Genomic DNA, 142909 nt, shown 5'->3' with positions numbered 1-142909 from the left:
ACCTTCACAATTTGGATACACTGATTTCTGCTACAAGGACTATCATTCAGAACACTATTAGTTACACAATATAATCTTGTTTAACCATTCAGTATTGTGTGTGATTGTGTGTGTGTGTTTGCGTGCGTGTGTGTGTGTGTGTTTGTGTGTGTGTGTGTGTGTGTGTGTGTGTGTGTGTGTGTGTGTGTGTGTGTGTGTGTGTGTGTGTGTGTGTGTGTGTGTGTGTGTGTGTGTGTGTGTGTGTGTGTGTGTGTGTGTGTGTGTGTGTGTGTGTGTGCGCAGCTCCAGAACCAGGATAGTGTGAAGACGCTGCTGAAAAGAACGGAGAAGGAGCTGAATGTGCGTGTGAGTGACGCTCTGAGGAAGCAGGAGGACCCTCTGCAGCGACAGCGCCTCCTGGTGGAAGAGGAGAGACTCAAGTACCTCAACGAGGAGGAGTTTATCATCCAGCAGCTCCAGTCAGTAACTCACCTGATCACGAGATCATTCCTTGATTAAGATTAGTTTGTTGAATGACTGGTTAACTGACTGATTGACTGATTGACTGACTGACTAACTGACTGATTGACAAAATCTATTCACATGATTATTATTATTGTTATTTTTTGTAGGTCATTAAGATCATTGAGGTTCTAAGGAGGTCCTATGATAATAATATGGTTGTACTAAGGCAGTAATACAGGCCATCCTACTGGCAACACAAACAATCTCCATGCGTTACCCAGACACTGCCTGGCTTAGCAGAGTGTGTAACTTTATACGAGTGGACATTGTTGAATGAATCATTTGCCTCGTTAGATCATCGCTGTTAATCTAGGCTTGTTATTAACCGTTGCTAATAGCCATTTTATTTCATTTAAATATTCATACCATTTTGATTGGCCGTATGGCTTCAGGCTGATTTACTTGACATCATTAAGTTGGATTTTCATTAGTGGTTTTGCTTCGTCAGCTTGTGTGTGGGTGTGGGTGTGTGTGTGTGTGTGTGTGTGTGTGTGTGTGTGTGTGTGTGTGTGTGTGTGTGTGTGTGTGTGTGTGTGTGTGTGTGTGTGTGTGTGTGTGTGTGTGTGTGTGTGTGTGTGTGTGTGTGTGCGTGCCAGCGTTCGTGTGTACATGTGTGTGTCCAGACTGTGTGTATGTCTCTCCATCGGTCTCGTGGTTCTCTCGCTTCGACACACACACCACAGTGTTCTCAGTAGAACATTACAGTCTTCATAACATGAACGTTTTCATGTTAACTGTGAAGGCCTTGTGTTGACACGTCTCTCCTGTATTGTCTCTCCAGTGACCTGGAGAAGTCAGTGGAGGATATCCAGAAGGGTTCGTCTGTCAATCACAAACTGGTGACGGTTCAGGAGCTGGAGGAGAAGGCCTCACTTCTGAGGAAACTAGGAGAGACACTCACAGAGCTCAAGAGTAAGTCACTCACTGATACACTGATCACTCACAGACACACTGACAGGGTCTGATACACTGATCACTCACAGACACACTGACACGGTCTGATAAACTGATCACTCACAGACACACTGACACGGTCTGATAAACTGATCACTCACAGACACACTGACACGGTCTGATACACTGATCACTCACAGACACACTGACAGGGTCTCATCACAGGAGGCTGTTAACAGCTCGTAATAATGGCCGGAACGGAGCAAATGGAATGGCATCAAACGCCTGGAAACCATGTGTTTGATGTATTTGATACCATTCCATTAATTCCGTTCCAGCCATTACCACGAGCCTGTTCTCCCCAATTAAGGGGACACCAACCTCCTGTGAGTCTGATACACTGATCACTCACAGGCACACTGACACGGTCTGATACACTGATCACTCACAGGCACACTGACATGGTCTGATACACTCATCACTCACAGACACACTGTAGGGAGCTGACTTAGATAGTCAATCACAGACACACATCAGTCTCAAACATCCAGACATCACAATCACCGCTCTCAGAATCAGACTCCCGTTGTAACTCCTGAGATGTGAAGATGTAGTGTCCCCTCTCTCTCCCTGTCCCCCTCCAGACCAGTTCCCCAGTCTGCAGAGTAAGATGTAGTGTCCCCTCTCTCTCCCTGTCCCCCTCCAGACCAGTTCCCCAGTCTGCAGAGTAAGATGTAGTGTCCCCTCTCTCTCCATGTCTCCCTCCAGACCAGTTCCCCAGTCTGCAGAGTAAGATGTAGTGTCCCCTCTCTCTCCCTGTCTCCCTCCAGACCAGTTCCCCAGTCTGCAGAGTAAGATGTAGTGTCCCCTCTCTCTCCCTGTCTCCCTCCAGACCAGTTCCCCAGTCTGCAGAGTAAGATGTAGTGTCCCCTCGCTCTCCATGTCTCCCTCCAGACCAGTTCCCCAGTCTGCAGAGTAAGATGTAGTGTCCCCTCTCTCTCCCTGTCTCCCTCCAGACCAGTTCCCCAGTCTGCAGAGTAAGATGTAGTGCCCCCTCGCTCTCCATGTCTCCCTCCAGACCAGTTCCCCAGTCTGCAGAGTAAGATGTAGTGTCCCCTCTCTCTCCATGTCTCCCTCCAGACCAGTTCCCCAGTCTGCAGAGTAAGATGTAGTGTCCCCTCTCTCTCCCTGTCTCCCTCCAGACCAGTTCCCCAGTCTGCAGAGTAAGATGCGGGTGGTGTTGAGGGTGGAGGTGGAAGCTGTCAAGTTCCTGAAGGAGGAGCCACACAGACTGGACGCCCTGCTGAAACGCTGCAAGAGCGTCACTGACACACTGACCGCCATGCGCAGGTACGACCCAACACACTGACCGCCATGCGCAGGTACAACCCAACACACTGACCGCCATGCGCAGGTACGACCCAACACACTGACCGCCATGCGCAGGTACGACCCAACACACTGACCGCCATGCGCAGGTACGACCCAACACACTGACCGCCATGCGCAGGTACGACCCAACACACTGACCGCCATGCGCAGGTACGACCCAACACACTGACCGCCATGCGCAGGTACGACCCAACACACTGACCGCCATGCGCAGGTACGACCCAATACACTGACCGCCATGCGCAGGTACGACCCAACACACTGGCCGCCATGCGCAGGTACGACCCAACACACTGACCGCCATGCGCAGGTACGACCCAACACACTGACCGCCATGCGCAGGTACTACCCAACACACTGATCGCCATGCGCAGGTACGACCCAACACACTGACCGCCATGCGCAGGTACGACCCAATACACTGACCGCCATGCGCAGGTACGACTCAATACACTGACCGCCATGCGCAGGTACGACTCAACACACTGACCGCCATGCGCAGGTACGACCCAATACACTGACCGCCATGCGCAGGTACGACCCAATACACTGACCGCCATGCGCAGGTACGACTCAATACACTGACCGCCATGCGCAGGTACGACTCAACACACTGACCGCCATGCGCAGGTACAACCCAACACACTGACCGCCATGCGCAGGTACGACCCAACACACTGACCGCCATGCGCAGGTACGACCCAACACACTGACCGCCATGCGCAGGTACGACCCAACACACTGATCGCCATGCGCAGGTACGACCCAACACACTGACCGCCATGCGCAGGTACGACCCAATACACTGACCGCCATGCGCAGGTACGACCCAATACACTGACCGCCATGCGCAGGTACGACCCAACACACTGACCGCCATGCGCAGGTACGACCCAACACACTGACAGCCATGCGCAGGTACTACCCAACACACTGACCGCCATGCTCAGGTACGACCCAACACACTGACCGCCATGCGCAGGTACGACCCAACACACTGACCGCCATGCGCAGGTACGACCCAACACACTGACCGCCATGCGCAGGTACGACCCAACACACTGACCGCCATGCGCAGGTACGACTCAACACACTGACTGCCATGCGCAGGTACGACCCAACACACTGATCGCCATGCGCAGGTACGACCCAACACACTGACCGCCATGCGCAGGTACGACCCAACACACTGACCGCCATGCGCAGGTACGACCCAACACACTGACCGCCATGCGCAGGTACGACCCAACACACTGATCGCCATGCGCAGGTACGACCCAACACACTGACCGCCATGCGCAGGTACGACCCAACACACTGACCGCCATGCGCAGGTACGACCCAACACACTGATCGCCATGCGCAGGTACGACCCAACACACTGACCGCCATGCGCAGGTACGACCCAATACACTGACCGCCATGCGCAGGTACGACCCAACACACTGACCGCCATGCGCAGGTACGACCCAACACACTGACCATCAGTGAAACATCGACACTGATCCAACATCACAGGTACATGAACGATGTTTAACTCAGAGCCTGCATTGTCTAGCCACAGCCCACCAGCACTGACCACATAATGGCCGATATACAGACGTTACTGTCATCGCCTGACATTGGCTGTGTTTGTGTGGTCAGGCAAGTGAACGAGGGCGTATGGAAGAAGCAGGAGGACTTCCCCAAGCACAGCAGTGAGGACTTGCGTAAGAGTTCTGACTTTGACATGCCCACCAGCCCCCCTCTCAACCTCAGTGACCTGAGGGGCGGCAGTAGCCTGTCTAACTGGAGCCCCCACTCCAGCCACAGCCATAGTCACAGTCACGGTCATGGACACAGCCAGCCCTCCTCTGGCCCTCACAGGGACAATCATCCCCCTGTGCCTCACAAGGGCCGGGCCCTGGAAGAGCTGGCCAACCGCGCTGCCGCTGATAAGGCTGTGTCTGTGGAGGTTCGACTGGTAAGAAACCCTTCTGTTACTCCATTCTAGTGTTTCATCTGTAGTTGTCCTAGTGTAGCATTGGTATGATGATACAGTATGTATAGGTTTTGGAGGAGAGTGTGCATAGGCATGAGTGAGCCTACAAGTGTGGATGTCTGCACATGTGTGAGTGAGTGTCAGTGGGTTCTGCTGAGGGGAGGACGGCTCATAATAAGAGCTGGAACGGAGCCAATGGAATGGTATCAAACACATGGAGACACATGTTTGATGTATTTGATACCATTCCACTGATTCCTCTCCAGTCATTACCACAAACCCGTCCTCCCCAATTAAGGTGCCACCAACCTCCTGTGGTGAGTGTGTGTGTGTGTGTGTGTGTGTGTCTGCGTGTGTATACAATATCCCTCACTGTGCTATATCTCTCTATGGCTCCCCCTCCCCAGGCAGCAGAGCGGGACTGGGAGGAGAAGCGGGCTAGTCTGACCCAGTACAGTGCTCAAGACATCAACCGTCTGCTGGAGGAGACCCAGGCTGAGCTGATGAAGGCCATCCCAGACCTGGACTTTGCCGCCAAGCAGATCAACAAGCCCTCCTCCAACACACCCTCCCAGTCTCAGACCCCCCAGAGTGGGGGAGGGACCCCAGAGCAACGCCCTACCAAGCCCCAGCACGCCACACACAAGCTCTCGGGGAAGGAACCTGGCTCCAGACGTGCTTCTGGTAAGGATACATCAGACCTCTCCTCACCCAACAGAGGTAACAGTAGAGCGTTGTTTGTTTTTGATGTACTGATGGGAAGCAGTGTTTTGTCACATACTCAGCTCATGAATGTGTCGGTGTCGGCTGTGGTGCCAGTATGAAGGTACTGTGTCCGGTTCTCTAACGGGTGCCCATGGTACTGCCCTGCCTGCCACAGATGCAGAGCAGCTGACAGTGACTCGCTATCGTACAGAGAAGCCCTCGAAGTCGCCCCCTCCCCCGCCACCTCGACGCAGCTTCCCATCATCCCCGGCTGGCCTGATCACCCGCAGTGGAGAAACCCTTATCCCCGGCAAGAGCATGAAGGTGACAGAGCATGAGGCATGGATGTATATTCACACACACACACGCACCTCCTGCCTAGTTTCTGATCTCCACTATGTATGTGTAAAAGTCGGAGGTGGAGGAGGCAGAAGCACAGAAGCCCTATGTGAAGCTGCGACGGACGGTGTCTGAAAACCCGCGTCCTGCGTCCACCCCTCCCACCATCGCCTCTGGAGACAAGGAAGAGGGAGAGGAGGACAAGATCGCTGCTGAACTGGAGGTACTGGTATACCAGCTTCAGAAATAGTGGATTAATAGTGTTTGCAGAGTTTATATAGTATTAGGAGAAGTGGTCCCTGAAGGATTTTAGGTAAGGGTGGACGGAATGGGAAATGTTACTGAAAAACGACACTTCCTCTGCTTCCCTAATTTTGCCTAGAGCTTGTAGCTACACACACACACACACACACACACACACACACACACACACACACACACACACACACACACACACACACACACACACACACACGCGCACACACACACACACACACACACACACACACACACACACACACACACACACACACACACACACACACACACACACACACACACACTCACGACCGTTGTAGGCCTCATTAGCTGGCTGCTTGGTGTGTTAGAGAGGATGGTCAGGTCAAAGCAGCAGGTGCCATATGTCCTCCACACCCCAGGCCTCCTCACTGAGACAGAGAGTCCATTCACTGTGGGCCCAGATTACTGCTGATCACACAGCTTAGTCACACACACACACAGAGTGTCACCCAGAGCTCACAGACCAACCCAGCCTGGCCACGTGGACCTAAGTGAAGCGTTGAGTTGTGTGTTTGTCTTTCTGATGCCCTGCTGGCCACTTAGTGAAACAATAAATTGGACTGATTTTTTTTTTTTTTACTGTAATTTTTGATAGACCCGTTATAATAATTGATCTTGATATCATGGATAACTTATCCTAATTTAACCATTATTTACATTAGTTCAACTCTCCCCTTCCCTCCCTCCTACCCTTCCCCTGGCCAGCTGTTTCAGAGAGCCCCCCTCAGGTTCAGCCACCCCCCTCCCCTGTCTCTGCCCAGTGTCCCCCGCAGCAGGACCAGCGTGCCCCCCTCCAGCCTTGACCTATGGCCCCCAGGGGCCCCGGGCACCAAGGTAACGCCCTCCCTGACCTTGCGAGGGCTTGTGTGGACTGCTGCTTCCTGAGACTGCCCTCACCTTCCTCCTCGCCCTCCTTCTTCCTCGAACTAACACTTCCACCACTCTACCCCCTCCCTCAAATACACAGTCCCATGTTCCATCCCTGATCTCTACACCCCTCCCAGAGTACACCGTCCCATCCTCACCTTTTATCTCTACCTGCAGAGTGCTCTCCACAGGGTCTCCTGTCAAACACAGCAGCTGGTCACCAGCACACCGACTGTACACTGACCCTATTCTGCTTGGTGCTGTAGGGAAAGTAAAGGAGTTTGTACTATTGTTTTAAATGTAGCACTTTGGTCCAGCACTCCCCTTGTTCTACACTACCAGAACACACCCCTAAACACACTGTCTCCAGACGACACACACACCCTATACCAACACACACTCACACCCTGATGGAGTGATCACTCTTCCTTACACACAAACACTCCTGTGACTAGTCACTCTCTGTGTTGGTTGCAGTGCTCTGAAGTGCATGGATGTGCGTGTGTGTGTTATAGTGTGCAAGTGTGTGTGTGAGGGCTTGTGTACGTGTGTTTGTGTGTGTACGCGCACGTGTGTGTGTGTGTGTGTGTGTGTGTGTGTGTGTGTGTGTGTGTGTGTGTGTGTGTGTGTGTGTGTGTGTGTGTGTGTGTGTGTGCGCGCGTGCGCGAGCAGTTGTGAAACTCTACACTGTGTCTACCAGCTGTCTAGAGCATCGTTGGACTGCTCTGGCATACAGTGGAAGCAGGGCAGCTCAGAATGCACTGCCAGCATACTGGCATCACACTCACAGGTTAGTGCCCTAATGAGAAGTATTTTAGAACCAGTCAATTACCATTACACTGTTCAGAAAACAATCCTATTTTATCTTATTGAATGTATGATGGAATATTACTTCTATTCACCCATTTTGTTTAACAGGCACAGAGCATGGCCCTTCCTGGTCCATCCTTCTCTCCTGTCCCCCGGATTGTGCTGACAGAGTACGTGTCAGTTTTACTCTCTCCCTCAGAAGGCTTTGTCAGAGACTTGACACAGGACCATCAGATGTCCCCAACAGTGGACCAGTCCCAGAGCCAGACTGCTCCTCCCCAGACAGTCCCCCAGATCCAGGAGGTCTCTAAGGGGAAGGATCCCGTCAGCCAGCCCCAGAGGAAGCCTTCTCGGCGGGGGGAGCTGAGAATCCTGGAGTCCTTTGAGAAGGAGGCAGAGAGGGAGGAGAGAGAGGAGCTGTCCTTGGTGCTGACTGAGCTGGAGGTGATGGTGATGTCACCCTCAGAGACCCAGAAGCTCAGCAGGACCTGGGGAGAGGCTCTACAGACACTCACCATCCCACCTCAGCCTTCAGAGGGAAGCACTGAACCCCGTCTGTGTGGGGCTCCACTACTGGTACTATTCAGGGAGACTGTGACGGTCAGAGAGGCCTACAGGAAGCTGCAGTTACTGCTGGGCAGGGAGGAGGACACAGGGTCATCCAAGGTGGACCCCAAAACCAGAGCAGGTTCTTCTCACAGCAGCCTGAGCAGCAGCCTCAGTACCCTGGGTTCCAGGATAACTCTCGCTCCTGAGCAGCAGGACTCTCTGAGAGAGGCTCTGAAGAGAGGGGTGGAGACAGGGGCCAGGAACCTGACACTCCCTCACAGCACTGGAACGAAGAGCATTCTAGCCACCCTTCCGGAGCCCAGTCAGGACTCTGCAGAAGCAGCAGTGAAACCCAAAGGGTCTGCAGGTTGTAAGGAGAGCCAGGCCAGGGAAGAACAGGGACTGAACCCCTGGAAGCAGGGAGAGGACATTAGGAGCAGCACCTACAGCAGGCTGGACAGCCTGGATGAAACCATCCGCGAGCTGGAGAACACCCTGCTGGAGCTCAGTGGCCACCCCACCACAGTGCATCTCTCCAACCGCACACTCCCCACTGACACTGCCTTGTCAGAGGCTCCAGACCCAGCCCAGACGCCTGGTACCATCACCTCAGAGACCAAGAAGCCCCCAGTCCCACCCAAGCCCAAACCCTCCTACACTCCTGCCACGATGACCAAGGTCTATAACATGCACCCCTGCATAGACTCTGCTCTTTAGAGGGCATGCACTCACTTCTCTCTATTCTCTTCTGTCTTTTTGGCTTTAAGTGTTGGGGTTGCTGTTTCAAGCTGAGGCTTTATCTTGTCTTCCTCCTATTAACTTCAGAGGGAATCTGACTGCACATAACATACCAACCTCACATGGAGTTATACCTCACAACCTCAACCTGCTCTCAACCTGCCAATTCCCACGTAGAAGTAATCTGTTGTCTGCTCCCTGTGAAAACGGGTAGATTTTGGCAGTCCAAACAGAATGTTTAAAATCTTAAATCTGTTCAACTCCAAGGGGCCTGCAGCAGATGCTCTCCTTCTCTGTACTGTGATTAGTCATGTGGGGCTACTGTCCACTTGGAGACGGGTTGTTCATTGTCTTTTCATTGATCTTCTGTTTCTACTCTGTAAACCAGGGCAAGTCCAATCTCTGCTGCAATAAACTGTCATTTCTCTTTCTCTCCCCTCTTTATTTCCCCCCCTCTCTTCACGCCTTTGTCTTGTCTTCTCTTTGTCCTTTGCTACTTCTCCCGTCTCTGTAATCAATTACCAGTTACCTGCATCCTCAACTATTATAGCTTTCCTTGAACTTTCTTTCGGCTTATCGACAATCGAAACGTTGAGACTTGTTTACAAATTGGTCTGAAACTGAATACAGACACACACTGTTGTTTTCATTATCCCATAGTAAATCATTAGCATAGGGCAGACCAGACCTCGGAGGGCTCATTGCATGCTGGGAGTCTGAGTTTGTCATTTCACCTTTAGGTCAACGCTCCTTGTAAAGCTCCCAAAATGAAATACATGGTTGAATAATGATGATAGATAGAGAGTTAGAGATAGACAGGTGAAGAGGTAGAGTGTAGCATGGACCACCATGTTGTCTCAGTGTGTAGATAGGCTGACACTCAGTCCAACTGCAGTGGAGTGCCAAGCTACAGTGGGGCTTGACTGTCAGGGACCATTTCTCCTCTCGGCCGTTCAGCTGGAGAAACAGGTCCCGTGGGCTTGACGTGGGGTTGGTGTGGAGTTGCAGCGTTTTCCCGCCTTGTTGCATCACCCTTAGTACTGTAACCACCACTGCCTTTAACTGGGTCTCATTAGGCCAATCAGATCCTTCACCCAGGTTCCCTACTCTACCCCTGAATGATTCATATTAGCATACCATACTGGGCGCTCCGTCTCCTGTAATCATTAGCACTGCCTTTCCTCTTAGCCAATGTGCGTGTATGGAGGAGGTTGGGGAGTAGATAGGATGTGCGTGGAGTGAGTGAGTGCGTATTTGCTTTTTGCATATTAGAGGCAGAGAAAATGGTTGAGCCGACGACATCATATGATGGAGCCCCCGGTGCAGCCATGCTAAGCAACACCACTTTGAATTTCCCATTTCCATATTCACCTGTTTGTCAGATCTTCTGCAGCCAGTGTGTAGTGATATATTGAAAGTCAGTGGGGCGGATAGCAGGGAGTTGTTTCAGCGAGGCTATAGTGAGCACCCTGATCTTAGGGCTTTCAGCAGCCGGCGGGCATACTGGGTGAGAGCTTCTATTGAGTTGGTATATGTCTGATTAAAAGGAATGAAATGTAAATCTGTTCGTGCTCTGTGGCACTAATACTCACGTCTCTCCCCTCTTCTCCTCTCCTTGTCTCCTTCTCCAGGGAGGAAACAGCTCTTCAGCTGTGGGTAAAGTCCACTCCTCGGCTGCCTCCAGACTGAAGCACCTGCAGCAGAGCAGCACAGAGAAGACCAAAACTGGCAAGAGGGAAGACTTCCTCAAGGGCCAGCAGCAGGTACTGTATTCTAGTGAGACTGATCATCTACTACTGACTGCCCCTACCTAACTGACCCCACACCTCGATCTTCTGCACAAGGTAGCCTATTCCACTGTTGTATTAGTGTACCTCCATATCTTGGTGTGATTTCTTAATCCATAGACCGTCGATGGATGAGCCAGAGCCACTAGTACTACTAGGGTCCTGTTTGATAAAGGGGCTATAGATAGTGTATGGATTAGATAGTGTAGTGCACCAGGGCACCTGAAGGTCTTGAAGGATGTTGGGTTATAAGTTGGGAGATGCAAGGGGCCCCAGGGGAGACGGGGAAATGGAACTGTTCAGGCGTGTCAGAACAAAGTCAAGCTAAGAGAGAACTTTCTTCTCTAGTGCTGGCAGGAGTCATGTCAAGGAAATAAGCTTTAATGTCAATGTTATTTGAAAAATACCAGAGCACCGAAGTGCACCTAAACCCCCTCTCCACGCTAAAAATACTTTGATTGGGAATTCAGAGAGGGAGCCATTCATGTGAATCAAGAGAGAGAGGTGTGTGTGTGTGTGTGTGTGTGTGTGTGTGTGTGTGTGTGTGTGTGTGTGTGTGTGTGTGTGTGTGTGTGTGTGTGTGTGTGTGTGTGTGTGTGTGTGTGTGTGTGTGTGTGTGTGTGAAGCCAATAAAGCCATTTGAATTAAATTGAATTGAGAGAGAGAGAGAGAGAGAGAGAGAGAGAGAGAGAGAGAGAGAGAGAGAGAGAGAGAGAGAGATATAAGCCAATAAAGCCATTTGAATTGGAGAGAGAGAGAGAGAGAGAGAGAGAGAGAGAGAGAGAGAGATAATACATAGAGAGAGTGTGTTATGAGACTGGGTTGACTAGTAGCTTTATAGGTAAACATGGGAGGAATCTCTAATGCCCTTGTCTCCCAATGTAAGCTGAGGCTAATCAGTACAGTACTCAGTTGTGTCAGTGCAATCACTGATTATTCAGTATGAAGAGCACAGTGCTTCCCCCCAGTGTGCTCCCTTCAGCTGTCACTCGCTTTCTCTCTCTTCCTCCATTTTATTCACTCACTCCTTCCTTACTGCACAATCTTTTTCATCCCTATTATTTCTTGTTCTCTCAATTTTGCTGTCTCTCTTTTCCCACCTCTGTCTTTCTCTCTCTCTCCCCCTGTGTCTCTCTTTTCCCACCTCTGTCTTTCTCTCTCTCTCCCCCTGTGTCTCTCTTTTCCCACCTCTGTCTTTCTCTCTCTCTCCCCCTGTGTCTCTCTTTTCCCACCTCTGTCTTTCTCTCTCTCTCCCCCTGTGTCTCTCTTTTCCCACCTCTGTCTTTCTCTCTCTCTCCCCCTGTGTCTCTCTTTTCCCACCTCTGTCTTTCTCTCTCTCTCCCCCTGTGTCTCTCTTTTCCCACCTCTGTCTTTCTCTCTCTCTCCCCCTGTGTCTCTCTTTTCCCACCTCTATCTTTCTCTCTCTCCCCGTGTGTCTCTTGTTCCCTCCCTCTTCTTCCCTGTTTTTGGAAAGCTGTAGGGGTGGAGTGGCCTCCTTCTAGCCCACTGAGAGGAAAATGAATCCCATTATTTCAGTATGAGGACACAGGATCTCAGCGTGCTCCCTTTGTCCACAGACTGTTGCAAACAATTACACTGAAAATAGGCTGTGTGAAAAGACTATCCCCTCGCCCAAAGGAAAGACACTCAAAACAATCTCTCTCAGAGTCGGCACCAAGCCATAAGTTAAGATAGCGCCAACAACAACAGTAACAAAGACATTACTAAACCCATTTCAGAGCATTTTGAATCAACATATGACTTCAATCGCAGAAGTCAATCTCCCCACTACTCAATGACTGACAGGCTGTTTGTATTGACATAACATGCCATGGATGTCTGTCGTCTCTCATTACTCCACCTCAACACTGTCAGATGCCTACCTATACTATACTGCCCAGGGTACTGTGCCAGCCAGGTGCCCATCCACCCACCATATTAGTTGACCCATAGAGCTTTAAGGTGCCCCCCATAGTTTCCCCACTCCCACAGAGATGTAAGTTAGTTTCCCCACTCCCACAGAGATGTAAGTTAGTTTCCCCACTCCCACAGAGATGTACGTTAGTTTCCCCACTCCCACAGAGTTGTAAGTTAGTAGCCCCACCCCCATAGAGTTATAAGTTAGTAGCCCCACTCCCATAGAGTTGTTAGTTTCCTCCCTCCCATTGAGTTGTAAGTTAGTAGCCCCACTCCCATAGAGTTGTTAGTTTCCTCCCTCCCATAGAGTTGTAAGTTAGTAGCCCCACCCCCATAGAGTTGTAAGTTAGTAGCCCCACTCCCATAGAGTTGTAAGTTAGTAGCCCCACCCCCATAGAGTTGTAAGTTAGTAGCCCCACTCCCATAGAGTTGTAAGTTAGTAGCCCCACCCCCATAGAGTTGTAAGTTAGTAGCCCCACTCCCATAGAGTTGTAAGTTAGTAGCCCCACTCCCATAGAGTTGTTAGTTTCCTCCCTCCCATTGAGTTGTAAGTTAGTAGCCCCACTCCCATAGAGTTGTTAGTTTCCTCACCCCCATAGAGTTGTAAGTTAGTAGCCCCACCCCCATAGAGTTGTAAGTTAGTTTCCTCACTCCCATAGAGTTGTAAGTTAGTAGCCCCACCCCCATAGAGTTGTAAGTTAGTAGCCCCACTCCCATAGAGTTGTAAGTTAGTAGCCCCACCCCCATAGAGTTGTAAGTTAGTAGCCCCACTCCCATAGAGTTGTAAGTTAGTAGCCCCACCCCCATAGAGTTGTAAGTTAGTAGCCCCACCCCCATAGAGTTGTAAGTTAGTAGCCCCACCCCCATAGAGTTGTAAGTTAGTAGCCCCACCCAGACAGTTCAAAGCCACCATTTCGGTTCGTTGGCCTTGGTGCAGATCAAGGAGGCCATGACAATGTGAATCCTTTTCATACCACAATCCTCGATTTCCATTTCCCATTTCGCTTCTTATTACTTCTGGCTGTGAAGCAGGCTAGTGGGGGGAGGGGGGTAGTAAAGGCCAGTCCCACGACACAGTGTTTTGGCAGGCAGCTCTGAGCTTCCGGAGATGAGAGGAGGCTATCTTACCGCACTAACAGAGCGGAATAAATGTTCGCGGAAGCAAGGCTTGAGAGAGAGGAGAGAGAGAGGGTGTCCTCAGGCAGAAGGAACAGCCTCTTTCCCTGGGGGCAGACAGCAGCACCAGAGTTACTGGAGCACCAGCCAACAGAGCAGGTTAAAGCCTCACAGGCCACACAACACGCACCTGCTGTCCAACCAACCACACAGACCAAATCCTCTCTGTCTCCACACTAACACCCTCCAACCACTCAACATGCAGGGCAGAGTAGAAACCTCTCAGAAATAGTGGGTTGCCTTTATTTGGGAACATTGTGGAAGAGAACTTTTGACATATCTATGTACAAGAGTTATTCAAGAGCAAATGATTTGCAATCCTGGATTTAATCAAAGTCACCTCTAAATAAACGATGACCTTTGATATAAAACCTGGTATTGCTTTCGCCCAGTGTCTGTCTGACTGATGATACAGAGTTGGGATAGTCACATCAGACTCTTCCTCTTCCTCTCATCCCCTGGCCACAAGCACAGATGTCTAGACAGGTGTCATCAGCCAGTGGCACCGATGTAGGACTGATCACAGAGTAGGGGACCCTCATACACTCATGCTCTGGCATAGCTCTGTTAGCGTTTGGCACTGCCTGTCTTCTGCCCATGCCCTGGTACAGCCACTCGCCTCCAGCCTTCCTCTATGAGAGAGACTGAATGCTGGCAGACTGCATTTACAGAGAATACACCCCCTATACGGTATAATGTGTACAGCGTTACCATAATGTCTCACTGCCAACACAGCGCCATCTACTGGTATACTCTAGCATCACACAAAGGGGAATATGCGTGATGCTGTTCATTTAATGTGTTTTGCATTTTTAATGACTCGGACGTCCATTAAAAAAACTGTCAAAACCGTAACGGACAACAGCAGTGTAACCCCTGTACACTTCTGTTACATTTTCACTTCAGACTGTTGGTATCATAATACAAAAAAAAGAATGTATTGTCTCATTCTGTGTATTTGGCACTCTTGGCTAGCATCAACATTAGCTGATACTAACCTGAATTTCCTGTGTTTGTCTCATGTTCTCATCTCACCCCTCCTTCCTCACCCCCCACCTCTCACCTCTCGTCCCTTACCCCACCCTGCCTGTGCCTCTCAACACCACCTGTTCCTGGGGCGCCACCACCACCTCACCCACCACCCTGTCACCTGTGTGATCCTCCTGGGCCATCCTGTACCACCCGGCCCACCCCTGCGCCTCTGTGACCTCTGACCCTGCACAGTGAGTGAGGGACCAGCCTGTGCCCCGTGCCTGTCCTCTCCAGACTCCTCCTCAGCACCAACCACCTGACTACAGAGCTGCATCTGACCCCCCACCCCATCTCCTGCTACTCCTAGTCCACGCCCTTAAGCCCCCATCCCCTCTGTTGGCTTAACATGGGTATTGGCAGTCTCTGACTCCTGTACCCTCTCATGTCCTACATTGACCCCACGATGCACAAGATATCTACCACTCTCCCCTTGGTGTGTTTGTGTGTGTGTTCTGTATGTTTGTGTGTGCGCATGTCTGTGTGAATGGAAGGGTGCTGTCGGGGACCACTACCAACTATATGACTGTACTCTCTTCTTTCATTTCTCTTTTTCCCTGAAACCTTTCCAATTTTCCCCAATTCTCCATGTTCCTCCTCCTGTTCCTCCTCTTCCTGGTCTGTCCCTGGGTCTGACCCATAGGCCCATGGAAACAGCAGCAGCAGTATTGAGCCCCTCCTGTCAGGCACCAAAGCTGCCAGTTTCTCCGGCCGCCTGTCCTCCAGTTCGGCCTCGACTGTGTTCGCCCCGGGTCTGAGGAAGTATCCCCAGGAGGGGGCGCTGTCTTCCCTGACAGCCTCCTCCAGCCAGGCCAAAGCCCTGCTGGCCAGCCTGTCAGCCTCCAGCCTATCAGCCTCCAGCCTGAGCGCCGAGGCCCTGCTCCTCTCCTCCACCTTCCGCCAACACCGCCTCCTCCGCGAGCAGCAGCGTGCCTCCTCCCTGCCCCTGTCCAACGGCCGCTCCTCCAACTCCACCAACACCTCAACCACCACCTCCTCTTCCTCCTCCTCCACCTCCCCCACCTCCACCACCTCCACCCCCTCCTCCTCGCCCTCCTCCCCAACCCCCCTGACCTCCCTCAACCTCTCCTCCGTGGGGCTCAAGCCCAGCGGCCGCAGCCTGCAGTGCTCCGGCTCCAACAGCTACAAGGAACGTGGCAGCAAGACCCTGCCCAAGCCTGTCTCCCCTAGCAACTCACAGTGAAGTACAAGAGGATGGATGAGAGGAGGAAGAGGAGGAGGAGCGCAATCAAAGCAACATCACATGCCAAAAATGAAGAGGAAAACAAACACACTAGTCCCGCCCTCTACCCTAGCCCTCAATGCCAAGAGTCACATGCAGCAACACATATCAGTGGGGAGTTCCCCAGAGTTGACTTTCTGAGTGTCACTTTGCTGCCCTTGGTCTCAGTCCAGCAGCCAGAATCTTCACATATCTATAATTATACAGTACAAGAGTTGATGGTGGTTCCTCTCTGGCTCTCCCACTCAGTAGTACTGACAGTTCCCAAGACCCCCAGAGAGAGAGCTCAAAGATGGGCCTCGGCCTCCTCTCCCTCCCACTGCCTTGTCTGGTCTGGTCTGATCCGGCCTAGTCTGGTCTGGTCCGGTCTGATCTGGTCTGGGTGGACAGAAAAACAGTGCCAGTACTTTATGAACCCTCAGTTTATCATCGCACCATTTGCCAAATCTTACTGGATGGAACCTTAGTGGAGTAGATGTGATATCTAGTCTGTGACTTATATTATACAGAGTAAAGTTGCAATAATCAACGAGTACAGTACAGTAGTCGTGTGTGTTCAGAGCTATAGCAGTCGTATTCCATCACCTGGCACAATGTAAATCTGTAGAGAAAAACAAAGCTAAACCAAGGTGGTGGTTTCCATTCTGAGACAGTTTTCTGTTTGTTCGTTTCTTTATTTCGGACTTATTGCATCACCTGTGTAGAAGTCTAAACTGGTGCTATAGTTCTCCCTGTTTTGTAAAGACTTTACATGAATGAAACGGATCCCATTCAATGTGACTGTACATTCCACTGTTTATCTAATGCTACACCCCTGAAGTGGCTTTAGGCTTCTTCTCTCCGGCATCTGATTCCATTCTTACCCTCGTTCTCTATGGCCCCACTATTAGCACAGTTTGGCAATGGAAGAAAAGGCCAGGGAGCTGCTTTTGTTCAAGTCCTCTGGTTTGAGAGTCTGCGCACAATTGTATCGCCCACAATAGCACATTATAGGAACAGTAATGTGATATTACAGTAGACCCGTTATTTAACGACTGAGCTGGTACACGAAGAAGGGAAAAAAGAAAAAAGAAAATATATTGAAACATTGAAATTGATCGTTAAAGAATGTAGAATGTGTAGACATGAATGTTGCACGACAATCAGGACGTATCCACAGTTGACGGGTTTTGCCTTGGACTGGCGTTCCCTGCTGCAGTGATTACACTCTGAACTCAACACACGCTCACGTGACCAGGCACAGGCATACAGCAGTAGATGCGCGCACGGTCTCCGACACGCCAGTGAGACGGAGATCCACCAAACTGTTTATGAAAAGCACAGTCTCCAGTTGTTTTGAGTCAAAACTGTTGACTAGATTGCCCATTTCTTTATTTCATGACTGTAGAACCACTGGTCATGAATTAACCCACACCGGTTTGATAATGCAGTCCTTTAGGTAGTAATCGATTTGAATCGTTAAAAGGAACAGAATGTTCGAGAGAGAGAAACAACGGCACAAATGAATTCCCTTCTGAAAGGGACCAGAGATGTGGACCAGCTGATTAGTATTTAGCTGATTATTTACAAGACATGTGGCACAATGAGTTTCATTTTGGCCTGTGTGTATTTTCAGTATTTGCTCTAGATAAAACCCACAATGAGTTTCATTTTGGCCTGTGTGTATTTTCAGTATTTGCTCTAGATAAAACCCACAATAAGTTTATCTGGACCTCCCCCGATACAGAAGCGGGCTTAGCCCACAGCTGTTGGTTGTGCAGTAGTAAGGTTGCCACTGGATATGGCTGCTTTTGTTCTGTGATATATGTTACGGAGAATAATTTGGTTAATGTACGAAGGCAGCTCCAGGGTATATGAGTGTTCTCCCCTTAAACCGGAGTGCTTACGCAGATCACTGGCTCCATTCCTCACAGCTGACTTAAGAGCTCGGAAGTGTTATAAGGATAGAAACACACTTTCATCAAAGACGTGTCGATGGTTTCCCTGCTGTTAATCTTACGCCAGCAAACACTCTGAAGCTCTCTTTCTTCTGTGATGCGTCACCAAGGCGACCTAGGGGGTTATGGCTGTGTGTAGTCCTAGTTCATTCTTCAATTGTTCAGGAGACAAGTGCGTGAAATTGATTCTTTGCGGCATTGAGATGAAAACAATTGCTTGTGAACGAGGCCGGTGTCAAGTGCAGACAGCTTGGTTGTGGTTTTCATGTTTGAAGGCTAGTGTAATAACAAAGTGCTTTAACTCTTCTCTACTGTAAAAGGGCTGGTTAGACATGTTTATCTGGACGTCACTGTTTGACACCCTTTTGAATTTAAGAAGGCTATTATTTTTTGCAACTTGCTATCTGTGCTGTCCTTTGGGGGAGATGTGTCTATGAATCAAACCCTTCTTGGAAGAGGTTCCCACTGGACCTGTATGTCTGACTGCCATGGTACTGTTATAATTGCACAAAATGATCGATGTTGCAATTTCCCCATGAGAGCACAGAGTGGACCTTTCTGCATGAACCCTCTGGAACTTTGGTTTCATTGGAGACCCACCAAAGATTGCTTATAGCAGTACAGATCATGTGCACGTTTGTGTTTTTACAGGCCGAGGAACCTTGGAATGATGGCCCAAATCAGATCAGTGGCTTCGACAACACATGGCTGTAAAGATCAGAACAAAGGGCACACACACACACACACACACACACACACACACACACACACACACACACACACACACACACACACACACACACACACACACACACACACACACACACACACACACACACACACATACCAGAGTGTGTCAGAATGTAGCCGTGGCATCGCAATAAGCACACCGTCTGTTCTGTCAGCGAGAAAACGGCAAGCACACGGCACAGCGAGTTAGTTAAGCCTCACACTGGCTGCACTGTAGCAATGCAGGACTCGAGCCCTGGGTTTTATGAAGTGAAGCCAAATGAAAGAAATTCACTTACACATTCAACTCCACACTCAAATCCATAACTCCCAGCGCTGCTTTTGTGTCTGGCAGGGTGATGGGGAGGAAGTGAGGGATGTATTCACACTACGCTGCTTTTACACAGGAAAGTCCAAGATGAGAACCCCAAGACTGCGTGACAATGCTTTTTTGAATCACCATAGCACTAGTGTTATTGGACAGGAGATTTCAATATGGCTGAGTCTTGGAGGGGTTTATTGGTAGTGGGGATGAGGAGAGGAGGGTGGAGAGTGGAGACACTCGTAGTGAAAGCCCCTGGCAATCAGAGAGATAGTTCATGCAAACTTGAAATGAAAAGTAAAATAAGGATACATATATAAATATATCTTCGTTAAGATGTTTGTGTATAATATTAATATAATTGTGAAGAAAGTGTGACACATAGGTCTGGATTAAATTATTATAATGTACAATTTAAATCATCCTCTTTTGGGGATTTATATGAGTAGGCATTTTGTACAGACTTTCCTTTTCAATTCTTCGAGAGAGATAATGTATTTCACATTAGCAAATTATTTATTCATAAGCAGAACATTTTTATATTGATTTGAAAATATTTATCTGTATAGAAGACAGAACAGGTATGTAATATACAGTGGAGCTCATTTTTAATTCTGGGATATTTTTATTAGCACTATTTTTAACAGTTGTGTGAGTTTCCTCTTTTGTTGGCCTGCTGGCACATGCTACTGGTATGTTTAGGGAGAGGTTGCCCCTGAGCTGGTCCAGTACAATGTCTGCTCCCAGGCCTCCACTAGCTAACACTCATTTTGTGGTAAGGGGAGCTGTTCCTAGACCTGTTCTTAGGGGCGTACCTTTTCTTTGGAACTTCTGTTGGTTTACTTAGTCCTCTTCTAGTCTCTGTTCTAGTCTTTGTATTACAAGGCGCTCCCTATACCTGACTGATGTGTTCTTCACCCTTGGCTGATTCCAGTGATGTTAGAGAGAAGTCTGGTGGGAGACAGCGAGAGAGAGAGAGAGAGACAGGTGGGGATGAGCGACAATACTGTGAAGTGGGCGTTTACCTGATGATGCAACATGACCTTGCTGCTCTGATTGGTTGTATTGATCGACTGTGAAAGGACTTTTCACAAGAGAGGGGTTGGCTGTTCCTCCTGAAGGCATCCCACTAAAATGAATAGCCCATACTAGAAACCCCTCTGCTGGTGGTACGATAGGATGGCATTACATCATTATGGCCCAAAGGTATTAACGGAGAAGGATCTCAGCATTGAATAAGTCATTTAGGTTTCAATGACAAACCAAGAGCACATAACGCGGATAGATATGGAGCATTCGCTTTTTCTTCATCATCATAATCATTGTCTATTGAGACATGTTTGGTTCTGTTTTTAATAAATGAAAGAGACATGTGTGTATTATTTGACCTGCTTTCTGTGGTGTGTACAGTACTGTATGAGTTTCTGACATGAGTGTGTGGATGTTCCAAAATCTTGGCATCGAGAAGAAAACAAAACAAAACGATATGTAAATAGACGGAGTAATTCCTAGAAAGTTCAACAACATATTATGTCTAAAATAATGTTTTATTCATTAAAAGATGATGGATACAAAGGTATATTCTAAAACAATGCATGAAATATTGTCAAGCAATCGCACGGTGCAGTTGAAAAGTGTTGTCTACGTGTTTTCTTAAAGAACAGAGCGAGATAGAAAAAGAGGTGTACCACTTTAAAGGTTTACAACGGTAGAGAACCAGACCTTTTTACTTTGGATCTTTCTGTGACACAGGCATGTTCAGTCTTACTGTGATCAGTGATGCTACGGTGATGATGGCTGAGAGTTAGGAGTGTTCCCAACAATCCGGAACGATCTGGAACACTTCAAAGCACCTTCACCAGAAAAACCCACCAATTACGATCTCCCACTTGTAGAGTAGTGTGACATAATGAACAACACAACAAAAAAATAGATCTATAGAAATATAAATACCTACTGATACTGGACATTCTCATTTATCAGTGTGGATGCCATGATATTCTGTGAGAAATGTGATTTTTTTTTCTTTCTGTGAGAAGACCGGCAGTTGAACCTGCTTCCTTTTGTACATACTTGCTGTGGTTGTGTGTGTCTAATAAAGTGCAGCTCTCTTGTACAGTCGGAGTCCGGGTTTCGCTTTATCGTAGACAGTAAGTTGATCTTCTTTCCCTTTTGGGATCAATAAAGTATCACGTCAGTAGGTGGAGGCTCTGCGACAGGTCCAGCGGCGGCCCTCAGATGGGTCATTGTAGTATTGTTAACTGGGTATGGAATGCTCTCGCCGCTCATCTCGCCCGGGGCTAGGAGGATGTTTCATGTACAGACATAACGTGAACACTCTGATATGACTACAGGGCACATAGACTTTCTAACGGCTTGGCAGGTCACGGATCCACTCTAGGGTAAGCAAGTACTTGAGTCATGAATTTGGAGTGATACAATAATGTGAAACTTGTTTTTTTTTTAATTTAAAGAATGTACTCATTAAAAGATGAACGGAACAAAAACTTCAAAGTTATTTTAAAAAGCTAAATGGATAAAAATGCACCAATGTATTTGTATGTTACACATTTGCTCATGACGTATAGTTACAGAGTCAATTCATACTGTTGTTTAAATGTGTATTGATAGGTAAAAGGCCATATAATCTTCAGTACTAATGTAGGTGTATTGTGTATGTACAGTACAGGTATGTATTTGTGTTCTGTGTATGCATACACGTTGACATTGAGTGTGTACAGTAATCTCAGTGGAGTTGTGGGTCTTGGAGCTGGAGTTGTTCAGGTGTCTTGACGCGGTGCTGGTCTCCGTCCATCTGTTGCTCTGAACGGTGAGTTCCTCAGGTCTGGGACAAAGCACATAGACACAACCACTGAAACTTAGCAAGGGGTATCTATCTCCGATTGTACCGGGGAAAAGTGTGGTAATGATTTACATACATATAAAGCATTCATGTATTTTATAGTGCCTTATAGCACACTCATAATGTGCTATGCCATTGACTATAAGCATTCTTAACTCTGTTTTATAGATCATAAACTACAATATAAGACTATAGTGCACAATGTATTCTAGCCGTAGTGGTTTGTCATACCTGTGATGATGTCCTCCAGGGCCCCATCCTTCACCTGAGGCTTCACCTGCCTCTTCTTCAGCTCCGCTATCAGGTCCATCTTGGGCATCATGGGAGACTGGCAGGGGTCAAAGGGTAAAGCTGACACATTGGCATATGAGGTATGGACCACACTAGAATGACTAGTCACTGGTCGATCAGTCATAAGGGAAGCTACAAAACGATAGTACTCCATCTCCACCTCCTTTTTTAACTGACTGTATGGAATGTAGAGATTGTGGTGGATTGAGTTGGTATGGGGCATCGGTCTATAGTCTATTGTCCTACCTTGTGTCCTGCAGCCTCTTTCTTTCTAGGGGAGGGAGACTCTGCTTGGTTCTCACTGCTCTGGGCCTCCAGTCTCTTCTTCTGTTCATTATCCTTCTCTGCTTGCTGTGTGGGACACACACACAAAACAGGTCATTAGAGGTCCAACACAGCCGTTTAATCTCAATATCAAATCATTTCTGAGCAACAATTAAGTACCTTGCTGTGATTGTTTTCAATTCAAATGGTAAAATAAACAGAAATAGCGTCTTAGCTAAATGCTATTTCTCAAGCAAGAATTGTGCTAGGACTGTCTAGACATGGTCTGAGAGAGGGCCCTAACTGGAGGAGCCTAATAGGAGGAACGTGTAACCTGAAAACTAGCTGTAATTGGCAGAGAGGAGGGCAAATTTTCTTTGTTATTGGTCTATTAACTTACCAGGTGGTCCAAAACCCCCACCCGACCATGCCAAACAGCTCTTACACCAAAAGTGCATTATCGTAATTTTCACAATTTCACAGTATTATTCAAACATAGTGTGGAAAATATATATAAAACAGGAAAATCACGTTTTTGACTGCACTGCCCCTTTAACAAACATGCATATAAATACAAAATGCACAAGTTAAACATAATGAGCTATTTCCTTATCCTTTCCCATTATGGGGGCACCACCTCACCTTATAGGCCTTCATGAAGCGGACAAACAGAGGGAAAAACATGGAGGGTTGTGTGGTCTTGGGGTTCTCTCCAAAATACTCCACCACCGAGCCATACGCCTCCTAGTGGAGGAGGTGAGAGAGGAAGAGGAGGAGAGATGACGCTCACACTAAAATATGTATTGAACATCTTCTGTGGAATTATGTGTGTTGGATGTGTCTATTAAGTTCAAATGTTATGAGATTCCAACCTGAGCCGTTTTGCTGTCTTTGAGTAACGAGTCCAGTAATTCACTGTTTGTCTTGACAAAGTCCTTCAGCACTGTGTTGTCTTCCTGCACCAAGAACTCCTTCTTGGTCACTTCCATTCCCCTCTCCAGAGAGCGGATATCCTGAAGAATACTGTCCAGAGACACTGAAACACACAAACACAGGAGAGAAACAGGGCGTCAGTTATTCTCACTATGAAGGGCTGTATTTTTTTCAAGCTGTGTGCACATGTGTGTGTGCGCGTGCAACTGTTGATTGCGTTCCCGCACCTAGGCCAGCCTTGTCCACAAAGTGCAGCTCAGTGTGGAAGTTGTTGAGTTCAGGGTATTTCTCCTGGACGATGCTGGAGATGAAGTGTAGCAGGGTCTGGGAGCGGTCTGTAGACTTGGTGTCCAGCAGCTGACAGGACAGAGACAAGGAGAGGGACAGATGGAGTCATCTCCCAAAGATGGACTGGCCTGCCTATCAAGATACCATAGCGCCCTCAACAGTCCAAAACCTTGCTTTAGCTAATAGCGACTTATTTATCGCTATAGAGTTTAAGCCATACTATTTCAAGCCGGTTAATCTCTACCTTAGTGATGGTTCTATTCATGTTAAACAAGGGAAACAATTTTGCCTCAAGAGCAGAGGGGTACTCACCAGGTCCAGACTCTGCAGGCGGAACCCATAGGCTGCACCCCTCTTACTGCTGTTCATGTAGTTCCCAAAGGCTAGGATGATCTGTAAAGGAGGAGCCAGATACAGAATGTGTTACATAGACAGTGCAGGCCTGTTTAAAGAGGCTCTCTGATTGGAGGTTAGCAGTGACGGACAGGGATGCCCTCCACTCACCTCTAACATCTTCTTCAGCTTGGCCGAGGACTTAATGGACATGGACGCTGTGATCATGGAGTTCAGTTGCTGTAGGTGAGATTATGAATGACTATAGTATCAGATACTGAAGAAAGTCATTGTTGTACAGATACAATTTCACTGTCTGTCCTGAGCAACTGACTTACCGGCTGCAGACGTTTGACGCTCTCGGGGAAGTTGCCCATGAAGGTGAGGGTGCTGATTCGCTGGGCCAGACGGGGGATCTTCCCAAAGCGCATCATGAAGCGGTCCTCCTCTGCCAGATCATCCAGCGGACGGCCCTCCTTCTCATAGTTCTGGAGGAGCTTCAGCTCGTAGTCTGACGGGACAAACCTCTCCAGCAGCTCCAGGAAGTCCAGCCCCAACGCCTGCTGGTCATACCTGGAGAGAAGGAGGGAAAGGAGGAGGGAGGGAGAGAAGTAAGATAGTAAGGAAGGGACAAAAGAAGAGTGTTAGGGGAAGGTGGGATGAGGAGAAAGAGAATGAAGGGATTAAAGAGAACAAAAAAGGCATAAAGAAATTAAATGAGTGAGAGAAATATGTTTACTAAGGAAAGGAACAGAATAGGAGAAGATATAGTTCCATACGTCTCTATAGCTGTGCAGATGTCTGCGGGGCTCCTGCCTCCCTTGCGTAGCGTGATGGCCAGGTTCTTGGCCTTGTTGCCCTCGATCAGGTTGACCTTGCTGGGGGCCTTTTGGGCCACTTTGACCTTAAGAGTGGACAGAGCTGCTGGAGGACCCTGGGCCTTGGTCTTAAACTGCTCCTCAAACGCCTCCATGTTCAGCTCCTGACACAACACGCAGAGATGGTTAGAGATGGAGGGTAAGGAGGGGAGAGAGAGAAAGGGGGAGAGAGAGGAGGGAGGTTAAGGAGGAAGAGATAGAGAGAGAGAGAGAGAGAGAGAGAGAGGAGCGGAAAAGGGTCAGGAAGAGGGGAGGAGAGGAAAGTGGAAAAAGGGGGTCAGAGGGAAGGTGAGAAAAGGGAGAATGGAAGAGTAGAGTTCACTCAGCATTAGTATCTGTGTGGAGGTTTGGTCTTACCCCTAAGACCTGCTCGTCGTCCAGCTCGTGGAAGACCGTGCCAGTCACCTGGTTGGGCTTCAGTGCCTGCCAGTTGAGCAAAGGCATCCGGAACTTAGTCTGGATGGGTTTCCTGCTTTTACCTCCTGAGAGAAAGAGAGAGAGTAGGAGAGAGAATCAATCACAGTTGTCAATCGCCAGTGCACTCATTTCACCCTTCAGCAAATTGGACGTATACAAATTCATGAGATTGACTGACAATCTGATTAGCATAGAGCTCTCTCCTATTTGACCTCTCACACCCTAATCTCTTTAATCTCTCCTCTATATTCATGATCTCCCCTCTCAATTTTCTAATCTCTGCTGTAGATCGCTACTGGAGGGGAATAGGTGGAATGGTATCAAATACATTAAACACATGGTTTCCACATTTTTGATGCCATTCCATTCGCTCAGTTCCAGACATTATTATGAGCCGTCCTCCCCTCGGCAGCCTCCACTGATATACGCATGTAACTGCCAGAATAATGGAAACACTTAAGATACAAAGTATATTGAAAGCAGGTGCTTCCACACAGGTGTGGTTCCTGAGTGAATTAAGCAATGAACTTCCTATTATGCTTATGGTCATATATAAAAATGCTGGGCAGGCCATTATTTTGGCCATTATTTTGGCTACCAAGGCTATGCCCCCATATGATGACAATGCCCCTATCTACAGGGCACGAATGGTCACTGAATGGTTTGATGAACAATGTAAATCATATGCCATGGCTTTTCAGTCCCCAGATCTCAACCCAATTAGACACTTATGGGAGATTCTGAAGTGGCTCCTAAGACAGCATTTTCCACCACATCAACAAAACACAAAATGATGGAATTTCTCGTGGAAGAATGGTGTCGCATCCCTCCAATAGAGTTCCAGACACTTGAAGAATTTATTCCAAAGTGCATTGAAGCTGTTCTGGACCTATTAAGACACTTGATGTTGGTGTTTCCTTTATTTTGGCAGTTACCTGTATATCTCTAATGAAAGCAGTTAAGAGTCACCTTACCGGCTTGGCTGTCTCCAGAAGGTGGGCCTCCTGGTGGGGGCGGAGGTCCCCTGGGAGGAGGGGGAGGAGGACGGGGAGGTGGGTCACCAGAGCCAGGCAGGGGAGGAGGAGGAGGAGGTGGAGGGGGTGGGGGAGCAGATCCACCAGGCCCAGGAGGTGGAGGGGGAGGAGGAGGGGGGACAGAAGAGATGGCTGAGGAGGGAGTGGCATCAGGGACGTCTAGGCCAGGGGCAGTGGGACCAGTGGAGCTGAGCAGAGGCTCAGAGGCTGGGGCGGGGGCGTACTCGATGATGGTGACAGGCACCACCTGGAGGTCTAGGGCCCCAGAGGGGGTGCGTCCCAGGCGGATCAGCCCACGGTCCTGCAGCTCCTGCACCTTGAGTTCCAGCTCAGAGGAGGGCTGGCTTAGACGCTCTCTGTCCCGCTCCCTCTCCTGGCTCATCTCCCTCTCCCTCTCTCTCTGCTGCAGAGAACTGACCTGGGAACAGGAGTCCCGCAGGCTCTCCTGTCAGTCGCACACACACAAAGGCAAGGTAAAGTTATTATCACACAACCACACACATACCTTTCTGTCTGATACACTATATGGTAAACAGTCCACAGTTCATTGTACAGTGCAGACCTTGAGCAGCTCTGTCTCCTTGGTGGCTTGGAGGAGCTGTTTCTCCAGTTCAGCCATCCTCTCTGCAGACTGGCTCTCAATCTCCTCTAGCCTGGCACTCAGCTACAAAACCACAACACGACATGACACAACACGACAACACAACATTCGGAGGTCACAGACAGAGACATAAAGTAATTGCTGGCATTTTTTAAATGTGTGATTTGAATGAATGAGACTGTGTGTGTACAGTGTGTATCACTGACCTGTGAGTTGTGCTCCTGCAGTTCGTCCACATGCTCCAGCACCCCGCCCCTGTTCTCTGCATCCTCCAGCAGAGCCCCCACATCAAACACGTTGTCCAGGTAGGCCTGGATCTGAACCTGCAGCTTCTCACTCTCTGTCTGCTTCAGAGACTGACACACACACACACACATGATCGTCGTTACCCTGACGGTTTCTTTTCAGTTTTAAGGAGTTGGTTTTGCGGTTGTGACGGTTCCATTTTCCAACAATGAGATGAGAAGGATAAATGGAGAGTTTACCTCTAAGTACTGGTCCAGTCCGTGGTGAGTGAACTCATATTGCAGGTGCACACGGAAGTTCATATTCTCCACCGAATGCACCACAATGTTAATGAACTGCATGGAGGCCACCTGAAGAGAGGGATCATCATATTTGATCTTTAACCTTTCAGAACCACACTGTGAGTAAATGCAAACACATCAGCCAGGAGACTTAAAGCCGTTTTGTGTCCACGTACCATGAAGTCAACGTTGCTGTCGTCGTTACTAAAGTACTCCATCAGTTTCTCGAAGCGGTTCTTCTCTCCGCTCACCTGAGTGAAAGGACATGGGGAAAGACGTTCCTTGTTTCAGTGACACAGTCATGCACTTCAACAGATGTCCACACGAGTGTGTAGGTTTTACTACTTGCTACAGTGTGTTTTTGTATTCATAGAAAGCTGATCAAATTGGTCCACTTCTGCTTTAAACATTTCTAACATTAAATCTATTATTAGTCGTGATGGTCACCAATATGGAAAGTCTATATCGATATCAGTTGAATATTTTCAGACTACATAACAGTTGTATAAAGGGGCCTTTCAGTATGGTGAGGACTGGTTACGCACTCACAACATGATGTCTTCGTGTGAGTGTGTGTTTTAGAGTTCTAAGTGTGCTCGGTGTGACTAAGACAGGGTGTGTCGTGTATCAGTCATGAGATTACTTAGAAGAGAGAAATCTTGGTCCCGAGAACACACAAATGAGTAGGCTAAGGTGAGATGACACAGTACATATTGGTAAAGTAAAGTCTGCTATAGTGTGGCTAAGATTGGTAAATGCTTCACCTCCTTGAGGTTGTCGAAGGCGGCGAGAATGATGTCATGACCGCCCCTCACAAGACACACAGCAGCCAACAGCTCCAACACCAGGGCTTTGGTTCTGTAGAGACCAGGAATATAATACCACATCACACACACACACATCACACACACATGCACAAGCATGCACACACACATCACACACACATGCACAAGCATGCACACACACATCACACACACATGCACAAGCATGCACACACACATCACACACACATGCACAAGCATGCACACACACATCACACACACATGCACAAGCATGCATGCACACACACATCACACACACAGGTGATCATACCTAGGGTTCTTGTTGTTGAGACTGAGAGTGATCTCGTTGACGCAGCGTGGGTGAGTCATAACTTGGTTGAAGCCCGACTGAAAAAGTGATCATTAGCGTTGGAATTTCACAATTTCGCACTCCATATCACAGTCATGCCCACACACCACACAACACACACACACCTGGTAGTTCATGATGGCACGCAGACACATGATGCACACATGGACGTCGTCCCTCTGACTGGCCAATCGAGAGATCTTCTGAGTTCTCCTACTCTGGGCCAGAGAGGTTATGCTGCAAAGGAGATATTGAGAGGATGGAGGAGATGGTGGTCACTGGTCAGAAGGTCCCACTTTGCAGTAGAACATTTTTTGGTGAGATTTATCCTGTGGTCTCTAAGGCTTGCTGAGTGAGACTCGGGTCTCATAACGGCTGATGGTTCTTACCGTACGGTCAGGGCGCGGGCTGCTCTGGTCATGCCGTGTGTAGGGGAGCTTCCTGTACTCTTATTCAGGTCCTCCATGGACCTCTCCGCTGGCTTCCCTCTCTCTGACAGTGTTCCCCCATTCTCAGCACCCTCCAAGTCAAACCTATAGACACATTACCAAGTACACAAACATATAGTCACATATAGATAATCAAACATTAAATCTACAGTACCAGTCAAAAGTTTGGACACACCTACTCATTCAAGGGTTTTTCTTTATTTTTACTATTTTCTCCATTGTAGAATAATAGTGAAGATATCATAACTATGAAATAACACAAATGGAAACATGTAGTAACACCCTTTGCCTTGATGACAGCTTTGCACACTCTTGGCATTCTCTCAACCAGCTTCATGAGGTAGTCACCTGGAACGCATTTCAATGAACAGGTGTGCCTTGTTAAAAGTTAATTTGTGGAATTTCTTTCCTCAATGCGTTTGAGCCAATCAGTTGTGTTGTGACAAGGTAGGGATGGTATACAGAAGATAGCCCTATTGGGTAAAATACCAAGTCCATATTATGGCAAGAACAGCTCAAATAAGCAAAAAGAAACGACAGTCCAGCATTACTTTAAGACATGGTCAGTCATTACAGAAAATGTCAAGATCTTTGAAAGTTTCTTCAAGTGCAGTCGCAAAAACCATCAAGCGCTATGATGAAACTGGCTCTCATGAGGACTTCCACAGGAAAGGAAGACCCAGAGTTACCTCTGCTGCAGAGGATAAGTTCATTAGAGTTAACTGCACCTCAGATTGCAGCCCAAATAAATGCTTCACAGAGTCCAAGTAACAGACACATCTCAACATCAACTAGTCAGAGGAGACTGCGTGAATCAGGCCTTCGTGGTCGAATTGCAGCAAAGAAACCACTACTAAAGGACAGCAATAATAAGAAGAGACTTGCTTAGGCCAAGAAACACAAGCAATGGACATTAGACCAGTGGAAATCTGTCCTTTGGTCTGATGAGTCCAAATGTGAGATTTTTGGTTCCAACCGCCGTGTCTTTGTGAGACGCAGAGTAGATGAATGGATGATCTCCGCATGTGTGGTTCCCACCGTGAAGCATAGCGGAGGAGGTGTGATGGTGTGGGGGTGCTTTGCTGGTGACACTGTCTGTGATTTATTTAGAATTCAAGGCACACTTGACCAGCATGGCTACCACAGCATTCTGCAACGATGCGCTATCCCATCTGGTTTGCGCTTAGTGGGACAATCATTTGTTTTCAACAGGACGATGACTTAAGACACACCTCCAGGCTGTGTAAGGGCTATTTGACCAAGAAGGAGAGTGATGGTGCTGCATCAGATGACCTGGCCTCCACAATCACCCAACCTCAACCCAATTGAGATGGTTTGGGATGAGTTGGACCGCAGAGTGAAGGAAAAGTAGTCAACAAGTGTTCAGCATCTGAGAACTCCTCCAAGACTGTCGGAAAAGCATTCCTCGTGAAGCTGGTTGAGAGAATGCCAAGAGTGTGCAAAGCTGTCATCAAGGCAAAGGGTGACTACTTTGAAGAATCTAAAATCTATTTTGATTTGTTTAAAACTTTTTTCGTTTCCATGTGTTATTTCATAGTTTTGATGTCTTAACTATTATTCTACAATGTAGAAAATAGTAAAAATAAAGAAAAACCCTTGAATGAGTAGGTGTATCCAAACTTTTGACTGGTACTGTATGTCTCATTGATACTGTATGGGATTCTGTTAAGACAGACGGGGAGGCTGCAGGGATACTCACGAAGCGTCACACTGGGCGTAGGACAGGTAATCCACCAATACATCCAAACCCTGGTTCTCTTCATTCAGAAACTCCTGGGCCCAGCTATATAGAGAGAAAGAGAATTAGAACACGATACTACTTTAAGGACACTTGAGTCAGTCGTACTGACTGATGGGATAACTGTGGGACCAGTCCTGGTCAAACCTAACATAGCAGGCGTAAAATAAACGCCTGAAACTAGATCCCCTACATACTGGTCTTGACGAGAAGAAGAAAGAAAAAAAAACTGTGAGGGGAGGTTCTCATCTGCACTGTTCAACCAATCCAGTAACTGTGGAGGAGAAGTTAAGATAGAGTGTCGCCTTATTAACGTCCAAAAGCGGAAATTGCGTCACAGGCTCTCTTTCCATTTCCCATGAAAACCGGAACACCTGGTTATTGGGGACTCGGCAGAGGCTAATCCTGGTCCAGTCACTCACCCAATATGATTAGTGCGGAGGGAGATCTCCAGCTCTCTCAATACCTGGGTGGACTCCTGGACCCGCCTCTTGAACTGAAATAGGCCAAAACCACACAGAGAAGCTCTATGAATGAAGGAAACGCACAAACCTTTATATCAGTAGTTCAGAAGTTGTTCTAAAGAGACTGGCCTTATATTATTGGCTTAACGGCTTTGTCATAAAATGCAAAGACATACTACTACTGTAGATGTAATATTGGTATCCCATTGTTCCAAAACACGCATATTTAGTTCTTGATATCCCTGGCTACGGGGGGGGGGGGGGGGGGGGGGTACTGTACACCCACCCTGCGGGTCACTCCTCCTTGGTCCTGATAGAAGCTCTTGATCTTGGTCAGATAGGTAGAGGGAGGGTTCTTCACCTGGAACCGCTCCTGACCACACAGAATGGAGGGAGGAAGGAGAAGGGGATGAGGGGATGAGGGGGAGTGAGAAGACAAATGACACAGTCAAACACAACGAGCACCGCAAACCACCCTGTTACCATGCCAACCTGCTGAAGGAAAACGTGCTTACCACAGGAACCCATCAGAGGTGTAGTGTTTTGCTAGAAGACTATATGACCTTTTTGCACTCTAACCTACATTACATATCGGCAACCGAACACCAGCAATACACATTTATTTTTCTTTACGATTATTTCCGTATGCTGTGTTTTTAGAACACTTAATCTCAGATACAATCATGGGTTACTCTTTATTTTAACGTTCGGTAATAAACCATTTATAAGGCATTTACAAAAAGATTACACACCATTTATGGTTAGGGTTAGGTATGGGTTAGGGTTAAATAGGGCTCGCTTTAGATTAGGGACTGCAAAAATACCTTACTTATGATTAGTAAATGGTTTATAAATGTGGGAGTAATGATTAATAAATGGTTTATTACGGACCGTTGAAATAAAGCGTTACCCAATCATGTAGAACTGTGTATGTACTAGTGCATGAACCAATCACCCCATATAAGGCGCCCAACAAGACGTAATGCTCTTACCTGATCACAGATCAGCTCCCACTTCTTGTCATTGTCATAATGACTCAACAGCTTCAGCTTGTCTGGAGGCAAGTTCATATAGCTCTGAGAACAGAATAAGGTGCACTTCAAAAACCTACATCAATAATGACATGAAGCTGTTACTGTGATTACAACTGGGGCCTTTGGGGATCTTGTATTTAAATGAACTCTGAGCGGTCTACAATGGCATGTTACTCAGTAGACTTCAATTAAGCAGTGCCTGCATAATAATATCATCTTAAATAAGACTTTTCTTTCATTTCTTCCTTCACTACCAACCAGCCAAAGCTCCTGTGCACATTGTCATAACGCTTCCTGTTCATGCTATGCTGTTCAAATGTGATCAGAAACACCAGATGTCCCCACCAGAGGTATTAGTGAACGCTATCATCATCCTACACTGCGGAAATGACTCACTGTTTACATGTATTGCTGGTAACTAATGGAAACCATCTGTGAGCATGTATCAGGTCTAGTCATGAGCATTTTCAAACACATACAGATAATGCTTCTCCATTCATCATTGAACGTAGTGGGCCTATACAGTAGTCGTTTCGCCATGATCTGTTTGAGTGAGTTGCAAGTGGATTTAACCTGATTGATTCAATAGTTATTCGTCTCTATGACAGGTGAACCACGTGGCCCTTTCTACAAGAAAATATGGTGTGTTTATATCACGAGAAGCTGATTCAACTCTGTCATGCCTATTGATTAACATGGGAAAATACAATATATTTTTTAAGCATCATTCTCATGTGACACGACACACAATAACCCCATAGATGTTGCCGGCCAAACTACCCGCTAATGAAAGCTGTTTATTTAAGGCATCTAAGACGAGCGATGTTTTAGTTGAGGCAGTCTTGGGCCTACTAAGAAAGGGTGTGGACTGTGGTTAGATACGCAGAATTTAACGTTCTCAAGCGACAGTTTGTGGCTTCCTCTTTACACGTTAACAAACCCTTGAGGTTTGACATGTGTGCCCCAGTCAACATGGGCTTTGCTGGGGACATAGCTATAGAGTTTGGGTGGGGTACAGTATGGGAGGGACCGATGGTGGAATTTGAAGGACAAAGACTAGCAACAGAAAACTAAATGTACTCAATGTGTATGTGAATATGTGCTGTACATACACATGAGGTTACTCATACACACATACCCACTCAGAAAGACATATAGTATTGTACACATTAACGCACGCGCACACACACACACCTACATTTTTGAGTATGGGTCGTTCCATTTGAGGCCGGTTGGATGTACTGCCAAATTCTGTAAAACGACGTTGGAGGCGGCTTATGGTAGAGAAATGAACATTAAATTCTCTGGCAACAGCTCTGTTGGACATTCATGCAGTCAGCATTCCAATTACACCCTCCCTCAAAACATGTGGCATTGTGTTGTGTGACAAAAATGCACATTTTAGAGTGGCCTCTATTTGCAATATTCCAGTCAAGGAAGAAGTAACATACCTTGGGATTACCATATCTAAGGACCAACAGGAAAGATGCTCATTAAATTTCATACCTATTATGGAAAAAACAAAAAGAAGTTGAACCATTGGTTGCAGAGGGATTTATCCTTGAAAGGTTGAGTATTGCTTTCTAAAGCTGAAGGTATCTCCAGACTTACTTATGCAGCCCAGTCTCTACAACTTGACAACAAAATAGGTAAAGCGGTTGACCAGATGCTTTTCAACTTCATCTGGAAAAATCGTACACATTATATTAGGAAATCTGTCGTTATGAACACATATGAATATGGTGGTGCCATTATTTTTTTCTTCCTACTTTGAATAATAGTGATAAATTGGGCTAAACATTTCTTAAAGAATTCTTAAGGAATTTCATCACTCATTATATCTTCTCCCATTTTGGTGGCTTCAATTTTATGTTACTTTGTAACTATAACATTGATAAGATTCCTACAAAATTTGTAAAATTTTGTACATTTTATAAAAATAATTGTTCATCGCATAGGTATTTCATTTGGAACAATAAGGATATTTTGTATAGAAACAAGTCTTTATTTTTTAAAGAACTGGTTTAATAACAGAAACAGAAATTTGCATCCTGCAGCACAAACTCCAAAAAGTTCTGGGACACTGTAAAGTCCATGGAGAATAAGAGCACATCCTCCCAGCTGCCCACTGCACTGAGGCTAGGAAACACTGTCACCACCGATAAATCCACGATAATTGAGAATTTCAATAAGCATTTTTCTACGGCTGGCCATGCTTTCCACCTGGCCACCCCTACCCTGGTCAACAGCTCTGCACCCCCCACAGCAACTTTCCCAAGCCTCCCCCATTTCTCCTTCACCCAAATCCAGATAGTTGATGTTCTGAAAGAGCTGCAAAATCTGGACCTCTACAAATCAGCCGGGCTAGACAATATGGACCCTCTCTTTCTAAAATTATCATCCGAAATTGTTGCAACCCCTATTACTAGCCTGTTCAACCTCTCTTTCGTATCGTCTGAGATCCCCAAAGATTGGAAAGCTGCCGCAGTCATCCCCCTCTTCAAAGGGGGAGACACTCTAGACCCAAACTGCTACAGACCTATATCTATCCTACCCTGCCTTTCTAAGGTCTTCGAAAGCCAAGTTAACAAACAGATCACCGACCATTTCGAATCCCACCGTATCTTCTCAGCTATGTAATCTGGTTTCCGAGCTGGTCATGGGTGCACCTCAGCCACGCTCAAGGTCCTAAACGATATCAAAACCTCCATCGATAAGAGACAATACTGTGCAGCTGTATTCATAGACCTGGCCAAGGCTTTCGACTCTGTCAATCACCACATTCTTATCGGCAGACTCAACAGCCTTGGTTTTTCAAATGATTGCCTCGCCTGGTTCACCTACTACTTCTCCGATAGAGTTCAGTATGTCAAATCGGAAGGCCTGTTGTCCGGACCTCTGGCAGTCTCTATGGACGACTCTTTTCTCTGTATACATCAATGATGTCGCTCTTGCTGCTGGTGATTCTCTGATCTACCTCTACACAGACGATACCAGTCTGTATACTTCTGGCCCTTCTTTGGACACTGTGTTAACTAACCTCCAGACGAGCTTCAATGCCATACAACTCTCCTTCCGTGGCCTCCAACTGCTCTTAAATGCAAGTAAAACTAAATGCATGCTCTTCAACCGATCGCTACCAGCACCTGCCCGCCCGTCCAGCATCACTACTCTGGACGGTTCTGACTTAGAATATGTGGACATCTACAAATACCTAGGTGTCTGGTTAGACTGTAAACTCTCCTTCCAGACTCACATTAAGCATCTCCAATCCAAAATTAAATCTAGAATCGGCTTCCTATTTCGCAACAAAGCATCCTTCACTCATGCTGCCAAACATACCCTTGTAAAACTGACTATCCTACCGATCCTTGACTTCGGCGATGTCATTTACAATATAGCCTCCAACACTCTACTCAGCAAATTGGATGCAGTCTATCACAGTGCCATCCATTTTGTCACCAAAGCCCCATATACTACCCACCACTGCGACCTGTATGCTCTCGTTGGCTGGCCCTCGCGTCATATTCGTCTCTAAACCCACTGGCTCCAGGTCATCTATAAGTCTTTGCTAGGTAAAGCCCCGCATCTCAGCTCACTGGTCGTATTAGCAGCACCCACCCGTAGCACGCCCTCCAGCAGGTATATTTCACTGGTCACCCCCAAAGCCAATTCCTCCTTTGGGCGCCTTTCCTTCCAGTTCTCTGCTGCCAATGACTGGAACGAATTGCAAAAATCACTGAAGCTGGAGACTCATATCTCCCTCACTAACTTTAAGCACCAGCTGTCAGAGCAGCTCACAGATCACTGCACCTGTACATAGCCCATCTGTAAATGGCCCATCCAACTACCTCATCCCCATACTGTTATTTATTTATTTTGCTTCTTTGCACCCCAGTATCTCTACTTGCACATTCATCTTCTGCACATCTATCACTCCAGTGTTTCATTGCTAAATTGTAATTATTTTGCCACTATGGCCTATTTATTGCATTTACCTCCCTTATCTTACCTCATTTGCACACACTATATATAGACTTTTTTTCTATTGTGTTATTGACTGTTTGTTTGTTTATTCCATGTGTAACTCTGTGCTGTTGTTTGTGTCGCACCGCTTTGCTTTATCTTGGCCAGGTCGCAGTTGTAAATGAGAACTTGTTCTCAACTAGCCTACCTGGTTAAATAAAGGTTAAATAAAAAAAATAAACATTTGCATATCCTGCTGGTGAGTCAACTTTTTAATGCAGAAGGATCGTTACTCAATTATGAGGATTTTTTTTCTCGTTACAATATCCCTGTTACACCTAGAGAGTTCGCCATAGTCTTTGATGCTATTCCATCTGGAACTCTCATGTCGTTTAGAGGTGTAACCAGACCTCACCTACTTGACCTACCCTCTCTTAATCCAGTAGACTCTCCAATAGGAGAAATGTGTTTCTCCTTGCTCCCTCAGAACAACAGATCTATACGTGCTTTATTTCAAAGGGATATTGTATCCATTCCTTATGTCCCAACTTACTGGAATACATTTGTCAATAATATCTGTTAGAAAAAAGTCTGGTTATTACCACACAAATACCTGCTTGTTAACAAGGTCAAAGAGATCTCTTTCAGAATGAGCCATAAGTATTACCCTACGAATCATTACCTGAAGAAACTCAAAAAAGACATTAACATTAACTGTACTTTTTGTGTTGAGCATCCAGAAACAGTTCTGCATTTATTTTGGAATTGTCTACATGTAAAGAAATTATGGCAAGATATTCATACTTTATAATTGTTAATATTCTCGATGACTTTAGTTTTTTTTATGTGAGAATGTGCTGCTCGGTTTCCTTAACTATAATCAAATTTCATATTCAGAAATGTAAATTCACTAATAAAAAACCACTCCTCCGTGTTTTCTATAAGGAATTCGAGCAGTACATTAAGACCATTCTACATTCTTTTAATAAGAAAGTTGTCAAAACAATCAATTTGTCTGTATGTTTTAAGGTCTTTGTATAATCTATCATTTGTTGTAATACCTAGCATATGTTTTCATTGTCTGTTTGTATACTTCTTGTATGTATACTGATTTTTCTGCCATAAAAATAAATAAAAAAGACATGCTCACTAACAGGGATGTAAACAAATTTGTGCACAAAATTTGAGAGAAATAAGCTTTTTGTGCGTATTTCTGGGATATTTTATTTTAGCTCATGAGAAATGGGACCAAAACTTTACATGTTGCGTTTATATTTTTGTTCAGAATAAAAATGCTTTCATTTTCGCATATGTTGTATCTTAGACCCTATTTTACATAATCTGAGGTGTTTGAGTTGTGCCCGTCATTGGTTGAGACACAGCATACTCTTAAATAAGTTTATATTCACTCATAAAAATAAATCAAGGAATTATAAAATAGTTACAATCCCTGTTTGTAAGCTTTTAAATGATTTCAAACGCAACTGTTTAACTTTTCCAGTGAAGAAGACATGGATGTCTCATGGTAGGGTGGGATATGCAAAATGGGTCAACTTTGAGCTCTTCCATCTCCTAAATCTTTTGGCACTCAGGTCCACTTCTACCATAGGAAAATATGTATAGAAAGTTTAGTTGAAATCAAAAGGGGTGTGGTCAAAAGTGATTGAAATCAAATGGAACAACCCACATTTCCATTTAGAGACCCTATATGGGTACCACAGTATGAGTCATAATACCCATAAAACCTATCAGTCAAACAAGGAAATGGTTCCAATCGTTTTTACACTATTCATTTTTCCCATGGGGATTTTAGAAACACTTTAATGCTAATTAGCTGCTAATTGGGCTATCATACAGAACTACAAATGCCATGATGATCTGGACGAGACCGCCGAATCGAGGCAAAGGTAAGAATTTCTGGATTAACTACCTAATGTTAGCTACATTTTAAAATTAATAAATTGGCTAAATTTCGTTAAATTGATAATTATTTGAATGGTCTTGTGCAAGTTTTAAATTGACACAATACCTGTTAGCAAAAGTGTCAGCTAGAGATGAAGTGCAGGAGCTTGCTGGGATTTGTAGTCTTGCATGATGTCTACTTTGATGCTAATTAGCATTTTCTAATCTGAGAGTAAATAGAGCTGAATATATTGATAAAAGCACCTTGTCCGAGAGAGATTTTTACACGGTTATCAAAACGTCACGCCAGGGTAAGCCTACACAAAACACAGCCCTTATTTTAAGTGTTTCTAAAATTCCCTATGAGAAAAAATGAATGATGGAAAAATTATTGCAACCATTTTGCTGTTTGACCGCTAGGTTTTATGGGTATTATGACACTTCCGCTGTGGGGCTCTATTTAGACCCGAGGGGAAGTCCTGTTCTCAGTTTCAACAGGTTGTTCCATTCAAAAAAGAAACATTATTACTTAGACCTAATATCGCCTCTCACACATTGCCACATACCTGCTTGTGTGAGTGCTCTAAGTGCCGTATTAGGTCTGTTTAAAATCTAGACTAGAGAAGGTAGCATTTACTGTTGAAAGAAAGAGGAAGTCAGGTCATGCTCTGAAAGAGCAGGCCGGTAGAGAGGACAGTGGGCAGGAAATGGCTTAGGCTAAATAAGTGTCTGTACCACACACATATGAGCTAATAGTTACCACACTGCACAGACAGCCTACATGCATCAGACATAAAAGTAAAAGGTGAAGGTGTATGCATGGAAAGATAGTTTTACTGCCATGATGTCACGTCTTCCGTGTGTCTCCATATCTAGTGCCTAATATGTTTAGCATCACATTTATCAGATGTTTATCTAAATGTGTGATTCAAACTGCTTGCGCTACTCATGATTTACTAATAGTTTCTACAGATAAGGCCTTGTTCCCCTGAGATGTCCTGCTTCTTCTGTAGAAACAGCCATGTATTGGATTGATAGCATTATGTTGTCCTCCATAGGTGTTAACTGATGGGAAATTACATGTTGAAATATCTGAAAAACCTTTGCCTTCCTGTCTTAGTCTGTTGTCTCTTTCGTGCAAAATCTATTGCTCAATCCAGCACTGTGCCTTTATGGCGTCTCCGGTTCATCTAAGAGGGAGGACTGCAGTCGAAGGTCTATGAGATCATTTGACCACGGGCTGAGCAGACAGGCCGATTTCAAAATATCTAAAAGAGGATGTGAGCTTTTGGATGTGGGATTGAGGCCAACAAAATGTCAGCTCTCTTTACTAACATGACTGGCTACAGTGAGAGAGACGGCATTGTTTTTTAACAGGAACTAGAACTACCCTGACAGAATAATTCAAATGTGAAGCTGAATGTATTTTCTCTCAGACATTTGGCACCCAGCATATTTAAGTGAGTGATTTTACCTGTTCCTTTAGATATCAGTGCAATACATACAGTAGGTATGTGATGCATCTAAATTCCTGTGTGATGTGTCTGTATTTCTGTGTGTTGATATGCATGATGTTTCTCCCCTCCTGTCCTGCCACTCACCAGAACCACACTGAAGCGCTCCTCCAGCTCGTCCTCTGGGGGCACGGGCAGCTTGGGGGGAGCAGGCTGCTTCTTCTGCAGGGTCGGGGTGGGGTCACTCAGGCCCGTTCCTGACCCCACAGAGTGCTTGGCCTCCCTGCCATCTGCCTGCTCTATTCCCCCCGCTGCATTCCCCATCACCAACCTGAACAGGTAATCCAGGGGAAAGGTAAAAAACACTCTCTCTTAACTGGAAGTGCTAGTAGGCCTAACTCCTAAACAGACTGAAACTCCAACTCAGATGTCTGCAAACCCGTCCACACTGAAAAAAGTAGCTAGTTAGTTCCAATGTAGGGCAGTCCAATGAATTTCCCCCCAAAAAGAGAAGGGGAATAAAAACAGGTCTTGGAGTCCTTGGTCCTTCAACGTCTCTGTGAGATTTGGCAGGTGGATAGAACAGCCACTGGCCTACTGCAATTGTCTTGGTCCTGAGGTGAGGATGTTTGATGGAGCAACATCGTTCCTCCTTATCCCGTATCTCTTCCACTGTCCTCACTCTCTGCTGGATAACAGGTGTTACTAGGGGGGAAAAAATCGGAACAGCTTGAAACCTGAAACGTGGCGCCTGTTGAAGCAAGATGTTGTTTTTACTATCTAATTGTCCATAGTTCCTACAGTGAGCTCATCACAGACAGGCAGGGCACGGGCGTTACAGGAAGGAGAGGGGAGTTTGACGCAGTCGTTGCAACAGAGGCAGAAACCGCATAACCAGAAAAAGCAGAAGAGTAACTTCCTGCTGTGTGTGAGAGAAACAAAACTACAAGGAGGTGGAGTAGGGTGGAGAGAGGAGACTGAGGGAGAAGCAGAGAGGGTGTGGTTGGAGAAGATGGACAAGATACTAAAGTGGAGGGGGTGGGAAAAAGAAGGGATAACGGAAGACTACGTAGGTGTATTGGGCCTATAGTCATATGAGCTAGGAAGTAACTACAGGTATCTGGCATCGTGGATGGTCGGTGCAGGCGAAATGGTAGAGGGTGGATTAAGTAAGGTGTTTTAGCATTACTTTCTTGACTTTCCATTGTTAGGAAACCACCGCCAGAACATAGCTTGTGGAAATGTGAGTGCAGTTGCGTTTTACCCAGTTTACCCTCAAAGAACATTCCAAGAGCGCTTCCCTGTGTCAGATATTCACATTGCTACCCCTAGTGAAGTCAAGGCAAAATTGCCCATGTTGTTACCATGTGGTGGTGAATCAATTGCTGACAATCAAAACACCAACAAGGTCTTAGTAGACACTTTCTACCAGACCTAATTAATTAATGTCACTGACTGGCCACTCACCAGTGTTGCAAAGCAAAATCAGTTACTGGTTAATAAAAAACGGCAGCAGGCCTACTTCCAGATATGAGGAGCCTATGACTGCGTTCAGACAGGCAGCCCAATTCTGATCTTTTGGCCAATTACATCAGATTTCATCACATCAGATATTTTTCAGGGCTGATCTGATTGGTCCAAATAGTGAAAGCAATATCAGAATTGGGCTGCCTGTGTAAACGCAACCATATGCCGCGTTCAAAAAACGGGGAACTCTCCGAATTCCGACATGAGTAAGCTCAATACAACTGGGAACTCTGAGAGAGAGAGAGAAACGATCTCCGAGTGGGAAAAATCGATTTGAACGGTCATCCAATAAGGAAATCCAACTTGGGAACTCGGGCCTCTTTCTATATATCCGACTTTCCGACGTCATGATTTGACCGAGTTCCCCGTTGTTTTGAACGCGGCAATAGATCCCTACGGCCTATAAACTCACTTACTTGAGGCCATATGTCATACTGTGTGAACCAGCAGAGGGCGTATTTCCCTTTCTCTAAATTGTTTTTCCATCCCATGACGCTCTCGAACAGCTGCTGATTCCAAGATGACGGATCCTACAGCATCGCCGGAGGATCACTGGAACAAAGTAAGCTTACTAGTTTAGACAAATGAGATGTGAGGACAAATAAGCGGTGTATGACACTGCCATATATTCGTAGCAAGAATACAGTGTTTGTAATTTGCTACACTTGGCTTGTGTTAGCTAGCTAACGGGTAGCTAGCTAGGTACTAGCGCTTTTGTTTATGACTCTTTTCAAGCTTCTTCCCCTTTCGTTACGATTCTGTTATGGTCAACTGCTGGCTAGCTGGCCAGCTTGTAGTTTAGTCCTAGTGGACCAGACGGGTGATTTGCAAATTCATCGTCTGGATGGACAGTGTTTAATTCTGCAAACACCCATTATATATCCACAGTTAAGTTAATAAATAAACTTTACAAAACGCTGTTGGTGTGTACAGATTGCGCACACGTCACGATGTACATGTACGCAACGCATGTTTGCCGAGGTTGTGCACGTGTAAATGGTTTTGCAAAAAATACTTGCCATACTTCAGCCTTGTCTGCACTGACCGCGTAGGGGCTACTAGTAACTAACTGCCACCTAGCAGTGGTGTAAACATACTTTAAAGTACTACTTAAGTAGTTTTGGTTATCTGTACTTGGCTTTACTATTTATATTTGACAACTTTTTTTCCTTCACTACATTCCTAAAGAAAATAATGTACTTTTTACTCCATACATCTTCCCTGACACCCAAAAGTACAAGTTACATTTTGAATGTTTAGCAGAACATGAATCAAATCAGTGGTGTATTCATTCCGCTGATTCTGTTTCTTAAACAGAAGCAAACGAAACTGGGAGGAACCTACCTGTATTTGACCAATAGAAACTCGTTTTAGTTGCAGAACATATAACTGTTTGGACAAATGATTACACCCCAGGACTACTGTCAGTGGATTTTGTTTATGCACATTGCTGTGTTTATGCACATTGCTGGGGATTCGATTAAAGTGAAAGTTGATTGAATCAGTTTTGGAACCGGTGCCCTGTGTCCACGGCGAAGTCTAGAATCCTACTCTTCAGCTAGTCGGAACTAGGAAACTCGAAAATGTCTGAACTGCTAACTTGTTGAACGCGGCACGTTTATAACTAAAACCAGTTAGCAATTCTGACATTATCGAGTTTCCTAATTCAGACTAGCACGTGAATGCGGCAGAAGTCGGCTGATGAGTATAGAAAAATTATGTTTCCACATGCAAAAGTGATTGCTTTTGATTTAAAAAAACCCACATTTGATCTGCCTTCCCAATGAAAACTAGTTTGAAAATAATTTATAGAAAAGAGATGTATGTTTCTGGACGATGCATCATGCTGCCTTGTTGTTGACATGCCCAAGCAGCACAGATTACTGTTCCATTTGAGAAGGGAGCTCCTTCCTTCACTGCTTTTACCCGTTCATGTCACCGGTTCCCCGCGGCTTAGCATAATCGAATCTGCCCATTGAGTGAGACGGGAAAGAGCCTGTTCTCACCTCCTTATCCACTGTCTTATTCTCTCCTGTCAACACCTGCCATGACTGAACAGAATGACGGGTCTTTCAGTGACAACGGATTTGACCCCAGTGAGTAGTATCCTTAGTCCTAATTGTTTTACCAAAACATACATTCTATAGCTAGTAGGCTACCAGTCCTCTGGGTAACTGTTGATTAGTAATTGAATGATGTCTGAGCTCTTCATGTTCTCAATTAAGGTTTCTTTGCTGAGAATGCAAGGAAGGGTACTGTGGTCTCCAGGGCTAACAGCATTGGGTCCACAAGTGCCTCATCAGTACCAAATACAGGTACTGTGTTCTTTGTCATTTATGTTTCGACAACATGTGTTAGGGAACAGTTAGTGGTGTGTGTACTGTATGACTAAACGGTTTGTGTATGTGAGGCAAAGCTGCATATTTTGTGCCCTGATTCAGAAACTACTATTAATGTAGTGCCCCTTTTATTCATTGTCTTACTCCCTACCCCACTCTCACTTCCACTCTATTCTTTCTTGTTATTTTTCTATTGCATTTCCAAGTGACCTAGTTTGGTTGGGCACTGTCCAGTGTTTTATTCTAGCTTGATGTCGGCCTTGAGCCCTAGGGAGGTAGACTGAAACACCTGCTCTTCCTCTCCTCACTGTAGATGATGAAGACAGTGACTACAGGCATGAGACCACATACAAGGAGTCCTACAAAGACCGGCGGAGACAGGCACACACACAGGCCGAGCAGAAACGACGGGATGCTATCAAGGTTTGGCCTCCGATGGGGAGCGGAACAACAGGAGTGTATGGGGTGGAGGGTAGTTGTGAGAAGGTTGAAAAATACAAAGGATTGGGAGGGTGAGACTGATCTCGTCCAATAAATTAAGAGTTTTCTTAGGTGGCCAAATGTAATACTTTTGTCAATTCTAAAATCTGCTTGTTGTGTATGTTTGACTCCACAGAAGGGTTATGATGATCTCCAGTCCATAGTGCCCACCTGCCAGCAGCAGTCTGAGTTTGCCGTGGGGACACAGAAGATCAGCAAGGCCACAGTGCTGCAGAAAAGTACAGTATTCTATTTAGACCATTGTACTTCTTAACCAGAAATGTACATTTTAGGACTGCAAATTGGCATTCCGACCAGCCTTTTTATAATGTCAACGTACTATAAATATTTATAAAGGATCCCACCCTAAGCTGGAAATTTTCCTCCCTGATTGAAATGCTTTAAGTCCAGAAATCCCTGACTGGTTGTTTTTGTGTCTCCTGCTGCAGCTATTGACTACATCCAGTTTCTGCACAAGGAGAAGAAGAAGCAGGAGGAGGACATGTCTATGCTGAGGAAGGAAGTGATGGCACTGAAGATCATGAAAACGTTAGTCGCAGGCCAAAAAATCTGTTACTACAGTGTGATACAATAAAACGTCAAAGCAGAGAGGGAGAGCTGCGGGGTGAATATTAAAGATATTAGCTGTGATAGATTAAATATGTTTAAGTTAGGTTAAGAGATCCTTCAACGGTATGTTTCATTTACCTGATAACTCATGCATGTGTGTTCACGGTGGATTGCATAGGCTGTATCAGGTCAGCCCTGGCAGACGGGCCTTATCAGAGAGGGAAATACCTCAGCCTACACTCTGCTCCAGCAGAGATAAGTCCAGGAAAGCAGTCAACGGGGTTGGTTTTACCCAAACAACAATTGGGACATGACCCTCAGCGTGTACTGTGGAGGGAGGCCCCTCATACAAGAACATCTGAATGACTTGAGCTGCCATCTAATCCATTTATTTTTCTGAAGGGGCACAAAAGCCTCATTTTATAAGTTTTGAATTGTGCAGTCATTTATGCTATTATTTGATAGCATCAGGGTTCCACGCTGACCTTTTTTTACAAGGAGCACGTGTGCGCTTAAGTTGAGAAATGTAAGCGCACACAGAAATTTAGGAGCGTAATGAAAAATGAGGTTTTAAAGCTAGAATGCTACATTTTCTAGGTGCACTGATGCACCTAAATTAGAATTCCAGGTCGCACAGCAAAAACATTACAGGCGCATATGCGAGTAAAATGGTCGCACTGTAGAGCCTTGAACATGTGCTACCAATACGAAGCTATCATACTTGTGTAAATATGATGATATTAGCGCTATTGTCAGTAGCTAGGTTTCCATCCATTTCATGCAAATAAACTGCACATTTTCCCACCAGAGATGTTTTTCAATCAAATTAACTCTTTGTGGATAAAAGGCTGTGCGTGATGACGTAGTGCACATAAAAATACCTTTTGAGGTAAAAGTCCGATGAACTGAATAGAAAATACAAGTTAAATGGGTTTACATTGCATTTTCAATTCTACTGATGGGTTTCTCCCAAAAAATTGTTGTAGAGTGAGTTTCTACTCTGGTATTGGCAGTGCGCTCTAGCCAACAGCTCGCAGATACAGTGAGGGTTTAGCCTACTTGGCAGCTTTGTCAAACGGCAGCTCGATATTAATTGGAAAGGAGCATCAAGCTCATCAACTTGCACTTTCACCACCCTGTGAAGTTCATTAATCTGTAGCCTAATAAACGGCATGCTTTCCCAATGCGTTATAGTGGGACGACCACACGTCATCGCGTGACAAGTTTACTTCGATATGATGGTTATTATATTGACATTTGCTCATTAAAAGCTTTTCCACTGACATTTCTCGCATAATACATTTTAGACACAGAAAGATCCCACCTTGTCTGGCGTATTTGGTTTTGTCTGCATTTTGGAAAGTTTACCGACACATTTTCTGTTTCAATCAAGCCGGTCGTGACTTTAAAAATAAATTAAAATATTTTTTATCCGACATGTACTTTACGCGCATTTAAAAGTTGGATGGAAACATGGTCAGATGTAGGGGAACAGGTTACTTAAACAATAAGGGCCGAGGAGGTGTGGCACAGTGCCTGGATACAGCCCTTAGCAGTGGTATACAATGTCTTCAGAAAGTATTTGTACCCTTTGACTTATTCCACAGTTTGTTGTGTTACAACCTGAGTTCAAGGTGGATTAAATCTACAGTACCAGTCAAGTTTGGACACACCTACTCATTCAAGGATAATTGTGGAGACATCAAAACTATGAAAAAGCACAAGTAACCAAAAACGTGTTAAACAAATCTAAATATATTTTAGATTCTTCAAAGTAGCCATATGCTGAGCACTTGTTGGCTACTTTTGCTTATCTCTGCGGTCCAACTCATCCCAAACCATCTCAATTGGGTTGAGGTCGGGTGATTGTGGAGGCCAGGTCATCTGGTGCAGCACTCCATCACTCTCCTACTTGGTCAAATAGCCCTTACACAGCCTGGAGGTGTGTAGGGTCATTGTCCTGTTGAAAAACAAATGATAGTCCCACTCAGCGCAAACCAGATGGGATGGTGTATATCTGCAGAGTGCTGTGGTATCCATGCTGGTTAAGTGTGCCTTGAATTCTAAATAAATCAGTGTCACCAGCAAAGCACCATCACACCTCCTCCTCCATGCTTCATGGTGGGAACCACACATTGTGGAGGTCAACCGTTCACCTACTCTACGTCTCACAAACCAAGAATCTCAAACTTGGACTCATCAGACAAAGGACAGATTTCCACCGGTCTAACGTCCATTGCTTGTGTTTCTTGGCCCAAGCAAGTCTCTTCGTATTGGTGTTCTTTAGCAGTGGTTTCTTTGCAGCAATTTGATCATGAAGGCCTGATTCATGATGTCTCCTCTGAACAGTTGATGTATCTGTCACTTGAACTCAAGACTTTTTTGGGTTGCAATGTCTGAGGCTGGTAAGTCTCTAATGAACTTATCCTCTGCAGCAGTGGTAACTCTGCGTCTTCCTTTCCTGTGGCGGTCCTCATGAGAGAGTTTTATCATAGCGCTTGATGGTTTTTGCGACTGCACCTGAAACTTTCTTAAAATTGTCGGTATTGACTGACCTTCATGTCTTAAAGTAATGATGGACTGTTGTTTCTCTTTGCTTATTTGAGATGTTCTTGCCATAATATGGACTTGGTCTTTTACCAAATAGGGCTATCTTCTGTATACCACCCCTACCTTGTCACAACACAACTGATAGGATCAAATGTATTAACAAGGGAAGAAATTCCACAAATTAACTTTTAGCAAGCACCCGTGTTTAATTAAAACGCATTCCAGGTGACTACCTCATGAAGTTGGTTGAGAGAATGCAAAGCTGTCAAGACAAAGGGTGGCTACTTTGAACAATGTCAAATATAAAATATATTTTGATTTGTTTAAAAAATTGGTTACTACATGATTCCATATGTGTCATTTCATAGTTTTGATGTCTTCACTATTATTCTACAATGTAGGGAAAAAATTAAACCCTGGAAGGAGTAGGTGTGTCAACTTTTGACAAGTAGTGTGTGTGTATGTGTATATATATATAGTATTTTTTTTCACCCATCTACACACAGTACCCTATAATAGCAAAGTGAAAACATTTTTGTAGAAAGTTTGGCAAATTTATTGAAAATGAAATACAGACATGTCTAATTTACGTAAGTATTCACACCCCTGAGACAATACGTTAGAATCACCTTTGGCAGCTATTACAGCTGTGAGTCTTTCTGGGTAAGTCTCTAAAGAGCTTTGCACACCTGGATTGTACAATATTTGCACTGTCTAATTGGTTGTTAATCATTTTACTCCTGAACTTATTTTGGCTTGCCATAACAAAGGGGTTGAATACTTAATGACTCAAGACATTTCAGCTTTTAATTTGTTTGTAAAAAAATTGTGTGTGTATATATATATATATATATATATATATATAATCTCAATTTAATCTATTTTAACACAACAAAATTGAAGTCAAGGCGTATCATAACTTTCTGAAAGCACTGTATTGGCTGCATACCATAAACCACCAAGGTGCCTTATTGCTATTATAAACCGGTTAACAACATGAATATAGCAAGAAATATGTATTGCGTCAAACCCATGGTATATTGTCTGATATACACACGGCTGGAATTCTGTTTCAGCCAATTAGCATCCAGTACCCAAACTACCCGGTTTATAATATGTGTTTAACCTGTGTGTTGTAGGAACTATGAGCACATAGTGAAGGCCCACCAGAACAACCCTCAGCAGGGGGAGGAGCAGGTGTCGGACCATGTCAAGTTCAGCGTGTTTCAGAGCATCATGGACTCCCTGTTCCAGTCCTTCAGCAGGTCTGTGTCTGTGGCCAGCTTCCAGGAGCTGTCCGCCTGCGTCTTCAGCTGGATCGAGGAGCACTGCAAGCCTCAGGTAGGACACTCAATATACGGTACTGCTGGGGGATGGATGCCGCACCAAATCATGTAAGGTTTTATTTAAGGTAGTGGTCTTTGTGATAGTCATGGTTTTTTGGTGTATTTTCTACTCAAGGGTGGTATTTTGGACTTCCGTCTGACCCCAACAGGTCAAAACTATCACCACTGTAGGCTATAATTGACATGCCAGCCACCCTGTCTTGCTCTGACGATGGATGACTGACTATGTTGAGTTGACAGCTGTGTAAGGTAATCCATGTTTGTCCTCTTTTTCTTCCCAGACATTGCGTGAGTTTGTGGTGGGAGTTCTCCGGCAGCTCAACAGCCAGCTGTATTAATGCAGGCCAGGCGTAAACTCAGGACAGGAATCTCCCCTCAGGGATGGAGCCGGGGCCTACCCTGGGTTCTCAGGGTCTGGTAGAGACCTCACATATCAGTCTATCGTGTTCCCTCCTGGCCTGCAGCATTTAAATAGTTAACGCTTACTCAACTCACCACCAGTCTGCAGCAGGGTTGGGTGTTTCCTGTCTAGTCAGGTCAAATCCAGCCCAGCATTCTGTCTGTGGTTTTAGTCATCAGGGGTTTTTGTTGCAGAACAGAGTTGTGTTAAACCAGGCAAATGGCCACTTGCTTGTAAACGTTCCCTAATGTTTACATTCACCACAAATCAGGGGTTGGAACCACATTTTATTTTTTAATTGTTCCATTCCAAACCTCTTTTTTTTGTTCCAGTGTTCAAACCAGCATAAAGCTCTGAACCGGTTCGAATCAAATCCAAGACAGTCGTGAGTTAAAATATTCAATTCAAACAAGTTGTGATGGTATTTGAGAATTGTTAAATGTTCATCATTGATTGTGATGTTATGATTGCTGTTGTGTACATGTTGTGACAGAATCAAGCATATTTGTAAGTCTGTTACTGCAGCTGTTTGCCTTTTCATCATCTTTATTGGCAAAAAAGACACAGTAGAATAGTGATTCATGAATAGTTCTGTATTAAACAATCTCTGAACCAAAAAACTCTGGCCAGGATTCAATCAGATTAGCGGTAAACGCATAGCTGATCATTACTTTTGTTTAGGTGGTGTTGGAGGTGTAACTGCGTTTTTAAAAATGTAACTTTATTAAACTAGGCAAGTCAGTTAAGAACAAATTATTATTTACAGTGACGGCGTTAGAGCTGTCAAATCCACAAGAAGCTCCTGGCGTTGCCATTGGATGCAGCACCAAGTCGCATTCGTAGAAATCCCTTGCAGAAGTGTTACAAATTATAACAGTGAACTGTGTGAGAAATCCCTATGTCATTTCTATATAGCCTACACTTTCTTGTTCTGAACTTCTAAGGTGGGTGGGACATAAGGACGGGTGTGGTTTCATGACAATGACCACAAGAGCAGCCGCTTACCAATTTGACAGCTCTAACAGTTACCACCTAAAAAAAAAAGCAATGTGTTTGTCGGCTGATGCAGGTTGCCGCAGATCTGATTGAATCCTGGCCTTAAACAGTCAATCATGTAAAAATGTAATGTGAAGAATTTAGTGATTGATTTTGACAATGTGCTCAGGAGAACTTCTACCAAATGTTTCAGGACCTTCTGGTAAACAGATGTGAATGTTTAATCTGTGTAATCACCGGAGTTTAAAAAGGGATTTTATACAACAAGTCTTTGTGCTGGTATAAATAAATCCGGTCTGTTACGTTTTTTTTTTGCTGATTTGGACAAGAATTCGATGAAAGTATTTCGTATGAATGATTTTTAATTGCAAAATAAACTTAAGTATACACCTGTACAAGGTATTTTATTACAAAACATTACAAATAGTAATTAGTTACTCCTGGAATGAGTTTTGGTGGTATAATACTCCCTGGGAATTGACATTCAAGTCAAAAGTAAACAAAGATCCTCCAACATTCTGTCAGGTACTTGGCATAGTCACTTTACAGTCCTCATCAGTCTCCACACCAACTTCTTCCTAAACAGAGAACGCAAAGATGCTGACATCTCAGGTGGACAAATAGACTTAACATTTGTCTGCCTCTCATGGTGATGAATAATATCTCGTTTCCCAAATAAAAACAATAGAATTGATGAGTAGAACTGTAGATCTGTAGAGCATCTTACCAGAAATTGCTTCTTGGTCTTGGGGTATCCCTCCAAAATGGAACCCATCATGTCAGATGCCTGAGAAGAGCAGAGACAAAATCAGACTATTTGTTCTGGTTTATCCTGCTCTGGCACGAATAGTCTTATGGCTTTGATCAAGTAAGGGCTCTATTCAATCCAAATTGCGGAAGTACAGCGCGTAAGGCAATGTTACCGTGTTTAGTGGAGACTGCATTCACGGTAAACGATGCATGTCTGCTTAATCGGAAATTACCTTTACATTTTATCACGCAATCCGTAACACTTCAGCAATACAGCTGGAATAGAGCCCTAAAATAAATCACCAGTCTCTTCCTCTTCTTCCACTCTTTCACGTAGAGATGTCTCTCCTTGTAAACCTGAAGGAAAGACGCATGAGCACAGTATATGGGGGAAAAAGTGTTTTGTATTTGAACCCAGGTCTGATTGTGACCCATACCATCTCCTTCTGCTCTGGTGTGACATGATTGGTCGCTGACTTGATCTTCTCCAGGCGCTCCCTGTAACCAGAACACTCTGCTTTCAGCTCCTGGATCTCTGACATCATTTCCTCTGTGGTCAGGGAGCTGTTGAGCTCCTTCAGCTCTGCAATCAGAGATAAGAGTATGTCAGATTGTCCAGTGTGTGGGTACGGTGCTGATAGGGCCAAAGAGGGGAGCCCTACCTGCGTCCAGCTGTCTGCAGCCCTGAGAGATAGCCTGCACCTGTGTGCTGAGGTCAGAGATGCGACTGTCGATGGCCTTCAGATCTGCCTCACTCACCTCTGCAAACTGGGCCTGTAGGCAGTCAAATATATTCTGGTAGTTACTTTTACAGGTTCGTTTTTTAATTGCTTTGGTGCAATTTTCACAACTCTCAGTTCAAAACAGATCATCAAAAAAGGCAGTTAACACATTTTCAATTGACTAACACAAAAATCAGTCATTTTTTCATCAAACTGCACACTGCTTTACTACAATTGTATTGGCCAATACAGAACTGTAATAGCCATAATATATACATTTACATAGACACTTATCCAAAGTGACAAAAGTCCACACATTTTGGTATGTGTCCCCAGTGGGAATCGAATCCACAACTCTGCTGTTGTTAGTGCCACGGTCTTATGAACTGAGCCACGTACAGGACCACTACAATACATAAGTACAAAACCATGAAATACTTGATTATAATTAATACAATACAGGTGGAAGATGTATGCTTGCCATCCCCATGTGAGTACCACCCTCATAAAGGCCATGGATGAGGCATGCAATGATTTAAATCCAGACCTATAGTACCAGTCAAAAGTTTGGACACACCTTCTCATTCAAGGGTTTTTCTGAATTTTTACTATTTTCTACAATGTAGAATAATAGTGAAGACATCAACACTATGAAATAACACATATGGAATCAAATAGTAACCAAAGAAAAGTGTTAAACAAATCAAAATATATTTTATGAGATTCTTCAAAGTAGCCACCCTTTGCCTTGACAACTTTGCACACTTGGCATTTTCAACCAGCTTCATGAGGTAGTCACCTGGAATGCATTTCAATTAACAGGCGTGTCTTTTTAATTTAATTTGTGGAATTTCTTTCCTTAATGCGTTTGAGCCAGTGGTGTGACAAGGTAGGTAGGTATACAGGATATACAGAAGGTATACAAGGCATACAGAAGATAGCCCTATTTGGTAAAAGACCAAGTCCATATTATGGCAAGGACAGCTAAAATAAGCAAAGAGAAATGACAGTCCATCATTACTTTAAGACAGGAAGGTCAGTCAATATAGAACTTTAAAAGTTTCTTCAAGTGCAGTCACAAAAACCATAAAGAGCTACGATGAAACTGGCTCTCATGAGGACCGCCACAGGAAAGGAAGACCCAGAGTTACCACTGCTGCAGAGGATAAGTTCATTAGAGTAAACTACACCTCAGATTGCAGCCCAAATAAATGCTTCACAGAGGCCAAGTAACAGACACATCTCAACATCAACTGTTCAGAGGAGACCGCATGAATCAGGCCTTCATGGTCGAATTGCTGCAAAGAAACCATTACTAAAGGACAACAATAAGAAGACTTGCTTGGGCCAAGAAACACGAGAAATGGACATTAGACCGGTGGAAATCTGTCTTTGAATGCCAAGATTGTGCAAATGTGAGATCTTTGCTTCCAACCGCTGTGTCTTTGTGAGATGCAGAGTAGATGAATGGATGATCTCCACATGTGTGGTTCCCACCATGAAGCAGGTGTGATGGTGCTTTGCTGGTGACACGATCTGTGATTTATTTAGTATTCAAGGCACACTTAACCAGCATGGCTACCACAGCATTCTGCAGCGATACGTCATCCCATCTGGTTTGCGCTGAGTGGGGCTATGATTTGTTTTTCAACAGGACAATGACCCAACACACCTCCAGGCTGTGTAAGGGCTATTTGACCAAGAAAGAGTTTGATGGAGTGCTGCATCAGATGACCTGGCCTCCACAATCACCCGACCTCAGCCCAATTGAGATGGTTTGGGATGAGTTGGACCGCAGAGTGAAGAAAAAGCAGCCAAAAAGTGCTCAGCATATGTGGGAACTCCTTCAAGACTGTTGGAAAAGCATTCCTCATGAAGCTGGTTGAGAATGCCAAGATTGTGCAAAGCTGTCAACAAGGCAAAAGTTGGCTACTTTGAAGAATCTGAAATATAAATTTTGCTTAACACTTTTTTGGTTACTACATGATTCCATGTGTTGTTTCATAGTTTGTAGAAAATACCAAAAATAAAGAAAAACCCTTGAATGAGTAGGTGTGTTCAAACTTTTGACTGGTACTGTATGTCAGGCTTGGATAGAAAAGTATCAATTTTTATGGATAGTGCAAGTGTATTGCCTAATGTGAAAACAGTGTACTGTAATTTACAGTCCTGTAGCATACTGCATTCAAAGGGCAATTTTGAAACATCTTACATTTTCTGCCATTGGAGTACGTTAAAATAAGAAAATGTAATTATGTTGTGTTTTGGTGATCAAACTAATGTACTAATTTCACAGTAAACTTATGTTGGATCAATGGTTGTGTGGTGAAAGAGGTCTCCCAAAATAATTTATGAATGGTATTGAATGGAAGACTGGCTGCTTACAAGTGTTAACAGTTGAGTTTTTTTTTTACAAATTCCCCACATACTTGTGAAAATAGCACCAAAGAGAGAGAAAAAAAACGAATCACCAAAACAGAACAGATTCAGATCAGCAGTGGCTACATATTTCCATCAACATATACAATACACATTGACGTGCTGCTCTGATACTCAGCCTGGATCACCTGATCAGCAAAGTAGATCTTTTGCTTCCCATAGGTTTTCTCTTTGATCTTCCCTTCCAGTGCCAACTGTTCCATGGCTTTAACCACAGCCTACCAGGATAGGAATGAGTAATCAAATATACATTTTAGTTTATACATGCTGAAAATCGTATCACTGGCTAAGAACAGTTTAGCCTTTCTCACCGTCTTTCCCAGGCCGTGCTGCTTCTGTAAATTGTTAAAGACATCTTGGGCACTGTAAGGACGGTTCTTCTCGTTCAGGTAAGCAAATATGACTGTTAAACCTGACAATAAAAACACAAAACAGTGACCTGTATAACTTCTAGCTGTTGTATGGATTTATCAGTGCAGGTCAGTGAGTGTCAGTATGCTAGCTTGCTGTACTGGTTCCAACTTGGCTAACGTTAGCTAAATCGGTTAGGAAAACGTCTGTCATGTTTGGCAACATACCAGACACAATCAATGTAGCAACCAGGTAAAATAAAAAATGATTAAAACTCATACCTCCGTTGTCTTTTTTGCTCATTTTCTTTATTCTGTGAGCTATAAGCTATCGCTAACTAACTTGTGCTAGCTAGCGGTGCAAGAATTATTTACCTATCTTGAGTTTCGCGCGCCGTGAAGCATTGTGGGTGCCCAGGCTTTACATACGTCATATCAAAACAATAGCTGGTTTTCATCACCCTCCACCTTTGTGCAAGACAGCCCTGGGACAGCTTGAGTATGTATGGACTCTCGAGCAGTGCATGAAATAAGCGCCAGCAACCAGCCAAATGTCGGTAAAAAGAGTCCCAAGTGAAAACTTTTTATTTACCAGCAACACTGGCTAGTGGACCAAAATGATGTCAAAATTGTGATTTTGGATCTGTGGAATATTGCATTGTTTATAAATAACAAAATAAACATTTAATCCAGACTTCATATTTAATAAGATTTGCACATCAAAACCAATGTCAGAGAGAGAGAAAAAAAAACTGTACCGAACAAATTTATAGAACATAATACTAATAATGAAGAATTGCCTGGCCATCTTCATGAAGCGATACCGCAACAACCCCTATTTAAACTAAAGTGGTCCAAAACAAGTCATGTACATTCACTCTTTTTAATTAAAATCCCAAACCTTTTCAGATCAGACAGATTCTGTTTTCTGGGACATCTCCATGAACAGGGAATCTAGAAGTTATATTGTAGGTAATCTCCCACAGTCATGATTTTCTATACAACACAAATAGCATTATTGGGCAATTTGTCATATATATATATAAACCAGCATTGTCTCTTTCTGATTGTTTGATCCAGCTACGTCAGCAAAACCCATCTGTGGGCCATTTCAGTTTCATTGACCAAGAAGAATCACTCCTACTTATTAGATTGTTTCCATGAAAAGACAAAAGCAGCAGGAGCTTGTTTGCCCATCGCAGGTTAATCATGCTGACCTGCACACAAAAAAAATAAAAGAATAGGCTAACATTTACGGCACCCTAGTTTTTAAAAGACAAGCATATTACATATTTTCCTTTACATATTCACATTTTAAAAAAAGGCTAATCAGGTTGAGTTTTGTATACCAGCATTTTGTTCACTAATCAATGTAAACATGTTTTCCTGATGATTTTCTTAAGACGTTTACAAAATGTGGTTCATGCATGAGTTTAGAGGTTAAACTAAAAGGCTTATATTCTGTACTTCTTACATATGCATGTCTATTCTACAGATTCTCCTCTGAGAAGGATCGGCAAAAATGAGTGAAGATGGTGTCAGGGATTGGGAATGCCACGGGAGAAGGGATACAAGGAGCAGGTTAACTTGATAAAGTTACTTATTGTGATGATAAAGACAAAAAGATCTAAATAGCCCATGACTGCTCATTCAAGACACATGGAGAACACAGGAGGCAACCCTACATTCACGGATCTACCCAGAAGTACAGCAAACAAAACAGGACCAATGGTGTGGGAAGAAACAGTCGGGGGGGAGACAGTAAAACACATTTAACTAAAATGCCAATCCCCTTTCTTTAAAACAATGATTTCAGACTCAAAACAAATTCATGTCTCAATCAAGAATGATCTAAAAAAATATCACCATTAATATTTACTTAGTTTTTAATAGAGAATGAGTGTCTTAAAATTAAAGCAGTGGTTTTTACTAAAAGAGAGTACCAGTCAGCTATTGCTAAAACTATTCAAAACTAGGTCATTTCAGTTGTAAAACTTCACTAATCAACAGGAATGTCATACTTGGTCCCATATTAAATAGCCCTGTGTGTCTAGCATTTTAGGAAATGTGTATACTACCTAGTGGTCGACTTAAAAAAAAAACGTATTACTCACTAGGGCATACTGGATGACAGGACAGAGAAGTGGTTCCGTAATGCTGTTTCAAAAACAGATGGGAGTTTTTTTACATTGCGTTTCCTATTGCTCAGCCTGCAAAAGAAGACTTTCTGGATGATGGTGGCGTACACATACAAGCTACAGACTAAAGGAAGAAATTGAAAAGTGAGATAGAAATCAGAAGTACTTCACAGTGATATCAACTGAGGCCAATCGGGAGCCTGGCTGCTGGATCCTACGATTAAATGACTCACACATACACGCAGTCAAAACAATCCATAAACATTCCAATCACTCAATCACACACAAAGACTTAGTTTGATTGTTATGCACAGGCAGAGGAGCCTCACTGTGGTTTCCCCAGTAGGTTGGAGAGGAAGCTGGACTCCTGTCCCCCACCCTGCCCTCCTCCCCGTCCTCCTGCACCCCCAAAGGAATCCATCTGGTTCAGCTCCGACTGGTCCAGCATCTCAAAGTCCTCTCCGTCCAAGTCCGTGTCCAGCTCCGAGCTAGACTGCTTGCGGTAGCCCCTATGGGCCCCTGCTCTGGTGGGCCCCACCCTCTCTCTGCGGGCGGCAGGGGGACGAGGCTGCATGGCACCAGCCAATGCCGCCTGAATCATGTTGCTAGCGATGATTCCAGCCAGGTCACCTCCGAGGAAGTCAGAAGCAGTGGGGAGGCCGCCGAAGGAGAGCTCCTCGTCGTCCTGGTCAGAGTCCAGGTGGGATTCCACATCCAGCAGCTCGGCCGTGGTTCGGGGGCCAGTCCGCCCAGACCGAAGACCCAGGCTGGGCAGCCCGATGCATGAGTCGTCGTCGTCGTCCATCAGGGTGGCATCTGGGTTGATGGAGGGGAAGTCATTGAGGTCTCGTGCAAACGACTCCTCATTGTCACTGTGTCTATCAAAATCTGAGGATGAACGGAGAGGAAGGGGTTCAATGTTGTTGGAATGTCATTTGTAATTTAAAAACACAGACAATCACCCTGCATGTCTTACCAGAATAGGCAGACATACCACAATACAGGAAAACACAGTGCAGTGCCTTATGACATGTCATCCTATCATACAGGCTCTAATGTTAGCTACAATTCACAGATACGCATCAGTCCCCGATTCAAATGTTTAACATACGACTGCTTTGCGCGCTGTGCCCAGCTTCGTGAGCAAGGACAGCAGTCTGTTCGTGATCTTGCACATCTGCGCAGCACCTTCAGCATTCAAAAGCTAAAATGGCTTGCACGATATTGGGCTTCGTTAGTTGAGTGACAACCTATGTAATTTGCCATGTTATTGTTATCTATGCAATGTTGAAAATTGTGTTTTACATGCACTGTCAAATTGTTTTACCGGCATAAAAGCTCACTAAAAACTTCCAAATGGTCAAAACCATTTGATTTTGAGATGGGGGTGAAATCTAAAGTTGTGTTCATTGGCACATTACTAAATCAAACATTTAATTGCAAAAATGACAAGTTACTTTGTGGGTGACAGTGATTTCAGAAGCAAAGTAGGAGATAAAACATAGGCTATATTGCCCCCCCCCCCTCTAATTTGATAGTGGGGTAGTAGATGACTAGTCTCCCTTATGGCTCAGATGCCTACATAGTATACACCATAAACATACAGTGCATTCGGAAAGTATTCAGACACCTTGACCGTTTCCACATTGTTACTTAACAGCCTTATTCTAAAATTGATTAAACTCATTTTTCCTCAATCTACACACAATACCCCATAATGACAAAGCAAAAACACGTTTAGAATTTTTGTGAATTTAAAAAAAAAAACAGATACCTTATTTACATAAGTATTCAGACCCTTTGCTGTGAGACTCACATTTGCGCTCAGGTGCATCCTGTTTCCATTGATCATCCTTGAGATGCTTCCAGTGGCAATGTAAATCTTGGTTGGGCAAACTCGAAAAACATTTGGGGGGGGGGTGCATTCCACTACACAACACTAAACAATACATTAAATTACATAATAAGGGTGACCACAAACTGTTAGGGCCTACATAAAGCTGTTCCAACAGCAGAGTCCCAACACCTTACCACTGCCACAACTGGTTATCAGCAGGGCCTTGTCTGGCAGTGAAACAGTTAATTCAGCCTCATTTACTGCCTTTAAAAAGAACATAGCTGATATGGCCGACTTGCTTAAACAAATGTGGTTCCTACTGACAATTGAGAGGTACAAACTATGGCATAAGGGGACGACGAGCGGATAAGAGGCAATCCGTAATTTCGATTAAGATTTTAGTGAGCAAGCTAGGACAGACATAGTCAATATAACTATTTGTTCAGCACTTTTGAAATGTACAGCAGCAGAATTCAGAACATGGGCCGTTTTTACAGTATTTTCCCTGTACACCAAGTCAGAACCGTAGGATAAATAAAGGGGGCATATAAGTAGACAAAGCTGTTACAATATTAGATGATTACATTTCTCTAAAACAGACTATAGGCTACATGTGCACCACCAAGTCAGAACAGTAGGCGAAATTATGAGGAGGAGAAGGGAACAAATTGTTAGGTTGAGGCACATGGGCTACTAAAAGCTTACTATTACCTTCTTAACTACAGTATACATATCTCCCTGCCATATTACATAATTTATGCAGCAGCATACAATAAATTTTTGGACTCACTTTGTTGTGCTCACTTAAAACAGGAAGGTGGGCACAGTGGTTCTTCATGGACATATTTTGTCATCAAATTTTGTCAAAGTCAAATTTTGTCAAAGTATTCTCTGGATTTATGGAGCTTTCAAGACAACTGGGAACTCAGGAAAAAAACAAGGTCGAATCATGATGACGTCAGTGATCTTCAGGTCGGAGCTCTAGAAAGGGGCCCAAGTTCCCGACTTGCAATTCCGAGTTGGATGACCGTTCAAAACGTATTGTCCCAGTCGGAGCTCGCTTTCCCCCCCCCCCCAGAGTTCCCAGTTGTCTTGAACTCACTGAAGTCTGAGATTTCCCAGTTCAGATTTTCCAGTTGTTTTGAGTGCAGCCAAAGTCATGCTGGATTGACAGCACGGCCAATGTTGAATGTTTATCCTTTTAAGCTTGGAAAAGAGACCCTTAAATCCAGACTCGGACCACATACCCGCTCCACTGACGACCAGGCTAGTTATTGCTTTGCAATTCTTGAAGTTAGCTACTGATTCCTTCCAAACCATTCATTGTTGTGTAATGTTTATGTCCAATGGCCGAGGAGCACCGATACATTTTATCTATACATTTCTCTTCATATGACAAGGATTGAAAAGGATTTGCCAGTAGATGATCGACTTGACTCATGCTGATGACTGCTAGCTTGCTAGCTAAGATTTTGAAAGTAGGATGTTGACATGATCAGTCCAATCAAAGCTACTGTAGATATAACGTGATTTTTATCTGTGGCCAATGACCTTGAGCCTTCTTGGATAGGCATTTCTAAAGTAACTCTATGGCAGCACCCAAGGGTCTTGAATGTTCGAGCTCTACCCGTAGATTTTGCGGTGACGTAGTGTCCCCATGAGTGAACACTGAGCCAATCACATTACCAACCCTTACGCTCCGTATTTTCCACTGGCTGCCCCACCACCACAGAAAGCACTGAGCTAGGCTGAAACGCCTGCATTTTGGAGCTGCCTTACTCAAAGACAAAAAGATACCATGTTTGCATGCGGCTTTATTAACTCAACGATTGTTTGCAAACTGACATGTGAAACGTATTAATGCCAAAATAACATGCAAAACAGGCACACAAAAAAAGCTGGTGGGGCTCATGATTTAGAAAGGCACACGCCTATCTATACAAGGTCTCACAGTTGACAGTGCATATCAGAGTAAAAACCAAGCCATGAGGTCGAAGGAACTGTCCGTAGAGCTCCGAGACAGGATTGTGTTGAGACAAAGCTCTGGGGACGGGTACCAAAACATTTCTGCAGCATTGAAGGTCCCCAAGAACAGTGGCCTCCGTCATTCTTAAATGGAAGAAGTTTGGAACCACCAAGACTCTTCCTAGAGCTGGCCGCCTGGCCAAACTGAGCAATCGGGGGAGAAGGGCCTTGGTCAGGGAGGTGACCAAGCAGGCCTTTATGGTAGAGTGGCCCGACAGAAGCCACTCATTGGTAAAAGGCACATGACAGCCCCCTTGGAGTTTGCCAAAAGGCATCTAAAGGACTCTCGAACCATGTGAATCAAGATTATCTGGTCTGATGAAAGTCTTTGGTCTGAAAACCAAACGTCACGTCGGAAGGAAACCTGGCACCATCCCTACGATGAAGCATGGTGGTGGCAGCATCATGCTGTGGGGATGTTCTTCAGCGGCAGGGACTGGGGGACTAGTCAGGATTGAGGGAAAGATGAACGGAGCATAGTACACAGAGAACCTTGATAAAAACCTGCACAGGTGCTCTCAGGACCTCAGACTGGGGCAAAGATTCACCTTCCAACAGGACAACAACCCTAAGCACACAGCCAAGACAACACAGGAGTGGCTTCGGGACAAGTTTTTGCTTTGTCATTATGAGGTATTGTGTATAGATTGATGAGGGGAAAAAATGATTTAATACATTTTAGAATAAGGCAGTAACGTAACAAAATCAAGGGGTCTGAATACTTTCCGAACGCACTGTACACACACATCAGCTCAGACAGATCAAGCCCAGAGAGGCCCAGCTCATGATCTCCATCAGCAGCTGATTTTAAATTAGAATGGAAAATGCATGTTTGCATCGAACTGCAGCAATTCGTTCTCTAATCAAAAACAAAGTGTCAAACTAAAACGTATCGTAGCCCATGTATCTAGATACGTATCCAATCGTCTTGAAAGGGAAAGATGCACATCCCTAATAGCTACATTGGATCTGGTTCTAATTCTCGTGACTCCAGAGTATATGTGCCTGGAGGTGCAGACTCAGCGGGTGGGTGCGTACTGTACCTTCTGAGCCCTCTGTGAGAGGAGTCTGGCCACGGGACAGATTAAAGGTCCCATTGTCTGTGTACGAGACCTCAGCGTCAGAGTGCTCAGAGTCAGTCATCGCAAGTTCTTTGGCCACTATAGCATCGTCAAACTGAAAGAGAGGAAAGACATTGAACCGTTAGTCATTCATAATATAGTATATTTCCTCTTAAATGTAGTCCATATATCACAGATGATGTGGCCTGATATGACTGGCAGGGCCTGCTATTTATATCTCTAAAGGGGTCAGGTTATTGTAAATCTGAGACCAGCTGCAGTCTTAAGCTACATATGCCACTCCTGGCCATCTAACGGAGTAATAACCAACACAGGAAACAAGTAGGCCCATTTCAATAGCCATAACAGTCAGATAGATGACAACCTGACTATGCTTTTGGACTGCATGTGAAATACATCTGGTGAATTACCGTCGGGCAGAATGCAGCAAGCTCCTCCTCACTGTCACTGGCATCACCGGATGCTGCACCCCGAATTGGCTTGCGGAGGACTGCAGAGCAAACACACAAACCACAGGTTACGATGACTGAGTTATTCCCTTGATCCAGTCAAGGTAGAAGGAGATAGTTTGCATGGACAAACCTAAACAAGTGTATCAATGCCAATGCAACTATCAGACACAAACAAACAGGCAACACACACACACACTGTACTCACACTGGTTGTCGATGGGCTTTGACGTCATATACCCGCGAACGCTGAAGTCCAGCCACTGCAGGGCCGGCTCCAGCTTCACGCACACACGCTGCCACACTCGGTGGTATGCTGCCAGGGGGCACAGCAGAACAGCCAGCACTGGGACAAGAGAGAATGGCTTAATGTTAGTGGAAACATCACTGGGCATAAACACACAAACAAAAAAAAGACAAAAGAACCATGGCTGCATTCATCTGTGCTATTAGGCTCTGGCTCACCCAATCCCCAGCCTCCGAGCTGCTCTCCTCAGCCCAGACACACCCATGGGCTTCAGCCCAACTTATCTCGCCATTCAACGGAGAACGAAACAAAGAGTGGGAGCTCTAGCAGCCACAAGATTATTAAGTACGTCAGAGGGCCCTGGCAAGGCCTCCCTGATCTGTGCTCTCCGGTAGATCGGTCGCTCTACATTGGTTAGAGGTGTTGGGATTAGCATGTCTCAGCCTGACCTCCCTCCATTCCTGCTTCCCCCTCTTCCTGATTCCCTCCCTGCCTGTCTCAGCCCAGCCAGGCGGTAATCACCTCACAGACAGAACCCTGGTGCCGGGGACACAGATCTGGTTTCACCAGCCATGCATTTTTAACAAGGGCAGCCAGCTTCCCACCATTAGGGAGCTCTGAATGGGGATGGCGTTTGGGAAACAGGAGGGTGGGGTAGGTGGGTCGTCTCTCACTGTACTCACCTGCAGAGTAAGAGAGCACCAGTCCAGGAATGTACCGTCCAACCATGACCAGACAGGTCAAGAGGGCACAGGTCAGGAGGCAGAACTAGAGACAACAAACAGAGTTCAACTGGTCAAGTTACTGATTAGTTGTATGTTCACAGTAGGCTGAGAGTAGACAAGATATTGTATTAGGGTTTATATAGGAGACCCTTCATACTAGTACAAGGGGAGTGCCAAGGCCTCACCTTGCCAGGGTTGTGGCGTTTGAACTGCACCAGGCTGGATGTGAAGGCCAGCCCAGAGACCCAGACCTCAGCAATGTGGTGACACAGCTCTGGAACACTGAGCACCCCTGGCTGCACCAGGCCCCAGCTGCAAGATAGAAGTACAATAACATCAGTGACATCATCTCTCTGTGACCACAGCCCAACCAAAGTGTGACGATAGGATACAAATGATATATTTGTAAGACGTAGGCCTACCTTTCATTTTCAGACTCATCAGGTTTTCTAACTGTGGGAAGAGACAGAAAATGCACTTAACACCCGCATTTAACAACAATCCACATCACTACATGCACTAAACCTAGACACTCTACACCACATGAGTTTAAATGAGGACAGGCATGACAAAGGATATCATTCACTATACAGGGTCTAATGAATAGTACAGACCAGGGCCAGCAGGGTATTCACACCAAGGGTAGTATGACACTGGGGAATAAGGGACAGGATCTAAGAACCAAGTCAGGTGTAATTAACACAGTTGGGCAGAGGTACTCAGCAGGGACAGACCAAGACACAGTGGGGCATGAGGCGTTGGGTGCAGAATAAGGCAGACTACCCAGAAATAATGTACGATATCCTCCTCACCTCTGATCTCAGGCCAGATCTTGTTCCTCCAGCTGTCAACGCAGATGAAAACAAGCAGGCCAGAGGACAGCAGGAAGAGCAGGCGCAGCGAGGTCAGGGCAAAGAACCTGGAACAGAACACTAAGGTCAGCTTCAGAACAGCTGACGTTTCCTTTTGTTTAACATGTCACAAACACACCTCGTGGACTCCCGTGCAAGTGGCAGTTACGCACAGACTCGGTTGTTTGTGTGTGGTGCCTCAGTTACTGACAAAGGTGGGTTGCTGACTGAAAGTGACGGAAAAGGCCGACACCACAAATATCGTGGTGATAGTTTGTGTGTACATGTGACTTTGATCTCTACTTTGAATACAGGCGTTTCCTGTGTTTGTCACCTCCTGAGTAAAATGTTGTCAGACTCTGACAGCAGACAATCTAGACATTAGTTCAAATGAGGACAACAAAGGTTTAGAGCTGCATTCACTTCAAGCTCACCAAGAGGCAAACATACTCTTTCACATTGCCAGGCCAGCATTCTAAATAAGATTTTGTAATATCTACATGCAAACCACCATAGTCCCTGTGCCCAAGAACACCAAGGTAACCTGTCTAAATGACTGTCGCCCCATTGAGCTCACAATCTGTTTCCATGAAATGATTTTAAAAGGCTGGTCATGGCTCACATCAACACAATCATCCCAGACACCCATGACCCACTCCAATTCGCATACCACCCAAACAGATCACACACTCTCTATTGCACACCACACTGCCCTTTTCCACTTGGACAAAAGGAACACCTATGTGAGCATGCGGCTCATTGACTACAGCTCCGTGTTCAACACCAGTGCCCTTCAAGCGCATCACTAAGCTAAGGACCCTGGGACTGAACGCCTCCCTCCTGATGGGACGCCCCCAGGTGGTAGGCACCAACACATCCGCCACACAACCTCAACACGGGGGCCCCTCGGGGGTGCGTGCTTAGTCACCTCCTGTACTCCCTGTTCACCCATTACTGTGTGGCTGCACACGACTCCATCACTATCATTACATTTGCTGACAACACAATGGTGGTAGGCCTGATCACCGACGACGATGAGACCGCCTATATGGAGCAGGTCTGAGAACTGGCAGTGTGGTGCCAGGACAACAACCTCTCAACATCAGCAAGTCAAAGGAGCTGATCGTGGACTACAAGAAACGGAGGGCCGAGCACACCCTCATTCACATCGAAGGGGCTGTAGTGGACCGTGCCGAGAGCTTCAAGTTCCTCAGTGTTCAAATCACAAAGGATCTATCATGGTCCAAACAGACCAACACAGTCGTGAAGAGGGCACAACAATTCCCCTTCCCCCTCAGGAGGCTGAAAAGATTTGGCATGGGCCCTCAGATCCTCAAAATGTTCTACATCTGCACCATTGAAAGCTTCTTGACTGGCTGCATCACCGCTTGGTATGGTAATTGCTTGGCATCCGACCGTTAGGTGCTACAGAGTGTAGTGCATACGGCCCAGTACATTACTGGGGCCGAACTCCCTACCATCCAGGACCTCTATACCAGGCGGTGTCAGGGGAAGGCCTTAAAAATTGTCAAAGACTCCAGTCACCCAAGTGATAGACTGCTATCGCACGGAAAGTGGTACCGATGCATCAAGTCCGGAACCAACAGGACCCTGCACAGCTTCTACCCCCAAGCCATAAGACTGCTAAACAGTTAGTCCAAATAGCCATTTGGTAATCTGCACTGACCCTTTTTGCACTAACTTTTTGACTCATCACATACGCTGCTGCTACCGTTTACTCTCTGACACTTTATTCGTAGTTATATGTACATATCTACCTAAATTACCTCGTACCCCTGCACATCAACTCTGTACTGGTACCCCTTGTGCATAGCCAAGTTATCGTTACTCATTGCATAACTATTATTAATTTTACGTGTTTCACTTTTCTTTTCTTTCTTTATTTTTTGTCTCTGCATTGTTGGGAAGGGCCCATAAGTAAGCATTTCACTATTAGTCCACACCTGTTGTTTACAAAGCATGTAACAAATACAATTGTATTTGTTCTTAATTGATCTGTCTGGTAAAATAAAATCAAGCCTAGTAGCCTACAGATTTGTTTCAAAAGCGGTGTTGGAATTCAGGACTATGTAATCTAGCTATGCAAACAACTGGCCCAAAAATAGATAGCTAGATGGCAGCTATTACACGTGGCTCCATTACCACTTGGTTTAACACATCTAAAAGACAGTTAGTGGCCACAATAACAGCAGAGTGAAATGTTGCTGATCGCCTACATCATTAAATATTAGAGAACTATTGGCTGATAATGCATGGCATACAGCTTCTTATTAGTAGTACTGAGATAGATAACACATTCAGAAGGAAACAAAACCCTGACCCCCATTTCTTAGGGACCTCTGTTTAAAGTAAAAAAGTACACACATACCCATTGGTAATCATGTCTATTGATTGTGTGCAAATTAAAAGACACAACAGAATTTTCCTATACCACACACCAGCACTGGTACTGTTAGGGTGGGCTTACTTCCTGTACACTTCTCCACCAAAAAACATGTGACTTGTGTCATTTCATGCATTACGATGTATCACTCCGGGCCTATATAGACTATTAGTTCACCACACTAAGCTGGCTGACTTCTTGACATCGATTGATTGGTGACATGGTGGCTGTTTGCAATGGCACATTTAGGATATTGACTCTGTAATACAAAGTACATTGCCTCTGTAGGGGGACATAGCCTTATAGGACTTTTACTATTGTCATATCACAGATTCTGTTTTACACTCCTTGTAGACATTTGACATATAGGCTTAACTAGAGAAGTTGCAAATTCAACATACTAGGCCTATTTCCATTGAAAGATAATGTCAACCCCCATAGTAGATAGTGTTTCTAATGCAGCCTACAGAAGCACAATGGTGCTTTGGTGATCTATTAATAGCAGCTGTGGTGAGCCATCTGTCTTATCTTAAATTGATTGGAGACGTTTTCGTTGTGCAAAAGCTTCTGATGGTACAGTAGATATGATTACTGTACTTGGATATGATTTATGTAAGGCATGAATTATACATTGTACAAATATGCTTGTCATCACTGCTATACCATTTATAATTTCTCAAAAACTTACCAGAACACAACGTTAACCACTGTGTACAGTAGCACACTCTGAAACGGCCTTTCCCACACCAGAACGGACTGTAGGTAGGTCAACATCGGCTCGTAAGGTCCGAGTCTCTTCTGAAGCGAGGCTTTAACAACGCGGACCTGGCCATCTCTTTCGCTGGAGCATGGTCGACTTCTCAGGCCAAGAGTCGACCCCTGTTTTCCTGAACACTCTCCCATGGCATTTTCCAGTCCTTCCGTATGCGCCATCTCTCGCGTCAAATGTTTATTAAATAACCCTGTAAAATAACACCTCGGGATAAATATGGAGCTAACTAAAGAAAGTGTCGTGTCCCAGATCGTGTCTCCCACGTCAGAACAACCGAAACCGCTTTTAGCCGACTAGAAGATGACAGCAGACTTGTTACCTTGTCACTCTCAAACAAAGCTACAGTAACTGTCAAATGTCCCTGCCCGAACGAGCTTGTCAGTTAACAAAAATACGCTAACATTCCTGTATCTAGTCAAATTTACCACGCAGTGTCGTTTCACCTGGCTAAGTATTTTGTTAGCTAACTAGCCAAAAAGCTAGCTGTATTTGGCTAGCTATGTGTGCTAACTGAATACTAATAATAGTGCACTGTAGCTAACGTTCACTGCTGGCTTAGCCAGCAACTGCACGATGCTATCGATATCTTTACCAACTATGACTAGAACATATATCAATTATTTGTAAAATAGCACACAAAAAGGGACACCTACTTTGACATTATTGCAGAAAATTATCAAGTCGTATTGACAATATGGCGTTGCCCTAAACCTAGCTAATTGAAACGCCTTTTTTTACTAAAAAAGATCGTAGTCAACTGGCTCACCAATCAGAAGCAACAGCACTACTTTGTCGTTTATTGTGGATTTAGCTGTGGACAGACAGGTTGCGGACCAAAGTATGTGAATGACATTTCAATAACCTATATTGAGGTAATCTATAATCAGTCAATTGTGTAAAATATCGTGTATTTACACTTTACTATCACCATCAGACATCACACTATACAGCAGTTGCAATGAAATCATGCATGCAGTATGCCTCATATTCTATAATTACAGCTAGAGCTTCATGTATGAATGAGTTATAACTGAAGTTGCTTTTAAAATACATTTGAAAATAGCTCAAATCATTTCGATACAATTTAGAAGATGTATAGAAAACCCAAATGGAGGAGTTTGTATTCTGCAACAAATCAGATGCCACGTAACAAATAACGAAGCTGTATTATTGCGAGTAATGTCATAAGGATAATGTCAGTGCAGTTTTTGTTCGTACCGGAAGCAAACGGAACGAAGTGGGCGGGACCTACCATAATTTGTCCAATAGAAACTCTCGTTTCGTTTTGCAACAGTTTGGACTAATGATTACACCCTTAACCCCCTGTTTAAAACGCATAATTCCCCCAAATGTGGGGAACTGCTCATCGTAAATAACATGAATACGTATTCTTTGATGAGGTTTAACGGAGGTTGGCATCCAATAAATGTTGCATTACCGCCACCTACTAGAATGGAGTATAACTCCACTAAACATTGCTTGAAAATAAAAAATAAACTTACAAATACCGTTACCATCTAACCAAACACAAATAAATCCATCACCCTACTCCACTATTTAAATCTATCTAGTCCTACCTCAGGCCAACAGTCTGAAAGGACTGGACACCCCCACTCAACACACCCTGTAACTCTTCTGACGTCAAGTCTGGTACACCCAAATACCTCTCTGCCTGTGCCACCACAACCTTACTTTTCTGCGACTTACGTTCCATCCCTCCAGTACAGTTGATAACCATTGCAATAAAAGCTAAAAATGCAATCTTACTGAAGCAAATATCACGTATTGGTCTATCCCTCTGTACTGGTACAGATCTACTAGTAACACTACTCCTCTCAGGATCCATCCCCTTTGACCCCATCTTCCTCTACTTTCTTCACTGCCTCAGCATGACAACTTCTACACTACTCTAACCCTAGAAACCTCAATCTGCCTTTCTCACAGCAGACATTTCTGATCCCCAGTCCCATGGGCACCCCTACAATTAACACATACCACTACTTTCCCCAATGCTACACATTCCTTTCTCATGTCATTCTGCATAATTCTCACACCTAGGAACCTCCCTCCTACACACTGCTGCCACATGCCCATAAGCTTGACACCTGTAACAATGTAATGGATTTCGGCACAAAAGCTCGTACTGGATAACATATATACTAACATCACTTTGTCGGGCAAAGACTCAACATCAAAACTCAAAAGAACAGACAGACAACAGCTCTACTGTTTCACCACCCGGTCTGCGTCGCTCCAAACAACTAGAATCACAAACACCGGGAAACTTCCCCTTCAGTTGGTCAACTTTCACATTTACCGCTACTTCAGTAATCACTCCTTTCAATTGAGCCCTTTTATTAGAGCAGAACAATTCACATCTCTTGTCCCCATTCATTTAACACGGAGCGCTTGCTCCCTCTGACCAGCAGAAACACAAACAATTATCAACAGACCACTTCTGGTTACCCTCACCGATTCCACAGCAACCAACTCTGTTTTCACCCACACTGAAACCACAAATGGATCAGCCAAAAGGCTAGGGTCCACTTCTTCCAAAAATTGCACTCCTACCGTTACACACTCATCTTTATCCTGTATTCAGACCCCTCTAGCGACAAATCTAGCAACTTTTGTGTTATTGGAGACTTTTGGAGACTCTGACGTGAAAGCACGTATCGTTCTTACTCTTCTCAGCGAGCAGCGTGTGCTGCCTCGGGTGCTGCCGTGGGCCCCGCCCCCGCTCCTGCCCCCGCCCGCCCCGCCCCCGCTCCTGCCCCCGCCCCGCCCCGCCCCAAAGCACTCACAGGCGGCCCAGTCCTCGCGTAGCAGTCAGAGCAGGAGATGTTCACCCCTCCGCGTCCAGACTGCAAATTAATCGCGCATGCGGGAAACCGCCGCCACTGGCTGATCCCGCCCTGGCTTACATTCACCGCGGGATGTAAATGTAAAATGTTCTTTGTCTAAAATAAAGCACTGCATTCGACTCACACAGCCTCAGTCACTTACTCACATTGTCCACTGTGTGTGTGCCTCTCTGTGACAGAAGCTAAAAACATCTAGCTGGCTAGCTCATCATGTCTCAGTCTAAACTGTACACTCAAAAATACAGAAAGGAGTGGGAATCAAACCCTGAATTCAAAGGCTGATTGAAGCTGTTTATTGGAGATGATACATGGGCATACTGCCTGTATTGTAAGGCTGATTTCTACGCCAAACTTAGTGATGTAAAAAAACACATCACAACTCAAACATACTCAAAAGGCAAAGCCTTATAACAGTTCCACCCAAAACAAGCTGCCATTTATGGTTAAAAAAATTGACTGCAAAAAAGGCTGAGGCCACCATGGCAATAGCTATCCTGAACACTGTTCCATGCTGGCATGTGATCACATTGGAGAAGCATGTAGAGCTGCTTTCTCAGACTCCACTGCTGCTACCCACTGCTAGCACCAAACTTTCTGAAAAAGTTGGTCGCAGATGTGGATGACCAGATGTGGGTGACCACACATTCAGTCTCCTCCTCGATGAGTCCACGGATGTAAGTGTTTCTAAGTACCTGGGGGATGTGATAAGGTACTTTAGTGACACCAAGCAGACAAGTGTATCAACATTTCTGGAGCTTCTTGAGTTGGAGGGAGAAGATGCCAAATCTATAGCCTGTGTTGTTGTGGCTTTCTTCGAGAAGTATTGTCTTAAAAAAGAGAAACTCCTGGGGATAGGGACTGACAATGCCTCTTCTGACAGGGATTAACAATGGGGTCCATAAATAAAGTGCTGAAGGAGGAAGGAGTATGGCCTCAAATATTTGGTTCTTATTCACTGTGTGTGCCACTCTCTGCAGCTTGCTGTAAGTCATGCTTCCAATGACACCATCCCCCGTAGTGTGGAGTACTTGGTACGAGAGACTTATAACTGGTTTTCAGTGTCTCCAAAGCGCAGGGAGGCCTACAAGGCCATATATGAGACAATCAACTGTGGGGAGAAACCTTTATAGATAACCAAGGTATGTGCCACATGTTGGCTCTCTATTGAACCCGCGGTTTCACACATTTTGGACCAGTGGGAGGAGCTTAGGCTGCATTTCGCAGTCACCAAGTCAAGTGAACACTGCTACATGGCTGAGGTTTTATACTCCATTTACAGTGATCCTCAAAACATATTGTATCTGACTTTTTTGAAGTCAGTGCTGGGTGAGGTACAGTTGGCCATTAAAGGCTTTTGAGGGAGAGCAAGTAGATCCTCTTAAGCTACTTGACAGCTAGGTTAGCCTGATCAAGTGTGTGAGCAGCAGGGTGCTGGATCCACTGGCAAATGTTGATGTAATCAAAGGGCCAATAGATGGATACATCAGTCCCAAACCGTACCTTGGTTACCTTTTTGAGTCAAAGGCAGCTGAGCTCCACCTTGCGCCTGAGGATGAAAACAATGTCCGAAAGAGGTGTGTAACCTTCACCATCTCCCTCACTAATGAGTTGAGGGTGAGACTGCCGGACAACATCGAAGCATTGCAGTACATGTCAGTTTTCAATGTGGAGGAAACTCTAAAGCACAATAAGAGCCCTGGAGAAAAAAAAAAAAATAGCCAAGCTCCTTGGCTACTCCCCTGCAGAGATAGACAAGATTGTTCAGCAATGGCGTGCCATCCATCTTAGTAAATGCCATTGGCATCTGGAGTGAGATTTGGAAGTTCAGGGATGCAGCTGATATCAACCCGTTTCAAGAACTTGCCATGGCTGCTGTGTCTGTGTTGTCCTTGCCACACTCGAATACTGAAGTCGAGAGAGTATTCAGCCAGATGAGTGTGGTAAAAAGCAAACTTAGAAATTGGATGTCCTTGCAGACCCTTAACTCCATCCTGTACATTCGATATGGACTGAATGGATTGGTGAGGCTTGCTATGAGCACCAGCTGCCTGATAATGTTTTGCAGCTTTTTGGCACATCAGCTGCTTACTCATTTCAGTCAGCTCCCTCAGTTGCTGAACCTGTCATGAGAGCCTTGAACAAAATGACAATGACCCACTCTTTCTGTGAGCCAGCACAGCCTGTGTGTGTGTGGAGGGGGGTCTGGAAGAAAAAAAAATTCACCTGAATTAGGGCCAGACTAGTTACCATAATTTTTTCACATTGCCATTGACAGTTTTTTCTATTGTCTCTTCTTGGTCCATTTAGATTGTTAATGTAGATTGTATACAAAAAAAAATAAAAAAATGTATGGTTAAAAATGTTCATGTTTTACTGTGCCTTGTTGTATGCTCCTAAATTGACCATAAGGTTAAAAACCAAACCAAATTACATCTAAGTAAATTAAATCAAAAGTGACTCTTTTGGGTCACTTTTGCCAGTCCCAAGCCCGGATAAAGGAGGAGGGTTGGAATTGTGACATTAAAAAAACAAGAATCGACAGAATAAAGTTCATTTGTAGTTCTAAACATATTTAGGGTGTTTTTTTACAAAATTTTTGTCTGTTCCTCTCTCCTACAGCGTCCATCACAATTGCATGCACATGGACAATTATGCAAATTAAGTGAATACTTCATTTAGCGACTTCTAGCGACTTTTAGGACAGCCAATAGCTACTTTCCTTACTGAGGAGTTGACAACACTGCTTCCGTCCAAGCCCGGGCTCCGAGAACTTCACCACACCTACCCTTCTCTGCGTCCTGCACAATGTCTGCGTAACATTGATGTTTCACTCTGGTCACACAATGAAATAGCCTAATTTAAATACGATTTTAGAGATATGTAATTATATCCAGACAATTTCGAAAAAGTCAATTCTTTCTTTAATTGTAGTAAATTATAATGTACAGCAATTCTGCCAAACTATTTTACTCAACTCCTACTATTTGTTGAATGCAGCCCTAAAATGTGAGCATGCAGTATTTGATAGAAGTTAGTAGGGCTCTTTTTTTATTTTCTTAGTAGTACAGGATTAGATAGGATGGTTTAGTTTCTCTTAATGTTTGGTTCTTTATTCATTATTCTCTAATCTGTGATTGACTACACAATCCAGTACAGTAGGTGGCGGCATGCCCCTATAACGTATGTTTGCGGAACGCCGTTATATTATAGAAGAAGAAGAATGTGAGGCTGCGCATTGTCGCAAATGCTGTTTGGCGTTGTGACTCCATTTATGCGGTATTTCGTGTTGTTTCCAAGCGGGAAGCAGCAGGCAGGTCAGCAAGATCAATACAGTGGTCGGCTAGACAGCAGTCTCTCCGATTATAGACTTCGCTGTTAGGGGATCTACTAAAAGAGGAATATGCCCCGAGAAATCATAACACTTCAACTTGGCCAATGTGGAAACCAAAGTACGGTGAAGTCTTTCCCTTGCTACAAATTATTAGCTAGCTAGCACATATACCTAACGCTAGCCAACAGCTACGCTAGCAGTAAAATAACAACTACTGGACATGCATGGGTTTAGTGTTGTAATTAAATACATCTTATTTCCTCTCTATTGCAGTTGGTTTTGAGTTTTGGAAACAACTCTGTGCAGAGCATGGCATCAGTCCGGAGGGGATTGTGGAGGAGTTCGCCACAGAGGGGACTGACAGGAAGGATGTCTTCTTCTATCAGGTACAGAACATCATTAGCTGGCTAGATCAGTGGGTCAGGTTCCTATCCCGGATTCAGACCCATGGGGAGAGAGTGCATCTAGGCATCGCATCTTACCACCTTGTTGTATTCTTCTCAACCGTATTGGAGAAGTTCCAAGGTCCTTCCCCTCAAACCGTCTTCTCCAATGTGTTTTGAGAAGGAAACGAGGAGCAAGGATGTGTGGAATCAAGAAAATATTAGCTGAGAAAGGGCGATAGACTAGAGGGAATCCTCGCCTCTCTGTCTATTGGTCCTGATGTGGGCTAGGCAGGTTGCCAGATTTAGCTTCAAACTAAAGTACAGTACGTGACAGTTATCTACTGACTACACAGACAGGGCAAGTTAAATAAAGGTAAAAAAATAAGAAAATTATTTTTAAAAAGAGATCTTCCAATGGTGGTGGAGTGGCAATATTTACCATGGAACACCTTCAGTGCTCTGTTGTCGCCACCGAGTCTGTCCCCAAACAATTTGATTTGCTGTTTTTTAGCGTTAAACTTTCAAATAGCTCTTTGTTGACTGTTGCTGGGTGTTATAGTCCTCCATCAGCACCGGCCTTTACCCTACCTGCACCCTACCTGCCCTAAGCTCTCTCCTGGCCTCTTACACGATAAGTCTGAATTTGTCCTGCTAGGTGACCTAAACTGGGCCATGCTTAAACCACCTGACCAAGTCCTAAAGCAATGTGACTCCCTAAATCTTTTTCAGATTATTACCAATCTCACAAGGTATGACTCCAAACACCCAGAAAAGGCTACTCTCCTTGATGTTATCCTCACAAATAATCCTGATAGGTATCATTCTGATGTTTTCTGTAATGACCTTAGTGATCACTGTTTTACAGCCTGTGTTTGTAATGGCTGCTCAGTGAAACGACCTGTCCTGATTTCTCATAGACGCTTGCTAAAAAACTTTTAATGAGCAAGCCTTCCTTCATGACATGGCCTCTGTAAATTGGTATAGAATCCGCTTGATCCCCTCTGTCGAAGATGCTTGGACCTTCTTTTTTGATATTTTCAGTGGTATTGTTAACAAACATTCACCTATAAAGAAAATGAGAATTAAAAACCGGTTCAGCACTTGGTTTGACCGGGATCTTGTAGAGTTACTCCACCTTAAGAATTCCATTTGGCGAAAGCCTCGGCATACGCATACTCAGGCTGACTGGCTCTCGTTCAGGCAAATGAGAAATAAGTGCACTCAGGCTATCCGGAAGGCCAAAGTGAGTTACTTTAAGGAGAAGTTCTCTCTCTTTGGGTCTAACCCCAAGAACTTCTGGAAAATGGTTAAAGACCAAGAGAATAAACCCTCCTCCTCACTGCTGCCCATGTCCCTTAATGTTGATGTGGTTGTTACTGACAAGAAGCACACGGCTAAGCTCTTTAATCACTTCATTAAATCAGGATTCCTATTTGTCTCAGCCATGCATCCTTGCCCGTTGAACATTTCCTCATCTCCAACCACTTCTAATGCGACTAGCACCGATGCTTGTCCCTATTTCCCCCCTGCAGGCGGTCACTGAGTCCGAGTTGCTAAAGGAGCTCCTAAAACTTGACCCCCAAAACACATCTGGGACAGATGGTTTAGACCCTTTCTTCTTTAAGGTTGCTGCCCCTATTGTTACCTCCAACCTTTTTAACCTGTCTCTCCTCTCTGGGGAGGTTCCCATTGCTTGGAAGGCAGCCACGGTGTGTCCTTTTATTTAAAGGGGGAGATCAAGCTGATCCTAACTGTTATAGGCCAATTTCTATTTTGCCCTGTTTATCAAAAATGTTGGAAAAACTTGTCAATAATCAACTGACTGGCTTTCTTGATGTCTATAGTATTCTCTCTGGTATGCAATCTGGCTTCCGCTCAGGTTATGGATGTGCCACTGCAACCTTAAAGGCCCTCAATGATGTCACCATTACCTTTGATTCTAAGCAATGTTGTGCTGCTATTTTTATTGACTTGGCCAAAGCTTTTGATATGGTAGACCATTCCATTCTTGTAGGCCGGCTAAGGAGTATTGGTGTCTCTGAGGGGTCTTTGGCCTGGTTTGCTAACTACCTGTCTCAAAGAGTGCAGTGTATAAAGTCAGAACATCTGTTGTCTCAGCCACTGCCTGTCACCAAGGGAGTACCCCAAGGGTCAATCCTAGGCCCCACGCTCTTTTCAATTTACATCAACAACATAGCTCAGGCAGTAGGAAGCTCTCTAATCCATTTATATGCAGATGATAGTCTTATACTCAGTTGGCCCCTCCCTGGATTTTGTGTTAAACGCTCTACAACAAAGATTTCTCTGCCCTTAACCTTGTTATGAACACCTCCAAAATGACGGTCATGCGGTTTGGTAAGAAGAATGCCCCTCACCCCACAGGTGTGATTACTACCTCTGAGGGTTTAGAGCTTGAGGTAGTCACCTCATACAAGTACTTGGGAGTATGGCTAGACGGTACACTGTCCTTCTCTCAGCACATATCAAAGCTGCAGGCTAAGGTTAAATCTAGACTTGGTTTCCTCTATCGTAATCGCTCCTCTTTCACCACAGCTGCCAAACTAACCCTGATTCAGATGGCCATCCTACCCATGCTAGATTACAGAGATGTAATTTATAGATCGGCAGGTAAGGGTGCTCTCGAGCGGCTAGATGTTCTTTACCATTCGGCCATCGGATTTGCCACCAATGCTCCTTATAGGACACATCACTGCACTCTATACTCCTCTGTAAACTGGTAATCTCTGTATACCTATCGCAAGACCCACTGGTTGATGCTTATTCTACTGCAGCCGCCATTCTTCACATACAACACCCGTTCTGCCAGTCACGTTCTGTTAATGGTCCCCAAAGCACACACATCCCTGGGTTGCTCCTCTTTTCAGTTCGCTGCAGATGGCGACTGGAACGACCTGCAACAAACACTCAAACTGGACAGTTTTATCCCTTCATTCAAAGACTCAGTCATGGACACTCTCTTACTGACAGTTGTGGCTGCTTCGCATGATGTATTGTTGTCTCTACCTTCTTGCACTTTGTGCTGTTGTCTGTGCCCAATAATGTTTGTACCATGTTTTGTGCTGCTACCATGTTTGGCTGCTGCCATGTTGTGTTGCTACCATGCTGTGTTGTCATGTGTTGCTGCCATGCTATGTTGTTGTCTTAGGTCTCTCTTTATGTGGTGTGTCTCTTGTCGTGGTGCCCATCCCCGCAGGATGCCTTTTGCCTTTTGGTAGGCCGTCATTGTAAATATAAATGTGTTCTTATCTTGCCTAGTTAAATAAAATATGCGGTGCAGCAGCTGCTGTATTGATGGCAAACTAAATAGACATGAAACATGCATCACGGACTGTACCATTATTCCCCACTAGATGGAGCAGCCTAATAATTTATGGCAGTCAGCGTTCACCATCTTTCTGCGATCAAATAACATTGTATTGGTCACATACACATAATTAGCGGGTGCAGCGAGATGTTTGTGTTCCTAGCTCCAACACAAAGGTAAAAGAATGGAATTAAGAATTATATAAATATTAGATTGAGCAATGTCGGAGTGGCATTGACTAAAATACAGTGGAATAGAATAAAGTATATACATATGAAATGAGTAAACAATATTAAAGTGGCCAGTGAGTCCATGTCTATGTATATAGGGCAGTAGCCTCTAAGGTGCAGGGTTGTGTTATCAGGTGGAAGCCGGCTAGTGATGGCTATTTAACAGTCTGATGGCCTTAAGATAGATGTTTTTCAGTCTCTTGGTCCCAGCTTTGATGCACCTGTACTGACCTCGCCTTCTGGATGATAGCGGGGTGAACAGGCAGTGGCTCGGGTGGTTGATGTCCTTGATGATCTTTTTGGCCTTCCTGTGACATCGGGTCCTGTAGGTAGTCACCAGACTACTATTATTATTGTGTATGCTTTGCTTTCTGTGCATCTAGTAGGAGTAAAGCCTTACCTCTCTATATATGGTCCACAGGCAGACGATGAGCACTACATCCCACGTGCTGTTTTGTTGGATCTGGAGCCCAGGGTGATCCACTCTATCCTCAACTCCCCCTACGCCAACCTGTACAACCCAGAGAACATCTACCTGTCAGAGCACGGAGGAGGTGCAGGGAACAACTGGGCCAGCGGCTTCTCACAGGTGACTATGTGGGCCATATTGTTGGTTGTAGCTGGGCCAGAGGCTAAAACAAAGCTTTAGCCTTGAGGTGAATAATGCATATTTAGAAGTTTGGCGATGTTATTATTCAAAAGAAATTGTAACTACATTCACCCAAATAACAATCTGGAATAATGCATGTCTTGTTGTTTGTAGGGTGAGAAAATCCATGAGGAGATCTTCGATATCATCGACAGAGAGGCGGACGGCAGCGACAGTTTGGAGGCAAGCCCACTCTTTCTCAGTCTCTGATTGGCCCACAGAACGTATGGGGTGAAAGCTAAGGAGTCAGCAGGCCTGAGTTTGGAAGCATACACACACTGCACTGACTGCATATCTTGCCTCACGTGAGGGGAACTTTGGAGGGAGAACCTGAAAATCGGAGGGGACTATCCAGAATGAAACACTTCCTGATTCTCTCCATATGTAACTGACTGACGTGTGAAAAGAATATAGGGTTTTCAGTTCTTTTTTTCCTCTTTCCCTTCAGTTGTGCTGTGGTGGAAAGCATGCTTTCTTTGGCGACTTATAATGGGTAACTTAATAGAGAGTACACATAAAATGGGAGCCCACACATGTCATCTTAAAACTAGTAAATGCTCTGTTATTTCAAGCCTTTTTAAAAAACGTTCCTCAACTGCCAGCTGTAAGGTTGCCTCCCTTAAAACAACATGGCTTTCCCCATAGAAGTCTGTGTAATTTCTGTTGCCCATACTCTTTATGACCCCACATTATTATTTAGTGTGTGTGGACATGCATTTGAGAGGGTGTGTGTGTGAGAGATAGGGCGTGGCATGCCGTGTTGGGTGGTAATAGCTGGACTGGAGTAGAAGGCAGGTATTACATGGCTGTCTAGGCGAAGGAGAGCGCCTATTTGTGGGGTTGGCCTGCCCTCCCACCTCCAGGCTGGGTGGAGAGTGGGAGGCATAAACACAGGTCGTATATACTGGCACAGTACAATAAATACTACTACTTAACCTGATAGATGTAATCTAAAATGTAGATTTCTGCCTAAATAGACATACTCAAAAGTAATTATTTATCATGAGAGGGCCATAAACAACTAGTAATGCTGCATACGCCAAGAAAGATAATCTCACCTTTCTGGTGTAAATGGTTATACATTTCTGAGGTGTAGTCACCTTTGAGGTAACAAGCTCAAGTACATAGTAAAAATATGATGGAAATATACACTGAGTATACCAAACATTAGGAACCTTCCTAATATTGAGTTGCCCTCGGAACAGCCTCGATTTGTCAGGGCATGGACTCTACAAGATGTTGGAAGCGTTCCACAGGGATGCTGGATGTCCTTTGGGTGGTTGACCATTCTTGATATACACGGGAAACTGTTGAGCGTGAAAAACCCAGCAGTGTTCTTGACACAAACCGGTGCGCCTGGCACCTACTACCATACCCCTTTCAAAGGCACTTGTATTTTTTGTCTTGCCCATTCACCCTCGGAATGGGCACATACACAATCCATGTCTCAAGGCTTAAAAATCCTTCTTTAACCTGTCTCCTCCCCTTCCTCTACACTGATTGAAGTGGATTTAACAAGTGACATCAATAAGGGATCATAGCTTTTACCTGGATTCACCTGGTCAGTCTGTCATGGAAAGAGCAGGTGTTCTTAATGTTTTGGACACTCAGTGTATGTGATGTAGTTCATATTCAACAAAAGTTGATGAATAGGGCTTGAAATGACTGATATGCTTTCTAAATATAGTAACAATCAAATTTTATAAATCGACTAACTATATGATTTTACTTTCCTTATAACTGTAAAATAGATTTGATAATATTTAGTAATAGTACAAAATTACCTGGTTAAATATAAACATTTAAATAGGCATTTCATAGAACTAGACAGATAATATTCTGCCCTGCGTCCTCTGAGCAACGCACAGACGCCACTCAAATGCCTGCCGACTACATTACACCTTCATCAGCAGTGAGCTCTAACTGATTTAGTCCGCCTGTGCTCAAGAGAAAGTGGTTTGTTTCTACCAAGAGAAAGTGGTTTGTTTCTACCTAGAGACAGTGGTTTGTTTCTACCAAGAGACAGTGGTTTGTTTCTACCAAGAGACAGTGGTTTGTTTCTACCAAGAGACAGTGGTTTGTTTCTACCAAGAGACAGTGGTTTGTTTCTACCAAGAGACAGTGGTTTGTTTCTACCAAGAGACAGTGGTTTGTTTCTACCAAGAGACAGTGGTTTGTTTCTACCAAGAGACAGTGGTTTGTTTCTACCAAGAGACAGTGGTTTGTTTCTACCTAGAGACAGTGGTTTGTTTCTACCAAGAGACAGTGGTTTGTTTCTACCAAGAGACAGTGGTTTGTTTCTACCAAGAGACAGTGGTTTGTTTCTACCTAGAGACAGTGGTTTGTTTCTACCTAGAGACAGTGGTTTGTTTCTACCTAGAGACAGTGGTTTGTTTCTACCTAGAGACAGTGGTTTGTTTCTACCTAGAGACAGTGGTTTGTTTCTACCAAGAGACAGTGGTTTGTTTCTACCAAGAGACAGTGGTTTGTTTCTACCAAGAGACAGTGGTTTGTTTCTACCAAGAGAAAGTGGTTTGTTTCTACCTAGAGAAAGTGGTTTGTTTCTACCTAGAGAAAGTGGTTTGTTTCTACCTAGAGACAGTGGTTTGTTTCTACCTAGAGACAGTGGTTTGTTTCTACCTAGAGAAAGTGGTTTGTTTCTACCTAGAGACAGTGGTTTGTTTCTACCTAGAGACAGTGGTTTGTTTCTACCAAGAGACAGTGGTTTGTTTCTACCTAGAGACAGTGGTTTGTTTCTACCAAGAGACAGTGGTTTGTTTCTACCAAGAGACAGTGGTTTGTTTCTACCAAGAGACAGTGGTTTGTTTCTACCAAGAGAAAGTGGTTTGTTTCTACCAAGAGACAGTGGTTTGTTTCTACCAAGAGACAGTGGTTTGTTTCTACCTAGAGACAGGGGTTTGTTTCTACCAAGAGACAGGGGTTTGTTTCTACCAAGAGAAAGTGGTTTGTTTCTACCAAGAGACAGTGGTTTGTTTCTACCTAGAGACAGGGGTTTGTTTCTACCAAGAGACAGGGGTTTGTTTCTACCAAGAGAAAGTGGTTTGTTTCTACCAAGAGACAGTGGTTTGTTTCTACCTAGAGACAGTGGTTTGTTTCTACCTAGAGACAGTGGTTTGTTTCTACCAAGAGACAGTGGTTTGTTTCTACCAAGAGACAGTGGTTTGTTTCTACCAAGAGACAGTGGTTTGTTTCTACCTAGAGACAGTGGTTTGTTTCTACCAAGAGACAGTGGTTTGTTTCTACCAAGAGACAGTGGTTTGTTTCTACCTAGAGACAGGGGTTTGTTTCTACCAAGAGACAGGGGTTTGTTTCTACCAAGAGAAAGTGGTTTGTTTCTACCAAGAGAAAGTGGTTTGTTTCTACCAAGAGACAGTGGTTTGTTTCTACCTAGAGACAGTGGTTTGTTTCTACCTAGAGACAGTGGTTTGTTTCTACCAAGAGACAGTGGTTTGTTTCTACCAAGAGACAGTGGTTTGTTTCTACCTAGAGACAGTGGTTTGTTTCTACCTAGAGACAGTGGTTTGTTTCTACCTAGAGACAGTGGTTTGTTTCTACCAAGAGACAGTGGTTTGTTTCTACCTAGAGACAGTGGTTTGTTTCTACCAAGAGACAGTGGTTTGTTTCTACCTAGAGACAGTGGTTTGTTTCTACCAAGAGACAGTGGTTTGTTTCTACCTAGAGACAGTGGTTTGTTTCTACCTAGAGACAGTGGTTTGTTTCTACCAAGAGACAGTGGTTTGTTTCTACCAAGAGAAAGTGGTTTGTTTCTACCAAGAGACAGTGGTTTGTTTCTACCTAGAGACAGTGGTTTGTTTCTACCTAGAGACAGTGGTTTGTTTCTACCTAGAGACAGGGGTTTGTTTCTACCAAGAGACAGGGGTTTGTTTCTACCAAGAGAAAGTGGTTTGTTTCTACCAAGAGAAAGTGGTTTGTTTCTACCTAGAGACAGTGGTTTGTTTCTACCAAGAGAAAGTGGTTTGTTTCTACCTAGAGACAGTGGTTTGTTTCTACCTAGAGACAGTGGTTTGTTTCTACCAAGAGACAGTGGTTTGTTTCTACCTAGAGACAGTGGTTTGTTTCTACCTAGAGACAGTGGTTTGTTTCTACCTAGAGACAGTGGTTTGTTTCTACCAAGAGACAGTGGTTTGTTTCTACCAAGAGACAGTGGTTTGTTTCTACCTAGAGACAGTGGTTTGTTTCTACCTAGAGACAGTGGTTTGTTTCTACCTAGAGACAGTGGTTTGTTTCTACCAAGAGACAGTGGTTTGTTTCTACCAAGAGACAGTGGTTTGTTTCTACCAAGAGACAGTGGTTTGTTTCTACCAAGAGACAGTGGTTTGTTTCTACCAAGAGAAAGTGGTTTCAATTCTACAAAATGCTTTTGTATTGTATTTTCATGTCGGGAGTTTTAAATCCCTGTGTGACCATCACAACGAGATGAAACCCGCATCAATTGAAGCGTATTGGGTATCAGCTGTCAGGAAATATGTGAGGGGTAGTGACGCACTGAGCCAGAGGAATTTACTCATTTGTCTGGATAGGCCCAAACATTGGAGACGTTTTAATCTTTTCACCCGGAGCAGTGGAATTAAAGAATTAAGATGGTTCTGTTTCTCTGTTGCAGGGTTTTGTCCTTTGTCACTCCATCGCTGGGGGAACCGGGTCCGGGCTGGGATCCTACCTGCTGGAGAGGCTCAATGACAGGTCTAAACACACACACACACACACACAAACAGGGAGGCTGAATTTCCACATCGAGATGAGGTGGTCTCTCTTTCTGTTTGACTGTTGTAAAGTTAGTAGGCTTATAATGTATGGAATAGAAACACCTAATTGTAACCATAATTGTCCCAGCCTCCATTGGAGAGATACTATTCTCTCCCTGGGGGTACCTTTAGTTTTACACTGTTGGATGTTTTTCTGTGACCTGGTGTGTGCTACTTTTTTATTTTCTTCCTGTGTGTGTTGGCCAGGTACCCTAAGAAGCTGGTGCAGACCTACTCTGTGTTCCCTAACCAGGACGAGATGAGCGACGTGGTGGTGCAGCCCTACAACTCACTGCTCACACTCAAGAGGCTCACCCAGAATGCAGACTGTGTGGTGAGCAAGAAATATACACACACATCTGCAGACACACACACACACACCCTCTCATCTGTGCTTTTTGCCTTCAGCTGGCTACCGTTGTGTGGGGAATAGACAAAAGGTTCTTTCCTGGAATCAAATCCATGCACATAAACTCTGTTGCATGGTCATTTTTTCGAGAACGTCCCCTTGTGCCTTTTAAAATGTGATTTATTTATTTTATTTTTAAGAAGAAAAAAACAGGTTCCAGTTCCACACTGTCTTGTTGTTCTGTCCAAAATGACGGACAAGCCTTATCCCCCCCCCCGTCCCCCGTCCCCCCACTCTCAACATGCTCAGTGTGGTGTCAAAAGCCATAACTGTCGCTCTGCCTCAGGCAATCTCCGTGGTCAAGTCTTAGAGAGAGGGAGGAAGTTGAACTAGGAGCCACGGGGCCTGTATATCATGAATCATTTTATATGACCACAGCCCGACGCGGTAACTGAAAGGGTTTCTTCCCTGGCTGCTGGTGTGTATGACTGGTAATGAGGCGGTGTTGGTGGACATTTACATCTCTGGATGATTACATCTTTGCTGCCTGGGATTGATGATTGTATTAGATCCCGAGATGCTCTGACGGCCTAATGTTTCTCCTCTCCAATATCTTCTTCCTCCTGCAGGAGTTTACGTAAGGGCCTCTACTCAGGCTTATTGGGTTAGCCCCTACAGCTAATAGAATCTATGTGGAGAAGAATTGGTTCCCCTGTTAGTGGCGCACAGTGTGTGCCTCAATGCTTCAGTCTTCACACAGCACTTTGCTTTACCCATCAAGACTGACTGGAGGATTGGATCAAAGCCCACTGTTAACTAGTCTCTACCTCCACAGCATCTCTCTCTTGCCTCTGTTTCCCCTAATTCTAAAGTCAAACCTCCCCCGTTGCTGTCTTTCTGTGGACATCTCAAGCTTCTGACCTCACGTCTACACATCCCTCTCATTCTGTTTCTCTTTTTGACTTGTGTGTGTGTCAGGTGGTACTGGACAACACTGCTCTGAACCGCATCGCCACCGATAGGCTGCACATCCAGAACCCCTCCTTCTCCCAGATCAACCAGCTGGTGAGTGATTGACACCTGCCACTCAGGTGCAAGCTCCACCTCCTTCCCTAGTGGTGTTCTCAATATCCAGGTTCTAGATCATCAGACTCCTGAGAGGAGGAAGTGTTTCTATGCAGAGGCGTTTTGATAGCCTGGTCCCAGATCTGTTTGTGCTGGCTTGGCAAGTCGGTAATATGGCACAAACTGAACTGGGACCAGGCTACTGTTTATAGCCTACTGACCGTGGCCCAGAAACTATTAGGCAAATACAGAGAGAGTGTATGGGTGAAGTAAACCTCACACTGTTAGCCAGAATGTCCTGAGGATTCAACAAACTAGTTAGACTAGTTACTCCTCACACTTTAACTGTCAAACTGGATCTCTCACTCCCTAGCAATTATTGTTGAATGAACAACCAGTGGTTGTTAAAAAAACAACTTGTCGTCAAATATGTCTATATCCCTAGGGCTGTGGCGGTCATGGAATATGGATGACTAATTGGCCACACAAATGAACGCGGGCACCGTAATAACCGGTCAAATGTTCTATTATTCTTTTCAATTTTTTTCCCCTCTGCTCCTGACTGTGTGTGCTGCCATAGAAATAGAACGGGCGTCCTCATTCAAGTCAATGGTGGCATAATGGGTGGACTGGCGGCTATTGCGAGTGTACCCATAGGAACAAAGGAGGAAGTAAAAGAAGGAATTAAAAGCAGGAAGTGTTCCCCGTCAAAATGTGCTGTGATTTGTTGATTCAACTCAACTGACATTACAAAAAATACATTGCATCGCATGAGCCACATCATTTGAATGAACATTCTACATTACCGTGGAAATGATTGTATAACAATACCAGGCAGCCATTGTGAGTGTACCAATGAGTTTACCAGTCAAATTGCCAGGGTTAGAGGTGCAAAGTCTGTTCTATTCATTATATTTCTATGTGTGCCGCTGCAGGGAGGGGGACACTGTCTAGGCAACTCCTTGCTTGTTTCAGCAAGGAACAGCAGTTTCATCACGTTGTTAAGATTCCATGTTACTGCAGAAACAGACTGCGCCTCACGAATGCCCGGCAATTCTGTCTTCAGTCAGCTGTTCATTCCACCCCCCAAAAAATATTTAAACGGTTATGCCGGTTATTTATTTTCATGACGGTCTTCATCCATAACCGTCGTTTATACAGTAATTGTGCCAGCCCTATATACCCTTCTCTAGCTAACCTTCTAACCATACAATCATATAGCATATTTTTTTTTTTAAACATAAAATACTGTAAAAACACTAGTAAATCAGCCCCAAGTGATTTTACTTTTGGAAATCTGTTCCAAAGTATTCTCACGCATAATAGAGACATACTGTATATGTGATCGTATACAAATGTAAATAAGGTTTGAAACTTATATTTTAGTCAAATATTATATCTATTTAGGCTTCTTGCAGTCAATTTGCAGTCTACAAATGATTTGTAATTATTTTCCGGCTCCCTGACCATCCACTCATGAAAAATTGTCCCGAGGCTGAATCTAGGTGATGATCCCTGTCATATAGGCTGCATTTCTTATGACCACTGTACACTCCTGGTGATTGCCCGACAGAAATCGACAAGATTACAGAAATAAAAACAGCCACAAGTAATTATGACGACTAAAGGTTCTTTCTCTCCACAGGTTTCCACCATTATGTCAGCCAGCACAACCACCCTGCGTTACCCTGGATACATGAACAACGACCTGATTGGTCTGATCGCCTCTCTCATCCCCACGCCCCGCCTTCACTTCCTGATGACTGGCTACACACCGCTCACCACTGACCAATCGGTAAGTAGTTCTCAGTGACCGCGTAGTACGTCTTGGTGCTTTCAAGACAGCTGGGAACTCGGGAAAAACCATGAAGTCAGTGATCTTCAGGTCTGAAAGTTGGAGCTCTATAAAGATGCCAGAGTTTCTGACTTGGAATTGCGAGTTGGATGACCGTTCAAATTTTTTTAACCCAGTTGGTGCTCATTTTTTCCCCCTGAGTTCACAGGTTTTTTTAACACACTGAAGTCTTCGTCAAACTTATTTTTATTATTATTCTTCTGCATGCTAGAAATGCCATTCAAACTTTAAAATGTGAAGACTGGTCTGGAATAGTGTGCTTGCATACAACTTTTTAAAACTATTTATACTTTTGAAACTATATAAATTTTTTCAATCACTTTAATGGGACTTCCAACATTCACTGTAATACAATGCAACTTTTGACAAAAATCTGCTATTTTGACCACTTTGCCAACAACTTAGACAAAAAGTTAGTGTGGACTAGAAAGGTCTCGAATTTGATTTGTTTTACCAATCTCTTTCACCACTTAAGCTATTAACTCCAAACCAACGCTGAGATGTTTAGACTGACCCTACTTAGATTGCTTGTTGAAGATTTTTGATACTAGAACCATTTTAAAATGTGTATAAATGAACATGGGTTTGAACGAGAACCATAAGAATACAGAGGTAGCCATTCAGTGGTCCTGCTGCTTCGTCAATTAAGCTACAAGACCAACTTAAACAATTCTGGCTATCCTAACTATCCTATTCTTTCAGCTTTATCAACTATTACTGTACACATTTGCATAAAATAACTGTCCAACTGGCTTCATCAATAAGTGCATCGATGACGTCCCCCCCATTGATTACAGGCAACATCCGCACTGAGCTAAAGGGTAGAGCTGCCACTTTAAAGGAGTGGGACTCTAACCCGGAAGCTTATAAGAAATCCCGCTATGCCCTCCTACGAACCCTCAAACAGGCAAAGCATCAATACAGGACGAAGATTGAATCGTACTACACCGGCTCTGACGCTCGTCGGATGTGGCAGGGTTAGCAAACTATTACAGACTACAAAGGGAAGCACAGCCGAGAGCTGCCGAGTGACACGAGCCTACCAGACGAGCTAAATTACTCTGCTTGCTTTGAGGCAAGTAACACTGAAACATGCATGAGAGCATCAGCTGTTCCGGACGACTGTGTGATCACGCTCTCCGCAGCCGATGTGAGTAAGACCTTTAAACAGGTCAACGTTCAGGACTTGTACTCCGAGCATGCGCTGACCAACTGGCAAGTGTCTTCACTGACATTTTCAACCTCTCCCTGTCCGAGTCTGTAATACCAACATGTTTTAAGCAGACCACCATAGTCCCTGTGCCCAAGAACACTAAGGTAACTTGCCTAAATGACTACCGACCCGTAGCACTCACGTCTGTAGCCATGAAATGCTTTGAAAGGCTGGTCATAGCTCACATAAACACCATTATCTCAGAAACACTGAACCCACTCTAATTTGCATACAGCCCCAACAGATCCACAGATGATGCAATCTCTATTGCACTCCACACTGCCCTTTCACACCTGGACAAAAGGAACACCTATGTGAGAATGCTATTCATTGACTAGAGCTCAGCGTTCAACACCATAGTGCCCTCAAAGCTCAGGACCCTGGGACTTAACACCTCCCTCTGCAACTTGATTCTGGACTTCCTGACAGGCTGCCACCAGGTGGTAAGGGTAGGTAACAACACATCCGACATAACTGATGCTCCACATGTGGGCCCCTCAGGTGTGCGTGTTCAATCCTCTCCTGTACTCGTTCATTCATGACTGCACGGCCAGGCACGACTCCAACACCATCATTAAGTTTGCCGATGACAACAGTGGTAGGCCTGATCAACAACGACGAGACAGCCTATAGGGAGAAGGTCAGAGACCTGACCGTGTGGTGCAAGAACAACAACCTCTCCCTCAATGTGATCAAGACAAAGGAGATGATTGTGGACTCCAGGAAAAGGAGGACAGAGCATGCCCCCATTCTCATCGACGGGGCTGTAGTGGAGCAGGTTGAGAGCTTCAAGTTCCTTGGTGTCCACATCACCAACAAACTAATATGGTCCAAGCACACCAAAACAGTCGTGAAGAGGACATGACAAAACCTATTCTCTCTCAGGAGACCGAAAAGATTTGACATGGGTCCTCAGATCCTCAAAAGTTTCTACAGCTGCACCATCAAGAGCATCCTGACGGGTTGCATCACTGCCTGGTATGGCAACTGCTTGGTCTCCGACCGCAAGGCACTACAGAGGGTAGTGCGTACGGCCCAGTACATCACCGGGGCCAAGCTTCCTGCCATTCAGGACCTCTATACCAGGCGTTGTCAGAGGAACAGCCTAAAAATGGTCAGACTCCAGCCACCCTAGTTGTAGACTGTTCTCTCTGCTACCGTACGGCAAGTGGTACCGGTGCGCCAAGTCTAGGTCCAAGAGGCTTCTAAACATCTTCTACCCCCCAAGCCATAAGACTCCTGAACATCTAATCAAATGGCTACCCAGACTATTTGCATTGCCCCCACCCCCCTCGTTTATGCTGCTGCTACTCTGTTATTATCTATGCATAGTCACTTTAATAACTCTACATGTACATATTACCTCGACTAACCGGTGCCACCGCACATTGACTCTATACCGGTACCCTCTGTATATAGCCTCGCTATTGTTATTTTACTGCTGCTCTTTAATTATTTGTTTTGTTTCTTACCAAAAAAAAGTATTTTTCTTAACTACATTGTTGGTTAAGCATTTCACTGTTGTATTTGGCGCATGTGACAAATGCAATTTGATTTGATTTGACCAGTAACTATTGAACCATTCAAGCTAGAGACACCAAACCAACGTTCACATGTTCAGGGTATCCCGACTTTTCATGTAGGTACTTGTTCAACTATAACCAGTCCCCAACATTACTACTGCGGACACTACCACTGCTATAACGTTTTTCAAAACCATACATACTCTAAAACAAGCTAGCAAACACACTACATTTTCTTCAGGAAATGTACTTTTCAGATTTCACTGTCAACCTAAAGAGTTGGTTTATTAGAACTACAGCTAGCTATTAGTAGGTCTAGATACAAACCTGTCCTACGTAGTTCAACCACCATCAAAATACTTTTAAAGAGCTGCCATCACTAGATGCACTGTCATATTTCTTCCCCAAGTAATAACCTAGAACTTTCTAACTAAAATCCAACTTCATTTACACTGAATGTTGTACATAAGTAAATTGTACATCTATTAATCTGAAACCCAGTTGCTTTGCTTTCCTAAGAGTGTTGTCCTCATGCTCCTGCTTTTTGTTCCCATATTCTGACAGAAGACCATTTTGTCTTGTCTGTCTTCTTTTAGTTTTCACACTCAACAACTGTAGTTTAGACATTTTTGTGATCGAACTGCCCTACAATCCAAAGTAATAGACTACCATGTCAACTGTATCAAAGTAATCAGAACAATTATTTTATTGCATTTAACTTTGACTATATATAACTGCTTTGCTTTTAAATAGTAAAGTAAACCTTTTTTAAACTACTACCACTACCACAAAAATACTTTTAAAGAGTTAAAGCAAGTCCCACCAATTGTACTAGTTTAGTTTAATCTCTGTTCTTGAAAACACAGATCTTGACTGAGTTATCCAAGTATCTGCCGATTCATCTTCTTTTAAAAACATTTGGTGAACAAAGCATTCCTGTCATATATGAATATGCCTGCTTATACCTGCCCTCTCCTTTGTTTCTCTCCCAGGTGGCCAGTGTGAGGAAGACCACAGTGCTGGATGTGATGCGGAGGCTGCTGCAGCCGAAGAATGTCATGGTGTCCACAGGCAGGGACAGACAGACCAACCACTGCTACATTGCCATCCTTAACATCATCCAGGGAGAGGTGGACCCCACCCAGGTGTGTGCGTGTGTATATTTTGAATGAGAATGTGTGTTAGCTCAGTGTTTTTTTAATAAAAAATAAATATATATGTTCTCTAATCACATTGAAGTCCTTAACTACGGATGACATAAAAAAATTTAAAGTTCAGTATTAGTTCATGAGCTGACTCCTCTGCTTATTCTGGATGTTATGAAGGAGATGGCTGAAGACCAAGTGGATATTGTAATGGCCTTGTGGTGTGTGTTAAACATATTGGTCTAAATGTTTTAGCAATACTTTCCGTAAGTTGATAGAGTCCTGTTTGTGTGGGTGCAGGTCCACAAGAGCCTGCAGAGGATCCGGGAGCGTAAGCTGGCCAGTTTCATCCCCTGGGGCCCAGCCAGCATCCAGGTGGCTTTGTCCAGGAAGTCCCCGTACCTACCTTCTGCCCACCGCGTCAGCGGCCTGATGATGGCCAATCACACCAGCATCTCCTGTGTAAGCTCCGCCCCTCATTCTCATTACAGGTTCTGAAGGTTGGCTACTTGGGAGTAGGTTGGCCACTGGGAGTAGGTTGGCCACTTGGGAGTAGGTTGGCCACTTGGGAGTAGGTTGGCCACTTGGGAGTAGGTTGGCCACTTGGGAGTAGGTTGGCCACTTGGGAGTAGGTTGGCCACTTGGGAGTAGGTTGGCCACTTGGGAGTAGGTTGGCCACTTGGGAGTAGGTTGGCCACTTGGGAGTAGGTTGGCTAGGTTGGCTACTTGGAGTAGGTTGGCCACTTGGGAGTAGGTTGGCCACTTGGGAGTAGGTTGGCTACTTGGAGTAGGGTGCCTTGTGCAAAGATATTTTAAAAGGTGACAAAACTAACACTAACAAGCTAACATTTCAATGGCAAAACACTCATGGGTTGGTGATAAATGTCAAGAGTAATTTTTGATATCCTCCTAACCCACAGTCAGCGACTGAGGGTGTGGGCAGAAAGTGACTAATATGAGGTATATGTAATGTATTCACTGCTACAAGTTCACTGGATGCCCTTTCTCTTCTCTTCCTCCGTTGCAGCTGTTCGAGCGGACTTGCAAGCAGTACGACAAACTGCGAAAGCGCGAGGCCTTCCTGGAGCAGTTCCGCAAGGAGGACATCTTCAAGGAAAACTTTGACGAGTTGGACAACTCCCGCGAGGTGGTGCAGCAGCTCATCGACGAGTACAGTGCTGCCACGCGGCCCGACTACATCTCCTGGGGAACTCAGGAGCAGTGAGGACAGATGGGATATACACCCCTTTCACATAACATGGGTCTGGTCCCCCTCTACAGCCCAACCAGGGAAAGATAGGGCTGAGCTAGTTGCCTCCTGTGCCATCCCTATGGAGAAAAGTGTTAAAGTTCATCCCTGCTGCTTTTCTTCCCTCTTCTGTCCTTAAGCTCTGTTTGGTAGTTAAACCAACGCTTCAATCTGTGTGCCTGTATCCAATCCCCACCGATGGTTATGAATAGTAGTGAATGACTAGTCTTCTTTGTCTCATGCAGGATTCCTAAATGACCCCTACCACTAGACACTTCATAGATAGTAGATCTGAAAGGATCAAATGGGTATCAGCTCCATCTTGTTCTCTGACAGGTGGAATGTATGATATTGTGCCCGGTGGGGATGGGTTAGGGGTTGATTTGGAGTTCTACATCACTCTCTATCCTCTCTTCCGGTTCTTGTGTTGCTGTCAGCAGAACTCGTAGCCTTGTTTGGCACTATTTTTATACTGTATAGTAGTACTCTGCTTTTGTGCTGTTCCTTTTGCAGTCACACAGACTAACATACCAGCCGGAGAAACACTCGAGCGTCCTTGAATGGGGACAGAATAAAATGCCTGGTGTGACTTTGTCTTCGTACATTTCTGAAAAGTTTGTGTTATGACACCAGAGCCCATGATAATCAAGCTCTGACAGGATAGTCAAGTAAGTCAATAAGCCTCAGATCAATTGCTGCTGCCCAGTATGTACTTAACCAAAACGTCTGTTTCATAAGTATGGCAATGGTCATTGTTATAAAATCTATTACATTGTTATTGCAGAGGACAGCCTACTTCTCTACTCTGGTGCCTGAGTGTAAATCCATACTTTCTCTTACTCTACGTACATCAAGAAGCTTGTTAAATTGCATAGCATCTACAGTTTTCCTTTTTTGTAGCCATCCAAATGTATATACTTTTCATGTTTAGCTTTGTTGTGAAATTATAAAAAATAATAATAATTCTGAGAATATTCTTCATTGCCATTGGTGGACTTAAGTGTGAGTTGTATGCTGCTGTTCATATAAATAATTGTAATACTTTTAGGATAGTGGTATTTGTTCATTACTGCATCATGAAGTACAATCACTGGCATGCAGTCCTTAGAAGTGGGCATTTTCAGAATACTAAACTTTTCAAGGGTCCACAAAATAATGCTAGATAAAGCTTTACAACTCACCTTGAGTGTGTGTGCTAATCCCCCCCCCCCATCCCCATCAAATTCTACTACGCTACTTCAGGCCTCATTACCAGAAAGAAATGCAGGCTCACTCAGCGATACCCGCTCGGTCAAGCAGGTCAAGTCCATTGTGTCAACCTAAGACGCTGACTGTTCAGAAGGAGAGATTTTAGAAATCTGTCTGGTTGCTGGCGCCAAAATCCATCCCCTCTTCCAGGCAGCTCAGGTTGAGAACCTAACTATGGACTGTAACTAGGGCATCAATGAGAGTGGCTTTGTTTTTCAGGGATACTGAGCCTTAACACAATAACAAACAGTATGGTACAATGGTGCTGCTTTTTAATTAATTACAGTCTTTATAGTTTACTTATTGCACATCCAAGTTAGTTAAAAAAAAACAATAGTGCAATTGACTATACACACATTACATACAGAAGGTACCATGCGGTGTACAAACAAGCTTTAATCAAAGCGAGCTTTAGGTTGGACTCTGTCTTTACATAGTTACACGGAGGGAGGGATCTCAGAGACTGTGAGCATAGCTGCCTGCAGCTGCAGTATAAAAAGCAACGGCTTGACTGGACAGTGACTGCCTGCATATCGTATGGGCAGGAGGCAGGGCTGGCTGTGCCATGGTGGATCCTTCCTCCTGAGGAAGACCAAGTCTGCCTGCCAGGTACAGGGGCAGGCGGGTTAGGGAAAAGGAAATCCCACTAGAGCCTGGGTTCCTAATAGACTACTGTATTACAACATAACTAAAACTTCTATTGGTCTAAATGACGTTGGGGTGTAACATTTGAGGTGCAACTATCTAACGTCTGGGTATCTTCTCTGGAGAAAGCTCACAGCAGAACTTATCTTTGGTCCGTGCTCAAAACATGACCTTTTGGTTACTTTAATGAACTTGGACAAAGTCTACCAGCCAAGTAGTGAACCCAGAAAGGCAATGTGCTGTGGTTTCGTGGCAATAAGGTAGCTGAAGGCTGTATTCAATCTGTGTTGCTGAAGCGTTACCGATTGTGCGATAGAAAGGTCATCTCCAATTGAGTAGACTGATGCAGCGTTTACCGTGAATGCAGTCTCCGCTAATGCGGGAACATTGCCTTTCAAATTTCAATCACGCTGTAACGCTGAACTTCCACGATACGGATTGAATAGAGCCCTTAAGCAATACAGGATCACATGGCTGATCAGTACAGTGACCTAATGGATCTAGATGAGGCATTAATGGGATCATTTCAAAGCCATACTTAAAAACAACACAAAACCAGCTAGGTCCTCATTTAAGACATACAAAATGGATGAAATAAAATAAACAACACAATGTGTCACAAAGTGTGTACATAAATAATACTAAGAACGCATCAATAGTCAGGACAGCATTGGTTCTGTATGTAGGCACAGCAGAGAAAAGACAGGGGTCTGCATTGTGGTTGTGATGGTCCATGTTACTGGCTGGGGGTTAGGTGAGTACGTCAATTCTTCAGAGTGCGGACTTAAAACAGCTATCTACTTTCCATCCACACCGAATATGTTCCCCACTGAAACAGAGACTGGGAAATAACAGTTCCACCCTTAAATTGGAGGTATAGGCCTAGATATAAGATCAATATTGGATCACTTAACTATTAAAAATGAACAGACAAGACATTTAAAATGCTCCTATCAAGTGTTAGCCAAGTGTTAGCCATAGTTTCATGTTGGGGTGATAGCTTGGGCAAGCAGCAAGTTGACAAAAGGGGGGGGGGGGGGGGGGGGATCAGGGTGTTTGGTAGAAACAACAGACAAGTCATAGCCCAAGATCCTGTAGTTTCTGTTACACAGCATTAGGCTGGATCCTTTATAACATCTCGTCCAATCAAAGTGTCCCATCCTGTAGTCTCGTCCAATCAAAGTGTCCCATCCTGTAGTCTCGTCCAATCAAAGTGTCCCATCTAGTAGTCTCTCCCACCCAGCTGACAGTACCAGCAGGAGCAGTTCTGTCCATGACAGCCAGAGTGACTTACTGAGCTCCATCATCTGGTTCCAGTTCAAGTTCACACGGCTTGCTACATCAACAGTTCTAGGTAATGCAAGCCTGGCTGGGGTCTTTATGAAAACAGACCCTTTCATAGTGTGTGTGTGTGTGAGAGAGAGAGAGAGAGAGAGAGAGAGAGGAGGTGAAAGTGTGGGTGTGAGTCAGTCTGATTCCACCCCCCCCCCCCCCCCTTTCTATTGCATGAGGGATATTCTAGGAAAGGCCGATAATCTTCTAGGAAAGGCAGAGCACGACATGTAGAACAACATAGCAGAGGCACGTTCCCAGCGCTCCCTAAAGCAGTTTGTCCTCTGCTCCGTGTCTCTAGCTGAGCGGTGTAACTGGTTGGGGAACAGTAGATGAACTCTTGTGTCTAGGCAACAGTGTGTCTCCCTGAAGTATGGCTCTGTGAGTTCTAGGAGATAAGGAGCCACAGCTTCGGGTCCCGTGCCTCACGTTGTCGGGGTGCTGGTTCTCCCATGTGAGAACAGAGGTTGTGTGGCAGGATGGGGGTGGCGACACCTCATCAGCACCCACGTGTTTCTGTGGGTTTCTAGCCTCACTTATAAAATAGGCTCCTCCCCTTCTCGCTCCTTCAGTCGGAACGCTCAGCGAGGTTTATTTACACGGACGAGGAGTAAAAACAGCATTCCCTTTGTTTTGGCTGTGGTGCTGTTCCCAGTGGAGGAGGTGGAGGAAGCAGGCGCAGGGTCCGCTAGGCTGGGGCTGGGCTCCGAGGAGGCTGCGTGTGAGCTGAGGACAGGGGGAAGGGGCGCTCTTCACACGGGGTGCGAGGGCAGCTCCAGCAGGGTGGGGGTGGGTGTCGGGGGGAGGTGGTGGAAGCCCACCTCGATGGCAGTGCCCTCTGTGATGCTCACCACGTCGTCGCCCCTCCCGCGCTGGCGACGGATGGCACTGAAATAGGCATTCATCAGCTGCATGATCTCAGTCAGCTGTGACAGAGAGAGGGGGAGAGAGAGAGAGAGAGAGAGAGAACAGAGAAAGAGAGTACAGAAAGACAGAGAGCGAGAAAGTGAGAGAGAGAGAGAACAGAGAGTCAGACTGGTGACAGTGTGAGGAGTGGCTTTCTCAATGTCTGTGTCTGGCACCATCACAGGAGCGAGGGGAGGGAGGGGAGAGATGATGTCATCCAGCTGCTGCTGGAACAGAAACAATCCTCCAGGGATGGTCAGAGCGTGATGTGCCTTGGCACATTCTGCAGCAGCACCAGTACTCACACCACTGGACTGAACTTCAGTAAGACACAACCCTAACAACAACACGACCCCAGTCCAGTTGTCGGCACCAATTTTAACCCTTACTTCAGCTGCTAACCTTTCCTTAACCGTTGACTCCTAGCTTAACAATATCTCCCTTCAAACCAGCTCCTGTTGAACTCTGCCCAATCTACTTCAATCCTCTAAGTTTAATACAGAGCAATGTGAGCCCCATAGTTCAGAAAAGTATCACCCTCCTTTAGCTGGCCTCCAATTTGCCTGTTCTGCTGCACCAATAAATAAATAAAAGCCACTCTTGTGCCCCGTGAGAGAGAGATCACAGAGAGGGCTTTGTTCCGCGTGGGAAGATGCAAGCAAATCTGCAGAATGAACGGACGATTTGTTCTCACAAAGAAAAAAATAATTAGCTGTTTGGGGAAATATCCAGGTTTCTGGGAAATGTTATGGGCTAATATTTTAGTCTAACACCGCAAAGAAAAAAAACTCACCCCGCTTAGTATTTAATAACAGGAAGTAAGACTCTTGGTGGTTGATTCTGGTGGTAGAGAGAGGCAGGCTGTGTACTCTCGTTTAAATCGCGATTAATTACTGTTTTTGCACGTGGGTCAGGGAGCTGTGGGTGGAATAACATCATGAGCAGGCAGCGTGGCTGTTTCAATGACTGTGCACAACGCGTCACTGTGATCAGGAATAGAGGCCATTCACCAGGCACAATAAAGCAGCTCACTGCTGTATGCAGCCCGAATGAGGAGAACAACTGGAGTCAATCAAAGACCTTTTCAGGTTTAATTCCACCTACAGACTCTGCTATGTGTCTATGAATGACAGATGTATCATTAGTACACACAATGCCTCCTGCTATGAGCTTTTGTTCACCCACCTTGGTGGTTTCAAACAGCAGGTCTCGGTCGCCGGCGGTGATCTTGAAGGTGTTGCTGTCGGAGACGCCGTAGGAGCAGATCTGTCCGTAGGGGAAGGACTCCAGGGCCTCTGCCTCGCCCTGCCTGTACAGAGACACACACGTCGCTGCCACACCCAGCCACAGCTTCTGAGAGAAACTACCTGTCGAACTCTGGAGCGAGAGGGAGATAGAGGGAGAGAGAAAGAGAGAGAGAGGGAGAGAGATATAGAAAGGGAGAGAGAGAGAGAAAGCGAGGGAGAGAGAGAGAGAGAGAAAGAGAGAGGAAGAGGGAGAGAGAGGGCAAAAGAGGTCAGTACTATAATCTCTCTTTACGCTCAACTCACTTATCTGTGTAGACGGAGAAAGGAGATGTACTCACAATATAGAAGTCCACCTCATAGAGTGTGCAGCCAAAGCCAGACCACTGGCGTGCGATGGTGAGGTAGGCAGCCATACTGTCCCTCCTGCTGTACCCGGCCAGGCCCTTCCAGGCCTCCACCACGGTGCTCATGATGGCCGCAGCCTCCTCCTTCAGACGGCTGCGTAGCCGCAGGTCCTGCTCCACCTTCTGCTTGTGGGCTGCAGTGGCCGTATGGTTCCACAACGCCCCTCCCAGGAGACCCCCGGGGAAGCGCTGGGGCGGGGGGCAGCCCTGTGCCGGGGGATGGGTGGCGGGGAGGAGGGCAGGGGGGGCACAGGGGGGCATGAGGAGCCGGGCCTCCACCATGTGGCCGGGGAAGAGCTCGTCCAGAGGGGGGCAGGGGGAGTGGGTGCTGAAGTCCCCGATCACAGACTGAAGCCGCAGGGCAGCCAGGGTCTGGAGGTCCTCCTCACAGGCTGGGAGCTGACCTCGCACCACCATCTCATGGCACTGCAGGGAGAGAGAGAGAAGAAGAGAGACGTAGAGGAGGATAGAGAAAGAGAGCATGAGTGAGATGGAAGAAAATGAAGATGGAACGAAAGAGAGGAGGGGGGGGGGTTTAAAAGAGAGAGAAAAATAGAAAGGGGTAAAGAGATGGGGACATCGTGTCAGTAACGCTCTCCCTCCATCCATAATAGTTGTACCCCACCCTGTTTTACTCAGGCCCATAACTCTTTTATAACTGTCCTCAGGAAGAATGTACTAATGGACTCAGCCCTGCCTGGTTGAGCCTGGCCGGGGCTCTCAGCAGTGCAGCCAATGGCCTTACTCTTGTTTTTAAAGCATTGTGTTAAATTACTATTGTGGATAACAAGACTTTAACGACTGTTAAGTGAAACGTAATAACGCAGTGAAATACTAGGAATGAGTCACTGGCCAAAGCTATTAAAATGTCTCGTTATCATTATTGGAACAGCCACTAATGTTTAATTTAACATTGACAATAACACAGGAAATAGAGGCACCGATCTCCCCCCCCCCTCTTTCGCTCTCTCTCTGTGAGGTTTGTTACCTGTTCAAAGAGGAAGAGGTACTCGATACTGTCGACAGATATGGTGTCAGCATCCAGAATGCAGTAGAGTTTGAAGCAGAGCCTCCACTGGGAGTCTGAGTCTGGCTCTTTGGCAGACAGGCTGGAGAGAGAGAGGGGGAGAGAGAGAGAGAGAGGGAGAGAGAGAGAGAGAGAGAGAGAGAGAGAGAGAGAGAGAGAGAGAGAGAGAGAGAGAGAGAGGAGGAGGAAGAACACAAGGGGTTAGCAGGGGTGACGGGTGGGAAAAAACACGTGTGAGAAATTATACACACATACACACAGACGAGCATGCATGCACACACATACGCACACACACACACACACACAGACTTGCATGCATGAGAACTCCCCAACTGGCTGGCCAGGTCAATATCCCACCACCCCATCGCTTCCTGTCTGTGACATCACCATGTGCTGCAGCGGATGATGACTAACAGTGACTAGCTACATTTGGTATGTTTACCCTGTCACTCTAGCTCTGTAGACTGTAGACACACGCGCACCTCTTAGAGCAACACTGAGCCCTTCTATTCCAGCTGAATTCACTCCTCCTCTGCGACACTGAGACTTATCCTTACACAAGCACATGACATCGGTGTCACACTGAGTGTACAGTGGGTGCCCTGACTGCAGACAGACAGACATACATGGTGACACAAGCCCACTACTTTCCCAGCACGGTGTCGGTTTGTGTTTGACAAATGAGACGGCAAGGTCAGCAGTTATCAGGGACTTGGTTCATTTACAGCATGAGAGCTGGACCACAGGAGAAGAAAAACACAAACGACTATCTATCTGTAGAAACTAGGAGGATAGAAAGGTTCAGAATTTTTGTGAAACATTACAGCACAGTTGAGAAATATATGGCAATTAGAAATCAAAACGGGATGGTAAAATACACAGTGTCGGTAAAATATATATAGTATGTATAAGCTGGAAGTAGAAGCCTAAGTGCTGTTGTCCGTTAGTTTACTCCAATTAGGGGAGGGGTGGTAGGGTCAGGGGAAAATAATAATGATACAAATTGGAAATGATGCAGACAATTACATTGATAGAATCCACAATCTATCTGCAATATTTAAGCTGACCCACCCCCTAAAAAATAAATAAATAAAATTAAAATAAATCAAATAAAAACGAAATAAATAAAAATGACACTATCTATCGATCAAAGACTTCAGATTCCTCTGTCTGTTGTTCTACGGAACATAGCTTGGATTCTTGGCACATACATATAACAGATGAGTTCTCATTGAATTCTGGAGGAGGCCAACTTTTCTAACCTCGTAATGATGTCTGTCGGTGCCTGTCTGTGCCTGCCTGTGTCTGTGCAATATTTACTTTTCAAACCTGGTGAGGATGTCAGCGATGATGGTGCTGCCCCCGACAGCTCTCTCCCAGTGGGCGTTCTGCTCAAACAGGGAAAACGTGTTTCTGCTCTCCTTCAGACCCAGCTTCTCCAACATCCTCCTCACCACCTAGCAGAGGAGAGAGAGAGAGAGAGAGAGAGAGAGAGAGAGAGAGAGAGAGAGAGAGAGAGAGAGAGAGAGAGAGAGAGAGAGAGAGAGAGAGAGAGAGAGAAAGAGAGAAAGAAAGAGAGAGAGAAAGAAAGAAAGAAAGAGAGAGAGAGAGAGAAAGAGAGAGAGAAAGAGAGAGAGAAAGAGAGAGAGAGAGAGAGAGAGAGAGAGAGAGAGAGAGAGAGAGAGAGAGAGAGACTTGAGTCTTGAGGAGTACAGGCAGTTCCCAACTTGCTGGGTCTGGTAAGGAGTAGGGACAACACTTTACAGTGCAAGTCTCCACAAAGGTCAACTGGAGTGGAGAGGATTGGAGAGGGTGCTCGTAGATCTTGGTAGAGACAGAGAGACAGAGATGATAGAGAGACAGAGATGATAGAGAGGCCCCCCCCTCACCTCATTGGCGGTGGTGTGTGAGCTGATGTGGAGCTGACAGGAGCCTGGTCCTGGGTAGTGAACTGTACACAGCATCTCCTGTCTTCCCATCAGCACCTGGATCTCCTCCCAGGAGGGAACACATTCCCGACACCGTGTCTTCTCCAGAGCCTCCCCGATGAACGACGCATAGTTATCCATCTCAGAGTCCGGAAATTGGAACTGGATCCTGGACCACCGGAGGGGAGAGAGGAGACATGGGAGTGAGCAGTGTGACTGCGTGTGTATGATAAGGAAGCTCCACTACATTTCAAAAGGGCAAACTGAAGCATGTCAGTGATTCTAATATTGATAATGCGAGGCCTGTAAACCGGTATATTATTTTAACTGGATTTGCGTCATCCTTTCAGTTCAACACAAGCCATCTTTATTTTCTTTCGCGTTGGCAATACTGAGAAGTCAATGAGGCGAGGAACGACCAATGTTCTCACTTTGGCTCTCAGAGACTTAAAAGCCTCTCCTCCCTCCACCCTTCAAAGAGAATGTAAAAAGGGAAAGAAAACATGTTTGACTTTCAGCAGCGCTCTTTACAGGAAAAGGTGTTTCCGCTCACGTGAACCAGAGTGACCTGCCGCTTCCTCCCAGCGGAGTGGCCAGGGAAGGTGAGGGAGGGGATCAACCTTCAATGGGCCCAAAATCTCCAACACACGCAAGAATGTCAGAGGTGTGAAAGATGACCTGACAGAGCCATGAGCTCACCCCAGCACAAACAAGGAAGGGTAGACGTTGGGGAAGGAAGCAATTATACTACAGTGTCCATCCCAAAATATACAGCACAGAGAACAGAGGAGAGCTGGAGTGAGAAAGGGGGCGAATGAGTGGAGACTCAGACACTCCAGACAGCCAAATGGAGAGAGAAAGAGAGAGAGAGGAGGCCCTCTCACTCCCCTCTCTGTTCCTCTGTCTCATTACGGGGCACAGGGTGGGTTTTGTCCTGCTGCTCAAACATAATTAGGAATGTTCCACTGAGGGAGGCTGTGCTGTGTGATCCCTTTCCGTCTGCCCCCTCCCCACCCCCACCCCGCCAGCCCAACCTCCTCTCCTCCACCCACGCAGGGCTCATGCCGACCCTTCTCCGACTGGGGACATTCCCTGGGGGGTTTTCAGAGCACCATGGGGGTAGAGGGGGAGGGGGGCTCAGTCTCTGGGCCCTCTGCCCAGTGTGCAGCTCCAGTTCCGTCCAGCTGTGGGGTCAGCCTCAACACTCTCTCACAGAGGTCTCAGGGAAACACTGACCCTATCTCTTTATAGCAGAGCTGCTGCATAACCCGCCACCTTGCATTTAGGCTGACCCCGGAGGCTGCTAGCTAGCTATACTGGGAAAAGTACAACTGCCATACTTACCCATGCCAAACATACAGTACGTTCGGAAAGTATTCAGACCCCTTGACTTTTTCCACATTTTGTTAGGTTACAGCCTTCTTCTAAAAAGTATTAAATAGTATTCTTTTCCTCGTCAATCTACACACAATACCACATAATGACAAAGCAAAAATGTTTGCATATTTATTAAAAATAAAAAACAGAAATATTACATTTACATAAGTATTCAGACCCTTTATCAGTACTTTGTTGAAGCACCTTTGGCAACGATTACAGCCTCGAGTCTTCTTGGGTATGACGTTACAAGCTTGGTACACCTGTATTTGGGGAGTTTCTCATTCTTCTTCCCAGATCCTCTCAAGCTCTGTCAGGTCGTCTCTTCAGAGATGTTTGATTGGCTTCAAGTCCGGGCTCTGGCTGGGCCACTCAAGGACATTCAGACAACTCCTGTGTTGTCTTGGCTGTGTGCTTAGGGTCGTTGCCCTGTTGGAAGGTGAACCTTCACCCCAGTCTGAGGTCCTCGAGCAGGTTTTCATCAAGGATCTCTCTGTACTTTTTTCTCCATTCATCTTTGCCTCGATCCTGACTAGTATCCCAGTCTCTGCCACTGAAAAACATCCCCACAGCATGATGCTGCCACCACCATGCTTCACTGTAGGGATGGTGGCAGGTTTCCTCCATAACGTGACGCTTGGCATTCAGGCCAAAGAGTTCAGTCTTGGTCTCATCAGACCAGAGAAACTTGTTTCTCATGATCTGAGAGTCTTTAGGTGCCTTTTGGCAAACTCCAAGCCGGCTGTTATATGCCTTTTACTGAGGAGTGGCTTCCGTCTGGCCACTCTATCATAAAGGCCTAATTGGTGGAGTGCTGCAGAGATGGTTGTCCTTCTAGAAGGTTCTCCCATCTACACAGAGGAACTCTGGAGCTCTGTCAAAGGGACCATCGGGTTCTTGGTCACCTCCCTGACCAAGGCCCTTCTCCCCCGGTTGTTCAGTTTGGCCGGGCGGCCAACTCTAGGAAGTCCTGGCGGTTCCAAACTTCTTCCACTTACGAACGGTGTAGGCCACTGTGTTCTTGGAGACCTTCAATGTTGCTGAAATGTTTTGCTACCCCAGATCTGTGCCTCGACACAATCCAGTCTTGGAGCTCAATCAAGTTGTAGAAACATCTCAACGATGATTAATGGAAACAGGTTGCACCTGAGCTCAATTTCGACTTTCATAGCAAAGGGTCTGAACACTTATGTAAACAAGGTATTTTTTGTTTTTTGTTTTTAATACATTTGCAAAAATATCTAAAAACCTGTTTTCGCTTTGTTTTTATGGGGTATTGTGTGTAGATTGCTGAGGATTTTTTCAAGGGGTCTGAATACTTTCCGAAGGCACTGTACATACAACCCCTACCGCGAGAGACAGTGTGTTCTAGCTCTGAGTGTTGGATGCCTCAGTGTGCTATATATTGCAACTGTTCCATGAGCTTGGGCCTGATACTGAGTCGCAATGTAAACATGGGCATCATATATAGTGCTTTATGACTTGCAGTCCAACAGAGGCTTTAGGCCAAAGATTAGCACTGTTAATATAGCTTAGCATGTGGCTAATTCAGAGCTGCAAATCCACTCCTAAAACACTGGATCTGTCTGGGGGTCGTGCACTAACAACGTGAGGGCATATCACACTACTATATGTAACTGGTGGTTAGCAGGCTTGGCGCCTGTCTCCTGTCTCCTCCCACTGTGGGTTCCCATGCTACTGGCGCCCTTCTGGCCCACAGCCTGACCCCCATTTCTCCCTCGTACCGCAGCCCTATTCCCCCCCTCACCTCTCCAATCATTTCTGTGACAGGGTACAGACACACCTGTCAACACCAAACACTTTCTATTGTTGGTGAAACCAGCTGATGCCTTAAAGTTTTCCGCAAGCTACGACAGAGCTAGGTGGATGGGTAGGGGAAGAATTACACCTCCTGTTGAGGGCGTTGTGTTACATGTTGTGTGTGTCACCTCTTGAGGTGGAAGCGCAGGTATTTAAGCACGCCGGGGCCGGGCAGGAAGGTGCAGCTCATGCAGGTGAGGAGCTGCCAGTAGCGGAGGTGTGCGGCGGTGTGGGGCTGCGGCGTGCAGCTGGTCTGCTTCACCAGCTGGCAGTAGACCTCGTCCCGGAGCGGCCGCAGGTCCAGACAGGTCTGCAGCACGCCCTGGATCAGAGGCACCGGGTCCCGTGCAGACTCCAGCTGCTGCAGACAGTTGAAGAGCTTCACTGCTTCCTCCCGCACCGTGGCGTAGCCCTTACCGCTGTGGTCTGTGGGGGAGGAGGGGGGGGAGTCAGTACCAGACGCATAGTATTAGAAATTAGACCAGACTAGACCAGTCAGCATGTTTGAGAATAGATGATTCTGCTTCTGTGACGTCTCTTGGTGGAACAACTAAGCTTTAGTGGCCGTCTCTCATCATTCCTTATCTAAGCTGTCTCACTCGCTGGCCTTGACTTGGCACGCAGGCAGGTAGGCATTACAGTGGACTAACTCAATGGTAAGTCTATATGTGAGTCTGTTACAGTGTATGATTACTGGGCATGTCAATGAGCCTGTGACAGCATTACTCATATGTGAGTGGGTGTGTGTGTGTGTAACTGCTCGTGTTTTATTGTAGAGTTTACAGGCATGGCACTGACCGCAGGGAAAGGTGGTAGCATGGTAGTAGTACTTACAGGTGTGTTCCAGGCTGCCGTAAGGGAAGGGCAGCAGGGGGGCATACAGGGGGCTCTGGGTGTGCTTCAGGATGGGGTTGTGCTGGTAGATATTATCTACCACCTCGGGGTTAAACTTGTTCTCCTGGAGAAGAAAGACAGAGAGACAGACAGACAGTTAAAGAGAGAGAGAGTGACAGATGAGCTTCCTTGACCTTCCAGCTGACCTGGGAGCAGCCCCAAGCAGGGCTGCTATGAGAGAGAGTGTGTTGGGTAACAGGGGTGACTAGGGTCAGTGGGAGGCAGGCCATGGAGCAGGAGGACAGCTATGACCGATTTTTAAACACCTGGGGACCCAACAAAACACACCGTCATCATTGACACTATTTACAGTTGAAGTCGGAAGTTTACATACACTTAGGTTGGAGTCATTAAAACTCATTTTTCAACCACTCCACACATTTCTTGTTAACAAACTATAGTTTTGGCAAGTCGGTTAGGACATCTACTTTGTGCAAAACACAAGTAATTTTTCCAACAATTGTTTACAGACAGATTATTTCACTTATAATTCACTGTATCACAATTCCAGTGGGTCAGAAGTTTACATAGTCAACTTAGTGTGTGTCTTTAAACAGCTTGGAAAATTCCAGAAAATTATGTCATGGCTTTAGAAGCTTCTGATAGGCTAATTGACATCATTTGAGTCAATTGGAGGTTTACCTGTGGAAGTAGTTCAAGGCGTACCTTCAAACTCAGTGCCTCTTTGCTTGACATCATGGGAAAATCAAAAGAAATCAGCCAAGACCTCAGAAAATAAATTGTAGACCTCCACAAGTCTGGTTCATCCTTGGGAGCTATTTCCAAACGCCTGAAGGTACCACGTTCATCTGTACAAACAATAGTACGCAAGTATGAACACCATGGGACCACGCAGCCGTGGAAGGAGACACGTTCTGTCTCCTAGAGATGTGAAAAAAAGTGAAAATCAATCCCAGAACAACAGCAAAGGACCTTGTGAAGATGCTGGAGGAAACAGGTACAAAAGTATCTAAATCCACAATAAAATGAGTCCTATATCGACATAAGCTGAAAGGCCACTCAGCAAGGAAGAAGCCACTGCTCCAAAACCGCCATAAAAAAGCCAGTCTACGGTTTGCAACTGCACATGGGGACAAAGATCGTACTTTTTGGAGAAATGTCCTCTGGTCTGATGAAACAAAACTAGAACTGTTTGGCCATAATGACCATCGTTATGTTTGGAGGAAAAAGGGGGAGGCTTGCAAGCCGAAGAACACCATCCCAACCATGAAGCACGGGGGTGGCAGCATCAGGTTGTGGGGGTGCTTTGCTGCAGGAGGGACTGGTGCACTTCACAAAATAGATGGCATCATGAGGACAGAAAATGATATGGATATATTGAAGCAACATATCAAGACATCAGTCAGGAAGTTAAAGCTTGGTCGCAAATGGGTCTTCCAAATGGACAATGACCCCAAGCATACTTCCAAAGTTGTGGCAAAATCGCTTAAGGACAACAAAGTCAAAGTATTGGAGTGGCCATCACAAAGCCCTGACATCGATCCCATAGAAAATGTGTGGGCAGAACTGAAAAAGCGTGTGTGAGCAAGGAGGCCTACAAACCTGACTCAATTACACCAGCTCTGTCAGGAGGAATGGGCCAAAATTCACCCAACTTATTGTGAGAAGCTTGTGTTAGGCTACCTGAAACGATTGACCCAAGTTAAACAATTTCAAGGCAACGCTACCAAATACTAATTGAGTGTATGTAAACTTCTGACCCACTGGGAATGTGATGAAAGAAATAAAAGCTGAAATAAATAATTATCTCAACTATTATTCTGACATGTCACATTCTTAAAATAAAGTGGTGATCCTAACTGACCTAAAACAGGGAATTTTTACTAGGATTAAATGTCAGGAATTGTGAAAAACTTCCGACTTCAACTGTACATGTCTGTGGTATCTCACTACAGATGCTACTCTCATTGACAGAAACACATTTTACATGACATTTGAGTCATTTAGCAGACGCTCTAATCCAGAGTGATTTACAGGAGCAATTAGGGTTAAGTGCTAAACTCAAGGGCACAGACAGATTTTTCACAGAGTCAGCTCGAGGATTCAAACCAGCGACCTTTCGACCAGCGACTGGCCCAACCTCTTAACCGCTAGGCTTCTTGCCGCCCTACGCAGACGGCATCCACTACAGCAATCCCTGCCTGCACCTGTTGACCATTAGTAATGTTGCCACTGCTCTCCCTCCTTCCCCCAATTCACCCTCCTTTGTGGGGCAAAGTTGACACATTCCTCGGAAATGTTTTGGTCTATCTGAACTGGGACCATGTGGAACACTGGCAGACTATCTATTGGACAGACACATACAGCCTACATACACAACACATTACCATAGGCGAACATACAGTGCCTGTAGAGTGCTCAACACTGGGAAACACATTGCCGTCTATGTAGAGGTCGCAAGAGGACAACGGGATTCATTTATAATCTACAGGATTCCGACAGAACATCCATCCTCATTATGTTCTAAAAATGGACATGTTCCCTTGTCCTTCTCACTCTCTCCCCTCCTCGCTACCTCTCCCTGTCCCTCTGTCCCTCTTTCACACGCGACACAGACTGGAGGTCCAAGGCTGAAACGGTCATCTCTCTTCACCTCCATGTCTGGTGGGACACACATCTACACTCAGAGATAAGCACTTCTCTCACACAAAGCACTCCTCTATTCATTCTCTCCCTCTCCCTCTCTCCCTCTCCCTCTCCCCCTCCTGTAGTGTCAGTTGTGTTCAGTAGTGTTCTCCAGCCTTCAGTGGGATTCGGCTAGGCTTTGTATTAAGTGTGAGAAAGAGTGTTGGAAGGAGTGGAGGAGGATTGGAAAGGGGGAGAAAGAGAAGATAGGGGCAACTCTTTAAAAAGCGGGCCCCTCTCTTCCTCCTTCCGTGACCCGGCCTCCCGTTGGCTGGGCAGGGGCCCGGCAGGGCAGATGGAGGGAGACAGATTAAACTCTCTAGACCAGATCACAGACTCTCGCTGGGAGATTAGGGACCCTCGCAGTGAGATTAGGGACCCTAGAGGCCAAATTGGGGAGTCCTTATCTGTGCCTCATCACCCATTCGTCTGCTGTATGAGATTCCAGCATGCTCTGCTCGCTAGCAACCACTTCTCTACAAATCAGGGTGTTCACATGCACACACACACACACACACACACACACACACACACACACACACACACACACACACACACACACACACACACACACACACACACACACACACACACACACACACACACACACACGGCTACTTTAAACACCTTCTCACGTGATAAGAGGCCAGGCGGAAGTCAAGTGATCGAAGGCACATTTACAAGAATACACACACAACAACACACAAACTCAGAATAGCAAACAAGCATAGACTTAACACCACTTGGTGAATTCCAAAGTGATGTCAGAGCGTGGTCTGGATTTTGTGTATGTCTTAGTGATGAATGAAATCATACTTTAAAAATGGAAGAACTTGCTGTGCCTCATTCAACTGTTTAAGTGAGGCATGTTTCTGTGGGCAAACACACGTACACACCCCAGGACCGGGTCCAAATATGACACTTTGCCGTGCACACCCTCTTCATCCACCCTTTTGCCTCTAAAAATGACACGTTCCTTAAAATAGCGCAGAACATTCCGGTGGAACTTTTACGGGGTGCCTCCTCTCCTCTCACAGCTTGGTGGAATAAGATAATTCCCTGAAGGCAGCAGCAACGACAGTTGGAGGACACTTTGGACTCACGGCCCAGTGTGGTCGCGCGGTTGCCGTGGTGACAGAGCGGAGGTATAATGTCCGTTGTGTTGCTGCGGTCTGTGTTTGGTGACCCTTGTCATCGGCAGCTTGGCAGTGGTCTGGTCTTGGGCGGGCAGCGAGATGCTGTGAAGCAGTGTGTGTGTGTGTGTGTGCGTATATGTGTGTGTCTCACCTCGATGTCTCGGATCAGGAGCTGAGTGGGCGTCTCCACGGGGGCTTTTGTGTCGATGACCTTCTGGACAGCGCAGGCCCAGTGCACAGCCTCGTTGAAGTGCTTGGTGTACAGCCTGTAGCAGTGCTTACGCCCATACACTGTGATGCTCCAGTACCCTGAAACACACACACACACACACACACAGGCACAGGGAAGTCAGTCATCAGTGTATCGTGCACTGAAAGTATGAGTAATCATGAAAAAACAGAAACTGAACTTTCAAAGAACAATATAGATATAGAGAGCAGAATCCAAGGCCTATACTTATATAATAACTGTGGTTTCCGAAAATAAGGAAGCCTACTCCACTCTCCCTCTCATGTGGTCTGAACATGGGACACTCCACATATCTGCTGTGACTCCTGCTTCCTCACTTCCTCTCTGGGTTTCACGGAGGTCAGTGGTCATCCCGAGAGGGGCTCCCAACTTTATTAGCCACGAAGCCCAACCGAAATGACTACAACCAAGTCAGGACAGAGGTGTGTCCTCTCCTGGCACAACCCCTGGCCTAACCTCCTGTAAGAACTGAGAAAGTGCTACAGGCAGTGTGGACCCCCGGGCCAATCATACCCGGAGTTTGTTACCATGTGATCTCCTGCTAGCTACGTGACTTGGCATACTGATTTTTCTTTGTTTAGATTGGTCAAGTTCAAAAGCCAAGTGAGGCTAAAGTGTGTGTGTGTGTGTGTGTGTGTGTGTGTGTGTGTGTGTGTGTGTGTGTGTGTGTGTGTGTGTGTGTGTGTGTGTGTGTGTGTGTGTGTGTGTGTGTGTGACCCCATTCACAGCTATTTCACAAGTGAGAGATAGAGAGGTGGAAGGAGATACTAAAAGGGGACTAGTATTGTATTGTATGGTAAGGAGATAAGGAGGAAGCCATTAGGTCCATACAACTCTGCTGGGACAGACTTACTCAGAGGCTCATAGAGGAACACAGACAGAACACACAGCCACCAGTGAGCTGTACTTAGACTAAGGGCAGGACAAAACACACGAAAAAGCAAAACAGAGTACACACTTCTCTGCAGGAAAGTCCCAGAGCAGATTTAGGGGAATGTTTGGGTTAGGTTTTTTTTCTCCTGGAGGTTTTAAGTGGCTGTCTAAAGTCAGCAGGCGAAGGTACAATCCCCTCCATAAAGACACAGAGGGCCTTGTGTGTGTGTGTGTGTGTGTGTGTGTGTGTGTGTGAGTGAGTGAGTGAGTGAGTGAGTGAGTGAGTGAGTGAGTGAGTGAGTGAGTGAGTGAGTGAGTGAGTGAGTGAGTGAGTGAGTGAGTGAGTGAGTGAGTGAGTGAGTGAGTGAGTGAGTGAGTGAGTGAGTATGTGTGTGTGTGTGTGTGTGTGTGTGTCGTGGGTGAGTAATAGAAGTGTGTGTGTGTCTTCACACAACAATAGCATTTCACCTGTATTTCCTTTCCGATTCCTGTCATTCAGGGTGTTAAATGGTAAAGGGCCATTCTGGTGCTGATGACTCAGAAGGTTCCAGACAAACCCAAGTTGTGGAGAGAAAGGTGGACTGGGTTTTCCAGACTTCCTCTGGGTGTACTGGGCTCACAGGAACTGAGAGGAGACCGTAAATCCTCACATTACGACCGCTTTGAGATCTTTACCAATATTTGATCATTGAACCGCATAAGGATAGGGGACCAATATGGAACTTATTATGTGGGGCTTAGTTATCCAAACAGGGAATTTTGGATGGCATGGAGTTGGTGTTTATGAATCAGAGAGAGAGAGAGAAGAGAAGAGAAGAGAAGAGAAAGAGAAAGAGAAAAGAGAGAGAGTTTATACATGCCAGTGCATGCTCATGTGTCTGTGTGTGCGTGAGTGGCACTCACCCGTCTCCTTGAAGGTCTGTTTGTCTGGCCAGATGACAGAGCAGAGGTTGGTGAGTACCAGTGTTCCCAGTCTGCGGGCACCTCTCTCTGAGCTGCTGTAGTAGTCTAAGGAGTCCAGGCTCAGTACAAACCAGTAGCACCGCTGCTTGATCCAGCTTCCACACACCTCCCGGAACAGCCAGCCTACACACACACACACACACACACACACACACACACACACACACACACACACACACACACACACACACACACACACACACACACACACACACACAATGAATGTGTGAGAAAGATGTTATCAAAAAGGTAGCCAAAAAAAGATCTGCACATGATAGAGTGTGTGTGTATGTGTGTGTTTGCACATGTGTGTGTGTGTGTGTGTATGTGTGTGTGCACAACTGTGTGTGTGCGTGTGTGTGTGTGTGTGGTGTGTGTGTCTTATTTGGTTGAATTTAAGGGTTAATTGGTTTGGGCTGAACATAATCACTAAGAGTTTGAACCCATCGGACATAAAATATGTCTATAACATGCAGAACAGGTTAAAAATAACGGCAGCTAATGGTATAGTCAGACATTAAGGCTTGTGTGCCTGCCACCAGGATAATTACAGCTGTAAAAAACACAGAAAGAAGAAAGCGCGAGGTTGGAGAACAGTCGCTGGTGGAGTAGCAGGAAGAGAACTGGTGGACTGATCTTTCATTAACGCCCAGAGAAGGAGGGAGTGAGAGAGAAAGAAAGGCTGATACATTCTCCTGGCTCCCTTCACCATTCCACCCCTGTCACATAACCATGGCCCTCAGAACTGGCTGGTGTTCAGTAGGCATAGAATGAGACAAAACGGTTTGAAACTGACCAGAATTTGTCCAATAACATTTTTAATTTTCCATTTCATAACTGTTTGTGTTTGATCTCTACAGAACAGGATCCTGGTCTGCAGTGTCCAGCTTTACATGAAGGGGATGTACACTACATGGCCAAAAGTATGTGGACACCTGCTCGTCGAACATCTCATTCCAAAATCTTGGGCATTAATATGGAGTTGGTCCCCCCTTTGCTGCTTTAAAAGCCTCCACTCTTCTGGGAAGGCTTTCCACTAGATGTTGGAACATTGCTACGGGGACTTGCTTCCATTCAGCCACAAGACCATTAGTGAGGTCAGGTACTGTTGTTGGGCGATTAGGCCTGGCTCGCAGTCAGCGTTCCAATTCATCCCAAAGGTCAGGGCTCTGTACCACTTCGTGGCTGAGCCGTTGTTGCTCCTAGACATTTCTACTTCACAATAACAGCACTTACAGTTGACCGGGGCAGCTCGAGCAGGGCAGAAATTTGATGAACTGACTTGTTAGAAAGGTGGCATCCTATGATGGTGCCACGTTGAAAGTCACTGAGCTCTTCAGTGAGGCCATTCTACTGCCAATGTTTGTCTATGGAGATTGCATGGCTGGGTGCTCGATTTGATACACCTGTCAGCAACGGGTGTGGCTGAAATAGCCGAATCCACTAATTTGAAGGGGTGTCCACATACTTTTGTATATATAGTGTACTACCCGTGTCCAGAAGGGAAAGTGGCTGTAGTGTTACCAAACACCAGGCATGCAGCACCCCACAGAGTGTGTTCCAAACGGCACACTGTTCCCTGTGTAGTACACTACCTTTGACCAGGGGACCATAGGGCTCCGGTCAAAAGTAGTGCACTATATAGAGAATAGGGTGGCATTTGGGACACAGACTATGTGTGCAAACTGTTCCTTCTAAATATTTAATCTCACAGAGCTGAGGGTAAATAAACCGGGTTTGGCCAAGCTCTGGCCAGGGGCTGCCCGGAGAGAGAGAGGATGAGAGAGCAAGGGATGGATAGAGGTGGTGGTGAGAGGGAGGGGTAAAACGAGAGAGAGCAGTCAGAGTTCACAGTGAGGGCTGATGGATAGGCTGGCAGAGGGCCCTGGCTGGTCACCCGGCCCAAAGCTGGAGCAGGGCGCTATGGTGAGGGCAGGGTTATGTGGCTGTGCCATCCGTTGAGTGTGTGTGCGTGTGTGCGTGCGTGCGTGCGTGCGTGCGTGCGTGCGTGCGTGCGTGCGTGCGTGCGTGCGTGCGTGCGTGTTTATGGGAACAGCAGTGCCATGTTCATTGGGCTAACTTCTTAGAACAGCTCTGACGCCGAGCCAGCGTCACAGCTTCCTCTGTGGTTAGCAAGCTGCATGCCACCTGTCAGCTCTCCCTCGCTTTCCCTACAGCTCTTTTCTCTTCGCTCAGTCTCTCCCTCTTTCATCTCTCCCCCCGTACCAACTCCCCTTTTTCCTGCGATAAAGTGGTTTTCCCTACATGCAGAGCCCCCATTGCTACCATCCCCCACGTTACAACCCATAGACCTGGAGGGGGGCAGTCGAAGTGGGAGTCTACACACGTCTCATTCTGTTTCCCCTTTCCTAGTGGCAGCCTGGAACACACTATAAACCCACCCAATATAGCCCTGAGGTACTTAACACCACATCAACAGGAGCATAAACACCAACATGAAATGGATAAATAAAAAACTATGAGGTACGACAGGACGGGATTGGGTGGGGTTGATGATTGTGTAGGGGGTAGGGGGATGGAGGGGTGTGGGTGGACTGGTTAGCGGAGAGCTGGGAGGCATGTTGTCTGTCAGTCACACAGGATGTCCTGCAGCTGCTCTTTTTGAGACAGTGAGATAGAGAGACGGCCTACTTTGGAGGGAAAGATGAAGGAGAGAGAGAAAGAAAGAGAGAGAGAGAGTGAGAGAAGTAGAGAAAGAGAAGCAAAGGCAATGAGTGAGAGAGAGAGAAAGGGTGAAACAAGAGTCCTGGTCAGGACCCCCTGCCTACCACTCCCCTCCCCCCCACGATCCTCCATCTGGATCCCATCTCCCTGGCCTGCTAATGCGTCCCCTGGGGGGCCACGGCTCGCCCTTAATTTGTTTCATTTGTGACCCCAGACCCCTAACGCTGGCCCTGCCCCCTGAAACACAGACTGAGCAAACACTGGATTCTGCCTCCCTCTGGTTCTGTTCTGTCCTTCTATCTCTGTGTGTACTTTCTGTTTGTTTTGGAGATTTGGGGGAGATTAAAAAGCATCTGATGACAAACAGTCATCCATAAGGGCACAGAGCTTTAATGAGCTTTAACACTAGGATTATGGGCTGAACAGAATTAGACAGAGATCCAAACAGAAAGGGAAACGATTGCAATTGAGTAGACTGAATCACTTTCCAAATGACCAGAGTACTGGGACACTCTAAGTGATATGTAGCTCAAATTGTTCAGTTTTACTGTGCATTAACAAACAGAGGAATGTAATTTATGTTCGTTACTGCATTCTGTCTCAGAGTTTCTCACTCCCTCGCTACGGCAATCTCTCTCTATACCTTTTCCTCTCTGTCTGTCTCTCTCTGTCTAAGGCACGGTTGATGGCCTATTTCAGACAGCGAGGCGACACTTGGCCCCAGTTGCCTGAGGATGTCCCATTGTAAACCACACCAAACCACATCAAACAGCTAGGGGCACCCTAGCTCCAGGACATTTGAAAATATATCCCTGCACACAACAAGGGCATGAACAGAGCAAGGCCTTCACGTGTCCTGGAGCGTCAGTGGTGCTGGAGATGGTGGTGGTTGGTGGGGAAGACGGCCCGACTGAAGAGAAGAAATGCCAAGGCACACAGCCACCCCAGGGGCCCAGGGGAAGTATCCGTCCTCCGATTGGGAAGGAATGCACCCCCCCTAACCCCATCGCCTGCCCCTAGGCCCGGTCTCAGACATCGGAACAGAGGGAGGAGGGGTGCAGCCAGCCAGTCGGCCAGGGGTGCTGCATGGTAACTGCTGTCAGAATTAGCCGATCAGGCTGCCGCCATCCCAAAGAGGACGTAACTTATCCAAGCGCTGGCATTTTACTGCAACCGTTTCGGTAGCAGGAAAAGCACACATGAATAGCCTGTGAGATCACTCCTCAAAAAGCATCAGGCACGCAAGGCTTATAATGCCGCTGATGGTCATCATTACATGATTACTGGGGGCAGGGTGTGTGTGTGTGTGTGTGTGTGTGTGTGTGTGTGTGTGTGTGTGTGTGTGTGTGTGTGTGTGTGTGTGTGTGTGTGTGTGTGTGTGTGTATGAGGGCTTAGCTGTGGACCGTGAAGTGTACAGTACAGTAGTACAGTATGGTCTACTTATTCAGCGATGACACCGCAAACATGCACAGAGCTCAAGCTCGGCTAACGCTCTCGGATGAGTGAACGTCACCGTCACACAGACTGTTATTACTGTACATGCAAATCACTGGGACTGGAACACAACAGCCACACAAAGAGAAAGGAGAGAGAGAGAATAGAGGGATGGTGTTTAGAAGTGTGTCAGGCAGGCTCACCTTTGACCAGCAGCTCGGGGTCTTCTTCCAGGCCCATCTTGCTCTTCTCTATGATCAGACTCTTCATCTCATCAGGAACCTCTGACAGACTGTGTCTGGGTGAGACAGAGAGAGAGAGGTGGTAAATAACAGCATCATACACTCCCACAGTGAAGGCACCCCCCCCCATACCCTATTGGCTCTGTGTCGAGGGGAGGAGGGTAACCCCACACAACGTCTGCCAACCCTAAGCCTCTCTGACACCCTAAGTGAGAGAGGAGAGGGGGACAAGTTGAAGTGCTGTGAATATCCTTCCCTCCTCCCCAGCTGCATGCATACCACGCCACCGTGGACAGCTCATCTCTCTTTAATTGGTTTGGCTGGCGGGCACAGCGGAGTGGAGAGAAGCGGAGGACTGAAAATAAACGTGAGAGAGCGACGCCGGACTGACTCAAAGCCAGCCAGCCAGGCAGTCCCAGGCCAGAGAGAGAGAGAGAGAGTTCAAAAGGTTACACTGCTAATCGAAACCCATAACAAACATCAAAAACATCTGGGAATTATGGGAAACTGTTGTGAAATGCTCTCTCTCTCTCTCAAGGGCCACTGTCAAATAAGCATTGTAAAAAGAAAAGCCACCACATGCAGTCATGGTGGTGGCGAGGACTTTGGACTGAAAGTGACATTCGTTTCAGACATTTGGCCAGGCAATGTTTTGGACGACTGAGAGCTCAGCTTGTTATCTCTGGCCAAGGCCCATTTCCAGCCCATTAAATTGTTTATAAGGTTCATCTATGCTCATTTATTTATCTAATTACTAGTTTATTTCCTCTATTTCCTGCGTCAAACTAGCCTGTGAGGTATGACGGGACAAACCCTCCTTCCTTCCCCTGAAAACACCAGGCAGGAAATGAGTTTTGGCAGGCGGCCCTCCATCCCTCCACCATGTACAGTCTTAGATAGCGTTTCTCTGGGCTGTGATTATTGATCAAATGATTGTGGAAGGTTATTCCTTATGGAAGTCAGACCTAATCAATGAGTCTGAACATACCCTATCCTGCTCAACTTAGCTTACAGGACTGTGCTGACTGTTCATCTACAATACATGACACCTGCTCAAAGTGTCTCACTATCCCAATATCCACTAGTTGACTCGTGTCAATACGTTTGCCTGTTCCAGACTGTACAGTAGTTGGAAAATATGTGTGTGTATCAGTCTCTAATTTAGGCTGATGCTCAGACACACAGGGAAACACTATACCACATTGGCCCTTACAGAGTGTATGACTGATTCAGCCGGGGAAACGTCAGAGAGACACCAGAGGGTGAGAAAAAGAGGGTCAGAGCCCTGTCATTCTACACCCAGTCTACCTCTGCAGCGAAGCCCAACAGCGACGGCAGCATTCAAACAGTAACGTCATCTGGGACCTTTCCAGTGTATCGTCGCATATCCCTCTTCTCTTAAATACAGAAAAATACATCCAGAAATCTGAGGACGGCTCTTTTGGAGTCCGCGAATAACCCTTGCTGCAGAAACAGATGCAGACAGACCTATATACAGTCATTTAAATGGAGAACTCAATGCACTGATGGGGATTTGGATCTATAGAAAACTCCAACGCAGCCAGCTAGGGGATGGCGTGTTGGTATGTGGAGGACTTGATATCATAGCCTAGGATCATTTTGTGATGTTGTCTGAACGGGGGCACACGTACAAACTCTGGAGAGCACCAGTATAAACCAGCCCTGGATTGGTACCTCTATAGTTTGGGCCTTGCTCAAGGGTACAAAAGCAATGTTAGCTATGTTCCTTAAACTTAAACCAGAAAATTTCTACCCGTGAAATGGGTCAAGTTCCTACCTAAAGCTATAAGCTACTTGGCATATGCATGCACCAGGGTTGTCCCATTTTAGTTTACCAGCCATTTGAGAAATTTACCAGACACATATCCATTGGGTGTGTAAACCCACTAGGGGCGTCCACCCACGGTGCTCAAAAAGACATCACATTTAGATTATGGTAATTCCACTTAACAAAACATGTAACTCCTGTAATGAAGTAGCCAATAAAATGTCATTTTCAAACATTTGCCAAAATGCAGTTTGCGGGAAAAAGGGAAAATACCATTCTAAATAGCGCATCTGACGCAAGCGGTATACGACAGAAATTCAAAGAGCGTGAATCTAAAGACACAATGACTAAGATGGTAATACTGTATGACTAGGATGGTGCTTTTGACTTCTGGACAACGTAGGAAAGTTGATATGAAAACCAATAGAACAGGAGAGAAACGGCAGCGAGCGTGGCAAAGAACAAGGGGAGAGGTGTGTGGCGAAGATAGCCTATAGGCCATCTCTCTCCAAAATGCATGCTCTCAACTCTCCAGAATCTTGCACATTCATTATTTCTTGTGAACTGTATTCCCTAAGATTGTTTATTGTTATCAATTCCCCATTACATACAGTTGAAGTCGGAAGCTTTAACTTCCTGACTGATGTCTTGAGATGTTGCTTCAATATATCCACATCCTTTTCCTTCCTCATGATGCCATCTATTTTGTGAATGCACCAGTCCCTCCTGCAGCAAAGCACCCCCACAACATGATGCTGCCACCCCTGTGCTTCACCGTTGGGGATGGTGTTCTTCGGCTTGCAAGCCTCCGCCTTTTTCCTCCAAACATAACGATGGTCATTATGGCCAAGCAGTAATATTTTTGTTTCATCAGACCAGAGGACATTTCTCCAAAAAGTACAATCTCCATGTGCAGCTGCAAACCGTAGTCTGGCTTTTTTATGGCGGTTTTGGAGCAGTGGCTTCTTCCTTGCTGAGCGGCCTTTCAGCTTATGTCGATATAGGACTCGTTTTACCATGGATATAGATACTTTTGTACCTGTTTCCTCCAGCATCTTCACAAGGTCCTTTGCTGTTGTTCTGGGATTGATTTGCACTTTTCGCACTAAAGTACGTTCATCTCTAGGAGACAGAACGCGTCCCCTTCCTGAGCGGTATGACGGCTGCGTGGTCCCATGGTGTTCGTACTTGCGTACTATTGTTTGTACAGATGAATGTGGTACCTTCAGGCGTTTGGAAATAGCTCCCAAGGATGAACCAGACTTGTGGAGGTCTACAATTTTTTTTTCTGAGATCTTGGCTGATTTCTTTTGATTTTCCCATGATGTCAAGCAAAGAGGCACTGAGTTTGAAGGTAGGCCTTGAAATACATCCACAGGTACACCTCCAATTGACTCAAATGATGTCAATTAGCCTATCAGAAGCTTCTAAAGCCATGACATCATTTGTATTACTAATTAGGCCTACAATAATTTATCGTTCTCATTCTCGGTGTGTAAATGTTGTTGAGAAACAAGTTTTGGTTTTATTTCATAACCATCATTTACGAGTTGTCCCTTTTTTCATTGTCTTTTGTTTGGAGTGCTCCATGTGAGCGATGAGCACGGTTCTTGTTAATGTTGAGGGAGCTTGCATGTCTGAGCAAGCAGAGAATTAGCCTACCTGGCCTGCTGCGCGCAAGTGCCCATTTGGGGATGTCTGATTTCTGCTTGTCTTAGTCATCACCTTCACCACTAATAAGCTCATCTTCTCAGTAATATTTTCTTCACCTCACACAGTAAGTCAACGAAGTCTGTTGTTTTAACATCCATTGCAAATGAAACCGCCTAATAGTTCCTCACAAAAATCTCCCCCTCGATAATCACCAAGCCTCGGTGTGAAAGAGCAAAATATAATAATCTGATGATCCCATATATCCAGTGGAAACGTCATAAAATACTTATCCTTTCCCTTGCGCAAAAACAGCTGTCTGTCCCGAGTTCACTGGTGCCTAAACTCTGAGTGGCTAATAGGCTAGTTGATACAATGTTGCACGTTAGGGCCTGGATCCAGTTGATTGATTTGATACAATGCTGCACTTCACAAATGACAGCTCAAATCCAGACAGAGAGAAAGGGAGGCAGACAGGCTGAGTAGAGAAATTCATGTTATTGAAAGAACCAGAATTTTCATCAGTATATTTTCTACTGTTTTTATGTATTTGTACTTTGTTGACAATGTAAGTTATAGGCCAACAGCTGCATTGGCCATTTCGGAGTTCCATGCGCTCATTTAGGCTATTTAGCCGCCAATGATCACTGTGTCATATGGCAGAGGCTGATCCTCTCACATTAGTTGAATTTTACATTTTTATTAAGATTTTTTATAATTATCCACGTGGCAACGATTTTGAGAACCGAAGACATTATTATTGAAATGAAACTTCCATCAAGATGCACATATGAAAATCACAACTGACCAGCAGATTGGTAGAAATTGTAGGATAATGCTTCCTCAAACTTTAAACCTATAAAGTCTTTAGAAAATAATTGCCTCCACCTTTCTATGGTCAGATTTTCAAGCAAAGTAAGACATGCCTCATAATATGAAGTAAAACACTCAGGTTTCAAACAATTAAATATAAATATGTAAAGTGGTGGGTGATGTAAAGTGGTGGGTAGCCTTCCTACCGTTGTTTTTTCACCAGGTTAATTTGGCCAGCCAGATTTTTATTTATCTGCTTAAATTTGTTTTATTACAGCCAAAAGCCGACAATTACCGGCTAATGGAAACCCAGGTATGCACATGACAACCCTGAGGAGCAATAGTGTGTGGGAGGATAACCCTAACCACTAACCAGATGTAGAAAATGACACATTTCAGAACTAGCATTAGGCAGGATTCAAGAGAGATCATTTGAAAGATTTGAGTGGAGGGAAACGAGGGAAAAGTGGAGGGAAACAGGATAAAGAAAGGAGAGGGAGGGCCGGGCTAAAACCCTCCAGTTGACCTTTTATTCTGTCTCTGTTCAAACAAGCCTGACCTTCAGCTTCAATGGGCCCTCAGCGAATCAGAGGGCCCATCTGGGTCCACAGGCCTTCAGCTAACGTCTAACACACAATCTGCCTTTGTGACTTATTGTAGACACAGGCATCACCAAAAGTCATGTCAAAGACAAAGCCATACAGGAAGACACAGGGGCTTGTTCTAACTTTGATGCCCATGTGCTATAGGTTTGGGAGGTAGGCTACTTTGTGTCGAGGAAAAGTAGTCGGGTGGGTGTGAGTCTATGATATTTTGGTAAGCTGATCCAGAGGGGGCTGTCCAACACACTTCTGTTAGAAGTTCAAACAAGAGGATGAAGCACTGAGCATGTCGAGAACCAGACCAGCAGAACAACAGTTCAAGAGTCTGTCAGACGACAGAGAGACAACAGGCCTGGGCTTTGTGTCATGCTACCTTGAATAATGATTCATTAAGCGTCTATTGACGCACCCATGCATCAATCTAATCTAGAGATATCTATTTCATCAGATATATATTTTTACATGGGCTGCATCTCAGTCCACCGCATTCGCCTATGTCGCCCTTCTGCGTCTGTGGTGAAAAGTGGCAGAGACTACTTTTGAGAAAATGCCAAGAGTGTGCAAAGCTGTCATCAAGATAAAGGGTGGCTACTTTGAAGAATCTCAAATATAAAATATATTTTGATTTGTTTAACACTTTTTTGGTTACTACATGATTCCATATGTGTTTTGATGTCTTCACTATTATTCTACAATGTAGAAAATAGTAAAAAATAAATAAAAACCATTGAATGAGTAGGTGTATCCAAACATTTGAGTGCTACTGTATTTATTTCCTGAGCTTTCTTTATCTCCTAGATATAGGACAGACACTTCAAAACCTTATTCTTTCTGATTTGTTTTTGGACTGTCTGTTTTGCCATTTATGAATGCGTTATTCAATTCTATAGTGGTAGCCAAATTCTAGATTATTTATTTATTTTTTATTATACAGTATCTACAGGGGTCCTAAAATTCCAAATCAAATAGCTAAATGATCCATGGTATGACCATCTTAAAACAATTTCATATGTTAGCTTAGTAGAACCCCCTCCCCCAAAGGCTTAGACTTTAGAGGTTTTAACAGGCAAATCTGCGCCCAGCTGCCCACACAGGCCCAAAGTAATGCTTAAACTCTGCTAATTGAGTAAAGAGGGGCTTGTGAATGAGTGCTGTAAACCAACTATCCAAAACAAGCTTCCATAGCCGGATGGAGGGGGGGGGGGGGGGGGGGGGGGGGCTTAGGGGTGGGGGTTAGTGGACCAGGCTGGTTTCATTTCATGGGAGAGAGCCCTGGTGGTGTGTGGGTGCTAGTTGGGTGGGTTGGTGGGTGGAGGGTAGAGGAGTTTGGGGGTGTAGCTGTAGTGCAGCTGGGGTCACATGTTGGCACTCTGACAGATGAGGCTCTGGGGTTTCCACAGCTGTCCAGTAGACCCCCCCTCCTTCTCCCCCCGCCCCCGTATTCCCAGAAGCCCCGGCTGAGGCCGTGACGGAGGGGCCTTGAGTACTGACTTCCTGTGGAGGCCAGGAAACAATTTTACACGGGATTAGATGGCTTGGAGGGAGAGCAGACCAACAGAACCCCCCCCCAACACACCACTACACCCCCGTGGAGAGACCATGACACAGTCAGGGAGGGATGAAGCTGGGAGAAGAGACAAGACACTCCCATATTAACCTGCCGTTTCAGGTTTTTGTTTAATATTCAAACGTTTCAATTGATCTGTTGATGTGCGTAAGCAATCTATGGTCTGACGTGTAAGTCACCACATCAGAGTTGTCCTGAGGAGGTTTTTTGTGTTTGAGATGTCAGGAATATGGTGAGAGAAGGAAAAATACCATTGTGGAGCTTTGTTTACGGAAGTGTAAGGGAACACATGGATAAGTCCTGCAGCTCAGATGGCATATATCTCCCTCTCCCTAAATCTCTCCCTCTCTCTTTCTTTTTCTCCCCCTCTCCACTCCGGTCTTTCCACTGTAGGCCTAACACCAGCACGCTAAGCAAAACCATCTGTTTGCCCCACATAAACGGGAAGCTAGCTAACAAAGAAAGAGAGAGAGGGAAGAGAGAGGCGGAAGTAGAAAGAGTAGGAGAGAGGGAGTGCCAGAGGGAGAGAGAGAGACTGAGGGAGATGGAAATGAATAATTATCTTTTGGGTGAATACAAATATACACATGCCCCATATACTGTACTTACGATAGACAATTTAACTGTACACAATTCTTATCAAATCAAAAATAAAATAAAATTGTATTTGTCACCTGCGCCGAATACAACAGGTGTAAACCTTATAGTGAAACACTTACTTACAAGCCCTTAACCAAAAATGCAGTTCAAGAAATAGATCTAAGAAAATATTTACTAAGTACAAAAAAATATATAATAATAATAATAATAATAATAATAACAATACAGATGCTATATACAGGAGGACCAGTACCGAGTCAATGTGCGGGGGTACAGGTTAGTTGAGGTAATTTGTACATGTAGGTAGGGGTACAATTACTATGCATTGATAATAAACAGCGAGAAACAGCAGTGTAAAAAGAAAGGGGGGGGTCAATGTAAATAGTCCGGGTGGCCATTTGATTAATTGTTCAGCAGTCTTATGGCTTGGGGGGTAGAAGATGTTTAGAAGCCTTTTGGACCTAGGACTTGGCGCTCCGGTACCGCTTGCCGTGCGGTAGAAGAGAGAACAGTCTATGACTGGAGTCTGACAATTTTTCGGGCCTTCCTCTGACTGCAGGAAGCTTGGCCCCGGTGATGTACTGGGCCGTACGCACTACCCTCTGTAGTGCCCTGCAGTCAGATGCCGATCAGTTTCCATATCAGGCGGTGATGCAACCGGTCAGGATGCTCTCGATTTTACAGCTGTAGAACTTTTTGAGGATCTGGGGACCCATGCCAAAGCTTTTCAGTCTTCTGAGGGGGAAACAGTGTTGTCGTGCCCTCTTCACGACTGTCTTGGTGTATTTGGACCATGATAGTATGTTGGTGATGTGGACACCAAGGAACTTGAAACTCTCAACCCGCTCCACTACAGCCTGTCGAAGTGAATGGGAGCATGTTCAACCCTCCTTTTCCTGTAGTCCACAATCAGCTCCTTTGTCTTGCTCACGTGGAGGGAGAGGTTGTTGTCTGACCTCCTCCCTATAGGCGGACACTCTGGTATTGAACGCTGAGCTGTAGTCAATGAACAGCATTCTCACATAGGTGTTCCTTTTGTCCTGGTGGGAAAGGGCAGTGTGGAGTGCGATTGAGATTGCGTCATCTGTGGATCTGTTGGGGTGGTATGTGAATTGGAGTGGGCCTAAGGTTTCCGAGAGGATGTTGTTGATGTGAGACATGACCAGCCTTTCAAAGCACTTCATGGCTACCGACGTGAGTGCCAATGGGCGGTAATCATTTAGGCAGGTTACCTTCGCTTTTTTGGGCATAGGGACTATCTCTGTGTATTTGTGTGTCCGTGTGCAAATACTTTATGTGTGTGTGTGTGTGTGTGTGTGTGTGTGTGTGTGTGTGTGTGTGTGTGTGTGTGTGTGTGTGTGTGTGTGTGTGTGTGTGTGTGTGCGTGTGTTGTCTGAGTAAGAGAAGGCTGACAAATAAAACAGTCTGACTGCTCAATATTCTAATTTATCCGTGATTATCACCACCACTGGGCTCTCTCTCGCTTTTGCTCTGTGTGGCCTAGTTTCAATCTCACGCTCCCGCTCACTTTCACAATCACTCAACAGGAAGGAAATAAAGCATCTGATCAGATCCAGCTGACAAGGCATCCTCATTTCTGACCAGAGTGGACAAAATACATCTCTGTTATGCTTCAAATTGATGGAAGACACATGAATATATATGGAAGTCCAGAGAGGCCATATGAATAAATCTTGTTATGTTGAGATCGTTACTTATCTGATGATTACGACATAAGTTGTTTTGCCGAGATCAGAAGATCATTCTCTCATGATATAACAAAAGTTGTTTTGTGGAGATCACGAGATAAACTCTATAAATAGGAGTGGACGTATTGATGATAGATTGACAGTATGGCGGAGGAGGCAGAGCCCACGGTGGATCAGCGCATACGTTTTTATTGATTGCTACACTGAAGTATGGTACATTTCATTCTTTCTTTTTTTGTTTGGAGCTCATTATCAGCTGATAAACTAGAATGGTAACAAGCTAAATGTTCCTTAACTTGAGCTAAGAGCTCATGGGGCATCTAAGCCCTCACGGGGCATTTGAACAATGCCGGACAGGCAACCCTGTCTCCCGGGCTGTGTGCTACTCCCAAGACCACAGCCAATCGCAAGTGAGCAACAACGCAGCTAACTTGGCTAGTCTTATGAGCGAGCGAGCTAGTTAGCTACAGTTGAAGTCGGAAGTTTACATACACTTAGGTTGGAGTCATTAAAACTTGTTTTTCAACCACTTCACAAATTTCTTGTTAACAAACTATAGTTTTGGCAAGTCGGTTAGGACAATTCACTGTATCACAATTCCAGTGGGTCAGAAGTTTACATACACTAAGTTGACTGTGCCTTTAAACAGCTTGGAAAATTCCAGAAATGATGTCATGGCTTTAGAAGCTTCTGACAGGCTAATTGACATCATTTGAGTCAATTGGAGGTGTACCTGTGGATGTATTTCAAGGCCTACCTTCAAACTCAGTGCCTCTTTGCTTGACATCATGGGAAAATCAAAAAATTGTAGACCTCCACAAGTCTGGTTCATCCTTGGGAGCAATTTCCAAATGCCTGAAGGTACCACGTTCATCTGTACAAACAATAGTACGCAAGTATAACCACCATGGGACCACGCAGCAGTCATACCGCTCAGGTAGGAGATGCGTTCTGTCTCCTAGAGATGAACGTACTTTGGTGCGAAAAGTGCAAATCAATTCCAGAACAACAGCAAAGGACCTTGTGAAGATGCTGGAGGAAACCGGTACAAAAGTATCTATATCCACAGTAAAAGGAGTCCTTTATCGACATAACCTGAAAGGCCACTCAGCAAGGAAGAGGCCACTGCTCCAAAACCGCCATAAAAAAGCCAGACTACAGTTTGCAACAGCAAATGGGGACAAAGATCGTACTTTTTGTAGAAATGTCCTCTGGTCTGATGAAACAAAAATAGAACTGTTTGGCCATAATGACCATCGTTATGTTTGGAGGAAAAAGGGGGAGGCTTGCAAGCCGAAGAACACCATCCCAACCATGAAGCACCGGGGTGGCAGCATCATGTTTGATTTGATTTGATTTGATTTTTGATTTGATGTTGTGGGGGTGCTTTGATGCAGGAGGGACTGGTGCACTTCACAAAATAGATGGCATCATGAGGACAGAAAATTATGTGGATATATTGAAGCAACATCTCAAGACATCAGTCAGGAAGTTAAAGCTTGGTCGCTAATGGGTCTTCCAAATGGACAATGACCCCAAGCATACTTCCAAAGTTGTGGCAAAATGGCTTAAGGACAACAAAGTCAAGGTATTGGAGTGGCCATCACAAAGCCCTGACTTCAATCCTATAGAAGATGTGGGCAGAACTGAAAAATCATGTGCGAGCAAGGAGGCCTGCAAACCTGACTCAGTTACAGCAGCTCTGTCAGGAGGAATGGGCCAAAATTCACACAACTTATTGTGGGAAGCTTTTGGAAGGCTACCCGAAATGTTTGACCCAAGTTAAGCAATTTCAAGGCAATGCTACCAAATACTAATTGAGTGTATGTAAACTTCTGACCCACTGGAAATGTGATGAAAGAAATAAAAGCTGAAATAAATCATTCTCTCTACTATTATTCTGACATTTCACATTCTTAAAATAAAGTGGTGATCCTAACTGACCTAAGACAGGGAATTTTTACTAGGATTAAATGTCAGGAATTGTGAAAAACTGAGTTTAAATGTGTTTGGCTAAGGTGTATGTAAACTTCCGACTTCAACTGTAGGTAGTCTTGTTAGCTAGCTAGCTAGCTTGCTATCTATGCTGGTTGTTAGCTAGCATAGCTGATATGTGTATAATTGTAAGGGACACTTCATGCTTTATGGAAAATATTTAAATTTACAGAGTGGGTGAGCTCCATTCTTGACAGGCTGATCAAATTCAATAGCAGCCTCAGAGGCTGGGCTCCTGAGTGGCACAGCGGTCTAAGGCACTGCACCTCAGTGCTTGAGGCGTTACTACAGACACCCTGGTTCAAATCCAGGCTGTATCAAAACTGGCTGTGGTTGGGAGTCCCATAGAGCGGCGCACAATTGGCCCAGCATTGTCCGTATTTGGCCGGTGGAGGCCTTTTTTTAACCGATTTGCCTAGTTAAATAAAGGTAACAACAACAGAAAAAGAGGCTGTCTGCAAGGAGCATTACATATGAAACATCTTACAAGGCAGCATTTTGATTTATCAGCCTCTGAGGCTGCTATTGAATCTGATCAGCCTGACAGGAATAGAGCCCACCCCTGGATCAGATATGCATCTACCTATAATGCACTTTGACAGCTAATCTGCCTTGCCTATGAAACAGCCTACAAAGCACCAACCTTATTTCTAAGCCTCTGAGGCTGAAATTGAATCTGATCAGCCAGTCAGATTAGTTAGTCTAGCTAACAATAGCAGCTAACAAGACTACCTAGCTAACTAGCTAGCCAACAAGACTACCTAGCTAACTAGCTAGCCAACAAGACTACCTAGCTAACTCACAAGACAAGACAAATTAGCAGTGTTGTTCCTTGCATGCGATTGACTGTGGTCTTGGGGGTGGCACGCTGCCTGGGAAACAGTGCAGCCTGTCAGGCATCGACGAGTGCACTGCGATCAACGCAGTCACAGGGCCCCTTGATGAGGTGGTTGTCGTGAACAAATGAATGCGTGGTACTTTTGAATATCTCGTTTTGTTATGTCGTGATTAGGAGATAAATAAGTTGTGATCTCGACATAAGGAGGGATTCATTTTTTTTCATTCATATGTCTTCTCTGGACTAAATATATGAGCGATTGGGCATTCTGAGTCTGACTTGAGTCTACCAGTCAGTCAGACTCATGGTGGCCAGAGTAGCTGAGCTGATGAGTAATTGATTTTGGTCGAGATCAAATTAAAGCAACGAGACGTTAATTAAAGTTGTAAAAACACAGTGTCCTTGCTCTGGGGCTTGGAGGACCGTGGTCAGAGCCAGACTGCTGTTATGTTCAGACAGACATGCTTCAGAATACAAAGTACGACCTCATGAACATGGCTTGCATCCCAAATGGCACTCTATTCCTTATGTAGTGCACTGCTTTGACCATGGCCCATAGGACTTTGTTGAAAAGTAGTGCACTATATAGGGAATACAGTGCCATTTGGGATATAGCCATGGTTGCCCGATCAAAGCCCTCTCATGCAGGGTTATGTTACATCAGTCGCTGAGTAACCAGCCCAGGAAATGACATGGGAGTTGAGATTTGTGATCCGAGGGGTCAAACGTCCAGATACGGCTAACTGGGGGTGTAAAACAGCTTCATCGCACAACACACATGGCTATGATGAGCTCAACCAGGAGGTCAACGTCCAGCTTTAAACAATGGCTCATATACAGAAGTGAAAGCTATGCAAGTTACCCAGACTTTATTAGACATCTGAACAAACACACGAGCAACTGTCATATACCACAGAGGTTTCTTAGACAAACACCAGTCTCTGGGGAAACCTTCAAATACAACACATACTGTAGGTAGGTAATGAGCAATCACAGACCACAGTCTCATTGTGGAATCTGTGGAGGGACGGAAGAGGCCCATCTTTCTCTCAAGTCCCCATCCTATCCTCCTCCCATTCCCCTCTCCGTCTCCAGTGTGCCTGGCTGGGCCTCTGTCTGAGCTGAGACGGAGGGGGCTGGTGGGAAAATGGGAATGTGGTGATTAAGAGTGGGCCTATATGACCTCCCAGCTCTAAAAATACACTGTTTACTCAAGACCACTGCCAAGGAATTCTGGACTAGGCAGAGGGGAGTGCATAAATGTGTTTTGGGGGGAAACCGGAGAGAAAGGACAGGAAGTGTGTCTGTGTGTGAGGGCATGTGTGTGTGTGAGGGCATGTGTGTGTGTGTGTGTGTGTGTGTGTGTGTGTGTGTGTGTGTGTGTGTGTGTGTGTGTGTGTGTGTGTGTGTGTGTGTGTGTGTGTGTGTGTGAGGGCATGTGTGTGTGTGTGTGTGTGTGTGTGTGTGTGTGTGTGTGTGTGTGTGTGTGTGTGTGTGTGTGTGTGTGTGTGTGTGTGTGTGTGTATGCATTTCAGGAGCTTGAATAGAGCTCCTGAAAGCTACATTAACAAAGCCTTGATATCTTGGCACTTGAAGCTGCGCTGCCGGTCAACTTAATAAACCTGTCATGGTTCGATTAGTATGGAGAGTTGACATAAGAGCTCCTAGCTCTGTCCGAGTACTGACACACACAGGCAATTACCACACAGATCAAATCCAAGGACTTCTTGGAACACAGATACACACACACACATACACTTCCAAAGACAGTTGTAAACACTGTCTCTTTCAGTCTCTTCCAGCCATCATTGTCTGGCATCCCACACCAAGAGTCATGCTCTTGACAGAGAGTGTGTTTCATAGAAGGGAGAAGAAAGAGAGGGACAGAGAGAAAGAAACCGAGAGAGAGGGGGGGAAAAAAGCTAGCGAGAGCTTCCCTCAGTGGTCCCACTGTGTTCTGCCTCCTGTGTGTCTCCTAGCCTCCCACTCCTCTGTCTGTCCCTGGGCTGCCAACGAGGGGCTCGGTTGAGGCGGGAGAGGGAAGGAGTTGGGAGAAAATAGAGATGATGTGAGACAGATATGGATGCATGGGAGCGAGAGGCTCCTGTCCTGTTTGAGGGGCAGGCAGTAGGCCATGGAGGCATTTCATATAGGCACCAGCCAGACTGTATGGGTTGGGGTTGTATGACAGGCCCCTGTTAGACATCATGGTCCTGACTGCTGCTGACACTGAGCTTGGCACCACATGCTGGGATGAGGGGGCGACTACGGTCTGTCTATTGTCTGTCTACTGACTGTCTACTGTCGGTCTACTGACTGTCTACTGACTGTCTACTGACGGTCTACTGACGGTCTACTGTCGGTCTACTGTCGGTCTACTGACTGTCTACTGACTGTCTACTGACTGTCTGCTGTTGGTCTACTGACTGTCTGCTGTTGGTCTACTGACGGTCTACTGACTGTCTACTGTCGGTCTACTGACTGTCTACTGTCGGTCTACTGACTGTCTACTGACTGTCTACTGTCGGTCTACTGACTGTCTATTGTCTGTCTACTGACTGTCTATTGTCAGTCTACTGACTGTCTACTGTCGGTCTACTGACTGTCTACTGACTGTCTACTGACTGTCTACTGTCGGTCTACTGACTGTCTACTGACTGTCTACTGACTGTCTACTGTCGGTCTACTGACTGTCTACTGTCGGTCTACTGACTGTCTACTGACTGTCTACTGACTGTCTACTGACTGTCTACTGTCGGTCTACTGTCTGTCTACTGTCTGTCTTCTGTCAGTCTACTGTCTGTCTACTGTCTGTCTACTGTCTGTCTACTGTCTGTCTACTCTGTACCAGACAGGCACCATGGGTGAGCTGCCACTCTGGGTTAGTAGGTCAACGCAATGGGAAACTAACATACAACACCTAACCTAAAATGGACATATGTTGCCCATATGGGCACATGCCAGCCCTCCCATCCGATCCCACACCTGTCTCCACTCTCTCTCTCTGCAGTATCACACCTCAATCAACCTAGCTAACCAGAGGCTTTGTTCACTTCACACTAGACACTGTGGACGTGAATACACATGTAACTACGCCCACTGAGCTGCTCAGGAGAAGCTCTCTATCCACAGAACAGAACGTGAAGCCTACAGGGCTCATAATGAGTAATAACGACTACATGACATGACTAATCATGTTCAAATGAAGGTGCTATAAAGGTTAGTGCACACAGACGGAGGTGTGGGATGACCTGCTCGAACCTATACTCTCCTATTCCGGATGAACAGAAATCTGTGAAGCTCACTTTCAGAATAGTACAAACTCTCAACATCCCTTCAATATTACAGTGCTTTTCAATACAGACCTATTCTGCTTAGCCTACATTCACTTGTGACTGAATTTCATGCCTTGAATTGTCTAACTTGACTCTAAATGGGCCCCTAAACAACTAATTAAACAGGTCTAATCTGTGCGAATATATCTGAGATAAATGTGACTATACGTCAGTGTCTCCTCCCTGCTTTGTAATGGGCCATTAGATAGGTGTGGCCAGTGGCCATGTAATGGTTGTGTAGCACAGCATCTAATTCTTAGTGTGATGATTATAGTCAGTCAGTTATTTGACACACTCCCTCTAGCGCCAGCAGTAAATCACCTGTGTGACAGCTCTGAGGCCTGTCGCTCTTCTCTGCTCTGTGGAAGTGGCAGCACGCACACACACACACACACACACACACACACACACACACACACACACACACACACACACACACACACACACACACACACACACACACACACACACACACACACACACACACACACACACACACACACACACACACGCTTGTGCCAGCCTCGCCCCTCCAGGGTGTGTTCCTGAAGTGAGATTGAGTCACCTCGCTCACCCTGTCTTCCCTCCCTCCCTCGCTCCCTCAGGAGGCTGCATGTCCCGTCTGACTTGAGGCTTCAGAGAGCCTCAGCTCACCGCTCCCTCAACACCCCCACCCTCAGCCCTCCTCCCTTTCCTGTTTGAGTTGTCCTCTTGTAGTGAGTTGTGACATTATCAGGCATGTATACTGTTCATCAGCTACGTTATATAATTCTAGGACTTTTCACCACGCTGTCTGTGCTCTGAGAGGACTGAGACTGAGATTGTCTGGGAGTGAGGTGGGAGAGGGGAGGGGGTAGATAAGGATATGATGCCTGACTGATAGTGTGATGCAGGCCTGAGATCACTCATCTCCCACTCAACCACCACCATCCCACACTCACGTCATGTCTTGGCTCCCGAGTGGCGCAGCGGTCTAAGGCACTGCATCACAGTGCTAGAGGCATCACTACGAACCCTGGTTTGATTCCAGGCTGTATCATAACCGGCTGTGATTGGGAGTCCCATAGAGCGGTGCACAATTGGCCCAGCGTTATCCGAGTTAGGATATGGCTGGAGTAGGCCGTCATTGTAAATAATAATTTGTTCTTAACTGACATGCCTTGTTAAATAAATAAAAATAATAATAAAATGTGTGTGTGTGTTATCTTGCACCCCGGTGTGAGAGTCCCTCTGTCTCATGCTGACAGATGGCCTGCGAATCTGGTAGTGGTATTGGCGCGTCCTACAGATATAGAATCTTAATTTGATCACCCTGTTGTAGGAGAACTTGTAGTGTATTTGAGGTTTAAAAGGCTTCTGAAGTTTGTAATTTCCACTTGATTGTCCCTTACAAAAAATGTATCAACCCCTACAAAAATGACCATTAATTATAATGCACATAATAATTCAAATTTCTTGTCACTGCAGGATAATTTTTATGTTGTAGCAAATTGGCTCAAATTAAGATCCTACGTGTACTTCTGCATGTGTGTGTGTGCATGTGTGGTCAGGCATACTATGAGTCTTGTGGTGAGAAGCCCCATGAACCAAGCTCTGTAGAGGGAAGTAAAATATAAAAAGATTGGGTACTAATGATGTCCGTGCTTGGTGACACATCACCTACACAGAATCATACATGGACATCAAGAGCTATAGAGGAACTGATGTAAACGTTCTGAAAAACTGGAACACTGACTTCCTTAAAGCAGCGCAACGTGTGTTCACTCACACACACACGCATTCACAAACACACACACAAACAACTTACCCGTTTGTCCCATTGGCTGTGCGAGTCGGCTGAGAGAGAGTCACCTCAAGTGGACCCTGTGAAAAAAGCAACAAAAAAAAAACACTTAACCCAGCTAGCACATTTGGTTCCTTGAATGTTGTGGACACGTACGTTTTTGGTTTCCCATTGGTTCTGGGAATGAAGCCATATGTTTCCTGACCGGTAAAACGTTCTGAGAATGGAAGTGAACATTTCGCCTGTTCTGGGAACATTCATATTTAGGTTGAAGGGAGGTTCTGAGAACGTTTTACTATGGCTCCCTGAACGTTTCCTGAGAGGTTTATTTATGTTCTGAGAATGGAAATTATAGGTTATTTGAAGGCAATAAAAATAAGGTTCTGTGAACATGTTTCAACAAGACTTTTAATAACACTGTTAGCTTAGTTGAACTGTTTTGAACTCCAAGCACAAATCGCAAATAATTTGCTTAGGCATTAACTTCTAGTTCCTCCCAAACCCGGATCCGGGAGCACCCCCATCAGTAAAAAAGCTGACTAGCATAGCCTAGCATAGCGTCACAAGTAAATACTAGCATCTAAATATCATTAAATCACAAGTCCAAGACACCAGATGAAAGATACACATCTTGTGAATCCAGCCATCATTTCTGATTTTTAAAATGTTTTACAGGGAAGACACAATATGTAAATCTATTAGCTAACCACGTTAGCAAAAGACACCACTTTCTTACTCCACCATTTTTTTACTCCATCAGTAGCTATCACAAATTTGACCAAATAAAGATATAAATAGCCACTAACCAAGAAACAACTTCATCAGATGACAGTCTGATAACATATTTATTGTATAGCATATGTTTTGTTAGAAAAATTTGCATATTTCAGGTATAAATCATAGTTTACCATTGCAGCCACCATCACAACTCTCACCAAAGCGACTAGAATAACTACAGAGAGCAACGTGTATTACCTAATTACTCATCATAAAACATTTCTTAAAAATACACAGCGTACAGCAATTGAAAGACACAGATCTTGTGAATCCAGACAATATTTCAGATTTTCTAAGTGTTTTACAGCGAAAACACAATATAGCGTTATATTAGCATACCACAATAGCATACATTGATTCAAGGCAAAAATAGCGATAACGTATAAACCACCAAAATATATTAATTTTTTCACTAACCTTCTCAGAATTCTTCAGATGACAGTCCTATAACATCATATTACACAATGCATATAGAGTTTGTTCGAAAATGTGCATATTTAGCGGCACAAATCGTGGTTATACAATGTGATTAGTGGCCAAAAATTCAAGCAATCTGTCCGGCGCCATCTTGGAGAGGCACCTAATCTAATCAAAAACTATTCATAAACTTGACTAAAAAATACAAGTTGGACAGCAAATGAAAGATAAATTAGTTCTTAATGCAATCGCTGTGTTAGATTTTTAAAATTAACCTTACTGCGCAATACAGCGTGCGCCAAAGCGAGACCGCACCATAATTCATGGCGGAAATATTATTTGACATTTGTCAACATAAGTACGAATTAACAGCATAAAGACTGCTTACTATTAGCTGAGCTTCCATCAGAATCTTGGGCAAGGTGTCCTTTCTCCAGAACAATCGTCTTTGGGTTGAAAGATGTCCTCTTCTCCTGTCGAAATAGCAGCCAACGATAGCCACCCACTGGAGACGTGTCCAACTCGTGAAAGCGCATGACAAAGAAATCCCAGAAAATCGCAATAAACTGCTATAAACTGCTATAAGTCGGTTTAAATTAACTACCTTATGATGTCTTTAACACCTATAACGAATAAAAACATGACCGGAGATATAGAACTACTAAAACGAAAGCGTTTGCAGGACGCCATTGTGATGTCTTCATGCGTCAGGCGCACCGTTGAAAAGGAAGGTACTTCCGTTCCACGGTCTTATATAAGGTCCCAGATTGCGCAATCGACTCCATTCAAATTCTCACCGCTTACTGACATCTAGAGGAAGACGTATGCAGTGCATGTAGCCCCATAGCTTACATGGGGACTTATAAACTGACCCTAGAACAGGGACCTCGATTTCTGAAATCTCACTCCCCGACAGGAAATGTGCTGCAGAATGAGTTCTGTTTCACTCAGAGAAATAATTCAAACGGTTTTAGAAACTAGAGTGTTTTCTATCCAATAGTAATAATATGCATATTGTACGAGCAAGAATTGAGTACGAGGCAGTTTAATTTGGGAACTCATTTTTCCAAGATCGAAATAGCACCCCCCATAGGCTCAAGAGGTTAATCATGTAAACACACGTATTCTTTTATTGTGGCACATCAGTGAGATTTTAATCTATGACCTTCTGTTCTGTATCCATGGGATTAGCCCACTGGGCCACCAGGATGGAGCTAGCATGCCATGTTTTTTAACTCATACAAAGCTGTTCATTTGAGTCTATTCAAACAGACTCCATTTCAAAGGAAACAAGCACTGATTAAGATCAGGTGTGGCCAATTAGTAGGCGCAACCAACACAGATGAACACGCTTAACAAGACAGAGGATAGAGATAGTTTTGTTGATGCTCCAGAACATAATTTTTTGTTAAATAACATTCTTAGAAAGTTCTCTGAACGTTACTAAAGTGGTTTGTGGTTTGTGGTTTTTATGGATCTTATTTGTATGTTCTCTGATCTATTTGAGAACATGACTTTAAATAGAACCATGATTCCTCATGTAGGAAACGTTATGCTGAAACTACTGAAAATCCCAAAGAAGAATGTTGTTTCTTAACATACTCAGAACAATGTAAGCACATGACTTTAAATAGAATCATGAGGAAACCTGTAGGAAACGTTATGCTGAAGTACTGAAATTCTCACAGAAGAACGTTGTTTCTTAATGTTCTCTGAACTATTTGAGAATATTCCCAATTGTTAAACCAGTTGGAGAACGTTCCTAGAATATTACCAACATTTTTATTAAATGTAACCATGTTTGAACTTTTAGGAAACGTTCTGTTCAAGTAGTGTAAATGAGCTTTGAATGTTCCAAAGCCAAACAACTATCCTGCACCATTCCCAGAAGGTTTTGGGAAGGTAGTATGTAAAATAACCATAGGACCAACACCCTCTCACCAAGATCAAAGAAACGTATGGTTCTCATAACGTTATGTGCTAGCTGGGAAGAGTCTGCATTCTGATTACAACATACATGTGTAATGAGGGGTGATCTGAGAGAGCTATGGGCCCATCAGTTCAAGGTAGATAAATAACCCTGCAGAGATTTGATGTAGGCTAGTTAATGTGCTATGACAGTTAGCACGGTAGGTTCCCAGGTGGGTTCCCAGGCAGTCTAGATGGGGTGATTTCCCCCCTGAAGGTTTGCCCTACAGTACAGCATTCTGCCTGTCTTTCCTGGCAGCCACACCAGGCACATAGCTGCTCTGTTCTTGTAATGGTTGGCTTTCACATGCAAGGGTGAGATGGTTGGGAGAAATATGGCATTAAAAACAGGCTCATTTAACATAAGCGCCAGGAACAGAGGATTATTTTGTGCTTTAGCTCAACACACACCCCACACCCTTTTATTCACATCCAGTCGTTTCTGTGAAAAAGGCAACTAACATAAAATATTTGTGGTCGGTCGCACTCCTATCTCACATAGCTGTATGTGTCTTTATTTGTTTATTACTGTTATATAAACACACAAATGACAAAATGATATATTCAAGTTCCATTAAGACTAATGTTGGTACAGTGTCAAAATAAACCAACAGAAATAAATCACTTTTTTTCTTAGCAAACACTTCTAGCCAGAGCACTTGAACCTTTAGGTCACTAGACCAACCAAGGCTGTAACACAGTACAGCCTACCCTCACATGCTGCTGGCACTCCTCTTTCAGAGAGAGACAGAGAGACAGACAGACAGAGAGTGAGAGGCCACACCAGGGAGACAAACAGACTAGGCCCATAAATGAGGGTGTAGAGACAGACTCCTGTTTCTACTTTAACTGCACTGATGATTAAGCAGAGGGCTTTTTTTCATTTCCTGGAAAATCACAATGAGGGGCCAACATCATTTCAGTGTACAGTACTTTTCCTCTTAAACAGCCATCTATCCCCACCCCTCTCTCTGCTGCACACTGAGAGATGTGTCAACTGAATACATGGAGCCCCTGCTAGCAGTCAAGTTGGAACAGTGAACTTTTTATTCTGGACGCCCTGCAGCCAGGGGCTGGAAAGGAGATTTCCTTTTACTGCGTATGGGCCCTTAGGATTCCTAGCCTGGCCTTGGAAAACCTCATCAGAGCTAGCCTGTGATCCAGTCGGCCCGTGTCCGTTGTGCGCTCTGTGTTTCTGTGGCCTGTGATGTTGTCTCTGAGGAGTCACAGCCTTGAGGGAGGCCCTGCGGCGGCCCGGCCCGGCCCGGGGTTCTGGCCTACCTGAAACACTATCCAGGTCAGCTCTGGGCCCCTCGTTGTTCAAACACCACATTTTACTGCTGGGTCTGCTAAGTTTAGGACTCTGCCTCTGCAAAGTGCTTCAGAAAGTTTTTTTTTAAATGGGAAAAGAAAAATCCAACTACTAATGTACAGCACGCACTCTGTATGAGGGTAGACGCCGGGCGCAGGGCCGGGGGTCAAATGAAAGGATAAGAAGAAGGTGTGAGTAATGTGATTGAGTTCAAGTTTAACCCAGGGAGAGGTACTGCAAACGTCAGACGAGCTCGATAGGAATGACTGAATGGTGTCGTAAAGCAATTTGTGAATGAGGCTCGAGCGGGCTGTGGCCCTCCTCTGCTCCTGGCTCTGCTTGGCCCTCGGCGACCCTCAACCGTCTGGCCAAGTCCCCGTTCTCTAGACATTCTGCTCACACCAGGCACAGCCTGAGTCTGCCATGTCTGGCTGAGAGAAAACTGGTGACGGAACTGATCGCCAATTGCCATACGGGAAGTCGGCTTATAAATCCAAGAAATAAATCCTCCCCAGTCTTATTGTGAGTCGGTACTCTCTAAGAAAAGAACACTGTCACTGAACATTATCTCCCCTGTCTGTTTATCTAGGCCAGAGATTCCCAAACTTTTTCACTCACACTTATTTCCTGCAATTCTACATATTTTGTCATGGGGTGAAGAGAAAAGTTTTAAAGCAAATTGTCTTGCAATTCTGTACATTTTGCCTTGTCTAACGTGTATTCATGTGACATTTGAATGACTCAAACATTACAACAAAATCTATGGGCTAGTTGATCTGGACAAGTGATAAATATCTCTCTAATGTATACAATGACTGACATGACAAGAGGAAAACTGATGATGCACTACCCTATTTCAAAATTGCACCTTGTGCATTCCACTATTACAACTTCAAGAGTATGTTGAAAGCCCCTGCGATCCCTCGCCCCCCGGTTTGGAGGTCTAAGCTACCTCTTTAAATGCATAGTCCCAAAGATGATAGAAGGAGAAAAGAAGGAGGGAACGGCGTGCTATTCAGAAGTCTGGAGGAGCCGATCTCGAATGGAGAGGGTAGACAGAGTGGAAGAGAGGGCAGGCAGGGGATGAATCATCCCGGACTGGAGCCGGGGCCCGGGAAGGAGGGAGGGAGAGATGCCGTGATGTATTCGTTCCGTGGCTCACTTCCGCTCTCCTCTGGCCCCCCTCCACCACCACCACACCCTCCTCCCCCTGCCTGGCCCTGCAGCTCTCCTGGGAGGCTGAGTAACCAGGATGAAATGCTCGGGCTCTACCAACGCCAGCCTGAGGACCAGATGTGTGGCCTGAAGGTGGTGAGGCCGCGACGCAACGGAAACCAAATATAAACCAGTGTACCATAACACCTCTGAAGACTCTTTTCTAATAAAGAGGGAGGAGGGGAGGGCAGAGGCATCGCCGTTAGCCGGTTAACAGGACCCACTTTCGGGCAAGCCAGGACTGGACCTGATTCTTCCCGGTAATGCTGGCATCTGTCGTAGACGGGCACATTGCCCGGTGGCAAACATAGCTAGGCCTAACTTTATATTGCATCTAGCAGAATGCTGAGATTTAAGTGGAAACATGGAAGGGAGAGAGAATGACGGATGTCCTCTCCTAAAATTAGTGCCCTGGCTATCTCAACACTGGAGGCATTCATCTCAGCCTGCCTGACTGTTTGGGCAGCTGTTGGGGGAGCAATTTCTTTGAATCCGGATTGTAAACATGCAGGGGAAAGGTTCTGAACTGGCCTAGGCAGGGACCGCTCTGCCAGCCAAGCCTGCACAAGCGTCACAACTGAGTCATGCCTCCAACCTCAGCTGGAGCACAGGCCGGGCACAGATGGTCACTCCATAGTTTCAGTATTATGGCTGTTATGCTTCACAACCCTTCTTGGCACCGCAGCGGAAAACGTCGACGTAGTAGATGGTGGTGGTGGTGAAGATGTTGGATGGATGTATCTGGAGCAGAGGGGAGACTCGTCACTCCTCCACCAGGCCTGTGGGTAGCTGTGGTCATCCCTGGCAGCAGCAGGGACCATTTAGCTAACAAGCTTTTGGAGAGAAAATGTTCCAATACACACACACAGGGAGGGCTGGGAGGTCTGACCTACTGCCTCAAAGTACGGCTTGTCAAACGCTGGACGTAACTGAGGCCACTGTGTAAACAGTGGAACTTCCCTGTAGGGCTTTCCCAGGACCAGGACTCATCTACGACACCCACCTTCTGACCCCACCCCCAAAACCACCATTGACACCATGGAAAGCTAAATATTACAGTTCACAAATCCTTTGATTTTCCTTGGGATGGACGGCCTTCGGAGTCTGTGCTGTAATGGTGCATTCTTAGTCTGGGTCAGCTGAGGTCTAATTGGTTGGCTCAGCAGGTAGTATTGACTGGTCGTATCTATATCCAGCACACATCAGTGAGAAGGGTCAGGCCGGGAGGAAACAGGATTAGCAGTAGACAGGAAATCAATAATCAATATTTTCTAGGGAGTTGTGTCCGGTTGTAGTTAAGGAGCTGATACAATCTCAAGCGGGAGGTTAGGCCTACTGTTGTAGAAAAGGGTATGAACACACAATAACCTAAGTCACTGGAGCAAACCAAAGCCAGTGGTGTGAACAATAGGCCAAACCCCCATCACCACTCATTCACATAGCCTATGCTCACTGTAGTCCAGATTATCCAACATGGACGGCCACACAATGAATGTGAAATTAGATCATTATTGATTTGAACAGGGATGTTCTTTAGAGGTTACTCTCTTTGTTCTCTTTTGGGAAAGGAAGTGTGCAGCACACTATTGGGTAAATCCATATGAACTCATTTCAAAAGCTTACAAACAGGGTTGTCAAACTATTTAATAATTTCTTGCACAAAAATGTTTTGAATATAAAAAAAAATCTTTTTTTTAAAATCTTTAACGTCAATGATCTAAAAACGTGTAAACTCCGATTTTGTTCATACGTTGTAGCTTAGACCCTACTTTAGATCCTCTGAGGTTTTAGTGTTGTGCCGCCATCGGTTGAGACACAACATGCTGTTGAATACAGGGTGGGTGTCATTTCAATCATAGAAAACAAATCTGAGAATGGACCTATCCCTTCAGACTAGCTGTAGCTGGTACACCATTCAAATGTCAATTCAATTGCAATTTTAAGTTCTAATTACTACCACAAAGATGGCCGCCGGTCAACCCACCGTCGAATGTCAACTGGTCATGTCTATAATATTATCTATCCTTCAATGATTTCAATAGATTTCCTATGGAGGACTGATAGTAGCCTAAAACGTAAAACAACATATCCCATTCAAGTCAACATTCTCTGATATGTGGACCTCCAACCATCTTTGTGGTATTATTTGAAAGTCTAAATGTCTTTTTGATTCTCATTTTAGTACATTTATCAGCCAAAACATGACTCCCACCCTGTATTCAAGAGCATGTTGTGTCTCAACCGATGGCGGGCACAACACAAAAACCTTAGATTATGTCAAATAGGGTCTAAGCTACAACATATGCAAATATGTAATAAATGAAAAAAGAAATTATAAAACAGTTTGACAACCCTGTTTGTAAGCTTTTAAATGATATCAATCTCAACAGTTTATCTTTTACAGTGATGAAGATATGGATGTCTCATTGTATGGTGGGGTATGGAAAAATAGGTCAACGTTATGCACCTTTATCTCTTGAAGGTATTGATATTCAGGTCCAAAAAGTCACTTTCTGAGCACTTCTACAACAGGCAAATGTGTATGGAAGATTTAGTTCAAATCAAAAGGGGTGCTGTCAAAAAGTGAGTGAACTCAAATGGATTTACCCCACTGTAAGTCACAAAGAGGTAATGACAGAGAGAAGACATGATTGAGGGGCTAAAAGGGGTGGTGACATTTTTTGGCCTGGATATGCATGGCTAGGTTAGATGGAGGGGTTATGCTATATGGTGGGAGGTTGAGCACAGGAGGTTGGTGGCACCTTAATTGGGGAGGACAGGCTTGTGGTAATGGCTGGAGCGGAATAAGTGGAATGGTATCAAACACATCAAACATGGGTTCCATGTGATTGATGCCATTCCATTAGCTCCTTTCCAGCCATTATTGTGAGCCGTCCTCCCCTCAGCAGCCTCCACTGGGCTGGAGTGGGTCTTACTTTAAACCCATCAAGCGGCCTTAACTGAGACATACTACAATAACCCTGCATTGATTGAGGAAATGGACCATGGATGGATTTTTTTTTTTTGTTGCTATCACTGCCAGACAGATGGTGCATAATGATCAAGACATGGGATGTTTGCCAAGAACAACTCTCCAGTACTGACACCTCTCTGGATCCCCCTGAGCGCCAGATGTTCCTCTTATCTCCGAACCAGACCAGACTGTTAGTGCAGTTGGACTGCTGGGAAGAGACCTGCCTATCCATCGCAACTCAAGACCATTTTCATTAAAAACGTATCTCCTTCCAGTTTCTAAAACATACGTGTGGAACAGCTGGCAGACAGAACGGATGACAGGAATGGATATAGACTATCACTCATAACATCTTCAGAGGTGAACAGGAGGGGAGAGTGGATTATTCTGCTGGATGGGTGTTTCGTGTTCTTGTTGTGGAAGAAGACATGCTGCCCAAGTCAAGCTAAGCACTGCAAGCAATACAGGAAATATGACTGAAAGCGTAACATTAAGAACTATTGAATTAGGCCTACAACTAGAGGGCTTGCTAAGCTGCGGTCAGTAATATTGACTTTGACGATGAATTCTAGGTAAAGCTCCTTTTTAATGGACATGTGAGGAGGGTACAGTACGTTGTGTACTAGATTGACGTGAAGAGGTTACCTCAATACAGGGTAACAATGACCCCTCACAAGTGGGCGGACAACGCTGAACTCTCTGTGCCCGATTAGACGACTGACATTACGGAGAAGACAAGGCCACAGTCTTGTTTGCCATACAGTGGACGGAGGCCACAGGATCGATTCCATTCAACACTGGGCTTTTTGGTTGCATCACACTGTGTGACATTACTCAATGTTGCCCAGGCTTCAAAGAACAGGCCAAACACAGGGATCAACATGCATTCTGTCTGTCTGCATGCACTGTATCCATGACAGTGGAACTGTATTTTATTGTGATGGAGGGAGCAGGTCACATGAATGACCTGACACACTCCCTGTATCCTGGGAAATGAATCAGTCAGGTCAGCATGATGGTAGTGGTACCACTTCAAAACTGTAAATATGGGCTCTGTGACAAAGCTGATCTAACACAACCTCTAGTCTAGGCCTACCTTTGTGCACATAGGCCTGCTCATTCCTGCCTAAGTCTGCATGTTACCATGTGTATCAATCTTGGATAGGATTCTAAAGTGGAATATGGTTCTTTTTTTGCATGGATAGACCTTGCCCTGGCCCAACTCCACTTCATTTTCCTGCTGCTGAACCCATAGCCAGCAGTGAGTGTATTCATGAGCTGGTGTTCAGGGCAAAATCAGGAAGGTGGGTAACTAGGGTGACAGGGAGTCGTGTAGCCAGCCATACCTCTCTGTGGTGAGGAATGAAATGGATTCATCAACTTATAGCTGCCACTTGTGTGTTGCCCTTCACAGCAAACTGCACCATGATTTATGCTGGCTATGTAGGTTATGCTTAGTTATAACTATGTTATAACTAAACTCACTGGTCACCATAACAACACCCACCCGTAGCACGCGCTCCAGCAGGTAGATCTCACTGGTTATCCCTAAAGCCAACACCACCTTTGGCCGCCTTTCCTTCCAGTTCTCTGCTGCCAATAACTGGAACGAATTGCAAAAATCGCTGAAGTTGGAGACTTGTATCTCCCTCACTAACTTTAAGCATCAGCTATCTGAGCATTTCACCGATTGCTGCAGCTGTACACAGCCCATCTGTAAATAGCCCAACCAACTACCTCATCCCTGTTTTTATTAACTTTTTTTGCTCTTTTGCACACCAGTATTTCTACTTGCACATCATCATCTGCACATCTATCACTCCAGTGTTAATTTGCTAAATTGTAATTACTTCGCTACTATGGTCTATTTATTGCCTTACCTCCTTACTTCATTTGCACACACTGTATATAGATTTTTCTATTGTTATTGACTGTACTTTGTTTATTCCATGTGTAACTCTGTGTTGTTGTTGTTGTTTTTGTCGCACTGCTTTGCTTTATCTTGGCCAGGTCGCAGTTGTAAATGAGAACTTGTTCTCAACTGGCCTACCTGGTTATATAAAGTTGAAATAAAAAAATAAAAAAGTTAACTATGTTATAACATGTACATGTGTCATAGTAAGCAATCAGATTCAAATACAATTTCTACTTTGTGTACTCTCAAACGTGTTCCATACAGGTTAAATGCTTGATTACTTTTTATAAAGATGTAGCTTCAGCCTTTATGGTGTCTCCCTATGTAGCAAAATCCCATCTGACTGACATATTGGCTGTTATTTAGTAGTCACGAAGATGAGAATAATACATAGGCTGTGCATAGATGCGTATGACAAGTCTTAACAACGCAGTATAACTGCATCATAGGGGAGGAGGGGGCAGACAAATAATATTAACATGGTAATACTAATAATGCATGCAGATAAGGTTACTTACACGTCCGTTGCAAGTCAGATCCTCCTTGTTGCGCAACTCAAAAGATTCTTCCTCCTCTTTCTCCCCATAGTCACGTCCGAGCAAATTGAAACCCTGCCTGCAGCACAGAAACCAACAAAATCCTTGTACAGGCATTCAAATCGGGTAAAGTCAGGTGTTTTCGACGATTCTGGTCGTAAAGTCAACATTCAACGTCTGGCCTCTGGGGGTACGCGTGTACGTCTCACAGTACGTAACTAAATCCAGAGTCGCGTGAGGATAACATCCAAGTTGAACAGCTTCTCTCCATAGACTTCCAGGGGGAATATGACAAACAGACACATACGCCAAGAGAACTGTCCAACACTAGCCTATAGAAGAAACATAGAAGCTATCGAAGAGTTCAACCTGGTGAAAATTAGTCTGAAAGTTGTGTCAAATATGTCCTTCCAAAAGTCTAGTTGTTGCCTTGTTTCCCGAGACTTTGCTCGTATCTGAAGTCGTTGCGCAAGTTATCACAAGCTAACTAAAATACCAATGTATCTACTTTCAAGCCTAAATACCACTACTGGCTGGCAAAACCATGAATATTGTAAATAAAAGCCGTCTAAAGAAATCAATATGAGGAGCGAAATTCGTGTTGCCTGCTGCTATTCACATACTACAGTGTAGTAGCTAAACTAAAGGGTAGGCAGGCGATTATGACTTACTTGACTTGAGTTTGAACAAAAGCGTGCCAGAGATCAGCCAGCCTTGAATGGGCGGGTCGAGCCGTCCCCTCATGTCGAATACGAAATGTAACTGGCTGGACTATAACACGCCCAGAAAAGGCACGCCTATCTTACACGCCCCCTCTTCCAACAGACTATTGCGTCACATGCCTCTTTGATGACCTACGACTTTAGCATCCTTGCCCATCATTCTTGAGAAAAAAAGTTTTCTTACCACGTCTACTTCATGTTTGTGTGAAGGCTACTGTAAATACTGTGTTGGTAGGCCTAAGCCAGTACCTTTGTAATTGTGTATTTTCATGCTGTTTTTTTTCTGGTTGATTTAGCGTGTGTGCATGTGTGTTGTGCATGCTAGTGTGTGAGTGTGTGTGAGTGCCTAATGGTGATGTTAATACAGGTATTTGCCCTCGGAAACACAAGAAATGCCTCAATAGGAAGCAGATGGACTCTGTCCCTTTATTCTCTATTCCAGTAAACTCCCTTCAATGACTTCACGGGCAGTTGTGGTGATCACTGATCACTAATAGAGAGAGCTCTTCTTCCCAAATGTTGTTAGAAGAGATAAGCCTGTCTGTGACTTTGTTCG

General features: G+C 45.1%; 7 protein-coding genes across 9 annotated transcripts in view; 3 read left to right on the top strand and 4 right to left on the bottom strand.

The window, feature by feature from the left end:
• The window catches only part of LOC120044006 (SRC kinase signaling inhibitor 1-like), a 112604-nt gene extending 96964 nt beyond the window's left edge, over positions 1-15640 (top strand). The window contains exons 13-23 of the mRNA XM_038988599.1: positions 283-458; positions 1286-1416; positions 2601-2748; positions 4435-4753; positions 5179-5455; positions 5652-5800; positions 5889-6038; positions 7683-7772; positions 7901-9019; positions 10711-10842; positions 15184-15640. Coding sequence (XP_038844527.1) covers positions 283-458; positions 1286-1416; positions 2601-2748; positions 4435-4753; positions 5179-5455; positions 5652-5800; positions 5889-6038; positions 7683-7772; positions 7901-9019; positions 10711-10842; positions 15184-15186 — 2694 coding nt within the window. The 3' untranslated portion in view covers positions 15187-15640. The remainder of the gene's footprint in view (positions 1-282; positions 459-1285; positions 1417-2600; positions 2749-4434; positions 4754-5178; positions 5456-5651; positions 5801-5888; positions 6039-7682; positions 7773-7900; positions 9020-10710; positions 10843-15183) is intronic.
• A 6025-nt stretch (positions 15641-21665) lies between these two features.
• LOC120036180 (formin-like protein 1) lies at positions 21666-40599 on the bottom strand. The gene is made up of 25 exons (XM_038982659.1): positions 39955-40599; positions 32444-32527; positions 31738-31824; positions 31410-31483; positions 30949-31032; positions 29169-29312; positions 28905-29016; positions 28741-28817; positions 28413-28506; positions 27825-27899; positions 27607-27717; positions 27328-27477; positions 27083-27184; positions 26461-26965; positions 25427-25551; positions 24971-25173; positions 24530-24764; positions 24363-24431; positions 24171-24251; positions 23798-23927; positions 23510-23673; positions 23280-23381; positions 22620-22724; positions 22314-22410; positions 21666-22064 (listed from the first exon to the last, which is right to left on the bottom strand). Exons 1-25 carry the CDS (start codon positions 40129-40131, stop codon positions 22000-22002), a joined length of 3252 nt encoding a protein of 1083 aa, XP_038838587.1. The 5' UTR covers positions 40132-40599; the 3' UTR covers positions 21666-21999.
• Positions 40600-41808: 1209 nt separating this feature from the next.
• Positions 41809-50410, top strand: LOC120036158 (max-like protein X). Its single transcript, XM_038982632.1, has 8 exons — positions 41809-41896; positions 43394-43430; positions 43560-43649; positions 43987-44096; positions 44290-44392; positions 44603-44702; positions 48413-48614; positions 48901-50410. The coding sequence occupies exons 1-8, from the start codon at positions 41855-41857 to the stop codon at positions 48955-48957; spliced, it is 741 nt and encodes a 246-aa protein (XP_038838560.1). The 5' UTR covers positions 41809-41854; the 3' UTR covers positions 48958-50410.
• On the bottom strand, positions 50360-54883 carry LOC120036166 (homologous-pairing protein 2 homolog). 2 transcript variants are annotated; one of them, XM_038982640.1, is made up of 8 exons: positions 54559-54883; positions 54238-54338; positions 54055-54144; positions 51428-51539; positions 51203-51348; positions 51069-51122; positions 50743-50802; positions 50360-50593 (listed from the first exon to the last, which is right to left on the bottom strand). In XM_038982640.1, the coding sequence occupies exons 1-8, from the start codon at positions 54578-54580 to the stop codon at positions 50537-50539; spliced, it is 642 nt and encodes a 213-aa protein (XP_038838568.1). In that variant the 5' UTR covers positions 54581-54883; the 3' UTR covers positions 50360-50536. The 2 variants fall into 2 exon arrangements, with proteins under 2 accessions (XP_038838568.1, XP_038838575.1); XM_038982647.1 differs by lacking the exon at positions 54055-54144.
• An 81-nt stretch (positions 54884-54964) lies between these two features.
• On the bottom strand, positions 54965-67543 carry LOC120036147 (reticulophagy regulator 3-like). The gene is made up of 10 exons (XM_038982622.1): positions 67460-67543; positions 66723-66996; positions 63592-63698; positions 63202-63232; positions 62965-63091; positions 62738-62822; positions 62016-62153; positions 61769-61848; positions 61320-61452; positions 54965-57302 (listed from the first exon to the last, which is right to left on the bottom strand). The coding sequence occupies exons 2-10, from the start codon at positions 66965-66967 to the stop codon at positions 56740-56742; spliced, it is 1509 nt and encodes a 502-aa protein (XP_038838550.1). The 5' UTR covers positions 66968-66996; positions 67460-67543; the 3' UTR covers positions 54965-56739.
• Positions 67544-72921: 5378 nt separating this feature from the next.
• LOC120036138 (tubulin gamma-1 chain) lies at positions 72922-91366 on the top strand. The gene is made up of 11 exons (XM_038982614.1): positions 72922-73119; positions 73275-73387; positions 77364-77531; positions 77706-77774; positions 82237-82316; positions 82586-82712; positions 83706-83792; positions 85438-85587; positions 89376-89528; positions 89829-89990; positions 90556-91366. The coding sequence occupies exons 1-11, from the start codon at positions 73071-73073 to the stop codon at positions 90751-90753; spliced, it is 1356 nt and encodes a 451-aa protein (XP_038838542.1). The 5' UTR covers positions 72922-73070; the 3' UTR covers positions 90754-91366.
• Positions 91367-92275: 909 nt separating this feature from the next.
• On the bottom strand, positions 92276-142296 carry LOC120036126 (unconventional myosin-X-like). Of its 2 annotated transcripts, none has more exons than XM_038982602.1 (13): positions 141614-142296; positions 130542-130597; positions 113798-113892; positions 109415-109597; positions 107540-107697; positions 103547-103670; positions 102841-103138; positions 99476-99683; positions 98907-99043; positions 97548-97668; positions 96494-96985; positions 96094-96285; positions 92276-94928 (listed from the first exon to the last, which is right to left on the bottom strand). In XM_038982602.1, exons 1-13 carry the CDS (start codon positions 141746-141748, stop codon positions 94755-94757), a joined length of 2373 nt encoding a protein of 790 aa, XP_038838530.1. In that variant the 5' UTR covers positions 141749-142296; the 3' UTR covers positions 92276-94754. The 2 variants fall into 2 exon arrangements, with proteins under 2 accessions (XP_038838530.1, XP_038838535.1); XM_038982607.1 differs by having other exon boundaries at positions 98916-99043.
• Between the last annotated feature and the right edge of the window lie 613 nt (positions 142297-142909).

This window comes from Salvelinus namaycush, chromosome 3 (assembly GCF_016432855.1).
Source record: "Salvelinus namaycush isolate Seneca chromosome 3, SaNama_1.0, whole genome shotgun sequence".
NCBI classification, from domain to species: Eukaryota; Metazoa; Chordata; class Actinopteri; order Salmoniformes; family Salmonidae; genus Salvelinus; species Salvelinus namaycush.
The sequence above is the reverse complement of the archived record's forward strand: the minus strand, read 5'-3'. Positions and strand labels throughout refer to the sequence as shown.

What these genes read in the sequence shown, in the direction of transcription:
- LOC120036147 (XM_038982622.1), bottom strand. Translation starts at nt 66,967, where the DNA reads ATGGCGCATACGGAAGGACTGGAAAATGCCATGGGAGAGTGTTCAGGA. An exon ending in GTGGTTAACGTTGTGTTCTG is followed by an intron (nt 63,699 to 66,722) that starts GTAAGTTTTTGA and finishes GTTCTGTTCCAG; the next exon opens with GTTCTTTGCCCTGACCTCGC. An exon ending in GATGAGTCTGAAAATGAAAG is followed by an intron (nt 63,092 to 63,201) that starts GTAGGCCTACGT and finishes TCTATCTTGCAG; the next exon opens with CTGGGGCCTGGTGCAGCCAG.
- LOC120036158 (XM_038982632.1), top strand. Translation starts at nt 41,855, where the DNA reads ATGACGGATCCTACAGCATCGCCGGAGGATCACTGGAACAAA. An exon ending in TGACAACGGATTTGACCCCA is followed by an intron (nt 43,431 to 43,559) that starts GTGAGTAGTATC and finishes TTCTCAATTAAG; the next exon opens with GTTTCTTTGCTGAGAATGCA. An exon ending in CTCATCAGTACCAAATACAG is followed by an intron (nt 43,650 to 43,986) that starts GTACTGTGTTCT and finishes TCCTCACTGTAG; the next exon opens with ATGATGAAGACAGTGACTAC.
- LOC120036180 (XM_038982659.1), bottom strand. Translation starts at nt 40,131, where the DNA reads ATGGGGAATGCAGCGGGGGGAATAGAGCAGGCAGATGGCAGGGAGGCC. An exon ending in AAGGAGGAGTGACCCGCAGG is followed by an intron (nt 31,484 to 31,737) that starts GTGGGTGTACAG and finishes GGCCTATTTCAG; the next exon opens with TTCAAGAGGCGGGTCCAGGA. An exon ending in TTCTGGAGACAGCCAAGCCG is followed by an intron (nt 25,552 to 26,460) that starts GTAAGGTGACTC and finishes TCTTTCTCTCAG; the next exon opens with GAGGTAAAAGCAGGAAACCC.
- LOC120036166 (XM_038982640.1), bottom strand. Translation starts at nt 54,580, where the DNA reads ATGAGCAAAAAAGACAACGGAG. An exon ending in CACCAGAGCAGAAGGAGATG is followed by an intron (nt 51,123 to 51,202) that starts GTATGGGTCACA and finishes TCTTTCCTTCAG; the next exon opens with GTTTACAAGGAGAGACATCT. An exon ending in GGAAGAAGAGGAAGAGACTG is followed by an intron (nt 50,803 to 51,068) that starts GTGATTTATTTT and finishes TGCTCTTCTCAG; the next exon opens with GCATCTGACATGATGGGTTC.
- LOC120036126 (XM_038982602.1), bottom strand. Translation starts at nt 141,748, where the DNA reads ATGCCTGTACAAGGATTTTGTTGGTTTCTGTGCTGCAGGCAGGGTTTC. An exon ending in ATCTGACTTGCAACGGACGT is followed by an intron (nt 130,598 to 141,613) that starts GTAAGTAACCTT and finishes CTTTTTTCACAG; the next exon opens with GGTCCACTTGAGGTGACTCT. An exon ending in ACAGACCTTCAAGGAGACGG is followed by an intron (nt 107,698 to 109,414) that starts GTGAGTGCCACT and finishes TGTGTGTTTCAG; the next exon opens with GGTACTGGAGCATCACAGTG.
- LOC120036138 (XM_038982614.1), top strand. Translation starts at nt 73,071, where the DNA reads ATGCCCCGAGAAATCATAACACTTCAACTTGGCCAATGTGGAAACCAA. An exon ending in AGGATGTCTTCTTCTATCAG is followed by an intron (nt 73,388 to 77,363) that starts GTACAGAACATC and finishes TATGGTCCACAG; the next exon opens with GCAGACGATGAGCACTACAT. An exon ending in CTGGAGAGGCTCAATGACAG is followed by an intron (nt 82,317 to 82,585) that starts GTCTAAACACAC and finishes TGTGTTGGCCAG; the next exon opens with GTACCCTAAGAAGCTGGTGC.